The following is a 111,668-nucleotide window of genomic DNA, read 5'->3' as shown; positions in this document are numbered from 1 at the left end:
CCAGTCATTTTGGTGCTGTTATTTAAGTGAACCAGAAGGCAACCCACTAGATCTGTGTCACTGAGAAGTGCATGATTAATGTGCTTGTGCCTTACAGTTACTGCTCTCTACCTTTTTAAGCTGATACCCCTCCCGTGGAAGACAAGCAGAACAGAGGCACCAAATAAACAAAGAGCAAGATACTTCCCTCTGCCCTCTTTGAGTTGCCTTGAATGTCACTTGGGTTGAATCTAAGCCTTTGCACAGGGTGCAGTCCACCAGTGCCTGATATTGGCATCTGAGATGCTCCAGACATCACCATTTTTTCAATGATTGAATTTTCGTGCCAAAACGTCCACTGGCCCTCATACTTGGCTGCACTGAATATCTCCTTTTGAACCTTCAAGTGTGGATACCTCAAAGAAGCACCCACATGTCCTCATTCATAAGTCAATGGCAGGGGCATCCGGGTCCATTGCTGTGCTTGCTCATCATCTGGTCCAGGGTCAAGTTCAAAAGAGGCACCTTAAATCAGGTTGCTCAAGGCCTCGTGGAATTTTGAGCATGTCAAGGATTTCACAGCATGTCAGAGATTTCAGTCTCTCTGGCACCCAGTGCTCTGAACAGAGCAACACACACAGCCAATGTCAGGTGTGCAAAGCATAGTGGCCACATCTAGTCTACAATCAGCAAAATGAGGGCTTTGGGAAGGAGGCCCTACCTAGGTGCCCCTCAAGCAGACAGCCACAGGTGACCAGCTCTTCCTTCAAGCCAGCTACCCTCTGCCAAGTATAGAACAGCTCTCAGCTTCCCAACAGGCATGCAAAGGCTCACTGCCCACACCTCTCTGGTTTCCAGCCCTGCTGAGCCTTGGCAAGCCAAGCATCCTTGTGGCTGGCCCCAGCGTGTGCCAGTGCACTGGTGGCAGTGGCCATCCCTCAGCAGTCCCCAACACTGGCCACGTATTGGCAAAGATCTTCAGGCCCTGACATCCTGTTTATGCTGGCTCAAATCTGAGTCCTTTTGGCGTAACACAGCAAGCGTTGCAAATGCATTTTTAAAATGTAGCAGGCAAATTCCACAGATCTTTCAGTCTTGAAGTACACTATAACCTTGAAATAAAGTACCCTGTATACTTTTAATAACTTTTTTTCAGTTAAGGCTTTTGCCCACCTTTCTCATCCTAAATATCGTATTCTACATCCTACTGTGAGCAGCTCTTCATTAGTGTGTCAGTCAGGATTTTATCACCAGGGTACACAGCAAGGAGGCTCCAGCTGTGCAGTGCAGAAGGCAGCCCTTGGGTTTACTGCTGAACCATGCAGTGGTCTGTACTGGTTAGGGAAGTTTCCCAGCACAGCCTGTGTCACCAGTTCATGTCATTTCCAGCACAGTGGGGATTTCATCCCCTTCTAGGATATTCCCAACTGCTCCTGAAATAGACAAGAATGATAAAAGATGGAAAAATCATGACCCAGCTCCTGAGGAGAAAAAAAAGAAATATAGAGGTATTAAGACATCATTATTCCAAATGCACCTGGAAACAAACGGGGCTACATGTAAAGCACCGGCAATACTGTCCTCTTGTCAAGCCAGCTGTACTGGGGCCCAAGGGCTTCCTTTGCTTCCACAGGAACATTGATTAATTTATTTCCCAATCTTTAGTTCTTTCTCTCTCTCTCCTGTTTGCTTTGGGGTTTTTTTTGCGCTTTTTTTTTTTTTTTTTTTTTTGGCAGTATGTTTTTAATAAAATGCTGCCTGTGGCAGTTTTTCCCTCTGGCCACAAAGAAGATGGAGTGAATACTGTTCCAGACTGTCTGCCTGTTCCTGAATGCAGTTTGGCTGCCTTCACACTGCTTATTACTTGGCAAACATTCCTGCAAGTCGGTGCACACCATGTGCGTGTTGAGAAGGCTCTTGCTGGGGGGGAATGGCAAAAATTCAAGCCTCAGCCTGGGTCAGTACAAGTGACGCAACTCATTGCAAGATTTTGGTGCTTGGTTATTTTTTCTTTCAGTCATTTGTGTCCTACCGAGTTACTTTTCCCAGCATGACCCACAAGACTCAGTTTGCCTGAGCCCATGGTGCCCCAGCCTTGTTGTCTGAACCCCATTTCTTCTCCATGCCTTGACCTATTGGCAGCTCTCATCTATTTTTGACCTCAGAAGCTGAATGGCTTTGCTCATGGGCAGAAAGCTGGAGACAGTCAGTGGTTTGTTGAAATACAGCCAAATTGTGAGGCTCCTGAGAGGACCAAGCCCAGGAAATAGATTTAAAATTCTTGACTAATGAATGCTTTGAGTACCATCTAATCACTTCATGAAGAGGCAAAGGCAAAAGGCAGCTCATAAATTATCTATTGTGAATTATTTGCTCAGCTATAATGGTGATAAAACAATCTCATCAGATAGTTTCATTTAGGTAGCTAAACTCTTAAAAAGATTAGACAGTCACCTGATCAAGTCTGGCCTGATTAAACCCTCACTGCTGAAATGTCTCTCTCGCAAACACGTTGCCGCATGAAACCAGGGAGAGCAAAGATCCCTGGCATTTTTTCCCAGGCTGACCCTCTCCTGTGTCACAGGAGGGAGCACTCGCAGCTGAAAACACTTCTTTTCTTTCTCCTCTGCTGCAGCAAGATCTTCTGTGGAAGAAGAAACAAAAAGCAATTCACCTTGCTCTCTTTGTTCACTCATCCATGGCTTCAAGGCTAGGCTGCCGGCAGCCCCTCCCAGCCGCTCCTCTTCCCCAGCACCTTCAGATGCCCAACAGGGGCTGCACAGTGACCTCCCTCCTGCCTCTGGTTTTGGATCAGAGTGCTGGTCTTTCTCCTGCTGGTCATGAAAACTCCCCTCTGTGTTTGTGTCTCAGAACAAGACCTGCACCAGGTATTGGGGTTTGAGAGCTGAGATCATCAGCCTTGCACGACCTCCCAAAGGGCACCTCACCATTGTTTCTGATCAGCCCTTCCTCCTGCACCCCTCTACCCCCAGCCTCATCTTTACCCCAGCAGGGACTGCCCTGACCACCGGGGTCTGTCCTCCAGAAACAGCACCTGAGCAAGCAAACCCATTGCATACACCTGTTTAACACACGGTCCTGTGGGGAAACATGAAGAGGTGGAAAAGCTCTTAGGTGTGAGAAAAAAGCCGGTTTCAGAAATAAAGCAAAATGAACTTAGGAATCAGCTCTAGCTGCAAAAACTCGAAGATAGAAGATACAATAATATAGCAAGGAAGGACATTAAAACAATGGTTAGAGTTTCTAGGTTTGGCTGAAATAGGTTTTGAAGTTGCAAAAAATATGCTTAGCAAGATAGATAAGTTTAAGCTCAATAATGGAATATTGTGCATTGTTATATAAAGGCATAACAAGCATGCAACAGATGTACGTGAGCTATTGAGGATTGGTTAAAACAGTTGTCTGTAACTTTCAGAAGCATGCTATTGGCTGAGAAGCTTTTAAGCATGCTCTGTAACAAGGAAGTCTTTGGATGCCTGTGATGGTGTGAGCTCTGTACCATCTCTGTTTCAATTCGGTATGTGAGACTGATAACGGAATAAAATAATAAAAGGCTCCTGGAACACTTGTCCAGGCTGCGCGTCCCGTTTGCTCGACGAAAACGCCAACTCGGCCCCTTGGCTCATTTAGGGCAGGAGCGATGCAGAGGAAGCAAAGCCCAAGAGAACCGCACATCAGATGTGCTTCTACGGGCTTGCATGGACATGGAGATCAGTTTGCTGGCCAGGTTTGCTGTCTTTCTGCTCCCGTGAGAGGTTGCATGAGGCTCCCTGGACCACAGTTGTCTCCTTATCTTTCTGAAGGAGAGGACAACCACATAATCGGCTCCTGGCACCCCTGGGGTGAAGTTTCCATCAGTTTGTAATCCACAGGAGCAGCTTGCATTAAGCCCCCCACCCTCACCCTCAACTCTCACTCACCCCCCTCCCCATGAATCCCAGGCACTGAGCCAGGAATTAAGACAGCTCTACAACATTTCCAGCCCAGCCAGAGGAGGGGTTTCTGTATTGTACAGCTCAGCCGCCTGCTGGTGTAACATAAAGATCTCTGAAATGTCCCAGTTTTTACAGAATGCTTCAGCCACCAGCTGGCAGTGTGGGGGGTATAGGGAAGTGCTGATGAACTAAACCAACTTGAGATGCAGAACCTGTTGTCAGAGCTGTATGCTGAGCTGTAGAAATGGAGCTCCCCCCACAACCTCAATTAGGCCCAAACTTTCCGTGCTACACAAAGAGCTTCAGAAATAGGTTTCCTCTGTTAAAAATATGCCAGGGTCTTCATGATTCAGCGTTTCAGGAGACCATTTAAGGTTAGAAATTTTTTTACGGAAGCTATTGACTGCATCTAGTTCCTGGTTTTGCTTGAAGATGAAAACTGTCTTTCTAATTCTCAAACAGAAGCCAGTATAAACTTCTCCACAGATAAACATCTGTCTGCCTGTGGCTGCAAATGTTCAGGTCTTGAAGCTGGACTTTATCTGACTTCCTTATACATGTAAGTGAATGCTGAGAGGATCTCTGCAGTCACTTATCAAGGCTGTCTATGCTATGACTACCCAGTAAAATAAGATTTTAAAGATATCCATATTAAATTGGGAATATATTGTTTGGCAACATATAAGAAATGCTTCCCCAGACCCAGAAGTGCCAAGGGTTGTTGTTTCAGAGATTGAGATGGAAATACAAGGCCTACTTTGGGGTCTTTCAGTGCATTTTTACAGTGACCTTTTGAGAATCATTTAAAGTAAAATACTATTTTTTGAAAGAGCAAAGCTTTTTATATGCCTAAAATGACAAAAAGGGTGTTTCATCTTTGATCCAACAAAACTGAAATAAAGGCTGTCAGGGAAAGGACCCAGTGAAAGAAAACATGAAGCCTGTCTGCTGAAAACAACTATGTGGTGCTGCCACCAAGGAGAATTACAATTTGCAGCGCATGGGTTAGCAGACAGCATATTCAGGAGCAGCCCATCAATAAGACAGGCACAAAGCAAGTTGAAGATAATAACTGCTGATACTTGAATCCAGACATTTCTGGAAAGATGAAGTTTCCCCCTTTCATCAAATTAAAGTCAAATTACTGATTCTCTTCAACAAAAATACTTGCTTTCCATAAGCCATCCGGTGCTTCTGGAGGCAGAAGAAAATAGGCCATACCTTTAATTAGCAAAAAAGTTTAGACAGGACATAAATCTCATACCAAGACTTTTAATTTTCCAGTTGTTAAGTCCTGTACAATTTTGCACAGATCCACTCATGTACTTTGGGTACCACCCCTTTTGCTCATCTAAGCCCCATGTGAGAAGCAGGAGCAGTGCTTCTGTGACATGACATCGCTGACACTTCAGCCTCAACACTGAGGAAGAGTGCAGAAGCAACTTGCAGGGGATTGGATATCAGGAAAAAGTTTTTCACCCAGAGGGTAGTTGGGCACTGGAACAGGCTCCCCAGGGAAGTGGGCACAGCACCAAGCCTGACAGAGTTCAAAAAGTGTTTGGACAATGCTCTCAGGCACATGGTGTGACTCTTGGGGCTGTTCTGTGCAAAGGCCAGGAGCTGGACTCAATGACCCTCAATGATGGGTCCCTTCCAGCTCAGCTTATTCTGTGATTCTATGATTCTAAGTATTTCTTGTAATGCTTAGAATGGCATAGTGGAATGCTCTTGTGTTTTCAGCATAAAGACACTTCCCATTAAGCAGCAGGTTGTTTAGCCTGTGTACATCTGGAAAGGACGTGTAAGTCTTATTAAATAAGGGGGGGGGGGGGGGAACCCATAATTTCATTTTAATGTAAGAATGTTGACATTAGTTTTCTTGCCTTGAAATAATTTCTGGAATAGTTGCTTTAAGAACCTAACCTAGAAAAGCTGTAGGAAATGGGAGAAAGAATTTAAATTAACTTGTTTCAACATTTCTCAATTGTTTAGGTTAATCACAGTAAACCAAACAGGATCCAGTCATACTTAAACACAGCCTTTGCCCAAGTATAAACTGTTTACTCTAGCCATGACACACAACCAGACAAAATTAATTCCTGATCTGGGGAAGAGTCTAATTTGCTTTTATTAGCTCTAGATGAAAATATTTTGGCAGAATAAGGTTTGCTTTTCAATGTGAAAAAGTCTCAAAATCTCCCGAGAGCGAGCAGGCGATGCAGCAGTCTCACCATCCTCCCCACGTCAGCAGCTTGGCCCAAATGTGGCTCCCATGGCCAGGTGCGAGCAGGGCTGTGCAGGGAGCTGGGGGCAGCCTGAGCATGGGCAGCAAATGCTCCCACTGCCAAAGCCTGGAGAGAAGCAGCCTACTCCATGTGCTTTCATGGCTTGCTTTGGGACCATCCCTTCGCTTCACCAATGCTGCTCAGGGCAATAGGTTTGAGTTCAGCAATTTGACTTCTAGTTTCTATGGATTGCAGGCAGGTTTTCAGTACTGACACCATGCTTTGCCCACCAACATGTGGAGAGTGCTCACAGAATAGCTTAAAGATTGGTTGTTCTGTCCTTTAGGTGTCTTCACATTAGTGCTAATAACACAAAGTATTTCGTTCAAAAATACAAGCAAGAAATACAATGGATTTTTACAAAAAATTTTTGCCTTTCAATTTTCCAATGAGCATTTTAGCAACCCTTGCTGATGCCTGATTGCCATGTGGGGTAGCTAGGCTGGAGATCTCTATTTTTGCACTACTTGTCCTGATGTGCAAAATCTATCACATTAACTTCTAGGAGAGATGGAAATTTATTTCATGGACAAATGCATGAAATAAGCTTTGGAGACAGGGTCAGAAAGGTCAAATGCTGATGTTCATCTTTTTCATCTCCTTTTCTGTATGCACAGCCAGCACATTAGCAATAGGAATGTATGAATGCTATGGAGTGAATGCCTCCTCTTTACCATCAGCAACACACTTCTTGCTTGGGCCACATATCTTGTCAATCATAAAATTATTAACTTGAAGATATGTGCAGGTTTTGGCTGAGGTAATTTTCTTCACAGTGGCTTGTATGGGGCTGTGTTTTGGATTTGTGCTGAACACAGGGTTGATAGTTCAGAGATGTGTTTGTTATTGCTGAGCAGGGCTTGTGCAGAGCCAAGGCCTTTCCTGCCTTTCATACTGCCACGCTGGCAAAGAAGCTGGGGTGCATGGGCAGCTGGGAAGAGACACAGCTGGGACAGGTGACCCAGACTGACCTAAGGCATATTCCAGACCTAGTGACATCATGTTCAGTATAGAAAGTAGGGGAAGAAGGAGGAAGGGAGGGGCATTTGGAGTGATGGTGTTTGCCTTCCAAAGTCACCACTACATGTGATGGGGCCCTGCTCTCCTGGGGATGGCTGAGCAGCTGCCTGCCCATGGGAAGCAGTGAATTAATTCCTTGTTTTGCTTTGCTTGTGTGCGCAGCTTTTGCTTTCCCTAATAAACTGTCCTGTGGTGGGTTGATGCTGGCTGGATGCCAGGCACCCACTGAAGCTGCTCTATCACTCCCCTTGTCAGTTGGACAGGGGAGAGAAAATACAGTGAAAAGTTCATGAGCTGAGATAAGGACCAGGAGAGATCATTCATCAATTATCATCACAGGCAGAAGAGACTTGAATTGAGGAAATTAATTTAGTTTATTACTAATAAAAATCAGAAGAGAAAAAAAAGGAGAAGTAAACCAAATCTTAAAGATACCTTCTGCCTGCCCTTCCCTCCTTCGCAGGCTTTACCTCTTCCCCCACAGCAGCGCAGAGAGACAGGGAATGGAGGTCACAGTCAGTTCATCACAGGTTGGACCTGCTGCTGCTCAGGGAGAGGTGTCCTTTCCCTGCTCCAGCATGGGATCCATCTCACGGGAGACAGTTCTCCATGAATTTCTCCAGCCTGAGTACTTCCCATGGGCTGCAGTTCTTCACAAACTGCTCCAGCATGGGTCCCTTCCACGGGGTGCAAAACTGCATTTTTAAATGACTGCTTTAATTGTCTTCCAGAAGTAATTAAAATGAAATTATAGGTATTGTGAGCTGCATGTTGTGCTTTCATTAAGATGGTAATTATGGGGGAAGAGCTCTTAATTGGGAAGGGGAAGTAGCTTTTTTTTTTCAGTGCCATATCTCCTACATGATTGTCTCATCAGGTTCAACACTCTGGGTCCAGAGCAACATCTTTGTCCTCCAGTTCTAAAGAAATGTAGTGAATTAAATGGTGAGGGTATGCTTCATGAAGAAAAACACAAAATGAAAAAAGACACAGAAAATAAAATCCATCAGGAAGAACTGAAAAAGAGAAAAGTATCTGGAAAGGTAAAAATGTTTTGTACTTGTTTGGCTATATTAGTCTTCTCACTAGCTACAATCAGACAATAAAAGATTAATTTTCAAAATAGCACAGGATAACAAGAGAGTGAAAAATGCTTACTGTATTGTATTGTTTCAGCCTGACTGATCTGGGTGAAATTCATCCTCACAATCTCAGATCTGGCCATGCTTCTCTTTGACTACTCTGACTTTCCTGCATAAAATGAGAGTACATGTCTGGCTCTAAATACAAATGCATGTCCCAGCCACATCATGACTGTACCAAGGCAAGACTCCAGTGCTCCCTCATCTTCCCCTTCCCAGGCCCTTGCTTTCCCACGGAGTCAGCAGCCAGGCACACGGCCTCACTAGGCCTTCCTGCACCTGCCAGCCTCAGCTCCATCCACAGCCAACCTGAGGTTCAACCACTTCAGGACCAAATTCTCCTAGCTGCAACATGCCCCTGAGAGGATTTCTGCAGCTGTATATCTTGCTCCCATGTTGTCCAAAGAACTTGTCGTTTTAAAGGGGGCAAGAGGGGCTGGGGAACCTGTTCAGTCCCTTGTATCTCAGATAATTACAAGGGGTGGGAAGAATCAAACTATTTGAAGACAAGTGGGAAAGAATGAGAGAAGAGTAGGAGTCAACATGGATTCATCATGGGGTTTTTTTTTCTATGGAGCAGTAGCTCTTGCAAAATAAAGATACAGTAAACATCGTGTGTCTTGAGCTCAGAAAGGTTTTTGACATCATCTCAAGAGATGCTTTAGTTCACAAACCAGGGAAACGCTCTCTAAAAAAATTCAAGCACAGAGTGGACACAGGCTTGAAAGATACAATAGTTACTGTGCAGATCTTTAGGCAGCATTTGAATATGGTTCCACGGTGACTCTAGCTCCTATCCAGTGTTCTAAGTAACAGCCTACGTGATGGACAAAAATATTTGCTTATTAAATCTTCAAGCTGCATCATGCTGTGAGAGGCTGCAAGTGTGCTGCTGATCAGACGGACTGACAATTCAAATTGTTCTTTGCAGATTGAATAAATAATTTGGAAAAATGTGATTCTCTTTAGTGGAAACACTTACTAAGAACTAATTAAATGTACAACTATCTAATGGGAGAAAGCCACTTAGAGCAGCTGGCCAAAGAAGGTCTAGTGCTCAGGATGGATCACAAACCTGGTAAGAATCAGTCATGTCTTGCTGTTACAAAAGAAGGAGAACATCACACTGTGATGGATAAACAGCAGTGGTAGCTGAGAGATGTACATAGTGATCCTGACACTCTTTTAAAACCTGGTAAGATTCCAGAGGACTGCTCTGTCTTGTTTTGGACAGGATAATCAGAAGATTTTAAAACATGGCCTCTGAGGAAACATGGGAGTAATGACTGTAATGCAGGCCTAGACAAGACAATTAAGGGGTAATAAAATTATAATCTTTGAAGATGTAGAAAACACAAAGGGGAAAAGTAAATCTTGGCCCTGCTCATGGTGGAGATCAAGGACATACAGGAAAATCTAAAACCTCATGGGACAACTGCAGATTTTCCAGAATTTTTGGTCATGAGTTATAGACTAGGCAAAGGTTAGATACTAGTTCTCTGATATCACTGATTCTATTTCAGGATGGAGGTCATAGCTTCTCGATGACATCTTGAGATCTTTTCCTGCCACAGGAGTGGCAGGACTATGTTCACTCAATGCCTCCAAATGTCTGAGTTGAGAGTGGCCAAAAAGCTGGAAATTTTGTTCTGTGGGAAATTGCAAAATGTGCTGGAGCACGGGGGCAGGACATCCTCTTTTGCAACTCCCTATAGAACATTGATATTTATCATGGAAAGGAAAGTATAAAAAAACCCCTGACATTTGGATTGCTTCAGAATAAAGGTCCTGCTCTACTCCACACTGGTGCAGACTCATCTTGAGTCCTGGGAGCAGTTTTGGGTGCCACAATGTAAAGAAGACATTAAGCCATTAGAGAGTGTCCAAACAAGGGCCACAGGGATGGTGAAGGGTCTGCAAGGGAAGCCTGGAGAGGAGTGGCTGAGGTCACTTGGTCTGTTCAGCCTGGCGGAGACTGAGGGGAGACCTCACTGTGGTGTTCAGCATCCTCAGGAGGGGAAGAGGAGGGGCAGCTTCAGATCTCTTCACTCTCATTACCAGTGACAGAACTCAAGGAAACAGCATGAAGCTGGGTCAGGAGAGGTTTAGGTTGGGTATCAGGAAAAGGTTTTTCACCCAGAGGGTTGTGGGGCACTGAAACAGGGTCCCCAGGGAAGTGGTCACAGCTCCAAGACTGACAGTTTGAGAAGTTTCTGGACACTCTCAGGCATAGGGTGTGATGCTGGGGGTATCCTGTGAAAAGCCAGGAGTTGGACTTGATGATCCTCATGGATCCCTTCCAATTCAGCATATTCTATGATTCTATGATAAAATCAAGCCTGGAATCTGAGCATTCTGAAGCCATACAACGTAAAAGAGGTTTGTATGCTCCTCAACTCCATTTTTTACCTTGATAAAAAGCAAGGATAAGGAATTACTGTTTGGCTGAGTGGCTCAGAATCAGGGAAGTGAATTTTTCATGCTGCCCTGAGTTCTCCATTGCTCACTTTGGATGCCTCAAATACACCAGTGTCATCATGGGTTACCCAGCATGGAAACACATTCCAGTCACTATTTAGGCAGTATAAAAACAAATAATCACAGGTCTGCATATATTTCCCTGAAGTCCATTGAAATCTAATGTTTTAATGTGAGACGGCCTAAATCAAAGCAAAATTTTCTGAAAAATCTTTTTTTGCCAGAAAAATGCCAGGAACTTTCACTTCCGGTTCCCTCCTCTGCCACATGTGAGAAGTCCAGGAGTGCTCTTTGGAAGAGACATCCTGAGTGTGGCACAAGTTGGTTACCAGAGGACACACCAGTAGATGGAGCACACGACTCTGCAGCGCTGTGCTTTGGCTCTGTAGCACCAGTTAATATTTTCACTATTCACTGCTCCCAGCTTGAGGTACAACAGAGCTGGACCAGACACTGAGCCTGCTGCCCAGCTAGAGCTTCCTTGCTGCTGTGCTCCAGATGAGAGGCTAGGTCTGCTTTGATGGCCACTGAATTTCTTGGCTGGGTGACTTTATTTACACGTCATTTAGTCTTAGCTCATACACTGCTTTTTATGCCATCATTATACTTACCTTCACAATTTTCTGTTTTGAAAATGTTTAGTTTTTCCTATCTTAAACAAAAAAATTCTTGCTGCTTTTTGCAAGTCCCAAAGATTTTGCACTTTGTTTGACTGCCTCCCCTGCCACATGCTCTTAAAAATCACCGAGTTCTCCATGCACATCAAACTCTAAAATTTCCAACATAACTTCATCAGCAAATTTCATGAACTTTCTGATCTTTCTGTCATCTAATGATGACAAAATGAAGTTAGATTAGCTCAGAATCAATTCCAAAGTATCATCCTGTCCCCATTACTCATTTTCATCTTTCACTACCTATCCTATCCACTTTACATTTTCAGTCCTGCTTCCAATCTTATGTAGGTTTTCCCAAATGATAGAACAGCAAATACTTTAAGAGTCCAGTCTAGAAAATCAAGTTTTTATTCCCATAAACTCTCTGGCTAGTCTAGTAGCATGTCCCTCTGCTAAGCCTGTATCAGGGTATGTCCCATTTTTCACTCACTGCTGTCTCCTGTTAGTGACTCCTTCCCCAATTTTTCTAAAGCTAAGGTGCAAGTTTCCACAGAAATAGAATTTTTAGTTCCTTGTGTATCATTCATCTGTAAAAGAGGACAATTTCTCTCTCCCACTCTTTTTGTTACTCAGTTACCCAAGGCCAAACTGGTCTCCCACGTGAAGTCTTGATTTTGATGTTACAATAGTTCTGGCAGAAGCAGTGACTGCTCATCATCTGAGCACCTGGACAAATCCATTACTGGAAAAAGGAAGGCAAACATCACATCAAGATAACCTGAGCATTACGTTTGCTTCAACTTTCAATCTTACCCCTTATGCTACTCTGACATTTTTCCTATAGCTCCAAACACTGAAAATATCCCCCTGAAAAAAATTTTACAGGCATGAGAGAGGGTACAGAAACAGAGAAAGAATAAAAATCCATATCACCTGGCATGAAAAGAAAGGATAGATAAAGCTGCCAGTGTCAGTGCCTGACAGATTTAAGGAGTCACTTCCCAGAATGACAAGCTGGGTGAGAGCTTCTTGGAAGAGCTGTGTTGTGCACAGTCCTAAAGAAAAATGTTACGTCCCGTGGGCCTGTGCTATTTCATGGCAAGTGCTTTCAGCATACTTTCCATTTTTAAATAGCTTTGTACAAGTGGCAAGAAAGAAATTATGTCATCAAAACAGAACAATTGCGTTTGATGGCATATTAAGAGTCTGTATCTTTCAATTTCTATTATTAGCCTTCACCCTTGATAAAATAAAGATTTTACTAGTTTTCTTTAATGAATTTTAAAAATGTGATCAATTGTTCTTTAGTTGTACATTACCTACCAAGGCTGAAAGTGGTCCTCTCTGTTGGGCTTTTTAAAAATTACCCCTTCAGTGTCACTTTTCTTACTGACACCACTTTAAAACAAACTTTACCCTGATACATGCAAAAATTTTTAATGTACTACAAAGTGTCCAGCCCTCTGGAAGGGCTTCTCTAGGATAGTGGATGGGCCATGGCATGCTGGGGCAGATTGCTGCAGTGCCAGGGCATGTGCAAGTTCTTTGATGACTCCGTGACTGGAACAGCTTCCCTGTTCCACTCGTGCAGCACAGCCACAGAGCAATTCATGTACAACAGACTTAGCAGAGGTTAATTGTTCACCATAACGATAGTAACACAATTGTTTTCTTCTGTGGGTTTGCCTCGAAACCTTTGACATTCTCTTTTTTGTTCCTCTTGCAGAGCAAATTTCCTTGTTTTGTTTCTCTTCTCAAAGCAATTTTTTGGTTGATCATTGTGCAGTTACAGAATTAGAGTAATAACATCTAACTGTACATCTGGAGCAAAAACATGTAATTGTGGGAGACTAGATTCAATTTAAAGAAAGAAAACCCCTCCACCAGAGTTTCTTGTGGCGTACACAGTGTATTTGCCAGGCAGTGCAGCTTTGATTGCATCTAACCTGCAATTAGCGTGAGCAATTAAGACAAAATTAACATGTGCAATTGCATTATTTTGGGATTTAACAGTAGCAATATTTAGCAGTTACTGCAGTAGACACAGTGCTCATAAGCTCAAATAATTACCAGCATTTACCAGTTACACCACAGAAAGGAGAACAGGCATGAGTGGGCCTTACCTGCAACATCTGATTTTCCATACGTCACTCAGCCACTGAAAAAACATGGAAGTAGCCAACAGGGAAGAGAGGCTGGGCACATTTGGCACTGTTGAAAATATGGGACTTAAATGTCACTTTTAGCTTATTTTTGGCTTGTCACAGAGCTCATGTATGACCTAATAGAAGAGAGCAAACTCAACACATAGTAATTCTGAATAATTCTCCTCTGCCTTCAACATTTCATATCAGTTTTGTAAGCCCTATCATGATACCTGGAGATTTAAAAAGAAAAATTATTTGAGCATGAATTAGTGCTGTGGTCAGTGTGCCTGAGGAAGCCTGAAGCACATAACAGGTTTTTACATATTCTTACCTAGTATTACAGGAATGCGACTCTACCAGTTCTACTAGGCTTCTCTTAAAGGACATTTCTTGTCCTTTAAGGACAGGTCAAATGATATTTGAAAAGCATCTTAATGCATCATTGAAGGATACAAATGAAAATACCATTCAATTCAGCCTCACAAAAATAAAGTTAAATCTGCATCGCTAGACATGCACCTCAAGCAGATAAACTGAGATGTACAGAGTGCTAGAGTGGTGTTGAAATAAGAGATCCCAGTGATAAGACTCAGGGTCCAATCCAGCAAGGGTTTCCCATTAAATCAGTGGGAATTAGAAGCACTGCAATCATATGTAACCAGACTCTGATGATTAGTGTTCATTTATCACAGAAAATCGTGATAGAAGTCCTGAGACAGGGACGGCTGGCTCTAGGCACAATGATTTATGTGAGTGATTTTGCACATGGACCCATCTCAAAATGCCCAAAGTTTTCACAAGACACAGCCACTCAGAGCAAAATCTGCCTCCGTATCCCTTCTGTCTAAATATTTCTTTCCTTTTCTATAGAAAATTTCATTAGACGTAGACACAAGAAATTACAGGCAACAAATGGATCAGCTTCTACACTGATTTATGCACCTCACTATTTCCAGAACTTGATTTAGCATCCTGAGAGATGGAGATTGCCAGTAACTAGGAGAGGGAGCTCACAGGCCAATCCCAGCTAGCTAGAATAGCAGAAAAACAATAAAAATTAAATGCCTTTCTGCTCAGACAATTTAGCTTTTGCCTTTGAAAGCACAAGTAAGATAAATTGTGACATGTTTTCACCCAAAATGCTTATTAAAGGTGATATGGGCACAGCACACAGATAAACCACATCCTGAAGCAGGGTTAAACTAGGTTTCACATGTTAAAGCTGAAGTGCTATCTATCTGGAGTGCTTAGAGGTACCTTCTATATTTGTATATGCAGTTTTAGATTGACAAATGACAAGCATAGCCTGTATTTATAAGGATGTCATTTATTTCACTTTTTATTAAAATCACCAGCTACAAAATAGACATTTTGTACATACTACTCATACATAAGCAACTATGAGAAAATTACATTAGTCCTAAAATGAAGCCATCGTATTGTGCACCTGGGACGTGGTAAGGGGTCGGAAACAATGGAAAATATATGGAGATTGGATAAGATATTCACATCACACTGGAAGGTTAACCTGTAGCTTTGAAGAAATCAGTGCACATGTTGATCAGAGAGTTATTTTCTGCAAATATGAAAAAAGTTCCAGTTTGCTCTCAGTTTAAAATACTATAGCCACTACTGCTACAGAAAGGAACTGTGTTACTCCTGTCTGACATGTGCCACAAGGGTCACAGTGTCTGGAAGCAGAGAAATGCACTAAGAACATGAAGAGAAACAAGACAGTAACACTTTTTTGATAGTGGTGGTGTCATAAAACACCATGGACCAAATTCTTAGCTGTTGAAAGCTTAGCTTTTCCATGAATCAAAGATCAAGTACTCACCAATAACCTGGACCATAAACAAAACATCCTGACACTGTATTCTGTCTTTCCCTTCAAGGTCAAAAAAAGAGAAGGAGAAGAGCTAACAGTCCTGTCTAACTCAAGAAGCAACAGCAAAGTCATCCCCGCCATGCAGCATTCCTTGTGCACTCTGCACCCCACCCAGAGTGACGGGGAGGCAAAATAAACCTTATGGGCCCTGAACTTACTTAAAGGCTTTCCAAGATCAGGATAGCTGGTATAGCCAGAAGCACTAGGCAATAAATGATGGAGTGATTTGTAGGTATTAAAGGGCAAAATCCAGGGGCCACATTGTGATACTCATTTTCATATTACTATCAACATGGGTTTTGCTTGAAGTCCAGTGGATCACTATGATAGCACAACTATATCCACTTCCAGGACACTGGTAAAGGCACCTGTCAAGGGCTGCAGGTGACCCTTGCTCTCAACTACTGCTCTGACAGTGTGACCTCCTTGGTTATCATTACCTTGTTAAGCTTTCCACACTATCATCCTGGAGATTGGAAGTAGGAATTTCTCTCAATGTTGGATCCTAGTACAATGTAGGAAATTAAAACAAGGAAGCACTGTGTTTTAAAATAGCTTTCAGGAGGACAGAAAACACTATAGCAGAAAGGTTCATACTGGTCAGTGCTACCTCAACAGAATAAAGAACAAACAGCAAAACATTAAAGCTGAGTAGATGTTGATTACAAGGTGAAATACATGGCTATTTCCATTAGTTTGCTGCAACAACTTCATCACAAGAAATAATTTTCTATCTTTACAAAATGGATCATTTTTATAGAATAAAAAACAGATGAAAAGTATAGTCTAATTCTTAACACAAAGTGCAGAACTTAATTTTTTAACTTAAGATTGACCAAAAATGTTCAAATTGTTCATATCCTAAAATCACAGGAAGACCTTTTCTGATCACCACTATTGTAATTTCAGAGTGGAATTACAAATTATACACTGGTAACATAATGAGTCATCTCAAATCTGTAGGAAAATACAAACAAACAATGACAAATAAGCAATTTGCTAGATTATTAATATAAAGTGACCATGCATAAAAAATATGTCTCTTCTAGGTAAATATATATTTTTTTCCTCTGTTAAAATTTTAAAGTGCATCTAAAACTTCTAAATAAATCTTTACACTTTAGAAATAGATGAAGGTGAACAGCATTTTAGAAATTATAGGTAACTCCTGTTAACAAAGAGGTAAGTAGTTCTAAACGTTATTCCAATATTTTCCACTCTCCTAGAGGGGTGGTGGGTGGGCACCACTGGCAAACACTGACTGGACCCAATCACTGTGTTTCATAGAACCACAATATCCTGTGGGTTGGAAGGGACCTTAAAAGGTCATCTGGTTCAACCTACTCCCAGCAGGGTTGATATTGGTTACTCAGGGCTTTGTGCAGGAGCTTCCTGCAAACCTCCCGGTGTGGTGACTGCACTGAGCCTCATGCTACTGTCTGCCTGTGCTCACAGCAGAAAACCTGGGCAATCCACCTAGTTAGGGGCTTTGAGAAACTCATTTCACATAAGTTCACAATTTCCAGTCTTATCATGTTAATTACCAACCAAACTAAAATATTGACAGAGCAGATAAGAGAATTAACTAGCATATTAAGGCTCACTGACAAATCCACTCCTAATAGCAACTTCAGAGGAATTTTGCCTGCATGCGTAAGTGACCAGTTTGAGCTACATGGTGCACAGGCACACAGTAAATAGTTGCCCTTCCTGGGACATAGACACCATTTTCAAAAGCGCTCCCTTCTTGAGGAAACACTTCCAGAATGGCAGCAATGGTGCTGGAAGCAGCAGCCTGCCCCCCAGCCCCCATCAGCAAATACTTTCCTGTGAAGGGGTGTTCTACCTGCAAAGTTCTCAACACCAACCTGTAAAATGACAGTTTCCAAATTATACGTCGAGCTTTTTACTACCTTTCACAAAATAGCACCAGAATGCTGCTGCCACTCTCTCTCCATAAATATCACTGTGAGCAGCACCTGATGCTGTGGAACTACAGCTACAAGTCCTTAGCAAGAAGTTCAATTTCATCCAGCAGGAAGTCCATGTCCTCTCGGCTGACTTGCGGGCTGATAACCACCTGGCGGAAGAAGTTGACTTTGCCCCGGTGAGGCTGGTACCCAAGCATCATGCTGCCTTTCTTCATCATCCTCTCCTTAATTATAGGAGCAACCTGAAAGTAGACACAAAAAAAAGGTTAATGTCACACTCAGAATACAGCATCTTTGGGCAGGAAGTGTATTTTGTGACTTAAAAAGTTTTTCTGAACTGTCTGAGTTTTGCACCCCTTGCCTGTCTTCCCCACTGCCTGCCCCAAGGAAAGCCAAGCTCATACCTGCAGGTTTAAAGCACTGAGACCCTTGGGTTCTGTAGTTCCTAAAAAGAATTGGAGCAAGATGTAAACCCTGGTGATTGAGGCATTCATCTGTGACATGGGAAAAGCTGGGTTAAGGTCCCTAGTCTTCCTGATTTAGATCAAAGGTTTGAACTCAGGAAGAACATCAGCTGCAGCTGGTTAAAAGCCGGGTTTGTCTCCTTGTGATAACTAGGCTAAGCATGACTTCTTGCCCTTGATGACCCTTCTCCACCACATCTGCAAAGCATCTGCCCCTAGAAGACATTCTGCTTTGAACCCCTGTGAAACTCAAGTTGCCAAAAAAGTCAGTGTGATGCAATGTTAAAGGACAAGGCCTGATCCTGGAGTTTAAGATTTAATCTCTTAGATTTAAGGCATGAGTAGCCTTTGGCTACACCAGTCTTGTGTTGCATGGGATGAAATCTCATAGCTGTCTTACTGCAGAAAAAACCCATGAGTGAGATTGGCAGAGTCAGGTCCTTAGAGCAGAGCATTTGATCTCGTCCCAGCAGGGCTGTTAACTTTGGCCAATTAATCCTGTGCACAGCTTAAAGCATGTGAATAGTTCTGCGTTGTCATGCATGAAATAGGTCATAAGCTTAAATGCATTGCTGGACTATTCCTTGGAAGGCAGAATTAAGTATTTTGACAGGAGTATTTTTTAAAAGGTCTCACATTTTAATATATTAGTAATAACACCAAGGTATTTCAGAACAGCGTGTTCCTTCTCTTCTCTTTGTGATGGTTTGACTTTGAACTAAGAAAATAGGTATGTGACCTAACCTTGATTTCTGCATTAATTTATTTCAGCTCTAAAGCTTTGTGCCACATACTACTGCCTGATTTGCAAAAGAAAAATTATGACACCAACCTTACCTTAATAGCTTTATTTTTACATGGCATATTCCAGTAGTCTTTTTAGCTTGGATAGAAACAGATAAGGTTCTCAGCACTAACAGCCTAGCTTTACTGTGTTTCTTTAGTGCCCCAAGAACAGGTTGCAGCAGCAGAGGAGCAGCTGCCATTTCCTCAAAACAACATTCCAACAGCATGGACATAAACTACAAGTAGCTACTTCTAAATGCATTAATCTAGTTTGCTTGTGGGAATAGCATGCAAATTAATAACAAATTTAATTTAATATATTTCTTATCAAATCAAATCCTCTCTGCTTCGGACCAAACATTCCAAACTGCACCCACGCCAGCTGTGTCCTGAAATTACCTTGACACTATGACATCGTGTCCCAGAACTGTTGTGCTGGGCACCATGTACATACAGAAAATAAAAATTTCCTCTACTTCTGTACTTGACAGAGCCCCCAGGTGACTTCTGCTCATGGAATAAAGACACTACAAGTGCAAGGGGAGAAGCAAATTCTTCTTAATACACTTTTTCAGGGTCTTCTTTAAGATTCAAATCCCTATGGCAACTTTTAGCCTTTATTGATGTTCCATCAGAGTTATTTCATCTTTTGTATCACATTATCGATTCTCTTCATCCCAACACCTGGTGCTCCATCATCCATCATCCCAAAATGTGCAGTAGCACAAATGGAGGCCATGAAAGCAAAAGCATTTACAGCTTCAGTAATCTGAGGACTGTAAATATACTGTATTTCAGTAGCTCTTTGCTGGTGGAAAGGAAAGGTAGAAAAACTTCACTTTAATGATCTCATTTATTATCTCATTCATCCTCCATGATAATGAAGCTGTCCTCTTAATTTGAAGTGTGTTCATCCCTTCTGTTCATCAACACTTCCCACATAAAGAAACAAAACAAAGCACAAAACTGGTTTCTAGGCTTTTGACAGGATTCATTTTGGAAAGACTTTCCATCAAATATTTTGCATGTTCTTTTTGCTAAACTGGTGCAGTCAGTGTAACAAAACTGTCAGGGATCCTAGCCACAGAAAACAGTAAGGAACAGAATCTGTGTTCAAATGCTTAACTACATGTCTCACAAAAGAACCATTAAACGATACCTGCATGCTGAGGCTTGGACTTGAGTGGCACAGGGTATGACTGCGAACAGAAGGGAAAGGCAGCTACCACTTTGCAGCAGAAAAATTAGACCTATAAGAAACTAATTTCCTAGCAAGGAGTTCAATGTGTTTAATTCCCCCCAAAGTCAATGAGACCTGAGGATGCTGAAATATCAGAAAGAGCTGCACAGCCCCATTCAGGATAGGCTCCTCAGAAAGCAATTTAGTGAGATTGCTTCACCAGTCCAATTATTTTCCTCCAGAACTTAGTTCAAATTGTAAATCTAATTCTTTGTGTGGCCTATCCGTGGAACAGTCTCAAAATTTTAAGTGTAATATATCCTAAACTTGAAGCTCTCTTTTCTCCTTTGCTCCCTTCACCTCTTCCTTCCCACTGCTAGCCTCCCCTGCTAATCCAGCCTGGCGATTATTGTTTCAAATGCTCACTACAGCAGCATAGAAGCTATCAGACAGGTCCTTCTTCCACCTAGGAATGCAGGCAGGGGGTGCCATGTGTGCAAGGCCATTCTACAGCAGAGCTTCCCACACTGCACTGTGCAGCCACAGCCCAGGCAACTCTTCCTAAGGATTGATGGGTTCATCACAGTCTGCCTGTGCAGAGCTACACAGCAGCTGTAACAGCTCATACTTCCCTTTCTATTAATAGCAGAGCCTTTTAAAATAGACCAAAAATTGCAGAGTAGTTTAGCTCCTTCTCTACCTACCTGAGTAACAGGGTAACCTCTTTTCCCACTCTCAGCCAGCACTTAGCCACACTACAAACAGAAAGTTTTAGCCCTAAACTTTAAGCTGTTTCTATCGAGAGTCCAGACCACAGCTGATCCTCATATATATTTACATGGAAGATGCCAGTGCTCCTTTCCAGCACATACACACACAGAGCAGTGTGATGAGTATCTGGGACCAGCTCAGACACTACAGCTGAAGTATCTAGTGCACCAGGGGGATCAGAAGAGCAACATATCTCCTTTTCCATATCTCAGGTATCCTTGAGAAAAGTAATTCTGCACAGTCATACCAATACCTTTAAACCACTGTGTCCTACTAACTGACTCACCAATGACACTTAATCCAAATTTCTCCAACACTTTGAGAATTTCCATCAGGCTCAGGTTGTAACAGCATAACACACTTCAGCAACCAGCATTACAGAATGAGTCAAAAAAGGATTGAGCATATTCTCAGCAGGAGAATCCAATACCTAGTGTCTCCAAGAGCTAGTTCCTAAGTTTGGACAATAAAAAACTTTTCAGAGGACTTGATGAAACCCCTATTTGAGACAATTTCTTCTTCTTTCAAATAGCAAAGCCTCCAAATCCATTCTCACTTTAGTCAAGCTATGCAAGCCTTGTTCTTAGGCCAAGAGCAGCCTTCTAGCACATGGTTTTCTTGTGCAAAGGGAAACCTCCAAAGCAGCTCTGTAAAACAGGTAATGTTCTCACTCCATTAGTCATGGCACAGTACTGTACTTTGGAATTTATCCACTGTTAGCTGCCTATTGGTGAACAGTATGGACACTTGTGGGAAGAATTGGTTTGTAAATTTTATTCTAATAACAAAACAAAAAAGAAAAGTCGCAATAAGATAACCAGGTGCTTGACTTTTTCAAATCACATAATCTCATTGACTTCTAAAATACATACCCCACTATCACCAGTTTGGAGTTCAAGTTGTGCACTTACTCCAAAATAGCAGATACCTTGTGATGTGAAGGAATAGAACAGAGTAATCTGGCTCCTTTGTTTATATGTGGTAAATGCACTGAGCCCCCAGCCCCAGCTGCACTGGTGCTGCTGGGTATGGATAGCCAAATAAGTTGCTCTAAAGAAAAGTAGAATTTCCCAACAAATATGCTATCTTGCTCTTTTTTGCTGAAATAAATAAATCAGCACCTACTGGTTTTAATTAGCCCCTTACTTTTCTGCGCTAATGTTGTCTCTGACAATTGCAATTAACAGATATGCTGAAAGTGCAAGAAAGCTCAGGCTGGACAACTGCACAATAGCTTGCTGATAATGGAAGACCGTGTCAACCTTGATTAATAATTTCTTTCTCTAATACCCTCTTTTAATCTGTAAGTGATCTCATTTTAGACCTAATTCAGTATTTTCAAACTGTCCCGTCACAAATGATATTCCCTGCCCCTGACACTGTACTTCTGTTACCTGGATGCCACCTGGACTGCCCTCGTTCTCACAGACTCCAGCTGGATTTCTCTAGTCATACCTGATGTTACATATCACAACATTTTTTCCAAACTGTAGGCTAGAGGCTATAAGCTTTAAAAGCAACATTCTGTTATGTTTTATTTAAACACTAAGGCAAAAGGAGCAAGTTGCAAAATTGCTAACAACGTTGGGTAAAAATATTCTGCTAAGCAATCAGTTTATGAAAATCTATTGCTTCAGGGGGGAAAAAAATGCGAATTTGACAAATAGCCTAAGGTATCATCAGCCATAAAAATAAAGAAACCAGAAAAGACTAAACTTCTTCTAAAGTTTGGAAACAAACATATTTTGAGTATTTGTTTCAAAACATTGTTTTCAATTAAAACTTAAATTCAATTGGAAAATGAGCCATTTTTATTAAAGCCAGTAGAAAAGGACTGAGGAAATTGAAACTATGCAAATGCTTCATTTAGCTTGCCTGAAAAAAACTTTCTGGTCAACTAAAACCAAGAATTGCTTCCAGTTTCTCAATTCAATGGCCAAGCAAAAAAAAAAAAAAAAAATCACTATTTGTACAACCATAAGTATGTGGGTTCAAAAGTGCTGATGCTGCTTAAATAAAACATCTGTAGAACTTTTGTCCCTCAGAAAAGAAAGTATGAGAAAACTCAGGGGACTGCCCATTCTGCTGGCAAAACCTGTCTGGACATCTCATGTGAACAGCTTTGAGTAGTATGGATGAGTCTAAATGTGCTAACCCTGCAAGAACTACAAAGACAGAATGCCTACAAAAACTAGTGTTAATACTGGCAACTGCTAGCAGAAACGTTTTTCCAAATCTTCGGAACGGCTCCCAGGTGGCTGAGCATCTCTGCAACATAAAGCTGAAGAGTTATTCCAGCTGCTGGCAGCAGCAGCTCCAAGTCACAGAACCCCACTCTGCTTCTCCTGATACTAATTTCCAAATTGCCATGGACTTCAATGGAAGCAGAATGTAATTATCTAAATTTCCTGCTCAAGCCTCTGCTTCAGGTGGTAGTTTGCAAACAGCCTTCAGCTCTTACTATAGAAAGCCACATTCGCAGTAAATCAATAACCTTTCTAGGGATCCATAAAAGCAGGCTAGACAGCACTGGAAGAACAGGAGCATATTAGCAGCTCAAACTATTCCTCAAATACAGCCTTGATTAAATTTTCCAAGGTACAGAATACCACATGAGAAGCTGGCTGAAGATTCGTAGCTAAAAGACAAAAAAGCTGCCCTTTTGACAAAATGGAAAGATCACATTCTCACGATTTCACAGATATGAGAAACACATTTTGTGTTCTTGTCTCGATTGTTCCTTGCAATGGAAGACAAGTTTATACAGAACAGTCCCTCTCATCTGACCACAAAAATCTATTTTGTCTCCCCCAGAAGGGGCAAACTTTCATTTGGAAGGTCATGATTTTTACTTGAAAGACCACTATTGGCTGTTCAAAGTCTGCAAGTTATTCTTCCTACTAGAAGTGACCAGTTCGAATTCATGCATATTCATAAGAAAACAACTATTGTACAGCAATTACCACAAAAAAAAAAAAGTCAATAAAACCCCAATTAATGAAGTATTTGGACACAATCCTAAATTTTTGCATAATGGACTATTAATTTCAGGGGTTCTTCACAATACGGTTTCTTATCTTGCTTAAATGACAGAACAGTAGTTCAAAGTACTGGATACAAACTTGACAAATAGGACTGGTCCCAAACCCTGCCAGAGGATGTTTGGACAAATTACTACATCTCTTTTGGGTAATATGTTTCTTTTTTCCTATACAACCCTTCAGAACAGTGAAGTCTTTATGTGTTCATACATCACACATTGGTGAGAGTTGGTCTCTTCTCCCAAATAACAAGCAATAGGACAAGAGAAAATGGCCTCAAGTTGCACCAGAGGAGGTTTAGATGGGATATTTGGGAAAATTTCTTCACTGAAAGAGTTGTCAAGCACTGGAGGAGTCTGCCCAGGGAAGTGGTTCAATCTCTATCCCTGAGTGTATCTAAAAGCCGTGTAGATGTGGTACTTAAGGACATAGTTTAGTGATGGACTTGGCAGTGCTGGGCTAATGGTTGGACTCAATGACCTAAAAGGTCTTTTCCAACCTAAATGATTTCATGATTGTATGATTCTATCTATTGCAATCAGCCCTGATACAAGTGTACAGAGCATCCACAAGGTATGATACATGTATTTAATAAGTTCTCTGTTAAGTAGGTCTCACAAACACCTGCCACCACATGTCTGCTGCATTTCCCAGTGTGGCTCCAGAAGATAAGCTTGATATCAATTATTGCAGTCAGTATCAAGTAAGAACAGTAGCTGACATTTTAATATCCTTCACTGGATGCAACACAAATGAACAAAACACTTTCCTTGGTTGGCTGTAATCACAAAACTAGCTAAATACTATAAATATTTGGAAGTAATAGTGCTTTCATCGTATTTTAACACAAAGAAAGTATATTCCCCACTGCTAAAGATCTTTCCTTGCCTCTTGCTGCATCATCAGTTGCTGGCTTTAAAACAGGATTTTCCCCTCTTGGTGATAATTAAAAACAAACTCAGACCATTTGTCAGCTGTCACACCAACTAGGACAATCGAAATACCAAATATTTGCACACCCAATCACAGCTTTGTTCCTGTAGCCAAGGCTCTCTGTAAAACCCAAACATGTTTTTCTTTTGTCTAGAATTTGTTCTGGGCCCACATCCCTAAACCACTAATAAATTATTGCCTTACACTATTGCGCCAGCGTTCCCCTTGTGCCACACCAGGCAACAAAAGCAGAAATAAGTGCATTTGTCAAAATAGCAGTAACCACTTCCACATTCTTCAGAGCAACTAACATATCAAACAAGAAAAGATGCTGCTGTATTTTTGTCCCAGAACCAACATTCTCTGTGCATCTTCAAGTCACACTCAGGGCTGCACAGTATGTCCACACTACTATATATTGCACATCATCTTCCCATCCACTGCTTTTTTGCCAGAAGACACATTAACCAACCCCGCAAATCACTGAAAATTACCTGAATAATAGGAGATGGTGAGCTAGCTTCAGATTTTGATTGTCTTAAATGACTTCTTTAGGCTGGTCACTTATGCAAGAGAAAATAGCCTTCAGACGAAGGCTTTCACGCTAATGGTATTGGCCTCTGAAAAGGAGGAGCCAGGACAGACAGCCCCCAGAACAGAATCAGCACTTGGAACAAGTTTGTGTGTGTTTTTACTTACAGCTAAAAAGTACATTAGTGAACAACACAGCTTTCCAGGTGCACTGTCCCATGTCTGATTCTGCCTGAGCATATGTGGCTTCTCAAGACAATTCACATGGAATTCTTATTATTTTTCTGTTATTTCTGTGTTGCTTTACCAAGGTCTTATTAACAAGCCATGTAGAAAGTGCAGGGATCAAGGAAACGCCAGAGGCTTGCACACAACACTATGATTCCAGAGTTCTGACCTTTAAGAGAGTTGAGCACTGCTCTCAACTACTTTTATGAAACTTACAACTCTAGGTTTTATAAAAGCAATTATTTTAAAAGCTTTCACGGCATACACAAGGTTCTTCTGTGCACCATTTTATTGAATTCTCATTTTAGTGACTAAGATTTCCAGTCTTTCAACCCTGCCAAAGCTCCCCTTCTCCATCCAGGACGAAAGGGTAGCATGTCATCTTGAAAGCAAGAGTAACAAAAAAACCTATCCTTTTTCATTTCTACGCATGGGGCTGAGATTCCACTCTACAGCACTGAGGGAATAAAGAAACCATAGTGCAATCTGAGTGTCTGGGGCTGGGAGGAACACTTTACAACAGGAGACGGTTGCATTACATGGTGACACAAGTTCAAATACTTGACATGCTTCTAGTGTAGAAAAAGGAATGTCACTTCAGAAAGTTGGAATGATTCCCAGCTGTTAAGATCTTATTTACTATTTGCACAATTCAGCTTCTGGTATAAGATATCAGCACCTTCTGTATTCCCATTACAGTAAGAATTACTGAGCAGTAATGCATATTCTTTAACCAGATCTAAAGAAAAATGGGTATTTCAACAAAACTAGATAACTTTTGTGCCTTGATTTTTTTTCCTTAATGTCATCATACTGACTTTCTCAGAGACTGCATACAATGTCTTGGGGAGCATGAGGGGATGGTGTCTACCATGACCCAAAATGCTAACACAAAAGTAAGGCTGTTGTCTAATTTGACCATGCAATTTAACAAAGTAAATGAGCCCATTTGCCCCTCCACACAGTGAAATACAAGACAAATAATTGTCAGTTATCAAAATAATTTTCCTACCTGAGACTCTTTTTTGTAAAGCTTGATATGGCTATGAAATAAAGGCCACTGAACCCTATCAAAGTCAACACAACACTTCCCACGTACATCTTTCCCCCAGACAATGTTCACTCCAGCTCAGCCTTGCTCCTCTCCTCATTCCCAGGTGAGCTGTTTTATCTTTTTTTTTTATCCCCAGCTGAAATCCAGCATATGTTACAAACCTCTGTGATTAATGCATGGACAGCCAGGAAACTGAAAGAACAAAGCAGAATCTCTAGGGTGTCAAAATGTGCAATCTTATAGCAGTCTGAAAGGGTGAAAAATGAAAGGAAAATTATGATTTGCACCTACGAGTATTTGCAAACTAAAGAGCCAAAATACAGGTAATGATGATTGATAATAGTCTTAGGTAAGTAGAACTAGACTGCAGTCAATCCCTAGATAATTTAAGGTCAGTTGAAGGGGGAGCAACAGACTGGGCACAAAATTTAGAATCCATTTTGCAAGGATTTGTAACCTCAAAGGAATACACGAAATAAAAATCTGCTGACCTTGGGCCTAAACCCTAAGAGTCATAGATATGGCTCAGTATTCAGAGGTGCAGATGAAATCTTCTAATTCTGTACACCAAACTTCTCTGAAGACCTTATTCTTTCATCAGTCTGACCAGGAATTCCCTGTGGACTATGGTAAATGCCACAATTTCCCTTAGTGCCACAACTATCTATAAATCACCCACAATCAGGAGGAAAATAAAAGCAGGGTAAAGTGTTTGCATGTTTTTGTCAGGGTTCTGCACCAGCATAGATATCCTTACAGACAAGGAGAGAGAATGAGAACAATCTTTTGATCTTTGAAAGCAGTTATGATCTGCTATATAAAACTCATCCATTAAAGTCTGCTAAATTTCACTTCCTTTATTGAAAAAGCTCTGTAGAACTCAAGAAATACAAATAATCCTCCTACAAAAGATTATAAAATCTCTGACTGGTCAGTGTGTCTGGAAAAGATTCTCTACATTAATCAACATTCACCTACAGAACTCTGCCACTGAAGTCACAGGGAGTTTTATATCTAAATTCACCTGTGGTAGAGTTAGACTAACCCATGTTTCCTAATAAATATCACCTATTAAATTATCTATTGTTAAATTATCTATTAAATTTGAAAGTAAGGTCTAAATATCTGCTGAATGGATATCAAGCTCAAGGATTTTCTATTGCTTTTAGAGGAACACTTCTCAGTTATAAAAAATTTTTTAGACTTGTAGATATTTCTGGCCATACTGACCCCTTTGGAGAGTAACAAAAAATCCCTCCCTTGTAGGCATGAAAAAGAAATATATTCCATCTCATTCCTCTTGAAATTATTACAGCTAGAAAGGAATCTGTACTTAAATATCTGAAGCACAAAATGAAATCCTATGAAGAACTTTGTATCTCACTAAACATGAAAGAGCAGGATTTCCTCCCACTCATACCCGCAAAAATTTCTGACACCACTCACAACATCACACAAGTATAAAGACTGCTTAATTGAGCAGATGATGCAAGCTATACACATTTTCTGTGGCATTAATAGTAATTGATTTTTTCTGAACATCTCTGAAATTTCTTATCAAGCAATAGCAAGAAAGGGCAGTTTTATGTGAAGAAAGGACAATTTAGGGCCCAGACCTTTTTCCCTCTATCTACAAATTCAATGTTTACTTTCAGTTCCTGCAAGAAGTGTTTGATGCAGTGGGAGGAAAGTGCAGCTCCTCTCTCTTCCTACTGAAGTTGGCGATAGGAAACAGAAGAGTGCTAACGTAATAAGTAGATGCTAATTTAAGTGGACACAAGCTTAAGATTTATTGACCTGAGAGCAAGAGGTCAATATTTATTCAGAGAACAGTAAGTCTTTATACTTCGTTCTCACAGTTGTTAATCCAATATATTATTAAATCCATCCCATTAAAGCTAATCAGACTGTGTGTCCTCATGGGCCTTGTTGCCAATAGTCATTAGTATTGCATGGGTCGTTATTACTGTGCTTTGATAATTAAATCATATAATATTCAATAAAATTAAATATATGGGGATATAAATATTTATTTTTCTCTACCATGACTATATTGTCGTGCATTTCATTAGGTTTTTCTTCATGCTGCTGTAGACCTTTCTTACATTCTTCTGCCAGGACCAGCCCAGCTAAGGAATCTAAAGCTCTGTTTGAGCTACACCATTTTCTAAACTTTTTCATTTGTCTTAAAAACCTGATACTCTTAAAGCCACATCCATCTACTTGTCATACACTACGCAAGTAAGAAGGAGAGTCACAAATCAGTAAGTAGCTGCTGTTGGGGAAAAGAAAAAAAAGGAAAAAGAGCCATACTCCTGAGTATAAGTGAAAAATTCCTTCTCTTTTGGAGTTTTACAGTGCTTTCCGTCCTCACATTTCAATGTACTTCTTAGATAAGAAAAAATACTATTATCTCCACCTTAATCTCTGAAAGGAACTGAGTCACACAGAAAGGAAATAATGACTGAGATCTTAATCACAACTCTGTGCCAAAGATAGATGCCACTCAGGTACATTAGTGAGCAGGACAGAATATTTTTAGTGCAAATTGGCCTTGCAAATACTCTCGCAGAATGCAGACAGGTTCATCCCATTTGGGTCAAAGAGCTTTCCTTCCTGGAGGAACCTCAGCTGAACTGCAGCAGCAGGATGCAATGCAGAGTGCCCCGCTGTCAGTGCAGATGCCAGCTCCTCCAGCTCCTGCCAGCTCCTTAGTTAGCACTCCATGAACTCACAGCACACACCCAAGGCTGCTGACTGGTCTGAGCTTCACTCTTGGTGAAGGCTTACTGAGGGACCACAGAAAATCAAAGCCTGGTCACTCCATCTTCTTTATACCACACACATCACTAACACAGGCTACCATTTCCCAAGGTCCAGCTCTGTATATTGACTTAGATTGATCTTTGACAGTATTTTTCCTTCAGGACCTACACTGTTTACAGACTGTAGTTGGTTATTTTTTTAAGAGCCCCGCACATCAGGGGAGCAACAGCTTGAGAGGAAGTGTTAGGTACATTGAGCTTTACTATGTGTTACCTAGAGACACAGCCTCCAGCACTGAGGATAAAATGGGGAAAGTAAGGTTCCATTCCCATCATTTTGGCAGTCTAAAGGTTAGACATCTAGCCTATGCTAGCCATCTAGGTTTTGCCTTTAATTAAGGGAGAAAAAGAGGCACCTCTAGAGACTGATTCATCTCATTCTAGAGTAAGACAGGCCTTAAGATAGATGGGCTCAATTTGGAAAAGCTCCTCTCCTCCTCCATGGGCTTCAGTGGAAGACCTCTGCCTAAGTTTTAGCTGGCTAAAGCAAAGTAAGACAAAGTCCATGCAGACAGTTTGTCTTGAATCAAAGCTATCTAAAACCCGTGTTCCTCTGCTTTTTCTAACTGCTGGATTGCCCCAAAAGCCACACTGGACACAGGAGAGAGGGAGGATATCTAGAGTACAAGCAGACTCAAGGGGAACCAAGTGCTCCTCCATGACTATAACATAACACACTATGAAGTCTAAGAAACAAAAGCCTGCAAAGGAACGCTAATAACCTGATCAGTTAAAATGGAGAACATCACATTAATTACTCCTATGACTATCAGAAGAGGATAATTGCCCCTGGCATGCAACACACAAAGAGAAATAAATGAAAAACTGTCACAGGAATGTTAGGTGAGGGGATCCTATGGGATGCAGAGGGAAGAAAATTCTGTGTCTGTAGAAAGCATAATATGCGATGCCTAGGTGAAGAACTAAAGGTGTGAACAGAGAGAGATCAGGAGGATGGGGGAAGTTGAGGAAAACCCCATGCAGCATTACAGGTTTGGGGCAAAGTGGCTGAAAAGTAAAGGACCTGGCGGTGCTGGTTGACAGCAGCTGAACGTGTGCCAGCTGTGCCCAAGTGGCCAAGAAGGCCAATGGCATCCCGGCCTGTATCAGCAATAGTGTGGCCAGCAGGACGAGAGCAGTGATTGTCCCCCTGTGCTCAGCAGTGGTGAGGCCACACATCAAGTCCTGTGCCCAGTTCTGGACCCCTCACTACAGGAAAGACATTGGGGTTCTGGAGAGAATCCAGAGAAGGGCAACAGAGCTGGGGAACGGTCTGGAGGGTAAATGCCATGAGGAGCAGCTGAAAGAGCTAGGGTTGTTTAGTCTGGAGAAAAGGAGGCTCAGAGAGAACCTACTAACTCTCCACAACTACCTGAAAGGTGGGGGTAGCCTGGTAGAGGTCAGCCTCTTTTCCCAGGCAACCACTGACAATACAAGAGGAAATGGCCTCAAGCTGCACCAGGGGAGGTTCAGGTTGGACTTCAGGAGGAATTACTTCACAGAAAGGGTTGTTAAACATTGGAATGGATTGCCCAGGGAGGCGGTGGAGTCACCATCCCTGGAGGTGTTCAAGGAATAACTGGATGTGATACTTAGTTGCATGATCTAGTTGGCAAGGTGGTGGTCCGTGAAAGGTTGGACTCTATCTCAGAGGTCTTTTCCACCCTAATTGATTTTGTGCATAAAAATAGAGGGAAAGTAAGATAAGCAAGGCAGATACAGAGAGACAGATGGTCAGTATCCTTACCTAGATGAACTCTGCACCTAATCACTGCACACTACCCTTCATTCTTATTAAATCCTATTTCTTTCTTCTGTGTGGGTGTGTGAACATTAATAAACTCCAAGATGGACAAGCCAGCTAGCAGGACAGGAGGTCTGAATACCTGCAACCAAGGTGTCAGCAACTGGATAGACTCAATTTCTGAGCCCAGCTACTAGAGAGACAGGAATATGCGTATGTTTCAAGACTTCAGTCCTTACCAGCTGAAGAGAACATGGTTATTTGTAGTGTCCATGTCTGTATGACATGAATTTAGATGTGTCCATGGGGGTGCCAGTAAAGACACTGCTCTCTGTGCTGATCTCTGCAGCCAGCTGTGTGTATATAATGTATTGTTGGTGTGTGCACATGCACATGTGCACCTCTTGGAATTTGTGTACTTGAGGGCAGGGAACCACCGCGCTCTCACACCTATTGGGCTGGAACAGGACGAATGTTGCTGGGTCTGAATTGCCAGTGCTCTGAAGTCTTTTCTGTGGTTGATAACCCAAGCCAAACCATTCTATGATTCTGTGATTTTCACTGAAATGGTTGGGACCTGTGCTTTGAATAATTTTCTATGTATAAGAAATCATTTGCATTTTATCCCAGGAGCATCCCATTGGTCCCACAAATGCACACTGATCATTGGGAAACTCTGTTTGGGGTAGAGCTTCATCTGGCATGAACTTGAAATGGAACTTCAGACTAGGATTAAATTCACATACGTTTTTACCTCATTATTCTATCATACGTTAAGTTCTCTATGATAAAAAATTAAAATGCACAGAATGAGGCAATGTGATGCTTGCATTTCTGAGGCTGTTTGAGCAAGAGCCATCTTTAACCAAGAACAGTTGTGAGAATACATGCTAACGCCATCCTAAGGGTGTGCCTCAGCTCTCTTGACGCTATTTCCCTTCTATGTTTGGAGCCAGTTTTTATAAATTTAGCACATACCAATTCCTTTGGTGCACTGCTGCCAAGCTGGCCATGTGTACATGCAAAGATCAATTTTTCCTGTAAGCACAGATTACTTGCACGCATATGTTACATATGTAATACATGCAGCTGTGTAGGACCAAGTTAGAATGAAAGTCAAGATTGCAGCAGACTCCTCCAAAAAACAGGAACACAAAAAACAAGCCAAAGGAAAAGCTCCATCTTGTACATGGCACAGCTCTCCAACAGGCTGCAGAGCAAATGACTCTCACATCTAGCATGGCTATAGGCTATTGCCTCCTACAAGCTTCAAACTGTAGTTATTGTACTTCCCTCAGATGATTCTCATTATAACTGGGATGAGTGCTGAGTTAAAAACTCAGTGTATGAATCATATCATCAACTCAGTTGTCTGGAATTTTGCTTTTCCACGCATTTCCTTGTTGCTACACAGATCACCAGTGTAAAACACATTGTAGCTGCATCGAATTTCCTTTTGCTCTTTTAACGCTACAATAGCCTGTGAGCAGATACTTATCCACTGCTATCCAGCTTCCTAACCAGTGATGATCTTTGCCTTCACTGCCTGCCTCACAGAAGTCACAAAGAGTTACAAATATTTATGCTGAGGTTAAATCCAAGGGGGATCTCTTTATCCAGCTTCTGGGATAAAGCCTCTGCATTGAGTGCATGTGTTCTGCTCAGGGGAAAAAAAAAAAAAAAAAAAAAAAAAAAAAAAAAAAAAAAAAAAAAAAGACAACCCAGATGTTCAGTTTAAGCTTAATTTAAGCCATGCCATTGCTCCATGCACCATCAGATCGCATCCATCTTTCCATACATGGAGGTAACTCCATAGCACTGCATCTTTTTCCATAGCCATCACCTCTGGCACCTCCTCCCACACTGGAGCAGAATGAGGGTCGTTTCCACCAGCTTTTGACCTTGCCAGGGAAAGGATATACATATATGAGTGGTTCTGAGCCCTAGTCACAAGACAGGCTGCTTCTTCCTTACAGATTTACACAGAGGACAAAACATAACTGTTCCCTGCTATTAACATTTACTGTTCATGTGACAGTCTCCTTCATTTAGCTGTTTATTTGAACTATATTTATTTGGCCTATAATAGCTATAGTACAGTCCAGTGTGTTGTACAACATCATCTTACATTCCTGTGTGTTGTACATTTCCTTTCTGTCTAAACATTGCACCATTGATATTTTCTACCTATAGTCACTCTGCACAGTACTGTACTAGATTTCCCCTTGTCCTGGATCTCTCTAGGTCCACCTATCAGCCTCCATTCCTGAACATTATACCTTGGCTTTTTTAGTAAAAGAATATTTTTGACTGATTCTCATCAGTGGAATGCATTTTTTCCAGTTACAGGATCCAAAACACATTTTGCAATCTTTCCCTTTGACACCAGTAGTAATCTCAAAGTGTGGGGCTAGAGCAGGTTTCGTAATTTCAGGGTGGGCAGTAGAGAAATGGTTTCTCCTTGGTTTGTTTTTAATCCAATAATAAACTGTAATCATGTTTTCAGAGTAATGTCCCCCCCCTTTTTCATTACCACCTTTCATTAACCAAAGGTAATCAATCTGTACATTCAGAGACTTAAGTTTCAGTCCATAGCAATTATTTCAAGAACTGGCATATTTAAATTCCTGTACTGGGGACACAACACTAACCCCAGCTTGAAGTTATGGAATATTTGATGAATGTTTTACGATCGAACAGACAGAAGCACTTCCTACGCTTTTATCAAACAACTGATTTTAAAAAATCACAGTTACATCAGGATATATGAATTTAGCAGCACCTCTACCTTAATCTCTAAGATGATTGTACTAAAGTGATTAATCATTGATGGTCAGCAAGAAGAGTTTAAAAGCTTGGTAGGGAAAACTGTCAGTCTTGTGCTTTCATTTTCCACTGTCAGCTGTGACTTTGGGTAGCAGAAGGGAGCACACAACTTGGGCTGCTTTTCATCACCATCTAGTGCATGAAGTAAAGAACTGCATGGCTTTAAGGAGTGGCTGATTTAAAGTTAAGCAGCAGTAGGATTACAGTTCTTTTCATCATTTCTAGGAGACCTTAAATAGGCTTAGAGAACTTGAAAAAGCAGGAATTTCCAGATGCCCCTAGCTTCCTGATGAAAGTTAGATGTTTCATGAAAATACTGTTTTCTAGTAGTCTGTGACTATGATGGTCTAAGGGTATAAAGAAAGCAAGACCAGCGTGGTGAAATAGTGTCTTTTTCAGTCCAAGTTACTTAGTGAGAAAGAGCAACATGGTTTCAAGCAAGGAGTACTTTCATCAAGTCTCTTCCAGGTGTCTAGATGCTACATTCATTTCATTGCTTTCTGATTTTTTTTCAAGATAGTCAGAAATACTATTTGCAAAATTCTTCACTTACAAAAATTAATTGTGTGTATTGTTATAACTAAAGCCCACATTCTGATTGTGCTCCAGCATTTATCCATGCAATGGGGACTTCAAGGCTGGTAAATCAGTTGGATAACTGGACAGAGGAAGAGCCTGAGTACCACTGGGGTGGAAGTTCCTGGCAGCTTTAGGTTTTGACCATTGCAGGACAAATTGCACTACGCTTTTCAACAGCACTGGTCAACCAAGGCCAGTTCCTGGATAACAGACTTGCTTTTCAGAAACCATACTGTGTCTCCATCCACAGAAACTCAATATCTTCACCCTCAGGAACTTACTTTAAAAGACCAAAACAAAACAGAAAGTATGTCTTCACTAAAACAGCTTCATAGCTTAAATATTAAATATTAATTCTTTGAATTTTCATCAAAGATTAGCAGGAGTTTCAGGAGACAATTATCTATGGCCTTTGCCTGTAGACAGCAGAACAGCCTTCTTTTTAAGGGAAAAAATGCTTCTTTTCCCCCTGTTTTCTTATGAGGCCAGGTGAAGGAACAGTCAAAGATGCTTCAACACCATGACATACCAGTAGCCTGTAGTCACTGTTATACAATATCTACCCATGCTGATAACCTCATACAGCAACAAGCCAGAAATAATGTCTAGAGGTATCCCTTCACATCTGAAATTCAGACCACCAGCTGAACTGTCAGGGAAAAAGCAAACAAACAACAGCAATCAACTGCTGTTGAAAATGTATACTACCTCCTCAAATATGACTGTGTTCAGACTCCATATAGGACACTCAAACCTAGGAAGAACTGTAAAATACTTACAAGTTTCATATTTTATTAGACACATATCTCTCAATGATACTTATTCAATATATCTTATTAAAGGCAACTTTTTTAGTTTAAACCATGCAAATCAATACATAATTTTATACAAAGGATTGAAGGAAAAAAAATAAAAAGGAGAACTAGTGTTGCTAGGAAAGTGGGAGATAACTCATGCTTGCTATAGTTTATTCTTAAACAGCTCGTGCCTTCAAAACAGAGTTTGCAGTATTAATGAGGAAATTATGTTGATTTAAGAACTGGAAGAAATTTCTTGCCCCCTCCAAACACAGGGGTTTTTTCCGTGACTGCACCAAAGATACATTAACAGCCTGAGCACTAATTAGCAGTTCCAACACATTACTGTCGTTCTGGTGCCCCCCGATGGTCATCTGGCTCTACTACTACCTGCGGCTTAAAATCCTCTTGGAAAAGCCGTGCTCCAGAGGTGACCCCCAAGTGCACGTGCAGCTCTTCAGCCGGCTGGACCCGAGCCCTGAGCCTTGGCACAGCTACAGACACAGCAGAATTCCCATCCTTGGGATCCAGCGCGGGGCATCCAGGGCAGGTCCTCCAGCCAGGTCCTAACCACCATCCCTAACCACTTCCAGCAGAGCACTGTGGATGCTTTGGCAGTGAGTCCTCCAGGTCAACACAACTGCCTCACAGCTACTGTTGATTGTGAAAAACAACCCAATTCACAAGCACAAATGCTACATAGAATAGTTTGGGTTGACCTTTCAAGGTCATCTAGTCCAGCAACCCTGCAACAAGCAGGGACTCCTTCCACTACATCAGGCTGTACAAAGCCCCATCCAGCCTGACCCTGAATTTTTCCAGGGATGGGACATCTGTAGAAATCTATATTATATTAATTAAACTGACGCATCGTTCAAGCAGCCAAGACACATGGCTGTGTCTTACCTGCATTCCCCACACCCTGTTACCACACACTGACCCAGCACATCCACAGACTCTAATTCATACAAAAATCAGTTTTGCACATCCTGTCCCAACTCACCAGAGGGGTGGTGCAGACCCAGTATGATACATCTTCATTTTAAACCATACTGTGGCCCAAAGAAATTACTCAGTGGTCTATAAATCAGCAGACCCCCTGTGAACTCATCACAACCTGACTATACTCACTGAAGCCTAAGGAAAATGATGGTCACAATCACAAAGACTGTTTTTAAAAGACTTAATTTCCAAAAAACTTCAGGTGGAAAAGATAGATGAAGGCTTAAAGCTCTTTAAGAATAGATTAGATGGCCAAAAGCTGCAATCTTTCAATCAAGAAAGAAGACAGCTTTATCTAAAAGCCCATCCCGATTTATTGGCAAAGGGAAGATAGCAAAGCAATATTTAACAAGTTGAAAGAGGGAAGCAGATCAGATAGCAATCAATACAAATGTGACATGAAGAAAATTTATCAGAAGGAAAAGAGAACTTTGACTGACAGGACTAAGGAAAGAAGAAACAGTTTAGTATGTTCATTAGGGATCACTGAAGCCCTACCCATGGTTAAATCATTAAAAATGCAGGCAAGGCAGAAGTGCTCACTAAGATTGCTTTTTCTGCTGGGAGGATTTCCTGCCACAAACCTGATGAGCTTTGCAAGCCATCAGCAGCTATTGGGAGGTTAAAGGTCTGCCAAAGAGAAATTTTTAGGTCTATAGGCCTGGATGGTTATACCTAAGATTAAACACAGCTCACTGAAGCTGTGGATAATTTTTAGGATAATGTGGAAATTTCAGAAAACAAGCACTAGTATTAGAAGTGGTAAGGAGATAGACCTAGTGAAATAAGGTTGCTTAAGTCAATATGAATCTAAAGTTAAAAAAGAAAAACTCATGCTGGATTTAATTTATAATGAGTTAAAGGGTAAGAATACATAGAAATTCTAAAATTTATAGAAACAAATTCAAAATGTAGTCTTTTGTGTTCAGTTATATTTATATCTTTGTCAAGCACCATTTTTTTGGGTCAGCCCACCTTCATTATTTTCTGATATTTCAAGTTTTCTTGATGATTTATTTGCACTTAGAGCATTAATAGGAAAGCCTTACACAAGCCATTTAAATGAAAAATAGCAGGAATAATTCACACAGGAACAGCACAGAAGAATCAGGACCACACAATGGCAATGCAGTAGGACTAAGCAAGATTTGAATAGCTAGCATATCTCCCCACGAAGGAAGAACAGGGCGTCAATCAAACATTGCTGCTAGGGAGGCTCCACAGAGACCAGGATTAACCTTGATGCTGATCCTCACTGTTGGTTTTCTGAAAGTCAGTAAATGACAGCTGATACCATTTGCAAGTGAGAGACTCACAAAGGGAAAAAAAAGAGGAAGACAAGCCATTGCACAGACCTGAGCTGCTCCAGCTCAGTCAAAAGGTATGTTGTGCATGCAGGGAAAAAAACAGAGACAGCTCAAAATGGATGACTACACTAAAAACAGTGACTCCGAAAAGATTGTAGCAGTCTACAATAAAACAAAATTCATATGAGTTTCCAGGTCACAGATCAGAAGCCAAAAATCCTTCCTGGCAAGCAACTGACTTTTCTGCAATTGTTTTCACTCTACACCCGAGCCAAAAGCAGCTTTTAAAAGTTCTGTCAAGAGGTAGACTACAAAGTTTTGTAATTAGGTCATTTGTGTGAATGCTTTAAAACAGTCAAGACTGCTCTTAAACAAAGATTCCCAGGTCACAGGACCACTGGTTTATCTGGGATGTCAGTCTGTTTTCCACAGGCCAATGTGAAAAAAACCCAAACCACCCAAGATGTCTTGACAATTTATTTTGTTCTCAAATTAGTAGTTTATACACATAAGAAAACTTTTCGTTTCAGCATTCATCACCACAAGATATATATATAGAGATAGATTTTTTTTTTTTAACAAAGCCTTCCAAAGAAAAACAGTAGAAGAAAAAATGTAATATGATCCACAATTTTATAAACAAGTGCACAGGCATTAGGCAGACCATTTTATCTCCACATACAGTAGTGGAAACACGGGTGCTGGCAAACACAGGTGCTGGCAAGCAATACGTAGTTCAGATGTTTGTTGGGGTTTTTTACAATAATGAAAAATGGGAAGGAAGATGACAGCCACAGAAATAACTCTAATGTTTAATGAAGACTTCAAGATCTGAATCTATTTAGTTTATAAATAGAAGAATGTGTTGATTTGCTGATAACTTATGAGCAAAAGGGGAAAATATGTTAGAGAAGGCTATTTTAGTGTGGATAAGCATTTTTTCACCACCATTTTGTATAGGAAGGCTAATTAGCTGTTGAAAGGAGGTGCCAAGGAAAGTGGTAGTTTTACTATTCCTTGATATTTTTCCAGTCATGAATAGATGCCTTTCTTGAAGATGTGCTTATACAAAAGTCACTGGGCTACCCAGAGAAGAGTCCCCAAAATACAGAGCTGGTCAAGTAGACAATGAAAGTACCCTAAAACAACCACTAAACAGTTCTTTGATCAAATATTTGTGAGCCAGGTATGTTTGTAACTCTTTTTTAGAGATGCTGCATTTGCTCAATTGCCCACATCTTTTGCAACTCCACTGATACGGGAGTTCCCCACTTATCCCTGATATAACAAATACAGTGAAATTCTTCCCCGGACAGGCTAAGCCAGTTGAAATTCTCACCCATGCTTCAGAGTACAGTGAAAGTTTACCTTTCCTGTGAGGCAAAATAAAGACTTATTCTGTTCAGCAGCTGCTCTTTTCTGGCTGATAAGGCAAAAAACATTTCTTATTTTCCATCAAATAGATAGTAACTCATGCTGCAGCAGTCAATTAATTAAGGGTGAAACTCAAAGATTTTATTTTCCTTCTGTCCAACTCCCTACAAGATGACCAAAAAAAATCACTATGCTATTTATCTCATGATCGCTATTATTGCAGTATGGTCAATTCATTGCTGTTATTTATTAAACATGTCAAACCCAACAGAATGCTAGAAGACACTTGTTTCATTCAGAAACCACAGCAGGTACCAGCTGGCAGGGCAGAACAGTCACAATACCACCAGAAAGAGTTGTAACCAGGGGAAATTTATTGAGTGGTGTAGAAATGGTTCATTTAAAAAAACACCACCCACAGACCACACTACTACTCACTATTCATTCATGAGATCGTCATTTAATCCCCCTGCAATTTCTGCTATTCCAGTACCTATATAAGATATCTAAAGCATTCAGAGAAGGTCCTGTTACCACACCCTTGCAGAGGGATAGGCAGCACTTAAGAAGGTGCCAAGAAATGGCGCCTTCCATTCCACATTGCAGTTTAACTAGTGCAAAAGCAGGACAAATCATGCATTAACAATTAACTGCTAAGAATGATTTTTGCTTGGCCATGCTCTTTACTTTCACTCTCAGTGAGATTCATCCTATGCACAGGAGCAATGGGAGGGGAAGACATTACTGTTATCCTACACATACCCTTCAGCATTGAAATACCAATTATTAGCGAGGTTAATGAATATATAAAACCATCATAAAGGAACATATATAACCATCATGTATCAAGCCAGTGGCTCTGGTGGGCAGTTCCCTTATCAGTCCCTAGTGCACCCTAAAATGTTCACTGCAAATGCTCATCTAAAAGTCCCCTCAGTCATCGACCCCCATTAAGTTCAAACTCCCACTGTAAAACAGATCCTCTGAACTGCATAGCAAAATCCTCTCAGGGAGCCACAGCTTGGGCAGCTGCACGAAGGCAGCTCTAGGAGCAGCTTACAGGCACAAGGTGAAACAACACAGGGGAAACACGATGGTCCTCAAGGAGCACCATTAAACACCATGAGAGGGGACTGACCTGGGCTGCAGGGCTGCCTCACTGCCCCAATCCCAGGGGCTCCAGATCAGCCAGCACAGCCTGCACCAGCCCAGTTCTGGCACAGCCACACAACGCAGCCCTGGCACATGAGCCCCGTAACTCTCAGTCAAGAAAGGTTCAAGGGTCTCAATTTTGCCAGGCTTCCTGCAGTTTCATTCCAAGTCTTTTTCTCTGTCAGGATGCTGCAAAAGTCAACCTTCCTTCTACCACATTTAAATAGGAAAAGAATTTATCCCTTGTGCAAACCACAGAGCAGCAAGTCCACAAAACCCTTCTGTTTGCTGTTTTTCTGAGACAAAACTATACATCCTCCCCATACCCACACAATACCACCTGTGCAGCTTCAGGGTTGCAAATTATTGCTTCCCCATCACCAGGAGACCAGTTAGGATCCTTCAGAGAACCCTGGAGGCTTCTCATATGAAAGGAGTAAATTCAGAGCTGGCAGACAGACAGATCAGCTTCACAGGCCCAGAGAACATGTTCAGTGCTCCTGAGGGACCATTGTGCACACACCAGGACAGAGACGAGATAGCCATGAGTCAAGTGTCCTGGAGACACTCTGAAATGCTAATGTCTCCGAAGGACTGTTTTTCTCATTTTGGAGAAAATTAGGAGGTGGAAGGGCAGGAAAGGAAGTTTATTGTTCCCCTGAATGCCAGATAAAATAATTTAAGCCAGTGCATTAAAATATGATTACAATTTGTTATAAAAAAATAGATGATAGGGCTTTTATTCAGGTAAAAACTTAGCACAGAATGAAGCTTCTAGGGACCTCAGCACTCCAGTACTTAGACATTCCCAGAATGCTTCAATTATTGAGTTCCCCTGTGATATATACTGGGTTTCATTTTGATCCACAGGCTATTAAACATGATCTATGATACTTTCAGAAAAGCACTAGTTTGGAGTTCAACCTGTAACTTGAACTTTTTTTCTTCTATCATTGGTTATTAATGTGCATACGGCACCAAGCGAGCAGGATGAAGGGGTGCACAGACATGAAGGAGCACAGTGCTGCTTTAGGAGAACTCTATAGGGTCAGACAGAACAAACTCTGTTGAGCGTCTTCAAACTCTGCTTTCTTGCTAAAAGCAGTTCTCTTCACAGGCAGGCACAAAAGGCCATTTAAAATATTAGCCAAGATGTTCTAACTCCAAGATGAAGCGAAGGAAGTGTAATTAGTGCCATTTCAGCAGAGGAAAATACATGCTGATTAGGCAAACAAGTGCTATGTAGTAGGGAATCTGAATGCATTTCTCTTTGTGAGGGTGACCAAACACCTGCCCAGGGAGCTTATGGAGTGTCTCACCCTTGGAGATATTCAAAAGCCACCGGGACACTGTCCTGGACAACCAACTCTAGATGTCCCTGCTTAAGCAGGGAGCTCAGACAGGACCTCCTGTGCTCCCTTCAAACATTGACTGTCCTGTGACTCCCTTTACAAGTTTTTTTTTACAATGGAGTTACTTGAGGAATACTATATGCTATTCCATCCTCTCCCTTTCCAAAAATAATTTTCTTTTATATGATCCCTGTAGGTAAATACAAACTCATATACATGTGTATGCATAGGAACACACCTGGATTTACATTGAAACATTGCATATGGACAGCTCTAAAGAGTTTCACACTGTTGCATTACAAAATATGATCTTTTTTCATTTCTATAGTAGTAATGAACAAAGATGCAATACTGCTCTGTGGGGCAACATAACTCCAAGTAAGAAGTACTTATTTTTGTTATGCTATTGGGAAATGATGAAAGGTACAAATCAGGGTGACATTGAAGTGCTCTTAATGCAAACAAACAAATAAAAAGAGAGATGATAAACTCTTACATTCATTATAAATTCTCTTTGGTTTCCTATACTCAGAAAACAGCTTAATATTTGGTTTTAAAAAATGTCATAGTTGACACAGCTTTCAGGTTAGCTTTTTCAATTCTGCCCAAACACAGAGAGAACAATTTTTGGACGTATGTCACTAACAGCTTGCGTAATTTATATGAATTGCACCACTTTCACTTAGTCCTCCCAAACATTCACCTTTCTGGAAAAGAAATAGGGTTTTTTTACCCTCTTGGTTTTTCTACAGTTTAAGAGATGCTTAACAATGGATGCAAAGCATCTACTGCTCTGGGTAACAGGCTGTATCTATTTGAAAGCCATACAAATTAAATAGTACTGTCTTTGTTCACACAGGAATAGCAAGGAACTCTTATGCAGTGCTTAAGTGCCCTTTAGTCAATTGAATCTGTGCAATAAAGGAGAGAATGCAGTTCCATTGAATCCCCACCACCTCTGTTGACCTGTCAGTTATAAAGTAAGACTTTCTAGAAGCTTCCTGCATATAAACAGAAATATTTATTATGTGTGAAGCTTTTAACAATGCAAAGATTTGAAAACAGGGTATTTTCTATGTCTGAACTGAAAGCAAGAATGATCCTCAGGTCTAAGGAAGCAGAATGCAAAAATTTTAAGATATTGGATGAGTGGAACCCATGCTTCCCCTGTAAGAAAGAAATACACCTACACAGAATATACACCACTGTCATAGGTGATTTGCTTTGCTCCTGAAAGAACAGTCATGTGAACTGTTCCTTTTTAACCTGAATGAAGTACCATATTTAACCTGTGGCCACATGGCTCCTTGTACCTGAACCAGCTAAGGTATCACCACAGAGCATTACGTACCATGATGAAAACACACCTTGCAGCCATCTCCCTGGAAGGTTTGGTCCTTTGCTTTTTAACTGTGGGTATCTCGTGATTTTATTTCTTAACAGTACTTCTCTCCAGTTTGTCTTTCGCCCCCAGCTTCATTTCATGCCATTATGTGTATTACCACATGGAGAAATTATCGGACTCTCCATTATACTTAAAAGGATTTCAAGCAAGAAATGACTAGTGTGAAACCTACTTCATCTCTGGAGATCTGAGCAATCTTGCTCTGCAGGTGGCTTGGGGAAGATGAAATCCTTGTTCAGGTTGAATGCAACATATGGAGCTGCAGCAGACTCCCTCCCTCCAGCTTGGATCGTTTCTGTAGGCTGAACACCAGGGATCAATAGACCTCAGTCCCCAGTGTGCCTTGAACACACACAGCTCAATATTAAGTCTCTGACAAAAGTTGCCCTGCACATTCAGCATCAAAATCATTGGGGTTTCTTCTCTTCATTTTTCTTCCCAAGAACTGAGGTGTAGTTTTAACAGCTGTGCAACAGTGTTCTTAAAACAGATTTGTTTTGCTGCCAGTTGTATTATTTAGTAACATTGATTGTTGCTTATTTGCATCAATTGAGACAGGTACCACTGACCTAACATATGTAAAGATTTCTGCATGAATGGGACTGCCTTTAACTGGAGCCCAGCTGGTACTACACACCCCTGAAAAAGTCAGTCTGGATAAGGGGCAAAGTGGAAATCTAGAACAGAAGTATCTACAACTGCCATGTCATGAATTACTAGAACGTCACTTAGGACCACTACAGAAAGCATGGGCTGGAAGCAGTTCACACCTTTGCCTTATTACATCTGCTGTAGGTTACAATACAGTCATACAAATATAGCTCTGTTCTAGCCCCATACACCTGCCTGATATGCCAGACATCCCACAAAAGAGCAAGTGTGAGATCAGGTCACTCTCACACACCGTTATATGTGGCTGAGAGTTAGGCAGGTGTACAACTTCACCAATGTAAAATATACACTGAAGTGTCCCTAACACCTGGGTCAAGTGCTAAGGTGGAATGGACACTGTCAAGTGCATTGATTCATGCATTGATTCCTACTTCTCCTGATGAAGACTTTACCAGTCAATTTGGGCCCTTAGACTAACACTGCTACTTCAGTAATCATGCAAGAATAAATATAAAAGAGAACACAGACATAAATTCCAGTTATAAGCAGATACACAGAAACCAAAATATTCTACTTTGAATTGACAATTTTTTTAAAAAAACATGTTATTTTTGTATTCTTATAACTCGATTCTATGGAGGATCTATTTAAAACAAAGTCATGTTAAATACCTTGTTTAATTAACAGCTACAGTCACTTTAGTACTGATGAGTTACATAAAACTGCAGAAAAAGACACATATTAAAAGAGAAAGTGTGCAAATCCCTCATTAACGAGGTACTGAAACACTGCTATAATTTTTCTCTGCTATTATATTATACTGTACTGTTCCTTCTCATTTATCAAAGCTTAGACCTTTCTTCTTAACAGTAACAGTCATTTATATGCAACTAAACTACAAAAATTTTATTCATCTGCTGTATATTATGCAGTATTAGTTGCCAAATAAGAGATGTTGTTACTTTTAAAAATCAATGCTTATTTTATTATTAAACTTCTGAGCATCACCTTCTGCTGAGGAATTGTCACACTACAATGTAAGTCCTGATTATTATCATGTTATTCATTTTGTAGCTTCAGTGCTTGTTGTGCCTCTCTCCTCTAAGGTCCTTACGTGCAGCCCTGCCTCCCCTGGGTCTCCTGATCTCACCTCTCCTGGAATGCTGCATTGCTGCCCTTCTTGAACACAATACTGAGAATGCAGCTAGGTCCATTCAATCAGGAGGAGATTTTGCAGCTCTTCTCTCCAGAAGCCTGTGAAATAGAAGTCTAAAACAGCACACAGCATGCTGAGGATCTAGTGCTAGGCTCTTTTAACTTGTATTTATAAATAATGCAGCCACTCAAGGATCATGGCAGCTCTTAGGTTCCCCTTCTGAATAATGAAGTCTTTCCCAAGGGTGCTTCTTACTGCAGGTTGCCTAAGTCATGATCTGGGAGGTCCCTTTCTTGTTCTCTGGGTTAAAGATGGAGGAGAACCAGCCAATTCCTCAAGCAGCTTCCTTGGGTAACTGCCTTAAGTTTTATAGGGTGAATCTGAACCTTCTGTTGACCCTGAAGATTTCCCAGACAAATCAAATTTCTTCAAACAACCCCTTCAGAGGTCCCATCTGATATGCCAAAATGACAATCCACCTTCCCCTGGAAGGCCTAAAACAAAGATTGCCTAAGCAATCTCTTCCATCTGTAGATTTTTGTTTCTTCAAGTCCACCACAGATTTGAAGGGTGCTTTAAGAGAAAGCAAAGAGGTTAAAGGACTGCACTACTGAAGTCTAGATAGACAACACCCACAGCCTTTCCTTCATCACTAAGTGGGTCACCTGGTCATGGAAGCCAACGATTTAGCCAATCTAAATCCCATATACTCCCGTGCAAATCTTGCCATTTGTTTTCCTGCCATTTGTTGTGGCTCTCCACTGAAATTCATGTCAAATTGAGCTAGATGGTAGAGGCAGTAGGCTACTCTAGTAGTAGTAGTAGTAGTAGTAGTCCTTACTATGACTCACGTAAGGAAAGTCCACAGAAACCTGTCTCTGTCATTACTCTTCAAACACACATTAAAGTATTGTTTAATTGTTTTCTTGTTCAAGTGTAAGAAAAACTCAAAGTTTGTAGTACACAGGGATGCCAGCAAATAAAATAACATTTTGCATACAAATCCCAAGACAAATACACTTGCAGTAACATATTTGGGACCTTTCTCATGCATAAACCTGGCTCAGTGCATTTAATGCTGGGGTTATAACCTATGTAGTTTTTCTCTTGTTCTTCCACAGTGGAGAGGAAAAACTGTATTAATATAACCAACTGGAGGTCTTGTTTTCCCTTCCCATCCAAACCTCATACCATAATCAATAGGTATTTTGAATAAATAAATACTGCTGAATCAGGTCCTTGATTAGTTTTTTATTTATACCACAAAGACCACAAGATTCAGGGGTTGCCAAGGCAACACCTCTTCAACCTCCTTACATTTATGTTTTGATCTGAAATCTCTCATTACACAAATGTATCACAACACCATTCAGCATGACAGGCTATTTTACAAATATGCCTTCAGATGACAGACAGCTACATTCTTCTCTTAAGTAGGAGAGAAAGGCTGGATTAAGGTTGCCTTTTACTAAGGGGGAGAGAGGAGGGGGAAAATGGCATTCCAAGGCTTTGGTAAGACATTACTACTTTAATGTGACTTTGTGTCCTGAGCCTTCCATTACAGCCAATGAATTCTGTATTACTTGGCCAAAAATCCTCAAAAGGGAAGGAAGGAAACTAAACAAAACCAAAAAACACCAACTGCACCACACAAGTAGAGTCAGAGACTGAAATGCCAGAATTTTGAGTAACTGACACTAACAACTGTGTATAAAAGCTTTACTGAACCACTGGAAATCTGATACTCCAGCATATGCTTTTTAGAACTACAAAGCACGCAAAGTTTAGTAAACCACAAAAGACTTACTAGAACCTACTGGCACTTTCTGAACCTAGATGTTGAGGTTTAAAGTGGTACTTAGCAATAAACTACTAGCCTTCTATACTGAGCAGTATTCATTACATAATACTCTACCTACAGTTATGCTCCAGAATCCTTTGGCAAGGCCAGGCTCCTGCAGGAGGAGGAGGAGTCTGTTAAAGACAGTTACTTCTGTGTCATCTTTTAGTCTGAAAGACTAAAGTCTGAGTTTCAGCAGACTACAAACTGATCTAGAATGAATATGACATGGCTGGCTGACTGGCTTAGCAGCAGGATGGCAATAGAATAGTTCCAAATGTATCCCTTCAAACTCTTCCTTGTGCCCTAGCATCCTCTATACTGCCAAGAGGCTTTCCAGAGTTGGTATTACTAGAAATCAGCTAATTCTACATCATCTGAAGGCATTTCAGTATAAGCTGAGAAAGCTGACTTTTCTAAAGAGAAGGTTGTTACAAGAAAGAATATGCATAGATACTTGTAGGTATGGAGAAAATACAAAAAATTGAAATTATACCTGCTTATGTGTTTTTACTTCTTCCCTCACTCCCATTTCTGACTTGTAATCTCCAGTTCAGCTTTTCTCACCGTGACCCTGTGACACACCGACCATTCTCAGCAGTAAACAAAATAAATCCTACGGTGTGTCACCAAAGGAAAAGGAGGAAAATTCCCACTGGGGGGCGCATACTGCACTAGCAAAGCCATCGCTCCTTTGTCCAGACAATTATGTCAGTTCCAGGTCAGAGACAACAGCCCCCAGCCTGCAATGACAACATAACACCACTTACATATACTTCTAGTTGGATCTACCAGCAACTCCTCCATTACCACAGAGGGCCCGTTTGTATGGTTTCTACAAGAAGAAATCTCTCCTCACTTGTGAAGAATGGCACTGGAAAACACCTTACACAGCCGGATCATGTATGGGCTATGCCATCTGCTGTGCTCTCAGTGTTCAGGGCACCGACTATTTTGGACCATCTAACTGCGTCCAAAGCCTTGCTGCACTCTTTACAGAACTAGTTTAACTACACAGCCAACTCCTGCTGTAATCCCAAAAGATCAAAGTGGTGTCAGACTGTGGAGACTGTGGATGTGCACAGAATTCCCAATTTCACGCGTTAGAGAGGAATGTACCATTTATGTTGTTCTTTACGTCCCCCACCATCACGTTGTTTTCTCACTCCCTAAATTGTTCAGGTGATGAATCAAGTGACCACCTAGTGGCTGTTCCAAGTCCTTCAGGCTGTGCTTTCTATCACCTTTCTGTTTTGAATGTAGGGGACTCTGCAGAGCGCAGATTTTACACCTGAAGTTCAAGGCTCCAGAATTTAAAACAAACAGACTACTCAAAAAAAAAAAAAAAAAAAAGAAAAAAGAAAAAGAAAAAAAAAAAGTAAGCCTCTGGAGAGACACATTCTATGTAGGACAACAAGAAACCTGACATCAGAATCTCAGAATCAGGTATCACGCTACCATCCAGTCAGTCCTGACATACATATTTCCATATAAAGTGGGCCATGGAAACTGGAGAAGAGCCAGTACAGCAGAAAACCTTCAGGGTTATTTTGTACAGGACTATGCAAATTCTTCACAAAGCTGAGGACTTTAGATCTGAACAATTCACTTATCAAATTTTACCAGCACTAGAAGTCATATAACTAGCCTTAGAAGACAGCATGTTATTCTGAACAATATTGCTCAACAAGTAGTTGAATAAAATCAATGACTTGCCCTAGGGATTTTTAAGACATGTTTCCTTAGTTATTGGCAGATATGCAGGTCAACAAAAAGGAAGATTGATTTCTGGATAAACAGACTAACTGTGATGTTAAAATGTGGATTGAAAAGAGAAATTGTGATGAAAGCATTTTAATGCTCATTTTAGTGAAATGATGGGAATATTCAGGAAGTACTTGGAATCAAGAAACTGTCACAGCCCCATTTGTCCATCAATGGCACCGTGTAAGAACCTCTCCAGCCCTAATGCTCTTATCATTTGTACCTTGCTGATCAGAATGCATTCCTTCTTGTCCAGCAATATATTTGTATTGATTAATGTAATTTAAAGAGCATGCTGGTTGCATCAGCAATGTTAAAACAAATTTATCTGAGCTAAAAAAGTCAAGTAAGTCTTATTTTTTCTAACCCAGTGCTGTCATCTCATCTGCTCACTGACACATGCTGTGTCCCAAACTGGCCCTCAGCATCCAAAAAAGCAGAGTAACCCCAGACCTATCCCTGTAGAGAATCAGGGAGGTGAAATAACATGTTTTCACTGTGAAACAGGCTCACTTCTGTCGTGCCAAACTACTTTCCAGCAGTGTCTAAAATAACACAACTAACCATCATCATTTGTGATTTCCTTCAGGAGAGAAATTTGTGCCATTTCCTAGGGAGCTTTGGTCTGGTTTGTGCTAGATTTTTTTTTCAGGCTTTTGTGGGGAAGAGTGAAATAATTTATGTCTTAGGATTTGGGATTTCTTAGTTTTTCATCAGAAGAGATATAAGAATCAAGAACATGTCACCTTGCCCATGAAAAGAGTGGTTGAGATCAGCAGTAGTGGAAGAAATTGTATGCACGCATCTTTCCCTCCAAGTTCTTTTCCACAAACACTGGCTAAGAAATCTGTATTTCCAGCATCAATCTACCTATATTGGTATATAAAATAAAGGCAGGTTATCTATTGCCTACACTGACTGGAAGCACCATAGAGTAACAGAGCATGGAACCAGTAAGTTACACTCCATAAGCCACTCAAGTATACGTGCTCAAAGCCATTTGTTGTGCTTTGCCCCTTCCCTCCTCAGTCCCCTCTGTGGCACACATAAATCAAACAGCGACAGTTGCAGCATTATTTCTTCTATGACTTCCCAAATCCTCACTCCTCCATGAGTAGGTGAGCTGTTATACAGCTCTGTATACACACAAGCACACACACATACATATATATACACACACATTCATATATAAGGCATCCACTCTAAGGAGAGGATGGGAAGCCCCAAAAGAAAGGAACATAACTTTGTGAAAGCATGGTAAATGCCAAGCCCTTGCATCCATACTGTGGCTATGCATGGGTCTGTACTACAGAATTATACTTTCAAAAACAATACAGATGGGGTTAAGGAAGATCCTTCTCCTAAAGACACCAGCCTCCGGCAAAACTTGAAAGCAATTCCTGTGAAAGCTGCCGAAATGAGAGCAGATGTTACAGGAAGCACGTATATAAAGTATATAAGCTTGTTTACATAGTATGCATATGATACACACATCTGTGTTCTAGTTTAAATTTCTAGTAGCAAATTCTATGAAAAAATAAACACAGACCACCAAAGCTCTTCCAAAGATAAGCAAACAATGAATTAAATTCAATTCCTCACAGAATAACTTATTCAGTAAAACATAATACCAAAATATGTAGTGGCTTCTTAATTAAGTCTTAACTAATGACTCCTGACTAGTAAATTCAAAATTTTACTGCTGCTTTTTTTCCAAGATGTTAATGATTTTCTATCAGGATGGCAAAGAGTTACCAAAACATTCATCAGTGAAGTTTTTCCCACATTATCTTCCCATTGTATTCCTGTTGTCATTTATGTTTAACATCAGAAATATATTGTTAAGCACTTCCTTGCTTGCATTATCATAGATTATCATAGATAATGCAAGCCAAGTTCCAAGGACAGCACTAAGTATATGAAACAGGTAATGAATAATCTGTCTAGACAAGAGATGTGAAAACACTGCTCCTCTCAGCTCTGCCAGCTGCTAACAGCTTGGACAGCAAGCTGAATACTTGTTAATGCTTACACCTCCTATATTAAGAAAATAAATAATTAGCTTTGTCTAAACCAAGAAAAAACTTAAATCTTACCAACATCTATTTAAGGATTAGATCTCCATTCTACTGATAGGTTATAATGGTGAGCAAAGCCAAGGGCTATTTCACATTCTTATCCGGCACACAGATAAATCAGTAAGCCTCAGGTAACATGTCACACTCACCTGGTGTAGCTTCTGCCAAAATTCAGGTCCGTCCTCCATTTTTCTTAAGCTTGGTGGGATGTACCAAAAGCAGATGTTTGCATACTCCGGCTAGACAAGAGAACAAGTGATTGCTTGTAAAATGTAATAGATGGGGCAGGGACACATATTATAGCTTTTCAAAGACTCCTGCTTTATTTTTTGGGGGGTGAAGCCTTTGCATTTATACCCTTTTCTTTAAAGCCTCCTTCTCCGAGTCACCTTTTGTTTCCCTTTTTTTTGAAACTAGAAATAATTTTTCATATAATCCATTTCTCTTCCTGCTGCCAGGGGCTCCTTTTTAATTTCTTCTTCCTATATCCATCTTTAACTCTGTTTTACTCAGTAAAAAACTTTGGCTAGAAAAAGTGTAAGAGAGGCACAGAAAAGTAACTTAACAGAACTCTTATTTGAAGCAACTTTAAAGAATACATTTTCCTTTTAGTGTTTGAGGTTTTTTAATGGAAATCTCCAATGGTGGCTTTTATACAAACACAAAAACTCAGGTTTTGTGACCATTTAACACTTGCACACCTAGTCTACTGAACAATGCCGATCTCTTTTCATATCATAGAGCGCACTACATAGTGCTGGAGTTAATGCTGAATTTCTCAATTTCCACATTTTGTAAGAATCTCAAGACACCTTGCAGGGTATGCACCATATCCTGAATGTATCTTGTCTAATATCTAAGCAGGCTTTTTGAGCAAAGACTGAGACTCCACATCTCTGCTTATCTCCAAGGAAATTTTGCCTTTAAACTCAACAGAGTTAGTTGCAAGACTCCCGGCAGAAATGGCTGTTCACCATGCATTATAAAATAAGGCATTTTGTGCTTATGAGGTTTCTATATCATATATGATTGAGAAAATGTTCCCAGCAAGCCAGTCCAGGGTCCCTATACATTTCCTGCTAAGTTGTAACTTTTTTTTTTTTTGTTTACCTCTATAGAGAACAGGTAATATGAGGAACAATATGAGGAATAGATGTACCTTCTGATCCCATCCAACACGACCCATAAATCACTAAGTCAATCTTGACCTACACTATTTGCAGCACAGCATTCTTATAGCATCTAGATTATAACATGGATTATGATAATTTGGGTTGTGAACTCACACACCCCACTCCTCTCCCACATGCCATCCTCATTAGTACTAGCTGAAAGAAAAAACACTGTTAAAAGGGAGCTTGGTAGCTGAGTCACACCACCTCTTTGCCTCACTCTGGATGTGGCTGCTATTGTGATCCCAGGCAGTGTCCTGAATGAGGAGAGCCCACCAGCTGAGACATGTTCTTTCATGAAAGGCCACTGAGAGCTGCTCATATCATTTTCCACTTCACTTCAAAGAATGCATTAAACACAATTTAATCATCAAGAAGAATATCATTGTCAGCAGGAACTGAGCTGCGAACCTGCCATGTGCTGCCGCTGAATGGAATAAAGATCAGTTCTTAAAATCACATTTCTTTCCCCAAAGAGTGTGCATTGAGTACACACATAAACACAGACCCTGAAAAGGCAACACCTTCCCCATAAGCACAAGCACTAGCTCACTGTTACAGGGTTTATTGCAAAACTATTTAAAATCAGATGGCAGGAACAGACAGATGGCATACATTACCATATTGCCATTGCCTTCTTGATTATCTCAGTTTCCTTTCACACATCAAATACATCATCGCCCTCTGAAAATACCATTCATCCCAGAAAACTACCCCCAGCCACGCTTCACACTCTATTTCTGGTTATCTTGTCACAGCTCTTATCCAAGCAGGTAAGCAATTACATCACAGAAGAGTTCAGGATGACTTAAGCACAAGTGGCATTTCCAGGCCATAGAGCAATCTTGTTACAGGTTTTTCCTCACTGAAGGTATCAGAGGATCATCTTCCTAACTTTTTTGTCTGAAGCCCAACTTTCCTTCAGAAAGGGCTCGCATAGCTGGGCCTCACTGCCTCACAGCAGCCTTTCTTTGAATTGTAATTGCTTATCCCCCCCACACACCTGAAAACTTTCTTAACCCCTTCAACCTCTCAGCTCAACTTCTCAACTCATAGAAGAACTCAGAGAACTCGAGTTCTTTCTCATAGTCCATACTCCATCACTCGCTTCAAAGCCACTTTTAATCCAGGTGTCCCATTCCTGCAGGAACTACACAGCAGCCTCTGCTCTTACCAAGAGTTTTCACATCTACAACAGATCTGGGCTCTCTACTAAGATCTACAATAACAAGAAATGGACAGCTTTTAACAGACTTGCCACTTTACAAACCCCATCCTGTGCTGCTGGCCTAAAATTCTTCAACTGATCAGCAGTTTTCAAAGCTAAAGAGAAAAGGTTACATTGCGTGAATAGTATAAAATATTTTTCAAATTTTTTATTTTGCCTAGCCTAACCTGGAATGCTCATGGTGGCACTTACTCCACTTCCCATCCTCCTCCATTTACTCTCTTCCTCCTGATCCCACATACCAGCCTGTCTTTCATACAAGTACACTTCCAACAATGCAAAAGTTTTTTATAAAAATCACAGGTCTTTGCAACATCCTCAGACATCAGCCTTATTAACCAAACAGCTGAGGACAGGTGGAAAAACAGGACTGAAGCTCTATTCCCTTCACTCACTCTCCCCCAAGCAAGATCACCAAACAGGAAATAAGCTGACAGGTTTAGTAAAGACAAGTGAAACATACAACTTTTAGGTGGTTTTTAGGAAGATGGGAGTAGAAATAGAATTAGGGAAAAAAATACAGACTTTAGCAATGAAAAGTCCAATTTTAGGATCAAACTATTTTTCCATCCAGCACACAATCTTATCTGTAGGTCTGGCAAGCACTGCTTTTTTACAGCCAGCCTCTGAACTCTCACAGAAAAGTTCTCCATCTACACCCCCTGAGGCAATACAGGACCAGAAGCCAGGAAATTAGGTAGAGTGATGGTAGGGAATACAGAACAGGTTATGTGTGTTCAATCATATCTGTGGATCTCCAAAACATAACTTATTAGATTATATAGTTTAAATACAAATTGATAATTGACTAAGAAGAACAAAATCAAACAATGGACACTTCCTAACAAAAACAACAGTTCAATTCCATTTTCACTTACCTCCAAAAGAAGCTGAAATCCCTCTCTTTTTTTAATTTCCTCCACTAGATATCTGTAATTAAAAAGTCAGGGGTTTAAAGCAAGAACAAAACAATACAAACAGACAACAATAAAACCCAGGATCTTAAACATGTATTTCTTTTCCCTTTTTTTTTTTTTTGCACACTGAGAAAACAACAGAGTTAAACCTCGTTTCTACCTGCTGTGAAAATGCAATAGCCATCAGTTCCTGGAAACAAAAGAAGGCTACAGCAAGCCAAGGAACACTGAGGAGAAGCCAAATTCTGTCCTCAGGCACAGATTTTCAGCAGAGCCACATGGCACAAATTGATCCTATTTGCATCAGGTTGTGAGCTTTCCCAATGCAAATTTCCACTGATGTTGCTCTTTACAAATTGATACCTCTATCCCTTGTTCTCAAGTGCTGATACTATGCTGACATGTTATTTCATAGTCACCCTGACACCTCTTGCATTCTGCTATCACCAGGATCTCTTAGTTTATCTGGGCATACTTCAAGCTCAACAATTTTCCCAGTACTGCCTACGTTCCAAGAGCGCACCTTTCTGTTCAGCCACTGCTTATGTACAACAATCCCTGGATTTCCTATGCTAACAACATATTAAAATGGGAATTTCTTTTCTTTCTCACCTGTCAAGCATGAAAAACCCAGAAGGCTTCAATGGAAAAATGGGTTTGAATCAAAATTTTCATACAAACAACTTCTATTTACAGAATTTTTTTAAAACATGGCCGCAATTTTGCCATGGCACACATCACACAGGAATTCTGAAGCAAAGAGGACATAGATGGGACTTCTGTCTTTCTTCGCCTCCCTTCAAAGCCTTCCAAAGAAAAATTTCAAAGAATTCAATACAGATTCGTGCTGCTTTTCCACTCCAACAAAATTCAAGTCTTCTACATGAAGATATTGCTGTCTAACATTAATAAACCCAACACAGTTAAACTGTGCTGTACTGGTTGTGCACAAATCTGTTCTTCTCTTGCATTCACTGTTTGGCATTTTCCTGCCTGAAGCTGCGTTACTGGTCATCACACTAGTAATTCTTTTAGTTGAGAAAGAGAAATGTGAAAATAACCTCCCTTGGTCCTATGCACACGCCCGAAACTTGCCCCCGCAGGGACACCCCTAGCACAGTTGCCTCTGCAACACCTTCTCCTCAGCAGACATGCTGCAGAAACAGGCTGGCTGGGGAAGCAATAAACAATACCCTGGATGGCACACATTTTTCAGAACAGCGCCTGGGGAGCTGCTGTGCTGTTTATCATTGCTGTGCCTGTGACTCATTAGCTCCCAGCACACACCCAGCAAAGCCACCGCTGCGGTGCAGGGCCAGCGCCCACAACAAGCAGCTCGGGGAGTGGTGTTCCTCTCACTGGAGCAAGTCAAAGTTCTGGTCGTTTCTGCCATGACCATTCAGATCCTCCTGTGTGCATTTGTTTGTTATCTGGCTGCTAATGCCCACACTGCCATTTAGGTTGAAAGAGAGGAATGATTATCTGTAGGGTAATTATCTTATGTCAAACAAGCTTGCTACTTCTGTCCTGTTTATTAGAAGATACTTCTCTGTGCCGTAAAACCAATATTCAGCAACATCAGCAGGTTATTTATATGACAGTAGCCTTCAATTTATTTTTTTCTTTAATAAATTATGAAAGAGAAACCTATGCATAATCACTTCCTTTTTTTTTTTTTTTTTCATTTTAGGTCTTGAATTTTTAGAGCCATTTCTCAATGCTTAATACCTTTCCCTCTTACCTCCAGTGCCTTTATTTTATATGACCTGGGTGTAAAATCTGACATAGGCTACCTGATGTTGGTCAGGTTCACAACAGTGTTAATCATGTTCTTAACTACGCTGCCAATAACCTAAGAAGGCAGCCATTAGAAAACCCATCGCCCATGATTTATCTCGCCAGGATCATTTGATGGCAGTGGAGCAATTTACTTTGTGCATCTTTCCACAGCTGACAGTGAAGTTTTATTATCGTGTCACAGCTGTAGTATGTTAGAAGGGCTCCAGTCCTAGTGAAAACCAAAGTACACAGAGAAATGTCATTTGCTATGATTAAGCCTTGCAGAAAATGAGGGGTGGAGATCTGCCGTGAAAGTAGACATATGTCTGCTAACAGTGGGTGTCAGAAGAGGAAACAGGCAGAAAAACTCCAAAGAAGATGAAGCGTAAGATGCAGAGGTGTTTATATGGTAACTAGAGTTGTATTCTAAAAGCAGTTTACTTCTATTTTCTTTTTAGTGTACTTTATAAAGCAACATCCCTGCATCAAAAATAAGTGGGGGGAAGAAAATAAGCAAAAAATTTCTGAACTAATCAGCTGGATGCTCTACTCCAGGTATTTTAAAAGCAAGCCTTTCCAAATAGATAGCATCACTATGTTCCTGGGACATTTAATACCCTGAAAGAGTGATTCATCTCCAGAACAAGCAGATATTACAGGAATAGCCAATAGGCAAAGTTTGCTGCATCAGAATGCCTGCAATCACCCTAAAAAAAAAAAAGAAATCTTGCCCTTAAATTCTACAGTCAGGGGACTAATTCCAGAATTAATCCAAGCCTGTGTTCAGGAGCACTGAAATACTACCCTTGCAATCAAAGTAACATCTAATGTAACAAATGAGGAGAAAGGCTGCACAGCTGAGTAGTTAGTAAACCTGGTACAGTGCCCATGTCCATGCACACTCAAGATGGCAATATGAAGAATCTATTTCATCAGATAATGCCTAAAAATTAAATTTCTTCCTAATGGAAAAACAAACCAAAAACCAGAAGAGACAAGCCAGTCCCTCTTTAGAAGTGTTACCAACTGAATCCTAATGTTAAACACAAATATCGATCCCAGAAAGGTCATTAATCACAACACAGTCAGTCCAATGACCTTGGCCAGTGACCTCGATGAGGCTGAATTCTCCTACTGATAGCGGAAAGAATTACTTACTCTGCACAGACAAAGAACAGTACAACAAAAACAAGGTGAAATTTAACCAGAAGATATTAAAAAACACATAACCAGCCAAAAAAATGAGTAGCATTAAAAAAATAAAATAGAGGAAAAAGTCACAGCTTTTTTGAGTTTTTCTGGTTTTGTTTCTTTCTTTTTATTCCCTTCAAATCCACTCTGGGTTTAGGTCAGGGGTATTTTTATTTTTTCTTTAAGTAACTTCATTACTGTTAGACTATTCTTTTAATTTCCATTGAAGTAAACATTCAATTCTTTTCTACTTGTTACTTCATATAAAAAGTAAAATGTCAATATCAATGATTTTACTTAAGGCAGTGTGTAGGTAGTTTTGTGAAGTTTTCATTGTGCTTTATCTTGTACAAATTCTGAACAAACATTTTACTTAAAGTGAACTTTTTTAATGGGCCATTACCTTATTTCAAAATTATTTCTTCTAAGAGAAGAGAATACCACATGTATGGAAATTTCTTCCCAGAAACCAAGACATCACCATCCCTTTATAAACACCTTTTACCAAGAATTTTGCTGAATTCACTTGTGAAACTCAGTTCTGCAAGACCAAAAACTTAGTGAAAGTGAAGAGGTATGGGGAAGGTCACAAGGAAAAGGTGTTTCTGTCCCTAACAGAACATAGTGTAAGCATTAAGAACTTCAGCAAAATTGTGGAGAAAAACCACTCAGTATGAGAGAACAATATTGCTTTCATACACCTCTACTAGATCATAATATTAACAAAGTGTCCTCATATGAGTTTTCCATGGTCAGTTTTTTGCATTTCCTCATTCATGAGGAATGACATGAACAGGAAAATTTGCTTCTTTCCAGACACAGCTCAGATTCTGGCACATAGGACTTCTTTTACACCAACACCAGAACACGCAGTTGAGCTAAAAGTAGGTGCTTTGGTAAATCTGTCCTATGTCTGGTTTAGATAACATAAATGTTCCACAATACAGACTGATAGCCTAATTTTGATTTCTATGTTTACCAACGTCTACACTTATTGCTAAAAACAATAATTACCATTAAATATTGTAGCAAGACACTAATTATTATTGTTATTAGCTCCTCCTATTATACGCAAACAAAAGCCTCCTATTATACGCAATCAAAAGGAGGGAGGGAAAATGTAACAAAGGGGTCTGTTCCAGGATGTGGAGTGTCAGCAGTGCCAACATTTCAGCCAATCTAACAGACTAGACATATTCCAAACTGTGAGGCAGTACCTCGCCAAAGCCAGTGCCCTGTTTACTCTCTCCTCAAGGCCTGTTGTTCCCAGTGCTTTCCACATAAGCCAGAACTTGAATGCATCCGGACGTCTGCTGCACTGAATGGACTTGTCACCAGTGTCGTAGCTGACATCATAGAACTTGTCCTGCTGGAACAGGTACGCAGCCTCGGCAGAGTAACATTTCTTCAGGAGGCCCTATGAGGAAACACGATAGAGACTTAGATTGATGAGAAGCTCTTTCAAACCTCTTCACAAGCCAAAGCCCTTCTTTTCCTGTCTGTACCAACTGCTCATTTAAAAAGATCTGGATATGCAAGATAATATCCAAAACTTATGGTGTGGTTTAAGAACCCCAGATGAACCTAAACTCCATGAAGTCAGCACTGACAACACAGAAATTTTATTATTTTCTTCATAATGTCATGGAAGAGCAGCAGGCTGAAGAGGAATTTTGACTCAGATCTCAAGAAACCATGGGAGTGGGTAACACAGAAAGAGTTGCCCCAAAAACGCATATGGATATGAAAGAGAGAAGACGGACACATCTGTGTTCACTGCTCCAGTCTTTAGATCATAGAATCACAGAATATTCTAAGTTGGAAAGGACCCACAAGGATCATCGAGTCCAACCCAAGTGAATGGCCCATACTGGGACTGAACCCACAATCTTGGCATTATAACCACCATAATCAAGAACAACTCCTGAGGAACTTCCTACATGTTCACAAATGGCTTAATCTGTTCCTGCTTTGATTAGTTGCAGGTAGGGAAGATTTCAGTCCCAAGAAATAGATGTTTAGCCCTTACAACCAAATAGTCACTGTGGATTTAGCATAGGTTGTCTGACTCTTTGAGCAGAAAAACCTCAAGGAGATTAGTACCACCCAATTTTTTTTCCCTTTCACAGTTCAGACAAACACATTTGAAAATAAACTTAAAAAAAGATACTTTCACATATGATAATCATGATTTCTAAATAAAATTATTTTTATTCAGCAATCTCCAGCCTACAGCTTCTGAGGGGCGACCTGGGCAGAGATGAACAGCAGAAAACAGACAAAGATTAATGAGTAGTGTGGCAAGTTCCAGCAGAGAATGAGGCTGGGAAGCAGAAAGCACAGAGGCTCTTACAGGTTTAAAGGTGCAGAGGAAGAGAAGAGACACAGGACTGGCCATTGGCTGAAGAATGAAATATCAAAATATAGTCTGTAATACTATGAAGTAGAGAGAAGGGCTGGCAGAAAGCAGGCTACAAGAGCAGGGATGGGAATGGCCCTATGAGGGGCGCAGGAGACAGAAAACATAGATCTGTCAGTGCTAAGCAGAAGAGCACAATTCATTTTCCAATTCAATATCACTCTTCAATTTGAATCAACAAAAAAAGTATTTTGCATTTCACCCTTTTCTCTGCATCTGCTGCAAGTCTGATTTTTGAAATGGCACAGTGTCTGATATAACTCTTAATCAAAGTGTCATATTCCCACAACAGAGGTACAGTTCTTGATCTACATTCCAATACCCTACTTATGACTTTGGGATCGGCAATAAAATGGAGTAAAAAGGTCCAGACAAAAGAAAAAAAAAGAGAATTAATTGACTGGCATACACAGGATAACTCTGCCTCTTTCCTAGACTTTTCAATTCCCTCCAAAAAAGCAAATCAGATAAAAAACCCCACCTACACACATATTTGTAGATCACAAAAGGAGAGCACCACCACCAAGGGTTCTCCACAACTTCTGTAAGGATTTGACAATCCCATTGTAATATTTTGTTTGATAAAAGTACAGCAAATTTGGTCTGAACTCTTCAGTCACAGGAGCAGCACATTCAGCCTTGTGAAAAGACAGTTTATATGACAGCTTGGGGGAAAAGGAGGGCCAGTGTCTGCTGTCCCTTTGCAGAGTAATAATGTGCAGCTACAGCACAGGGTAGCCACAGCCAGAAAGCCAGGGCTGAATGCAGTGTTTTGTAGCATATAAGATTCTAACACCTACTTTCCAATTTTCTCAAATAAAGAAAGGCAAGAAGATGACACTAGAAACCGCAGAATACTCAAGCACTGGGGCATCCATACTTCAGTTTCTTCATGGCTTGGTTTTCTCTGGCTAGTAGCTGCACAACGAGGAACAGGAGTCATTCTGTCAAGATATTGTGCTCTATTCATTTAGACCTTCATACCTTTACTATTGGGAGAAAAACAAGTTTACTAGACATAGTGTTAAAAAAGAAAAAACAAAAAAGCAAAAAGGCAGCAACATCCCCAAATTTAAGCTAACTGCTTTGTCTCTTACTGACCTAAAATTTTGCACAGTGTATCTGCAGTGAGTGTACAGCAGGGCTGATCAATGTGGCACTATCTCCTGCCTTATCAGAATGCAATGCAGCACAATAGAGGAGGTTGCAGAATAGTAGTTCCCCTCATGGTTTTCATCTGATAAATAGTAACCATTGTTTGTCTCAAGAAACCTGAACACAGTTAGCAGTATTACAAAAGATTGAGACGTTCACTGAAGATCACAGGACCACTGCAGAGTTACATAGTTTTTAAAAAGTGCTCTAGAGTGAAAATGCAACAAATATTTTGATGTCCCTGATGAACTCAAATTCCTGGGAATGTAGCTCATTTAAAAAAAAAAAAAAAAAAAAGGCAGGTACTGTTCTAGTCTCCTGATGAATCTGAAGGTGGTTTGATGTTGGTTTGATGATCTTTCTTCCATCTACTTATCTTACTAAGAATGCAACGTGCTCAAGAAATCCTGCTGAAGATACTGATAGTATCAATATCCAGACGCAAGTACAGTGACATCCTCCTGCATGTCACTAGAGAAGAGAGGAAAAGAAACAAAAATCATCCTTTGTGAGAAAGAGAGAAATATTCCAGAAGAAAGGTGGAGGAGGAAGAGAAGGGAAGAAAAAAGGAATGGATGACAAAAAAAAGTCATCTCAATTTTCCTAGTCAAATGATGAAAAAGTAGAAGGAAAAAAAAAGGAAATAAATACGCATTAAATACATTTTCTAACTCAACGCTCTCAGTCCAAAGAAGACCCCAACAGTTTTCTACACAGTAACTGAGGTGCTCCATCTGTTCAGAAGAATTGCAAAAGTTTCATTAGAACTTCCCCATTTGACAACTTTGAGTTTCTTTCTTCAGCATCTTTTATCTTTCTACCCTTTTTAACGCAAGTGCTCGGCTTTATAGTCAGTCTGTTAAAGTTTAGGAAATGGAAATACTATTTTCATAGAGGCCCCATTCCACTATGAAGTTTCAAAGAGCTTTTGATTTTGATGAAGTCTATGGATAATTTCTGTGTGTTCTAATTAATGGCAAATCGATGAAAATATATTGATACTGAAAGCAAGAGCTCCAGTTTCATAATTCAACATATTTTTCTCAATGAACAGACTTACCTACAGCAAGTCTTCTGATCTCTTTCCATTTTCATTGCTAGTTAAAAGTGAATTTCAATTTCATTAATAAAATATCTTTTTCCCCAAGACAAGCATCTCCCTGATTTGCCTTATCTGTGGCAATAAAGACAATCTTGAAAATTGTCAAAAGCAGTGCAGTGTGTTAGGACACTACAGCAATTCACTTCAAGAGGTGAGAAGGAGCTCTCAGTTGTACTAAACCCAAGCAAAAGCAATGAGAATAGAGCATTTTCTGCAGCTGCCCTGGAAAAGAATCAGGGGCATAAATATCTCTATGATATTTCTAATGATGAGGAAGAGATTACATGTGGATGGCTACCATCATCACCTTTATCAATTATATTCTGTACTAAACTGAGATTTCATTAGCTACATTGAGACTTTATTCTTAACTAATAAGTAAAAATTCTGCTTATTACCTAGAACTGATTCTTAATTACCTAAACTAGTGCTTCACTCTCACGGGTTACAGAACTTTGGCAGTGGTGATAAACAGTAGTTCTCTGTCTATATGTAGATAATATTCATACAGATATGGATGACAGCAAGGACAAATTGGAGTAGCTCTGTGGTTTTAAGGGAGTATGTATAACCCAACACCAATTCCTAGCATTTTAAGAACATATAAGACCAAAACTGATTTCACCAATGTTTTGAGATTATTGGTCCATCTAGCTTTGTGTTTAAACCTTCACTGCCACTTATGACTCGGCAATACCAGTGTTTTCTGAGTAAGACTATCTTGTTGGAGAAGTGATGAAAGTTACTCAGGGCATGCCAGTGAAAAAGGAATAGCTGAGCACTTCTTGAGCGCTTTAAGCACTGAAGAACTACAGTCATTGATCTGAGCTTTTACACAGGATTAACCAATCTCTCTTTCCCTTTGGTGAAAATGCTTTTCTCTTCTAATCAAGTCAAACACATTTCTCTTTTCTATCTCTACCTTCCTTGGAAATATTCCAACTTTGTTTCACTAAGGCTGGAAGATATACTCTTTTTATCAGCATTTCACTGCAGTTAATCTTTTTTTCTAGTTTTTTTTAAATCTGTACCGAAAAATATTTTATTACAAAGTTTTTCATTCTAACAAGCCAGCTGCAATGTCTTAAATATATGAACACCGCTGAACCCCATTGAAGCAATGAGGCAAAAGAAAAACCCAAACAAAAAAAAAGCTGCTATTTCTTTTGTTAATGGGAAATTACAGTGCTGCCAGTACAGCTGAAATGTGACGACATCTTCTAAAGATTATTTTTCATATGGAAAGTATGAAAGAGAAAAAGAAAAACTGAAGGGGATTAACTTGTTCACTTATAATCAACTGAACCTAATTCTGAAGTATTCCACAGTTTTCAAATGGACCTCAAAGCAAATCGGAAAACAGGCTAACAAGACTTCCTTAATCAGTCTTTCAAAGGGAGATAAGGCAATTCATAAATGGGTCTTAACATTTGTGATTAACATTTTGTTGCTTTGATGTCTTGCAGAATTCAGCACTTCAGAATCTACCTGAGGTCCCTTGAACATTCACTAGCAGAGCAATGTGTTCCAGACTCTTCCAGCTCACATCTCAGCATCCAGTTCCCACTGATGCATCTTAACCACAGTGTGAAGGAATTACGTTCCCATTTAAACGCGTGCTTCATCTTAGCCATAGGTATTTATGTGCTTTAAGAGAAGTGGAACAAGCTCCCAAGTGAGAAACTGATACATGTACTCTTCCCTTGTCTTACTGGTACAAAAATAGCATTTTTAACAGGAAACTGGATTCAGCTGCCTGTTCTGGTATGGAAAGGATCAAAGTGAAGCAACATTTTTCTGTCAAAGTGTCTTAAATATGCATTTGATCTTTTTTTCTTAAGAATTTATATTCCAGCTAGTTAATCAGAAAGTACTCAAATCTATGTGTGTCTGTTTGCATATAAAGACTTCACTGGCACATACACAGAATGAGTAAGAGCCAATTTTCCAGGAATTAGACGCAGAGTAAAACACCCTTTCTTCCTGATGCAGCAAAATCTGCTTTCCAGAGCATCTCACCATAAAACAGGATCTGATGCTATGATCCATGATACTTCTGTTTTCACCCCTCAAAGACCCAGGATTCAGCTCTACAAGTACTTCCACAACATTGCCTAGCTGTGGTTTAGAAGTGGAATAGGATCACTCTACCAGACCTTAAACTGCAGGGAAGGGGAATACAAGAAGGTTGCCAGAGCCCTGAAGTTGGAACAGTGTTCATAAAGGGACTCTAAATGCTAGAGCACCTAGAACATTTCAGTCCTCTTCATTTCTTCCCTCTTTCTTCCTGAGAAATTTCCACTATTCAGTCCAAGTAGCCTAATCATTACCTGGGGCAGTATCTACATACTGGGCCTAATTAGTCAAAAACACAGCACTGAAATCTTCCCAAGCCTGCAATTAAAACACCATATTAATCTTAGTCAATAGCTTCATTCTGTTTGTTTCTCATCTTGGAATAAAGATAAAGCAATGGATGGTGACCCTGAAATTTAATCCTCTTTAATCCCACAGACTCTAGTCTAAGGAAATGAGGTGGCACACTTCTCCTTGCTGTCCTGCCATGTCTCACCCCTGACCTAGAGCAATCGGCCCCAAGAGAGTGCTCTTTGGTCCTCATCAGTTCTTACTAACAGAAGTTAGTAACAAATTACATGGATAGGTAACCTCAGCAGCTGAATAGAAAATATCAGGTTTTTTGACAGAGATTTATTAAAAGTAATTTCCAAACCATGGCCACAAGATAGTGATGTAAACCCTAGGGGCTCCATATCTTTGTGATGATCAGTCTTTTACAACCTATGGAGTGTAAGGTAAAACTCACCCCTAATGGTGGACAGTGGGCATAAGTTTTAGCAGCTCTGAGTTTGAAATGAAGCTTGAAATAACTAACCTCTTACTGTTTTGTTTTAAGATAAAAAGAATGTCACAAAGGCACAAGAAGGGATTTTTGCTACATTGCAGAGTCATCTTGAGAGCAGAGCTCTGTTGTTTGCTTGCTATGCCTTTAAATTAGTCATGGCTTTTAGGGAAGTCTAAATCACCCTGCTGTTGAGGAAGAACTGGTAGAGTGAGGAGAGAAGGCTCAGCACCTTTACCTGCATGTGCTGTAACTCTTATCCCTCTCCCACTCTGGTGCTGCTGTACAAGGGGACGTGAAGATGAGCCCTGCCTGCTTTAAACAGTCGCAGCACTGCTGCAGTCCTGATGGATGACAGCTATTCTGAGGGCTTTGATGAGCTCGGTGTTAAAGTGTGCCAGGCCCAGGTGACAACATACTCCATTCTGAATGCAAATCATGTACAGAAGTTAACTAGCAAGGGCATCAGCTGCAAAATTTGACCACTTGTGAGTACAGTGACTTGGATCATTTTCACCTTGCTCTTATTCACCCTTTATTAATTGATTAAGTGGTGAAATTCACAATAATATAATTCAGCCTTTTTACTGCAGTATAGTAAAACTGACTTTCAGCTATTTTCTAATTATTTCCACTTCCATATTACAGAAATGACAGGCTATTAGAATACAAAAAAAAAGTCAGGAGTACTTACAGAGTTGTCTTTCACCAGAAGAGCACAGCACTGGATTCCTGCCAACAGCATTTTATGGGGATTCCAGGCAACAGAATTAGACCTGCAAAAATCATAAATGGAAAAAGGGAGGTGAAAATTGCATCTGTAATCATGGGTACTTAAGAATAAAACACAATCCAAGCAGACCAATCAGATTTCCTGTACACCCAGTCCCACCACAGGTTCAGAAATTTCTCCAAATAACAGTAATTTCTGTTTTGAAAAATGCAGCACTTATGGAAGCCAACAGGCCACGTAACTTTCACCTCAATTCCTGGTAAGTGAGCCCATGAACTAAATTGACTTACCTGTGGATACCATGAAGAAGTCTGCGATGCTTCCTTGATATCAAAGCTGAGCCACCCCAAGAAGCCTGTTGGAACATTTGTAGAGCCAAGAAAATATTATTTGTAAAAAGTTATTTTGATAATACTTCAACTAGTAATTTCTAAAGATGTCTTATCTCACTTAAAACTTAGTTTACTGCTGTCTTGGGGTGACTTTATGATATGTATCAAATCACAGCCCTATGCCCAGAAATTAATTTTTGTGCCTTTCTACGCCTTTAAACTGAGCCTGAGAGGGGGGACGAAAACTTGAGCAAAACATTTTCAAAGCAGTTTGCAGCTTGTTCAAGGTCACACAGAGATAGAGACTTTTTTTTCAGCTGAGGTAGGAAAGCAGGAGGGAAGGGAAGCACCCGGCTTGCTTTTCTTTCCAGCCAGCTTTCAGCAGTTTTTTTTCTCAGCTCCTTTTCCTCTGGGGAGTTGAAATTTTGTTTTCCTGGGACTGTTTTTTTCCTTTTCTCTCTGCTGGACTGTTTCAACATCAGAATACATTGGGAGGAATTTCCACCGAGGCCTTGGCCCTGGAGGTGGGCCCACCGCCCCATCCCATCTCCAAGGAGGGGGAGAGAGAGACCTACGGAAGGACTCTAAAATTTTCCCAGGTTTCTCTCAGCAGAGCGAGAGGTTTTACTATTTAGCATCATTATCCCTTTTCCTGTGTGTTTGTTAAATAAATAGTTTTTATCTCTTTCACTTTCCTTCGAGGACTTTTTTTTTCCCCAAACCTGGTGGGGGAGGGGTGGTTATAGCCTGCCTTCTCTCAGAGGATATACTTCTACATTTGGCCAAACCGGAACAACTGCATGGTCAGTGGGCTAAATTTTGCCTTTAGTTTCATCTCCTGAAATAAAGATGGCAGCCTGGGGCTATGTCTGAAATAGAAGAGGTGGTGGTCTGCGCCACTACGTGAGCCACAAACCAGAGTGGCCCTTCTGTGTAAGCAAGGGCAATGAACTGAAACGTCCTTGCATAAGCAGACTCATTCCTGATACCAAAGAGTTGCTTCCTTTCCCCCAGCCTTGACCTAAGCAATAACCTAAGCAGAAAGCCCCACTTTGCACATCTTTTTCCTGCTAGCCAATTCCTTTCTGAGAAATTCACTGGGGAAAGAGTAGACAGTGATAATCTCTGCCAGTTGCAAAGTCCAGGCTCAGATTGTGCACAGATATGAAAAGCAAAGTCTGTCAGTGAGCAGTAGCAGCACTTATGCTACCAGCAACCCAACTGACCTTAAAATGACTAAGACTCCCTCAGGTCATCTAAGAACTAAGTGTAGGCTCTAAGAATCACTTAGGCCTTTCTCTGTAGTGAGCAGCTCTCCACTGAAACTCCTTATTTAGTTCAATCTACTCTAGACACCCATCATTGGGTGATACCTTTGGCAGATGTGTCTCTCCAGGGACTATAGAAAGTACCCAGGCAACAAGCTTTTATTACACAAGTTTAATTTCTGGACAACCTGAATCAGGGAATGTGATCCTTTCTCATGAGTTCTGCAAGGATCATCAGGTGCTGTGAAACTTTAGTTCTTAAACAACAACATTTATCCACAGAGGAAAGGTGAGGAGATCATGCAAACACTAGACGTGTCACACAGTGCATTTGAGAAATTACTGATAAATAAATAAATAAAACTATTTTCAATATTCATGCAGGCAGAATGCACTTAAGCAAACTACCTGTGAAGCAAGCAAGGTTCTTTAGAGACACACAGAAGGCATCAGTCCACAAAACATCTGAACTCAGCTTATTTTAAAAAAATACTTGTAAAGAAAAAGAAAATTGCTGATGTAAAGATTCCTGACCTAAACATAGAAAATATATGCTTCTTTGGTTTTTGTTCTTTTTTTTCTTTCCTTGAAATAAAAATACATGATAGCTGATACATGAATTTATCATCAGTATTTGCTTCACGGGCCATATATTAGGAACAAGAGCTGCTATCTCTGTAAGACAGGATGGCAAAGGCTCACAAGGGACATGAAAGGTTATTAACTTGTCTTAAAAAGTCATTCTGATTAATGCCCCAAATTAATGGATCTCATCATATTTGTCATGCTCACAACATCCTTGCTGAGACAAGGGCTGCTGCTCAGGCTACAGGTGGAACCTAAGGTAGGAAACTGTTTGCCTCAAATTTCATAGTAATCCTGCAGAACCATGACTTGTAACCTCGTTTCTCCAGCTAGTCCAAATTTGCCATGTTATGGGATGACAATCTAACTGAACTTTCTATTCAAAGACAAATTTAACTCTTCTCATTCTCTGATTCAATAAAGTCAAAACAGTCACTAACTTACTCCCTGATTTTCAGAATTTATAAACAACCCATTAAAATAGAATACATTTTTACAAAATTTGCATCCGAAGATTTGTGTGTTTGAAAAAGCTGACATTTGCACACTGTTTGTGAAAAACAGGACTAGAAAAGCATTTGAGAGGTCATCTCAATGGTGTGCCACCCCCAAAGGCAAGATTAGCCATACTCCTCTCATTTCTCTCAACCACATCTTTTCTAGAGGTTATTAATCAACAAATCAATTAATCCTGTAATTATCATTAAAGTGAAAAATAAAATGCAGAGAGAGACCAGCAATTGCTGCCTTCACAACACTATTGGCCCTACTTTCTGCCTTTGTTTTAAAAACTGCTACCGGAGACCTAGATGAGAGAAATTAGGTTACTCTCCTTGAGCCACAGCAATACAACATGAATTTGTGATCCATGTTTCTTTACTCAATTCAAGGAGCAAGTGCATAGGGAGCCAGGGCTGGCAAAAAAAAACCCCAAAACCAACAAAACAAAATAAACAAACAACCTTCCCAACCACAACAACAACAAAAACCCACAACCCTCAGAAACAAACAAAACAAAAAACAAAACACCATGAATGAGAAGGCACTTAAGAACTGACAGAATCGTTGGCTTTGTCTGGTTTTAAAGTCCTCTCTAATGATGGAAGCTGCACAACTTCACCACCTAATTTGTGTGTAACAGGAATAACACATCTTTAATTTAAAGTGTCAGTCCTAAACAATGTTACCTCTTGTCACACCTCCAGCGGCCAGGAGAACAGATTAGTCCTTTTCTTTCAGCAGCACCTTTTAAGGCTTCTGTAGACTATTGTGTACTGTCTATTTGTCTTCTCTAGTTTAAATAACATCAGTGCTTTCCATCTTTCCTCATTGGTCATAATTTCTAGGTATGATTCTGTTTATCTACATTGCTTTCCCATTTTCTAATCTTTCTCCTGTAGGGCCTTCTTGAACTGCATCTTTTTATTTGGACACGATCTAGATAAAGCAGATGGCGTATGAAACAAAAAGAAAGAATCATTTTATGTACCTCCTTTATTCAATTCTGAATGATATTTAACTCTATTTGAAAATATCACTGATTTGTGAACTAGAAAAAGATCCGGGCTTTACAGTAAAGATCTACTTTCTAGCCAACAATCCCCAGCCTGTGTTTGTGCACTTGATTGTTGCAGCTTAGAATTCTATCTTTATTGAACTGTAGCCTAGTTTTTCCTCTTTTTTTCTCCAAATTGTCAAAATCCCTTTGATTTCTAATCCTGTCTTCCCACTCCCTTTTCCAGAAGTCTTAAATCATTTTCAAATTTGTCAGCATATTCTTTTTCATCTAAGTTATTTAATGAAAATACCAGATAATTTCTACCCTAGGATAGACCTTTGTGGAATCCTGCTCAAATTTTTTTCTCCTTTCAGTGACCCACTGATAACTGCTCTGTGGGTATGGTTTTCCAGCCAGGTTTTCACTCACTACCAGAGCAGCAGCTTGGCACGTTTCTCTGGCTTTCTGATGAGATATTGCAAAGACACAGTAGAGCTGACTGCTTCTCCTCCATCCACAAGACTACAGAAGGAAGGCAGATTTATCAAACTAGGCTGACACACTTTGTTTAAGACAAATCCAGCTGAGAGCAATGCAGGGGAGGTCAAAACAGGACTATTACCAACCCGTGGCACACACAATGTAATTGGTAACAAGGTACAGAAAATTACTGTGTTTGGTATGCAACAAATCACTTACAGCTGAACTATGGGAATCAGTGTTCACTGCATGATTAAGCTAATTTCCTAAGCATGGGCTAATAGGTCAAACCTGATTTTCTCTACTGGCCTAATAATAAGAGAAAAAAAAATAGTCAGTCAGGACCATCAGGGAAGAAATACTCATACACAGCATTTAAAGCTACATGAAGACAATACATGACATACATAAATGCTGGAGAGCATATTGATGATACAAAACAAGTTATTAAGAAAGGCATCACAGATGAAGGTTGGAATACAATAAGTAGCTGGATTGCTGTAATGTGAACAATATAAGCTTGGCATAGCCTCTGCTCTTAGGCTTGACTGAACAGCTTGGCTGCTAGGACAGTTTGGACCTACTGGTATTATTTTCCTAAAACACTTTCCTTAACTCAGTTTTTCTCTCTGGTTTGTCTTCATGTGAGAGTTTATCTACTATTTCTGTCTTTATTGAAATTTATCTTCCTGAAGCTTACTGAATTTATGTTGACATTGTCCCTTTTGCCCTTTCTAAGAATCACAAGTTTTATCATTTCGTATTTAATGGAAAGAGTCTCCCTAAGGCAAACACATCAATTTTTGGGATCAGAAAATATTCTGAAATTAGATGAATTGGTGTAAATCTGGAAGCAACACCACTGACATTCACATAAGATATTCTTAGTAACAGCTCATGGGAGTACTTACAGTAGATAATCTTGATGTCTGTCAATGATACATGAAAATTCCTAAATTAGACAGAACTTTACCTGGGTTTTACTCTTGGTTTTAATTGTACTGTATCTTTTTTCCTTCAAAGTTACAGCAGGCCTAAACACCAGTGCTCACTTCTTGTAACTCAGACTGCATAATGTGTAAATCATTCTACAAGAAGCCAGACCTTTCAGAGGACTGTAGATTCTCAGAGATTTCAAAAATATTACTGCCTATAGTGCTAGGAGGTATGCTTGCTTAAAAAAAAAAAAAAAAGTAAAAGAAAAAATTCAACTCTTCTCTGTACTTCTTACAGGCTTTCTGAATGGCACAGACCGAGTCTCACTGTTCCTGCTCACATAAAATTTCAGTAAATCTATTTCTAGTGGTGCTGTGAGAGAAAAAATGTCACACTTAGAATCACAGTCTGCTTGTTTTACCATAGCACAGTTGTATATACACGTGTATATACTTGTATATACACATGCGTGCCTGATGTCACTTCTGTGGAAAGTTTTCAGTCTTTCCCCATATCATGTTCTCTTATACATACAGCTAGGAACTTTTAACAAAAAAATAGAGAAACATCCACTCAACCCCTCAGTGAGTGTGAAAGATGAAGAAAATACTGATAGAACTTCTGGGAACCACTGAGAGGCTCATAACATGAATCACATCTTAAGAGAACAATTGTTCTTCCAGACTGCACACCCAAATTGTTACTGGACATCTGTTCTTCTACTGGGAAACAATTAACCTCTGACAACTAAAGTAATTTTAAAACAGAAAATTAACTTAAAGATATTCCTGGATATTTTTACCTTAGTTTAATATGCAGCAAAACTGGAAGAAGAAAGTTCTTTTCAAAACACTATCAGCTGGCTATGGTTCTGAATATGACCCAGATTTATCCCACTATATTTTAGTTCAGCTACAGGGAGACTACTCACTGTTCTCCTACAGTCACTGGAGATGGCTCCAGCCACATCCATTTAACTCACCCAAGGTCCAACACAGATTCCAACTACATCCCTCTTTCCACCAGCCATACACAGACACACAAGAGAGTTACTAACATGTAACTGGACTGCTGCACTTCTGCTGAAAATCTGATGAGTCCTTCTCAGCAACACACAGCTGTGAGGAGGCTTGGCAGACATTTTAAATATTAGGCCTAAATTTTGCATTTTTGTCTTCCAGACAACAAGAAAACTCTTTTGACTCACACGTACAGTGACTTTATTTATTAATGCCTGTGAGACATTTATTTGAAACATGCGTCACTGCCTACGTGATCTTCCTTTAGATACTCAACATTAAACAAACACTTCAGAAATTTAGAGCAGGTCTGGAAATATCCATAAGCATCGCTCCAGATTCTCTTATTGCTCCATGACTTTTAATCTAGCAATTCTGCATTTGTGGCATTGCAATTACAAAGAGAATGCAACTTTAGAAAATATGAAGTGGCCTATTTCTAGAAAAATACATTAACTGCTAAGTTTTTCAAGTAATAAAAGGGCACAATTCCAAAAAGATTAACGAAGGGATTTTAACATCCAACCCTAAAATTACAAAGAAATTAAAAAAAAAAAAAAATCTGAACAGTTTAGGAAAATGTAAGGTGATATACAGGAAAGTTAAATCTGTAAATATGAAACAGAATAATTTATGACTGGTTCAGCCAGAAACATACCTTTATTTTAACCCGTACGAACCTCACACCCCAATTCTCTGTCTATTCCCCAAAAGGACATGGGGAGAATCAAAACTTACTCTTGAGTATAATCACTCTTGAGGCATTTTTAGGAGATTGCAAGAAGAAATTGATTATAAAATAATTTTGAAATATAACCTGACAAGAACAAAATGGCTTTGGCTGCTTGTCAGAACCAAGTCATTTGCTGATTTGCAGCATATGTAACAGAGTCAAATCAGAACATATTTCTGGTCCCTATGCAAAGAAAAAGAAATATTATTAGAGCCCAACTTCTAAAAAGAAATATCAACAGTCAAAGTAAAATAGCAATTATAAAAAAACAGTGCTAAACAAAACCACACAGTATACAAACTCACATCAACATGAAGCCAGAGGCCATGCTTTTCACAGATATCAGCAATTTTATCCAGAGGATCAAATGCTCCCAGCACAGTTGTGCCTGCTGTAGCACAGACAAGAAATGGTGCTGACCCCTGCAATAGGATTCAAAACAAAAAAAAAAAAAAAATTATCCTTTGCACTGCTCATTTCCTTTTTGTATACTTGCAGAGTTAAAGTATAAAAAGATCTAGGAATGTAGGACAAAGATGCGACAATCAACATTTTAGTTTCCCAGCAGAAGGTACTGCATTTAATAGTGCTGAATCTCTTTTTTTTTTTAATTAAAAGAAAAGGCACTTTCCATTTCTAGTTAACACCATCCCAGGGCAGACTTCTGCAGCTTCAGACTGTTTTGACAGATGCTAGTTTTGTCAAAATCAAAACATACCAAGTATTTGACATCTCTCTTTATACACTGATTTTCATTCCTCAGTCTTCCACATTTCACTACCATATTTGCTGTCATTCTGACTGATAAAATAAAGCTACTAGCTCAGCCAGCAGACTGCCCATGCAAGGAAAGGGCTCATCCCTTTAGAGTTTCCACCTGCACTGTCTCTGCAACACCCCTATTCTCTGCCTGGGGAAGAGGAATCTTCAGCTAGGGAACGTGATTTGCCTTCAGCCACATTGGCACGTACCATGACAGGGACAATCACCAACTGATCCCATGCCTGACCTACAGCTCAGCACTATTCCCTTGCTCCCACTCCTGTCTAGGAAAGAAGAAGGGCTGTAGACAGTAACTGAATGTTAGAAGAGAGACCACTGGAAATCTCAGACAGTGCTAAGGTCAGGCAGGTGGGATAAGGAAAACTTTTGTCAGGTTGTGGTCTCAGACAGCCACTGTCAGCCATCCATCTTTGCTTTCCCTTCGGCTGACAGCAGACCAGTTCATGGACCCTTGCAGACCTGTGTGTCCGCATCTACTTAGGAGCAGAAACTGCAACAATGAAAAGAATTGGTGAAGTCTGTAACAACTCCATGAAATTGAGGGTATCAGCCCTAGCAATGAGTGTACAGTCTCACTTGCAGGTAAACACATGCTGAAAGGACTGCTCTGCACGGTTCAGCATCTGGCCTACGAAATGACAACACAGTTACTGAAGAGGCACTAAAGTGGTTGTTAAATAGTACAAGCTGGGATCACTGAAGTTCATCATTTGCAGTGAATTAAATCTCTCAGATGATGTAATTGTGTCTACAGAGGTAACTCAGTGTAGCTTTAGTGAAATCAGACATCAGCTGAAAAATCAAACTCCACACAAGTCTTCCACATATCATTACCGAGCTGAAATCTGCTCTCTTTTTTTTTTTTTTTTTCAAAGTGTTGCTACTTTAAGTATCTACAGACAGACAGGACTGATTCACATTTGCACTCTGACAGTTTTTTACAGTGTAGACAACTGTGAGAAAGGTACATAGTTATGATTTATCTGTATTTTAAATTTTCTTTACAAATGGCTAAAGCAGTGAAAAGTAACACTGGAATGAACTTAAATTAATCCCATACATTCACAAAGACTTATGAGCCCTTAATTCACTTCTTGGTCATTTATTCTGAGCTACCACAACATTCAAACAAACTTACAAATCAGCCTGAAGCTCAAGTACAAAACACTTGCAAGTGAGGCAAAGATGTATCCAATGCATCTATCTTCTGTTAAGTGTTCCCAGCAATTTTCTCCCACAGCTTCATCAAAGTCAAAGGTTTTCAAGCAGCCAGTTGGCAGCACAACTGAATACAGGGACAAGCCACAGATCTCTACAAACTCCAGTAATTGCTACCATTATACTTTTCCCACAAAGAAGGGAACTAAATTTTTATTATTCTTGACAATATAGTTAAAGAAATCTTCCTGCCTAAATTCTCTAAAAAGAGGCCTAAGACTCTTGCTATTCATATTCAGTGATCATTTTGTGCTTCTATCACTAGTAAATACATCCTCTGCTGTCTAGAGTCATTAGAATATTTACTGTAATTCATTGAAGTGTCCTTCTGTAAAAGCTGTAAAGTAGCACTTTATCAAGGACAGGAACACTTACTGAAGCTCTGGTGAAATGAAAACCTTCCAATACACCTGTAACTTCCATTAAAATGCAAGTGAAATTGTGTTTCCCTGTAAGCAGAGAATTTTAATATAGAACATTTGCTTTTAAGTTGCAGATTTCCATACTGAGGTTGACCTTTTTAAAAAAATCATAAACGTCAGATGATTCCTTTCAAATGACCATTACATGTACTGTTACATGAACAAACAAGAATACCGTTTTTGCAAAAGCAGAGTTGACTCTCCTGCAAGCCTGCTTTTTCTTGCTCTGTTTTATTTCAGTCCCTTTTTTTCCCCCCAGTTTGCTCAAATGAGTAAAGTACAGGTTGTCATCCTCAGATAACACAAAGTACAGAAGGAGGCAAGCAAGGGAGTTTGCTAGGTCATTAGGGCCCCCATGTAACCATAGCTCTGCTATCCAGCATGAAACTCAAATAAGAGATGGTTCTTTGGCAGAAAATGTATCTAAATCAGAACTTACTGAAAGCTGTTGTGGCCATGCCAGTGCAGGACAGGACAGGGCTGCCTTGGCTTTTTATCAGCCACAAAGGTAGATTTCCCAAGATAGGATTCCATGGAATGTATTGTCCATGCCATGGACATTGCATTAGTTGCTTTGTATTCACTGATCATGGACTAAGGGCTGAGCTCTGAAAGTGAGAAATAAGGTGACAAGCCAAAAGAAGATCCTCTTGGAAGTCACGTTTAGTCCTTCAAGCTCTCTAAAATAAATTATGTTGACTACAGGTAAGCACTGTCTTACAGATTGTGGGAATGTATGTTAATGTTGTCCAAATACACACACCAGTGCCTTTCCAAATGCTTGCCTTTGACTTTCTACTTGGCAAAGTCCCTAGGGGAAAAGAGGCATACCTCTGCACTCTGGCTACAATAATAGAAAGGATGGAATTTAGCATTTGAAGCTTGTAAGATAGTTTTAGAGACTAAGCTACACGTTACCATTCTTGGTCACTACAGAGGCAATAGAGCAATAGCTGGTGTAATTAACTGAAAAACCATTTTAGGAAAACATACTGCATCCATTTAAAAAAGGATCAAGGGCAAAAGAAATCCTATAAGAAGTGTGCTAAATACTTCAAAGCAGCATTGTACTCAGGACTTTCATTAGCAGTAAACACCCTCTGGAATTTTCCTCCCTTCTAAGAGTGTAGAACCCATAAGCCTTGGCTTGTTTCACAAGTTTGTGGCAAAGAGATTGCACCTGTAAGAAAGACATTGTTACATTAACTGCCCTATTTTTAAGATTTTGGTCACTCTTAGTTTTCCTTCCATTCACTCGCACACAAGCACACAGTCTGCATACACTCCTCTCTCCTTCATGCTCTCTCTCCCCCTCTCACCTCTTTCCTGGCCCGCTGGACTTGTTTCTCCAGTTCCTCAGGTATCATCTTACCTCTAAGGGACACAGATTTAAAACTTTTTCAGTTACATTCAAATAGGTTAGTTATGTACAGCACTACTGCATTTTTAAAAGGCTCAGAGATCACAGTCACGGCTTTTGCTTTCTTACCTTTCATCTGTTTTGATGAAGTACACGTTCTCTGTACCAATACCCAGGAAGGAGGCTGCCTTCTTCATGGAGTAATGGCACTGTAAATGAGAGAGGCACAAAAAAAAAAAAAAAAAGCACATGCAATTAAAACAAGAGAAATAAATTCCCTAACATAGGGAACAGTGACACTAAAATTAATTCAACAGCACCTAACAGCCATGACAACATATTCTAACACAAAAAGCAAACTGATAAGGTACATATCACACAGTCCATCTTGTACTTTAACGATAACACACACTTAAAGCTGGGGGGGAAAAAAACAAAAAAAGGATGTGCACAATGTTTCAAAAGCAGGCTTAAGAGAAAAAGGAGAAGCTCTATTCCATACAATTTTTCTTAAAGCTGGTTCTACATTAGAATGAAAAGTAGAAGCTTTGAAATGTCATTAGGGAAGAATTATTAACTTTTTGAAAATGCTTTAATAGAAATGAGTCAAAAGTATCAATGAGTGCAAGAGTTAGGATGTGCATGAGGAAAAGGGTCTAAAGGCTATTTAACACAACAGCCTGGAAGTAATTAATGCGGTCTGAAAGTCCAAAAGCACCGCTCCTTGGAAACTGGACCCTTAGTTAGGATGTATCTTATGGTACATTTGAAGCCTCTACCACTTTATGCTTGTAACTCTTCTGTATGCTGGCTCCAAGCCTCAGCTGGTGGCCACTGCCAGAGACAGGATACTAGCTAAGCTGACCTGTGGCCTAATTCAGCGACCCATGTCCACAGGATCAAGGAGCTCAAGTTCCAAGACCTACCAAAGCTTAAGATGTGTTACATAGGGATTTGCAAGGCTTTCAACATCCTATCTCTGATAAAGGATCTGGAAATCATGGTGGTGTGAAGAGAGTTCACGTGAATGTGAACCTTATTTAGAAGCTATTATGAAAACAAGCAGACTTTAGACAGGACTCAGCACATCTTCAGACTTTAAAGTGGATTTTGCAAAAGGGTCCAGTGTGGACAAGGCTGCATTTTTTGGAAAATTAAATTACTATTTTAGCAAAGAATTTTAGCTAGGTCTCATCACAGAGACATCTCTGAATGAGTATAAAGACACACGCAGCCCACTTTTCACTTCACACTGAATAAAGGGCATCAGTCTATGAAGCCCATGAAGCGAGTGTAAAAGAGGATTTTAGAAGTGGGTGTTTACTTAATCAGAATGCATTAAAATGATTAAGGTGAGAATGCTATTCAAGCCTACAGACCACTCCATACTTCTTACAAGCTTTTTTCTGTTGAACAAATAGTAATGGTTTATCTAACCATATTTCCAACATTCATCTTTATCAGGACCTGCTCTACTGTGGACACTGTTATTCCAGCACAAGAACACTTTGTCTTATTCCAGAACAAGAGTACACTGATCTCTGCTTAATTTGCCTTCAAGATTAGCCTGGGAATTCAAGATACAGTAACCTTCTTGACCTGAAGATATTTAGATGTCAAAACTACCCACTCATAGCAGTGGAGTCAATTTCAAGAGTACACCACATCCCATAGGACTAGACAGTTCTTGTCAGAACCAAGACCATCCAACCCTTGGATTATCACCGCCCTTCTCACAAAAACAAAATTGTCTCTTTTACACATTATTACTGAAGGGTTAAAATAACACATACTCCAGCAAACACGAAGATGTCTAGAATTGTTACTTTTCATACAGGAGGTGAAGCCAGGTGGTTAATTAATTCCATTTTCTTCCTGAGAGTTCACACAAATGCAGTTACTGCAGAACATAATTACGAAAAATGTACAACATTTTAATGTGTGGGCATGAATATATTAAGGGTATTAAAGCCTGTCACGCTTATTTTGATGAGATCGATGATCTCAGAGGGCTCTTTTTCTTTTTGACAAAGAGGTTTCCCCCACCATCACCCACTCTTTAAACAAAGGCATACAAAGACACTACCTGATACTATTGAGTAATTTTTGAAAGCTTAATTTGTAACATGACACATCCACAAGGCCTTTAGGGCTCCGTCACTTAGACTATTACAAGAATAATAACACACATAGGTAGATAATTAGTCTTACATTACATCAATAAAGGTAATAATGATTGTAAGTGGCTGTGTGTTGTTCAGTATAAGTTTGGAGATGTTTTTGACTGACTAGTGAATCACTTAAAATACAAGTTGCCTCCATCACTGATTTCTAGCCATTACTTTCAAATGAAAGGTATGAATCACCAAGAATAATCATATTGCTCCAAACTGAGAAAGCAGTAGACCTACAAATTCAGTATACTAGTAAGCAAACAATCAGTAAATCATATATTTTATTATAAACAATGGTATGAGACACTGGGGGAAAGATAAAAGAGGCTTGAGTACCTGAGAGATTATACCAAAAAGCAGAGGAAAAGAGAAGAACAAAGGGAATACAAAGACAAACAGGCTGCAAGATGCATTATTTTTCCTCCAGAAGTACTTCTGTACTTCTTGGAAAATTCCGTCCTCCAGTAGGACAGAAAAAGAACAAGACTCATAATACTACATAGACTTGGAATATTCTTCCTTTGATGAAAAAAGAGGTCTTTCAGTTATATTGATTGAAAACATGTAAGAATTTCTTCGCCCCCTCCCACCACTATTGCTACTAGAAGCCATTATGTTAAACTGTATTGCATCATAGCATCTCCAGTCACAAGAGTGCCAACTAATTCACTTTTCATAGTTCCCTTTCCAAAAAAAGGAGAAAGAAATATCCAGATTAAAAGTATTATTTTAAGTATTGTGAGTTCAAATTACTCTTGCCATGTCTTTCACAGTTTAGTTTGTTTGGACAAATTATTAAATCTGTAGCCATTTGCAGTAAGAAATTACCACCTTTGAGCACAAGATCAAATTGGAACATTGGTGCATTTAAGATATGCTGATGTATTATTTTACCTATATCTAGACGTAATTTTTGTTTCCTGATAATGTTTGCAAAGACAAGGTACTTTCTACCTGTGCTCATTGAAACAGAAGATAAATTTGTATTTTCCTGCTGTTAAAAAGTTTCCTAGAAACATGATTGCATAAAGCAATTACATTATTATGAGATTGTTTTACTACTCATTTTTGTCTGTTGTAATTTCCACAGGGGACAACATGATGAGTTAATGTTGTGTTCTCTCACTTTATTACTTTCACGATCAAGTTGCACTGGGGAGGAATTTAGTTTCATTCTAAAAAAAGCTTCTCATATCAGCATGTGTATTTCAACTGTTTACACATCCTTCTACCCTTAGTTACCACAAATTTAGCAGATTTCTATCTGTCAGATCAATGTAATACATACTCATGCCAGGAAAAAAAAGTTTAGATGGGACTCAAATAACAAAAAGTGATAAAAAGGTGGGCTGATATCTATAACTGGAACCATATTCGTCCTCTACAGAGCCACAAATCATGCCTCAAGAAAGTGGGATATGACAACTACTCTTCTACTGCTACTGTCTCTAGAGGAATCACCCTGTAATGGTCCAGAAAAAGTACTACAGAGTAGCAGCATAAACTGTGTTCACTGTGTATCACCACAGTTTTAAATACCTAAGCATTTTACTTGCAGGAACAAGGAGCCCTTTTTTATTCCTGAAGGCCAAACACAATATGCGAGGACCTCGGGTGGGCCATGCATTAAATATACATCTTTATGTTATGCAAGAACATACAAAAAATACATAGCCCCAAATAGCATCAAGGCATTGAAAATCTGTGCATTCCCCTGCTCTGCAGCAGGGCAAATCTTTCAACCCGACAAGTGCCAAACTGCCACCTAGGGACTTAGCAAATCAAGGCAAAAATAATTTTATTTCGTCGCAGCACTGCAGCCAAGCCCTAAAATGACACAAGGGCCTTGAACAGTCATGTTGTTTGACTCCTTACCAGTACTTGGTTCATTACAGCCTCATGGTTTCTCCATGCCAATGCTGTTGCCTGATTCATGATGAGGATAAACCCAGGTTGTTAACTTTTCCAAGTTTTGTTTTCATTTTTATTAGTTTTGTTGAGGGGATGGGGGGTGACAATTTGCTTCTCCAAAAACAAGCAAAGGATGTTTGGAGAGGGGATCAAGTGTACCCTCAGGAAGCTCATGGATGACACCAAGCTGGGTGGGAGATCAATCTGCTGGAGGGTAGGAAGGCTTTGCAGAGGAAGCTGAGCAGGCTGAAATGATGGGCAAGGCCAAGTGTGTGACATTCAACAAGTCAAAGTGCTGAATCCTGCACTTGGGTCATAGCAACCCCAGGCATCACTACAGGCACAGGGAGGAGTTGCTGCAAAGTGTCCCAGTGGACAAGGACCTGGGGGCGCTGGTCAACAGCAGCTGAACACGAGCCAGCATGTGCCCAGGTGGCCAAGAAGGATCATGTCATCCTGGCCTGGAGGTTCAGAGGGGACCTTATTGCTCTCTACAACTGCCTGAAAGGAGGATATAGCCAGGTCACAGGTCAGGATCTTCTCCCAGGCAACCAGCAAAAGGATGAGAGGATATAGCCTCAAGCTGTGCCAGGGGAGGTTCAAGTTGGACAATAAGAATTTCACCACAGGAAAGATTAAGCACTGGAAGTTTGCCCAAGGAGGTGGTGGAGTCACCATCCCTGGAGGTGTTCAAGGAACAACCAGACATCGCATTTAGTGCCATGGTCTTGTGTAAGAGACGGTCCGAAAATCCCTCATCTGCCTCACGATCATCGCCGAAGACAGAGACTGAACACAGCAGTCCTGGCCTGGCTGAGGTGGGATTGTCTGCCAAGTGTTGCCTACGGGTGTGCCCACTGGGAACTGGTACGCATTCCTGAGGAAAATTAGTGCAGGTCACAATGGACTGCGCCGTTCTTGCTGCCCAGGTGGGAAGGACTGCGCTGAAGCGGAAAGGAATGACCTGTCCTATACATCTCTCCGGTACACCTGTCTTGTACGTCTGTCCTGTACCTATTTCCCAAAGCAACGGACCCCATAACAACGGCTGTAGATTTCCCAACCTCTTGGCCAGTTGCCCCTCGCTTCTGAAAAGGACTATAAAGGGACCTTCTGAAATAACCAAGTCGGAGATCTCCCCACGGAAAGAAGACGAATCTACTGGCGGAAGACCACGAGGACTTCGTCTCATCCGTTGGTAGCTATTGCCCCTCTTTTTCCCCCTCTCTACTTTGTTTCTCTCTCTCTCTCTCTTACTCTCTTCTATTGCATTACTGTGTTGTGGGCACTTAATAAAGGTGCACTGTTTTGATTAAAACTGAAATCTCTTGTGTCCTTTTACACTCTGAGATCGATAAACGAACCATCACGACCCCCGCTTGCATTAGCGGATCGTGACATTAAACTGGCGTCACGGACAGGATCCATCACGACCCCCGCTTGCATTAGCGGATCGTGACATCTTGTTGACAAGGTGGTAATCAGTCAAAGGTTGAACCTGATGATCTTAGAGATCTTGCCCAACCTAAAGATTTCCTTGATTCTGTGATTCAAAGGTGCAAAATGTTAAATAAGACTCAAAATAAAAACAATAATAAAAAAACTAAGATTGTATGACACCAGCACTTTTGTACTTATCTGAAGTGTGGACTACTGATTACATACATTCTCAATATGGCATATCTGAACAAATGTTTCCAAAAGGTCGTGTACCTTGGACTCAGTATAGGTAAATCTAAAACAAGTAGAAATGAATATGCCCTTTTGCACCCTGATAATGATTAATAAACTCCAGTGATCTTAGAAAATACTCACATTATCTAGATATTAAAAGCATCAGTTTTACAGTAAATGATTATTGAGTACTAAGGATTACGTAGTTGTGTGAATCAAACGAAGTATCAGCAATCAAAAGCATGGCCTTACAAATAATTTACCAACTTATTTTTCCTGGTCATCTCTATGTTTTACGGTTTTGGTCTTCCTGGTGAAGCAAAGACACAAAAATAAATTTATTCTGGCAGGCAGTTAAAATTTCTTTCGACGTGAAATTAAATGTTTGTTTATTTCAGAGTAAGAAATGAGTTGTAGTTAAACCATGCAATGAAATAAAATGTTACTTCATGATAAAAGTTTCATGGGCTTCACTTCAAAAGCACTCATGGAACTTGCTTCAAACTCATTTGTTCCTCCTTAACTATTTTGAAGATGTAACATGATGGATTAAATATGAACTGGCATGTCATTTCATACACACACTTTCCAGGAAAAAAAAGAAAACAAACAAGATAGTATATTTTGGTTGGGAGAAAAAACAAACAAGCCACCTTTATTTAGGACGTGTGGGCTCCGTTTCAAAAGACATGTGTTATCCTGGAAAACTTATACAATTCCTTCATCCTTCAGGCTTCTTCAAAATCAACCTCTCATCTATTTACACTGCAAACTGTTTGGAGCATAAAAGTCCAAGCTAAAATTATTCTAGTAACTCTGTATTTTCTAATACAATGAGGTTCTGTACAGACTTCCACTGGGGCCTTTATACAGTAGAGTCAGAATTAATAAGAACTCTTCACTAATCAAATTATAAACACTTAAAATTGAAGGGACAGGGAAGAGAAAAAAGCTTCCAGAAACTACCTTCAGAATAAATGTATGAACGTGACTCAATTTCCCACGGGCATTTTGGACTGATATTATTCAAAAACTTTAAAAACTAGCTACATATTTTCAATTATTTAAATTAAAAATGTCTAAAGGTCCAGCATTTTTTTCTGAGAGGCATATGGTGGGTTTGACTCTGTACCACAACCAATCTATATTCAGACATAGGGCAGAGTGGGAGCTGCAGAGAGCCATCTCACAGGTCCACAAGTACTCAGTTTAGTACAAATTAAACATGCAGAAAAAAACCTTTGACATCCAAAACCTACCTACAGTTCCCGCTAGACTTTATATAGTGGGAAATCAGATGCTGCAGACCTCCACAATAAAGCAAATGCATTCTGCTTCAGGTTTGCCCCATGTACAACCTATCTTACATCAGCAGTTTTCAAAGCAGGAACATCTGTGTTTGTTTTCTGAAAGCAAGAAAGCAAGCTTCTGCAGGGAAATTTACCATCAGACTTCTCCATTTAGCTCCAATATTCCACATCATACACTGATGTCAGAATTAGTGTACCAGTGCCCCATCAGATATGAAAATGATATAATTCTGCGGCTATTGAAAAACAGAGATCAAAAAGCTTTTCTTTGTTTTCGTTTTACCTCTTCTGAAGCAAACAGAACTAGTCTTGGCAGACTTGAAAGCCCTTTCTCCTTTATCTCAGGACAAAATTTGTATCTTGCTAAATTCATAGCATACATATTAGAAACAGAGCCACCTGCAAAAAGAGACATACAAATATTGTATTAGCCACAGTATGAGTACCTTCCCTGCATCTGACTGCTTGACCTATTAAGAGAAAAATAAACTCCACAGATATCCTAGCGATGCATTCATCACAGTTTATTTCCTCCCCTGAAGGCTACATACATAAAATGAACCTTGGGCTCTGCAGCAGGCATGGAAACAGAGCCTCTTTGGATGTGCTTTGGGGATATTTCCTGAGGAATAAGAGCTGTGCCCAAGCACAAGTTCTTCCCAACAGAGAACACCCTGCCACAGCACCTTCCCCTCTACACTGAAGCAGTGCGAGCTCAGCTGCCCACACCAAGCTCAGAGCCTTGGAGATCTCTTGGGTAACCAGGCCTCAGAGGACCATGGGAGAAAAAGGTCTTTGGAAAAAAAAAAAAACAAACAAAACCAAACACAGTGAGTGGGAATTGAAAGATCTGCAAGGTAAGATCTGGACAAGCTTTATTCACTCGGGACAGGTTTTATTCACCTAGAAAGGCAAAATCAAAGGAGTAAGAAAAACCCTTACATAAAAGTAGAACCAAGAAAAGGACAATTAATTTATCTGCTCTCAGTAGATCACTAAGTTCTAAGCCAGAAATTCTGCTGTAAAAGTAAGGCTTCTACCAAAAATACTCATCAAATTTTATATGAAAAAAAAAATCCATACCATTTTTATATTAAAAAATATGGAATTTTAGCTTATTTATTTTTCTACCACTCATGTGTAGGCTAGAACTACTGACTTTGTTTCAGTTTTGGAGGGGGAGTTTAAACTCATGTACTCATTAAATTTCTCTTCTCACCCCCAAAATAGATATAAAATCTTCACATCTAGCCTAATTATTTGTTATCTGAATAATCTGGAATATCACCATTATGCTTGATTATTCCAATGCGGTGGGCTGGAACACCGCCTTACAGAACATTTGAAAAACATGGTTTATCAAGCAGCTTAAGAAATATCTGTTTGGCCTAATCATAACATTTAATAAAATTATGAAAATTCAAAGGAGTTAAGGTCATGTAAACTCTTGCTGCCACAGTTCATAGGCAGAATACACCTATCTATAACCTCAGGCACCATGGGTTGATGTCTATCACATAAATCAGCTCCCTGCCTGTCAGCTGACTCATTCCAGTGAGGCTGTTGGTGTTGTTAATAAGATCAGGAAGGGCATCAGCTAAAAACAACTAATTTCCATGTAATTATATTTCATGTAGAACTTTTTTCATTCATTCACTGGTCAGAATCACCTAATTATTGCTAGAAACACATATGATAAGCCTAGATTAAATAAATAAATAAACTCCAATGTTCATAGAATTAATGGTATTAGGCATTAGTTTATAATGACCTATCTTGAGGTCTGACTGTTCTTACCTGGATTAAATATACCATCTCCTTCTTCCCAGCCTATGAATTCAATCATTTTCTTGATGACTGCTTCTTCCACCAACAGAAACACAGGGGACACTTCATATGTGTATCTAAAGAGAAATAATAGCATAATTGGTATTAAAACTACAGAACTCATGGCACAGAGTATTGCTAAAACTAGATAAAGGCTTCCTGCACCTTTCCTTAATCAGCAGCTGATCACCACCAGCAGTTGGACTCTAAACTAAAAACGTTATGGATCTGATCCAGTAGAGCAATTGTTTAGTTCCTCTCAGCATCTTATTGACACTTCTACTCTCAAAGTCATACACCAGAGTTTGCTCTTAATGTAGGTCACGCTTAAATTTCAGCTTTACATCTGCAAGTAAACAGTAGACAGGTAACCATCTGCATTCAACTCTGTGCAGAATGCCTCAAAGGAATGAACAACTAAGTTAAGACTAATTCATTTTTATGTACTAAATAAAAGTCTAGGTTTAATAGCATTGAAAAAAAAAATCTCTCCTCTTAAACCCCATCTTCAGCCAATCTGAACCAGCCTGTTTTTTCTCCCAAGGTCTTGCACAATTCTTACCTCTTCTGTAACACTGAGAACAGAAATCAGAAGCAAGAAAGCAAAAAAAAAGCTGTTATTCCAAAAAGCGTGCTAATTCATCATCAAGAGGACAAAGAACCACACTTACACACTGGGGTTCAGCGCTTCCGTAATGAAACGGGCCACTAATGAGTAATAATCTATTCCAGCATACAGCTGATTGAAAAATCTTGGATGATCTGAAAATACAGATGAAAAGCAAGTGACAGGATACACCAGAAAAGAGAATACATTACAGTCCCTCTTAGCTGAATGCTGATCATTGCAAACCACAATTCACTCCATTCTCTCAGTATTCTCTGGATTTACTGTCCTTTCCTTAAGTTAGACATTCCTTTGAAAGTAAATTTAATAAGCACTTCCAAACATCAAAATGTGGCTTGGGAAATGCAAGTGGTGCACAGGATGAATATGAGCTGTTCACAAGTTTTATAAATCAAAAATTAAAAGGGATTGACAACTGAGTATACATAGTGACTTTAAACAGTGGGTTTGAGAGGCCACAGATGATGCTCAGCCAAATTTTGGTAAGCAGTAGAATACAGGAACCTGCTGATCCCAGGCAGCTGTGCCTTTTCTCCCACCAAAGTCTCAATACAGAGAGAAAGAGGCAGTCTAACAGCTTGGAAAATTTTGCTGCACAATTAAAATGAATGAGAAGCTAATAGAATTTGTTTACCTGCCTTGAAACACTGAGATATAACTAATTTTGACAAAATTCTATCCTATTGCTGCCTATAAAAACAACACAGTTCAACAGAGGGATCACCACCTAAATTTTAATCCATAGCACAGCATTTTTACTTGCAAAACCAGGTGAACAGTATGGCTCCATTTATATTATATCTGGGACTTCAATAAATGTCTATATTTAAATAAAAGACTATTTGCACAGCATATTTTTATATACAACATCCTTTCTAAGGTGACATAGTATAACAAATTATAATCCAAAGGCAATTTGCAAAAGTAAGATAAACAGAACACCTTCCAGTAACTCAGTAATTATATCTGCATATTATTAATACACTCCCCCTGCAGATGAATATCACTACACTTCTATGGTTTTCAAAGGCATGAGTCCCCTCTCAAAATTATTTCACAGTTTTTCTCCACAGCAACAGTGATTTTAGCAGGCAATACAGCCTGGAAATGCTCGACTAACTGTATCAAATGTCTTTCTTACTTACCAAAGTACAGCCTAAGCCATACAACATTTGAAATCCTGAGCTACTGATTCACAGTGCTATTTCCTGAACAGATGTTGTTCATCCCTTTTCACCAAGATTGAATTACCCTGCACACGCTGCAGAAAGGTTAGCTGTAGAGAACTAATCCCGCAGAGCTGTGGTGTACTGTCTCTGAAACACTGCAGGCTCTCTTCTCATGGTTTCTGGAACAGGAACCACTGCCTATCAGCAAATTAACACCCTAAGAGACTATTGCTCAAATAGAAAAATAATAAATGGAGAGTACTCATCACTAAGAACATATGAGGGCAATGATGGTGGCTCCAAATCTCCTCACTCAGACACCAGGAAATCACACATTAAGGTCCTTCTCCTGCCTATTTTGCTAGATTTTTATATCATTTGTCTAGATGACTTTCTCAAGACTTCAAAGTGACAGAACGTACTGTTAATGCTAATGGCATTACATTTGTTACTTTTTGATTAGTTTGCCATTATTACATATTTTAGTCAAACCTATAGTGACGAAAATTCCATCAAACAACTGTTTCCATACTTGTATAGGCAGGAGGGAAACAAACATTCACACTCCCAGTTCCCTGAAAGGTGACAGAGCTTTGTAAACATTTCTAAGTTAACATGCAGAACAACTGTGCTTAAAATCCCATTCCTACTGGTTTTGACGCTGTATTTTATAACATCACGGCAGAGCTGCAGGATCTTCTGGTGGCATTCTCCGGTGTCCCTCATTTCCAGGTCAAGAATCTGCTTAAGCATTTCGGGGGCTTGCCATTCACAGACCTAGTGATGGGGAGTAGGGCAGACACCATCAGTGAACAGCTTAGCCAGGAGCAAGAGGTTGTAGAGGTACAAGGTAATCACCCCGTTCAGCACTGCTTTCACAAAACTTCCCATGGCAGGACAGCATGCCGCCAGAAAATATATCCCGTAAACTGGCCTCATGGGATGTTGGTTTTATCGGATCTTGGGTAATGCTCAACCATAAACATTAGAGTGGGAAATGCTGAAAGGCAGAAAAGAAAGAGGCCTGCAGCTCAAATTCTGTCCTTAGCTAAGGATTTGTAATCACCGCATTTCCAGATACCGTTCTGCCAAGGGGTGGGAGCAAGCAGTGCACGCCTAAAGGCAAGCATGATTTATTTTCAGGACCTCTTCCCATACAGCCTCTTCAGCAGGTTCTGCAGGACCCACAGCCATCTTTATAATGTTGTCCTTTCACAGTGGTACTGTGCAAGGTACTTTCTTCCTTCTCCAACACCGGTGCCCCTGAGGAGCAAATAACCCAACCCCACCCCACCCCAAGCATGAAAAACACTACAGCCATTTGTGATCTCAATGGAAATGACCTTTTTATTCCGAGATAAAAAAAAACCCATCATTTTCTGGCAGATATGTATGCTAATTATGTTATTGGAAGGTTTTATAATATATTCGTCATTAATTTGTAAGGCTGTCTTTTTATTTGGGGCCAGGCACAGACTAGAAGCAATTTTCAGGCTACTTAGAGTGCAATAAAATACAGCTTTTAAAAAATTGATTTATTGTTCATTATCTTCACTACAAATTCTCAACAACACTCTATGGTTTTACCTTTTCTGTTACATCATCTGCTTTCTGGACAACGTCTTCCATTATAATCTTACAGGCCTCTTCCACAAACTTCTCTCCTGCTTTTGAGTCCATTATTGGACCATTCAAAATGACCCCATCCACCAGAACAGCATTCCTCTTCTGGAGCATCTCCTGCTTGCAAACACCAACTGTAAGAGAAATAATTCATCATTAAAGCAAGGATAACTAAATAATAAACTAAAAAAATATTCTTTCACTGCTGAAGATTCAGTCAACTTAAGGAATCTCACATGGACTTTTTACATGTAGAAAAATATTTGATTTTGGTGGAAGAATCTTTACAGACCAAAAAACAAGGCATTACTTCAAACATAGACTGTTATTCTGCAGGCAATAATAGCCTACTTGTATCTACTGCTTTCTCTAGCATACAAAAGCATGCAAGGGACCTTCCAAACACAGAGGAAAATACAGTTCTGGCTTAGAACATGTTACAGCTGGATAAATAGAAATGCAGCGAAAGATAATGGGCATTTTTATTAGCTGAAAATGTTTCCCTCCACAAGCCATCCCTCTGCTCCCTCTATTTCATGAAATAATTTTCAGCTGTATTTCCCGTATCTTTCTGCTGCTCCTTCCCACCAGCCAGTCCTCTTGCTCTGAGTCTTCTGCATTCTTTGCAGAGTGCTTCACTGACCCACACTCCATGAATATAAAACCTTTCGATGTCACATACCTGTACTTCTTTCTGCCCTTACACTATGAAGTGGCCTCAGTCACTAATTACAATAATCTGCTGGGCAGATTATCTTGTTTATTCCCTTCTCCAGTGACAATCTCTTTCCCCTCCCCCACCTCTACTCTCCTGATTCGTTCCATGAACACATTTTCACTTCCTCCTTTACATTTCCCCTGAGAGCACACCCAAGATGCTTATAAGACACTGGCCAACAGTGACAACTATGTATCTCTTTCATGTATTGATATATGGCAAGATCAGGACTCCAGTTTTCATCAACATGAGGATGAAGATGAAATTGAGACATTTGGAGATATCAAGGGAATAGATATTTGAAACAGTATCACGGCGAAAGGAGAAGCAGTAACTACTGTAGCCAAATTATCTGGGTTACAGGAAGTATCTGTTCACTGATCTTGCTTTAGAATAGCTGAGATCCATAAAGCCAGGCAGCACTGCCACCATGGGTCGTCTTCACTTACAGTGAGGATGGTGCAAGGCTGGAGTGTGTGGAAAAAGTTCTATGCCCAAAACAACTTCATCTTACTGCTTTACGTTTTGCTCCACTTACAAAGTAGAGAAGACAGGTGCCTCTTTCACAGGTCTAAACAAACAACTGAATTTCCAGAAGACTGCCAGTCACTGTAGTCTGAAACATTCATCATGCTTATCATAATTACAGCTCCTCATGCACAGGAGGACATAGAACAACAACAATGCTCTTTAGAAATGTGCATCACTTCAAGGTCCATTGATTGAAAGAAACCCTGCTAATCCCAAGAGCTTTTATTTTCTGGTGACTCAGAGAAGCTATTCAGTTCACTTTGATTTATCAGGAGAGATATGACAAACAAGATAAAATTCTAACATGAGATGGGACCTCACACTTCCCATAATGCTGCCAACAAAAATGACATACCCCACCCCCCTCTTCCATGCATTTCTGAAATTACTCCTCTTTTTAATCCAAATGGGCAGTATATTAAATTTTCCTGAACAGAGTAGGCTTCAGCACATTGTTACAGGAAAGGCATAAATGTTCTTATGGGACAGATGGAAAACAAGCAGGCAAACAGTATTAAATCTTCAACAGGCAAAGAGGGAAAATCACAGGCATCAAAAATATCAATTCTCATCATGCTTTCCAGCACACCACAGCAGAGGCACTGTAAAGAAACTGCAGCTTTGAAAAAGTCTTAGATGTTCATCTCTGGAAACACAAGCTAGTAGATCAGCTTTACAAGACTTAAAACCCCTGGGTATTACCAGGAAATGGAAGGCATCAGGGCTTTGGGCAGAGAAAACAGAGACTAATTTTGTGTTGAGACTTCGTTATTTGATGCATAAATAGCTGCCTTAAGTACTGTTCAGAGTTTAACATAAACAGAAGAAAAGAATTTCAACCTTAACATCACCTGGAGAGTCTATGATCTCCATGTATATCAAAGGTGTTTTGTTTCTATGAAAAAGAGAACAAGATCTAAAAAAAAAAACTATGTGGGAGATTAATATCTATTGCAGAGCACAGTTATTGATACTTCCTTTGGTTACAAGCAGAATAGATGGTAGAGCAAGAGAACTCACTCATTCTTTAACACTTTGTTGTTGTTGTTTGTTTGGGGTATTGTTGTTATTGTTCGGTTGATTGGTTTGGGGTTTTTTGTTCTTCAACTCTCAGGTGTCTGCTAGAAGCAGAGTTGTGAAAAGGGCTTCTATTGGTAACTCCCTTAGCCCTATTCCTGTCACTTTTGAACAGAGATAGGATTCTAGTATTTCCATGACTTTACAATGATCGTTTTACAGGAATTCTGCAAAAGCAGAACTTTACATTACTTTTTCTACCAGGTCTTTAGGGAACTGAGTCATAGGTCTAACAGCTTTCTATTTGAAGCAGGTCTGTTCACCTCTACACACAGTTTTACAGTCTCCCTAGGATGCTTTGTGGATCCTGAGGAAGAAGATATGCTCTGGAAAATGGGTGATTTTCTACCCCTAGTCCCCACATCTGTTTTGGAACCTGGGCACAGTCTATGAAAGAAAGGCAAAGCAGAGAGATTAGAAGGAAGAGATGGAAGACAGCCTTCATTTAAACATCATTTTACCTCTGTAAAGCTCCAGCAAAGAGTTCGTAACTTTGCCCATATTTCATGGAATAATATTCCTTGCAATTACTTACCATTTCCTCAATATTTTTTTGGTTATCACTTATAATTTCAATCTGAATTTGTTGCAATTCTGCCTTGGAATATACCATAAGCTCATTACTTGAAATTAGCAGAAACAATTCTTTCACAATCAGACACTAACTCAAACCCCAAGCACACACATTTTTCTGAGGTAGTCTTCAGGTTTTGGAAACCACTACTGGATACATACACTCTTCTCATCCCTCATGATCTTTCTGCAATTGATGATACTTAATCTTCTACTCATAACAGTCTGAATCCTGGAGTTCTTATGAGATGACCACACTCTTCTTTATCAAAAAATTAATGTGCTTCCTCTTGGTTGCAGTAAAACCCTGAAGAAGAAGACTAAGTAGGTGATAAACCTCTGAAATTCCACAACATTTTCTCTTTTATCACATTTTTTAAAAGAGACCAATGACCAATTCATTACGCTTTAGATAGACGAACCTCCAGAAATATTCCAGGTTCACTTTCTATGTCACAGTTAAATAGATGCCTTTAATACATTCTCAGAGCTCAGCGTCCAAGCTAAGAAACACACAGTATGCTGATGATACATTGTCTCTTAAGAAAAAAATAAAATCACTCATCAAATGCTCGCGACACTATTTTCCATTAAAAAAATTTGTGCCTTTTACATATCTGTCTCAAACGCACCTGATTGCACTGATGGAACATCATTTTCTTTGAAGTGGGAAAGCCCACTTCATAGAAACAGCATCTTGCCACACGTACCTCTTTTGTTTTCAAATATGATAGGGAAATCATCTAGAGATGTGGCTATAATAAATATGTTCTTTCCTATTTGAGAATACAGAAACACATTCTGAAGCAGACTCAGAAAACAGACTTCCAGAAAATACATCAAATACAACTTCAGCCAAATGGCTCCAGGCTTCAAAAAGAACTAAAAATTTAGCAAATGGAAGAGCTTTAACACAGAGATTAAGAATTACTGTTTAAGACATCCTTCAGCAAAAGAGAAGATTCAATCCTGCTCCAGTCGAAGGCAATTGGGCATTCAGCCACTGGCTTCAGCAGCAGCAAAGTCAAGCTCATAATTCTAATATTTCATCCTGGAAGAAATATTCTATTACAGAAGCCTAAGGGTTTCCAACCAGCATTTCATTTTTACGATCAATATTATTTTCCCAGCAGCAAACATAAATTAATTGGAGTTGGAATAATGTACAGAAAAAAATAAACATTTTTTCAGATGTTTCTATATCTGTATATAAGTAGTACCATATATTTTAAAAGCTTCATCTGTGTTTCCGTATTTGACTGCTAAATCCTTGCACTACAAAAAGCAACTGAAGCATTGTACTTGGCCCATTCTAACAATATTTGGGAGAGTAGCGTGAAATGACCAGAAAGATTTACTGCTCACAAGGCAAATGAGGAAACAGAAGGGGTTTGTTGTGAAAGAGTAGCTTGTGCTTGAATTCCAGAGCCAAATCCTGTTCAGTTTATACTGCATTAGCACCACTGACTATTCAAGGGAATGCAAAAAGCTGGCTTTGACTAAAGGCCTATTTCTGCTTTGTAACAAATGCAGTAGTAATTGCCAGCATTAATCAGAAAAAAAAATTAAATTTTTCATTCTATATGATCTAGTCATTGGTCTTCTTTCAGTGTGTCCAGCAAAAGAAAACAAGTGCCTTCAGCATTAAGACTCCACACCAACCTGTTTAACGAATTACTGTGGTGCCATATCATGTATCAAAGCATTAAAACACATACTTGTCCCACACTATGCAGCTGTTTGAGTCCCTTGGTATAAATAATCTTTAAAGACGCTTATTTTTTCTTTAATCACTGCTTTCTGTTCTTATGAATAAAGTAAAGCCACTCCGGTCTTAAGGCAAAAATACATTGTTTCTTCCTAAACTGATTTCCCAGGCCTGTTGCCAAGGAAATGTAGTTTTCTTAAAATCCAGTATATGAAATGACTTGTTGTCCTGGAAAAGCTATCCATATGAAAGAAAAATAAGTAGGCATGAGTATGGTAGGGCTTACACAATTCCCCCTATATTACATATTCTTGTTTTGCTGGTTTATGGAGCAGGCCTGTGGATAGAGAACAAGCTGGGTGCTTCCCCTCAGATGGTCTGCAACAGCCACCCCCACATGGGAATCCTCTGACTGTGAAAAGGCAAATGTGACCTTTATAGAGCAGGACCTAACCAAAACAAAAGTGCTTGTGTCTGGGCTCCAAAACCCCTGAATAGACTCATTGAGCACACTGCTAGCACTGAACGGCAACACCACAACAAATGGGTCCTATTCTCCATCCCACACCTGAATTTGCCTTTCCTAAAGGAAGGGTTGGGAGAATGAAATGAGGAGAGGAGACCCAGCAATGAATATCTGACAGGGAATGTGAGGTCCACACTAGGACAGAGGTCCTGCTTTCAGAGGTATTTCCAGAGTTCTGAGGGGGCACCCTTTTGAGTTGAATGCTCACATGCCATATTGTGCTGCCCTAGGCAGGATTTGCTTAAAAAAAAAAAAAAAAAATCAGGCAAATAGTTAAAAAAATATTCAGACATCTTTATGCAGCCAAATCTCAGGAATTGAACTTAATTTTTCGTAACAACTCTGCAATGCCCTAACCAAGTAACTGCAGGAATGATTCATGCTGTAACATTTCCAATTAGGAAGAAAGGCTGTGGAGAATCAGAATTTACCTTGATGCAAAACTGAGAAACAGCAAATGCCAACTATGAAATGGAAATCCCAACTCCCTGACCCCAATGAGATCCTTTCGGCTCACAACGTTATAACTCTTAACACCTGCTAAGAGTGTAGGAACTACCTGAGAAACAAAACTCCTTTTATTTTAATCAAAAGTTGTGTATTGATGATGAACATCTAATGAATGTTCCTTTTTCTGTGGGAAAGTGACTGAATCTGCAACATCCAAGTCAGTCAACGGTACTGTGCATGGGATAGCAAAGTTAACTTCAGGAGGCCGAGTTCAGACAGAAATGATGAATATAGGTGTGACCCACATAGAACATACAGAATCCCCAAGATTTTTCTAGGTCCCAATGGAAAGAAAAGGTGAAATGAAAACACAAATAGTTGGGGTTTTTTTCAAATGGAAGTTCTGCAACTTGTTTTAAAAGGGTTCCTGACAGCCTGCAATTTCATGCAAGAACTATATTTTTTATCATAATATAAAATCAATTTTTAGCTCCAGTCTTTCAAAAATCAACTAAGCAGGCAGTAATTTACTAAAACTGAGGTTTTTGGGATTTGATGCAAGTTAAAATGTAGAAATAGATAAAAAGTCTAAATTTCATTTTAGAAAGTTTTACCTCTACATTCAAGTTACTGTCAAAACAAGTCTTTTCCTCTCAGTTTTTCATATCATAAACACTTCCATATTTTCTGCTTCCTGCAAAGGATTTCCAATTGCTGTAACTCATGTCTACAACATAACTCTGAGATACACCCTTATTTACTAACATGAGGAAGCTGGTGCATAGCTAATCAGGATGTAACTTTCCAGCCCACTAGGTTCTCTGAACTAGTTCCTAATAGATATTCATAATTTATTAGCCTATCAGTTCAATGTAGAAGTGGTTTAAAGCAGCTCAATGCACTTTCAAAATGTAGCAAGTTGCCTTGCCCAGGCTATTATAATGCTGCTGGTAACATCAGCAGAGATTGGTCACCCAGAGGAGGGACCCAGCGGGGCTCTGGACACGCCACTTCAGGCTGTGCCTGCCTTGGGTTTACTCCCTGATTTGGGAACCCACTCCTGAGCTGCAAGAGGCCAGGCTGCTGCATGGCACTGGCAGGTGCCAGCAGAAGACACTAGCAGTCCTTTACTAGAGCATCAGTCTGGATGGCGCCTGGTGAGAGAACAGCTCTGATCCTACTGTGCCTGCGAGGGCTCAGCAATGAGAATGTGATCCCAGCAAGGCAGCTGAAAGACACCCAAACAGAGCCCCGATACCACCTTGTAGTCTGATTGCACTCAGGTCTTCCATTTTCCCTCTACTGAAGGCAGGAAATTGATACCTAATTTTGTTTGGGGTTTGGTTGGTTGGTTTTTTTGACTTTGCCAAGACTGAAATCGGACATTTGACCTCAGCATTAGCACTGCAACCAAATACCAGGTACATACAGCATTTGTCACTTGCTCTTTCCTCTTCAGGCTGGTGCCAGAGCTTTTTAACATGACATATTGGCCCCAAAGAGGGCTCAATAATCCCCGAACAATGGAGTAGGGTTGCTTGAGAAAAATTAGTTTAAGCAGCTTAATGAGACACTGCAAGCTGTCTTACAGTCTAACCAGCAGAGGGATGCCAAGCCACTTAAAGACAATCTTTCCTGTTGAAACCCTGACATTTGCCAATGGATAAGATCATATTTAAAAGGTTTTTCAGCATACATAAGATGAGATGTGACAAAGGGCAGAGATAGCTAAGCTTTAGAGCCACAAGTTCTTCCAAATTTTCTAGATTTAACCAACTACTTTGTAGAGTCATTGCTACTTTGCTGACAAAAGACCTTGGTCACTAAGAACCACCTTTCTCACCACATTCATGACACTGAAAAGCTTCTGGTCCAGTGAGTTTTACTTTAAAAGACAATTCTATTTGCTGACGCTTGACAGGCTTTTCATTAAAAAAAATAAAGATCGCATATATTCAAGAAATGGTAACAGAGATTGACATACATACATTTGAATCAGGTAAAAGACATCTTTTATTACCCTTGGACAAGGCCTGACAGTAATTATCAACAGAAACAACCACTACTGACATGCCACAAAGCAACAACAATTTGCCTTTTCAATTAATTTTTCCCTCATTGCACATGTATAAACCCCAGTAATGCTAAAATAAGATTAGATTACTTGTGTGCACAGATGGGAGAACAAAAAAAAGGGGGGAGAAATGGCCCAAATTTAGCCACGTCCTGCTCAGTATCCTTGACTTCTCAATGCTTTACCAACAACTACCTCCTACAACCTCTGCAGTTTGTGACATGAGACAAAGCAAAAGATGCCATAAGAAGTTCAACTTCTGATTTTTGCAAAGCTTGGAGAGGTAGTTTCCATAAACATATGGGGTGAGCATAAAAAACTATCCCAAATTGGATCACAGAGTGGAAGCAAGTCAGAAATACAAAGACATGTATGTCAATGTGTCCATTTTTTCTGTGTTGAATATGTAATAAATGCTTATGCAAATATAAATGATCTTTAAAGAAGCAGGCAGCTTAAAATAGTCAAGAGCAGGGAAATTAAGGCACACAAAATCTAAACTGTTTAATAGGCAATAATAGCTGAATCAGTATGCAACAAGATCTCCTAATGCATTAAAAAGTGACAATTCCTGGTTGTATAAGTGACAGTTTAAAAGATGCCTTAATCAAGAACGAAAAATTATTTATTGAACTTTTCAAATGTCAAATTAAGCTTCTTCACTAAATGTTCATTAACTGCCAAGAAAATTCTTATTAATTTTAAAGCACCATGAATGCATTTAAACAGAATGGTTTTATTTGAGGCAAGCTTCATTTCTTGCAAAACGATGTCTCCCTTCCTCTGATGAAGTGATATTAGCAAAGATCCTAGTACCTCTTTTATCAGATCAGACTTTAAGACACAGGAGAGATAGTATCCCCCTGCTCTGACCAAAATACTAACCTGAGTGTCATATTACCCGCGCCCTAAAGTCACCCTAATTTCCAGGGCATTTAACCACGCTTCACATTACAGCTGTTTGAGATGGCAACATGGCAACACCTCACATGAAATATTTGCCAACTCACCTCTCCAATCTGCTGGTGGCATAAAGCCATGTAACTCCCCATTCATACCATATACACATGGAGCCACCAGCAATTCAGAGGTTAAAAAGCAGCATACTGCACAAATTCTGGCTGCTCCCTTCCTCTTGTGATTGCCAGCTCTGACTCCGTTGTATTGATGAGCTAGCAACCTGCTTGAAACTCTGCTTAATACACTCAGACTTATGCCCCACAAGGAAACAGCTTATCTATTTTTTTTCTCCAAATACAGAATTTGCCAGGCTTTTTCCATGCCAAATCAACCTTGGAAAACCACCCTGATGCCAAATGAATGAAATATATATGCAATGAAGATCCCTTTCTGCAGCTAGGAGTAGGAATTTATAACTTGGCCTCCTCTCATTAATGGGATTTTGCTGTCTTTTGTGTGAATAGAAGCATAGCCAAAAAAAAAATACTGTTACTCATGCCTGTACAGTCATTAAGGCTTCCCTTGTGGACAGTGGTGATGTCTGAGAGAAATTAGGCTCAACTAGCAATCAGCAAGATGAAATTCAAGTGGTCACTTACAGATATATTGAGGGGGGTTAAAAAAGAAAAGGAAAAAAAAAAACCAAAAAAAAAACCGAGGAAAAGAACCCAGAGCGTCACCCCTCAAAGTGCTCCCACTGTGCTCACCACAGCAGCTACTGCAAGTGTTAACTCTCTGCACATCCAAGTCTCCACTCCAACTGTGCCCACTTTGCCAGCTGCTCCAGCTGTGCAAAGGAAACACAATGCTAGTGCTGCAACAGGCAGGTGCCTTCAGTCTCTCTCCCAGATGCTTTACAATAAAACTTTAAAAGTTAAGAGCACAAAATATCAGTACTGAAAGGAGAACTGCACCCATCAGCCCAGAAGGTTTGGTTTTAACAATGGACTCACATTTGCTTATAAAAAAAAATAAAAAGAAGAGCTATTTCAGCAGGCAAAATTGTACAACCTCAAGAACCACAGAGCCAAATCTCTACAATAACTTGAGCTTATAGAGAAGGCTACAACACAGCCTAACTTCATTCACCATCCCACTTAAGTGAAGCTCATTCACCAGACAGAACCTAGCAGAAAACACAGCAAATCACCAAAGTAAAAGGAGAGTGGTCTGTGAGAGTAAAGAACTCCTCATGAGAGGGAAAGTGCAGAGAAATAACAGATGCTACTCATGAATAACGTAGAGGGACTAGAAAACCCACAGCAACAAGGGTGGAGATCACATTACCATTAGACACATTCTGTTTTACATTGGTTTGGGGAGGAAATTAGGAAGAAAATTAGAGCTTTTGGTAGTGTACAACAGGCAATATTAGAACAAGAACACTACAACCCACCTAAACCACACAGATCTCAGTCTTGGTGACTGCTGGCAGCATATCTTTGGTGTTGTTTTGGCAGAGGATATAAATATAAGCTGCATCTGAGGCAAATGACTTTTGGAGCTGCTGCCACTCATACAGTACTTCCCCTGCTACTCACGTAGTACAGCTGTCCTTACAGTACAGCCTTAAACTACTATGGGCACCAGAACATATTTACTACACACCAGAACTATCATATAAATTTACAATGCTCATTCAATTTACATCAAATAAAGCAAAAGGGATCCACTGTTTGTAAAATATTAAGTTTCTGGAGTTTTCTTTCAAATATATGATTTTGTTCAGAGACTTTTTGAACAATATAGTGCTAATAATTTGGTTCACCCATGGATGCAAGAGGAGACTTCTCAACCTGGGAATAAAAGCTTTTTCACTGTTTAATCCATGTTTAGGGTAAAATATAAAAGACACTTATTTGGCCTCAAGTCTTTTTTGACAGTTTTTATAAGAGATGCACAAGTTGAGATAAGTGAAGAAATTCTTATCAAGAATATTGATCTTGTGGGAGAGGGGGAGAGCCATCTGCAAACACTTTTACTATTTTCTGACTTAGCAATCAGCTTCCATTCACAAGACCAAGGACTTCCTTCTTTCTCAACCTTGCAAATTTAATCTCTGCATTTTCTAAGCTCCGCCAGCAGTGTCATTATTGTATTAGCCATAGTTCATCCACAGTCCCAACTTTCATAGGAATACAGCTATCTTTTCATTAATGCTGCAAGGTCTTCCTCTTCATGCGGGTAAAGAACTTGATAATGCATTTATAAAACAGGATTAACTTCTCCCTTACAGAAACCTTTCATTCCAAAGCAAATCACTATATTGTTATATATCACTATAATATTCTGATACCTGACCAAAAAAAAAGTAAGAAATTTAATTTAAAGGTACCCCTCTTTAAAGATCACTTATTTCAACAAAAAATACTGTTCTTCAACGTTTTGATGACAACTGTTGCAAACTCTGTACCTTATTAAACCATCCTGGCTACGCTACTGCTGCACCGTAGCAAAAGGAGGTTACAGGTAGATCCCCAGCAGGCAGCCGTACACCTGGGCTGCGAACCGACCCTGCCTCCTTCCTCTTGCCCCGAGGCCCCTCTCCTCGCCAAGCCCGGGGATACCCGTGTTGGGGAGGCTGCAGGAGCCTCCGCAGGACGAGGAAAGGGTTACAAGCCCCGAGCGGGGCAGAGAGCGAGCCGCTTCCCTCCTCCCAGCCTCTCCCGAGCCCCTCCGCCCGCAGCGGGGACAGGAGAGGGACAAGGCGGCTGTGCCCCATCAGCGTTTACCCTCCATCCCGGCGTCGCTCTGGGACCGGAGAGCAGCGGGGACCGCTCTCGCTGTGCCCTGGCCGCTGCCGCGCCCGCAGCCTCCGCGCCGCCGGGGCCGCTATAAATACCCTCGGCAGCGCCGGGCCGCCCCTCCCGCGGGGCAGGGCGACCCGCCACGGCTGCCGGCGGGGCCCCGGGCCGCGGTACAGCGCCATGCTCGGGGGCTTCGTGCCCGGGGGCTGCCATCACTGCCAAATCGGGGGGTGGCAGTCGCTGCTCGTGATATCGGGTTTGTTTCGCTGCCTCTAAAGCCTGACCCGGCGCCTTAAAGCCCTCGTCGGGGCTGCGAGGCTCCCCTGCAGGCAGGCAGCCCTGAGAACGGCTCGTCCAGTTCCCTGCCAGCATCGCCGCCCACCGAGGGCAATTTTCACAGAATCACAGAAGATTCTGAGTTAGAAGGGACCCACAAGGACCATCAAGTCCAACTCTTAGCGCGGCCCAGGACGCCCCAAGAATCACACCATGCGCACAAGAGCATTGTCCAAACGCTTCTTGAACTCTGTCAGGCTTGGTGCTGTGACCACTTCCCTGGGGAGCCTGTTCCAATGCCCAACAACCCTCTGGGTGAAGAACCTTCTTCTAATATCCGACCTAAACCTCCCCTGGTACAGCCTCAGGCCATTCCCTCGGGTTCTGTCACTGGTCACCACATAGAAGAGATCAGTGCCTTCCCCTCTGCTTCCCCCCACGTGTAAACTGTAGACTTCAAGGAGGTCCTCCATCATTCCACTCTTCTCCAAGCTGAACAGACCAAGTTTTAAGGGATGAGTTGTGGCTGGCATCCCCGTTCCAGTTCGTCCCAGGACACCTGCCTCGTTCAGCACAACATAGGCCTTCTTAATTCTCATCCCTTTATTTCCTCCTAATTACCACATCTTAAAATAAATTTCCTCCCAATTACTATCTTTTAAAAGAAAAAGGTAAACAAGCTTTGTTTTTGAGTGCTGTTGTCACAGGAAGGTCTGGAAGTGTCCAAAAATTAACTTCCAATGCCCCCAAAATGTATGCCTTCCCTTAAAATTCAATCCTGATTAAAGTTTGACAAAGACGTTTGGAAGTAGTGAAATATTCACATGTGAATTAAACATTTATTCACATGTAGTATCCTAATTTTTCTTCTTTGCAGGGAAACAAATGTAGCCCTTTTGTAGCTTAACAGTGGATTCTACCAAGCCATTAATAACATGTACAATTGGAGAAGGTAATTTTGTAGCCCAATAGATATCCTACACTGGAAGAGATAAGTATTTGAACGGCATTGTGATAGATAAAAGTGGTTGATATCACTAAATTAAGAGTTCGTAGTTGCCTGGGAACAAGCAATTGTGGTCTGATTGTATTCATCATGGGTAAATGAAAGACGGCCCAAATCAAAACTATGTATTTCTGCTGCTTCAAAAGAGCTAATTTCCCTAAACTGAGAAAAACAGTAGGGACAGCTGAAAAGGAAAAACATAGTTGGTGTGAACGTCAAAAGAGGGGCTCTCATAAAGCCTCTATTAAATGGCCAGAAGACTATGACTTTGCAATCACAGAAGGCAGTAATTTTACCATAAAAACTCAAAGGTGGCAGTCATTAAGAAAATGGAAAACAAAGAGAAATTATTTTAATTACAGTTGCTATAAATTACAAGTGACAATATCAGAAATTGAAAAGTTCATAGACAAGATAAAATATCCATGGTTGTGATAGCTAAAGATAAACACGACGTAAAATATGTTAGGAACAAAACAAAACCCAGTGATGATACTGACCCATGTAGTAAATGCAGTTCATAAGAGTGGTTTTGTGCTGATGTGTTAGATGTTCTATAGGTACTTTTTTGCTGCAAAAGAAACAAGTAGATGGATGTCAAGGGGATTATAAAGAACTGCTCCAACCTGCTAGTAATTAAGAAAGATAAAAATAATGATTTGTGAAGTTCTAAAGGGGTGTTAATCTTATACCAGTAACGAAAAAGGAGAAAGTAAAATGAGAGGAAAATGCAGGCCAACATTGGTACCCTAAATAATAAAGGGAGTAACATTTAATTTTAAAATATTTTGAAGTAATTAATATAAATAATTCCAGTCTTTTTTATGAAGACCAGGTCTAATCAAACTTCTCTAGATTCATTCTTTGATGGGATTGCTTGTTTGGTTACACACATACTGATGGTTCAGATTTTAAGTCTGAAAGAAAATGTGGTACCCCATGATAACATTAAAGCAGATGTTAAATTGAGTAGGCCCTGCCTAAATAACTGATGACAAAAAGTAACTACAAGTAAAGGAACCTTCTTTGAATGGTTATGTTTCTCTGAAAATGACCCCAAAAGGAGAAAAATGGTAAAGGTACCAAGCAACCAAGTGAAGTAGTCTGAATTGAGTGGCAAACTGGACCTTGTCAAACAAAATACATCTACTTTAGCTAAATCCCTGTAATAAGCTTGAAGGATTGTAGGCGTTGTGTACTGAGAGAGTGATGGCACTCATTGGAAAAGATTTAGGGGTTGTAGTCACCAACTCATCCTAAACACTGACTGTGACATTGCTAAAAGGAAGGATTAACACACATCAAGGGAGTAGAAAGTAGGGAACATCATTTTGTCTCTCGATATATCACCAGTAAGACCAATCTTGCATACTGTGTTCCTGCCCATGTTTTGAAAAAAAAGACGAAAAATAGTAGAGGGGGCAGATTAAAAGCTGAAAATGTGATTTGAGAGTTGAAGACAAATGCTGCTAAGTGAGACTTAAAGAGCACAATCTGTTTATCATATCAAAAAGATTGACTTGATTGCAGCATATAAGTACCTCGATGCAGAAAAAAATACTGGATTCTGAAGGGCTCTTTAATCTTGTGGAGAAGGGCATAACAAGAAGCTGTGGTAGAAACTGAAGTCAGACAAATTCAAACATAGCTCAAATTTTTTCTTCTTAAGGTGACAACACATCACTGGAGCAGCTAATAAAGGCGCCAAGAAATTTTTAATGGTTTTAGATCCCTCGTCCATGGCAAGTTGCCTTTCTGGAAGACAGCTTTTTAGCCAAATGCAGGCTACTGCTCTCAGTGCTTGTATGTGTGTGAAATTTAATGACACAGGACACAGAGGAGATCAGACCACATGACTAAATGGTCCTCTGTGTCTTATTTAATTTTTTCTTCTTATGTTAAGTAATTATAAGAAGGCGTGGCTACTGGTGAGCATCTGCTCAAGATGATACTCTTTGTCATCTGACTGCAATCAGTCTGAAAAGCATGACTACCCTGAGTGTGTAGGATTCTAAATTATTGCAGTACATAAGACATTCTTGGCAAGCAGAATATGAAATACCAAAAGACAATCAACATTAGTCACCTATTTCCATTTGCCAGTGCACTAAGCTGACAAGATTTCAATTCATTTGGGTCAAAAAGGAGCTCAGAAGGGCTTAAGGAAAAGCTGAAGGAAAGAGCAGAAGCATGAATCCATTAAAAACACTGGCCATCAGACTTAGATAACATGATAATTAAACAAAAACTTTGAAATGCTGGCAGGCAAACCAGACAGCTAATTCAATATGCAATATTACACTAGTAAATATACATCAGTTTTAAATATTTATGAATTTCTTGCCCAGCTTGTGCAAAAATGAATCAAGTTACCTCACCTGAAGCTATGATCCCCCATAATGAGCTGTGGTATGCAGTGAAGACTAAAAGGTTTGACACGACAAGTAATGCCTGCCTCTCTGAAAGCAGCCAGGACCACACAACTGAATTGTGCTGCACATAAACTATTGAGAACTGCATTTAAATATTAATGAACTAACATTCTTCTTAAATTGTTGTATTTGCCAGGATGTGAACTTGCATCTTTTCTCTTCTGCTTACCAAGTTGATATGGAAAAGTCACAACATATACCTGCTGATATTACAAAGCTGAACAGCCTCAGTGGCCTTCCTGATCTCCTCACCAGTCCCCCTGCCTGAAGTTTATTCTCTGAGCACAAAACCTTTTCAACAAGTAAGGAACCTCCTCTAAACCATGCAGAAACCTCAATGACTGTAAACAAATATTTAACACAGAAGAGTAGAATAACAATTCATTCCTTACTGAAGGAAGACAGAATTGTGTTGAATAGGGTAAGTTTATTTTGGAGATAACATGTAAATTTTTTTTCAAATCCACTACCCTAAATTTCAAAACAAGTGTTCTTTCCAAACAAAAAACCTAATTTATCCAAAAGAGGCTCAAAGATTTTGTAATATCTAATACTGGTATGCAAACACTAATGCCTTGTAATTGGTTCTGCCGTTTAGAAATTATTTAGAAAATTGCCAGCATCCTTAGATGGTCTTAAAGATGGAAGCTTTTAAAATTATCATATACTCTACAAATCTAACCTGGAAGGTGCATAGGGTCTCAGCTCTTCCTCTGTCTTTTCCCCAGAAGAAGCTGTGGGCTTCATTTTTAGAATGAAAAAGAATTCACAACTACAAATGAAGTAAAAAGAAAAAAAGCTGCAGGATCCCTGAGCTAGCGAAAACCAGATCCAGATCCTGGGACATTATTAATTGAAGTGTTATGGTTACCTCCATTGGTGTCAGCACCACCTATGGAACTCAAACATTAGTAGTCTGGTGCAGGAAACTGAGACAGGGAAGAAAAAGCATTAAGGAGTTGAAGGGCATTCATTATCTTTTGGATGCCTAGAGGAATAATGTTGCTGTGCTGCTGGAGGCCAACCAAAGGTGAAGACTGATCATCCTATACAGTAAAGTGAAGAAGTAGTTAGGTTCTCAAGTTGCAGCATCTGATGCCTTCAAAGGAACAATATGACATTAGATGTCTGGCAAAACACATTGTTCAGAACGTCAAAGCCACAAAACATCAGCTGCTGAGGCTTGGACCCTAAAGGCATCAGCAAAGACAACAAAGCCAGCAGGAATTTGTGAATTTAAGCTGCAGTACAGGACACTTTCTGGAGATAATATTCTGCAAATCAGAGGTGAGCAAATGTCATTCCCTTGAGACACATGTTCACTTGGACAGCACATCTGCAGCTGCCCAGAGGTCACATATATAGTGAAGACTCTGGATGGAGGAGAGATGGGGAGCAGTTCACAAACAACAAGATCTCCTGGATCCTTATAAGGCAGAGCAAGGACATGACAAATGCCAGGACTCAGTGCTGTCCCTGCTGGTGTCAGAGGCAGGATGAGCAGGAAACAGCAGCCTGAAAGAGACAGAGGCACTGGAAGGACTTCTCACCACTCCACTGCAGGCCTGGGCTGGACATCCAGTTCAGGCCTGTGGCAACCTCATGCTGCTAGTTTTATCCCCACTTGCTGCTTAAATGGAAACTTACTCCACTTGCTGGCAAGTCTTTTGTCATTTCATAGACCCAGCTTATATAACCATGTTGTATATATAAATCTGTTAAATCACATCTGTTTTTTCTTGAAAACAAAAAAAAGTAGGGTAATCCAAATAAGTCTGTTTATAACCTTTCAAAACTGTTGTTCATTCAAGTCAATAATGAGAATTACAGATCTGACTGTTATTATTCCCATGTTTAATAAAAGCAGAGATGCAACATGTATTATTAAACAGTAGACTGTCTAAGGTGCCTGATCCCAAAACTGTAACACTACTTTTGAACAGCTGGTATGTCTTGTACCTTGTCCTTTAATCACATCTTGGCAAACCATGTCATACCCCTTCTCTAATGCTCATCTTAGTGGGAGCTGAAATAATTTAAAACCTCATAGGAGGAGGAACCTCTCAGGATTTGGGAATCAGCATACTGTTTCACCCATCATGTTTTAATCAAATATTTTTCTGGAAAAGATATGTGTTCTAGGAAAGATCCTCATGATGAAATAATGCTTAACAAATCTCATTACTCAGGTTTATGGAGTTGCTTGCCCCTTCTGTAATTCAGAAGGATTCAATTGCTCCTGCAAATTAAAAATAGGATAAGCAACCAATTACAGCAAGGCTTCGGTTTACCATTTGAATCAGACAAAAGAGGGAACAGGCACAATAAAGAAATCATGTTCAAAAATTGCAACAAAAATGAGCATATTTAAAATCTAAGACCCTAATTCTATCTCAAGATCCCATTGATTAGAAAGAAAAAGTCTAGACAAGCTTCATTCTTGTGGTTTACAATACCACCAAAATCTTTTGCTAGATATATAACCTGTATTTGTCTATTTCATTGTGTTCTAGACAGAGAAGCTTAGGGGAAAATGGCTAAAAAAAGCAAGGTGTTTTCACTCTCATTATGTGTCTGTATTTGATTTATTTTAATAAAATATATAGATGTGCACATAGCTTTTGTCTTTCTATTTTTAATGCAAGAATCTTAACCTATTTTTAGCCAAGGGGATCACAGAGAGGGATAGAAAAAAATTAGAGAAACAGCAGATAGCACTCTACTGTGGTCACTGCAGCTAGTGTGGGCATGTATGAGCTATCTTTAAGGTAACAAAGCATCAAAAGTAATACAATGCTCAGGGCAAGCTGCAGACTCTTCCTCAAGGCTGGATATTTGGCCTGTGGCCCACTTGGAGCCACACGCTGCTGCAGCTGGAGTGCTTCCTTACACAGGAAGGTAGCAAATGATCATATGTGTTGGCTGAACAGATCAAAGAACAGTCCTTAGGTTATCTTGGAAGGTAGGAGATAAAATCCATGTATGAATATTATAAAAATTGAAGATGCAACTAGTAAAAAGACAGGGTTTCTCTCCTCAGTCAGCTACATCAATTAGATTTTCCCACAACATCTGTTTTCCTAAATTTTTTTATAGATGCTGTTGAATTAGGTTTCACTAGATATTCGTGAGACAGTAAATTCTGAAAGGCACAAGAGTAGAGGCGATGAAGAGGAGAATGGGCAAACTCTCCATTTTGACGTTTTGAAGTGTCAAGAATCTTAAGAAAACCCTATATACCTAGTTTTTAATATAAAGTAACTTACGTGTTTTGCCACACCTAAAAAATTTAACCTGTGTGGTTTTCCAAAAGAATTAAAACTGGGAAATTTTGAGCAGGCTAAGTACATGGCACCCTGAAATACCTTTGCAGCAAAGGCTGTAATTTTCACACTAGCAACCCATAAAATAAAAGGCATGAGTATTGCTTCTAGAATCAAGATTTATGTCCTTTGTAACATGCAGGCCCCAGAAGGTAACATGAATCCAAGAAATGCACTCAAACAGGTCTAGCACTCCATCCAGCACAGCTCATTGTGTGGAACCATTTGGAAGCAGATACAGATACCAGAGTGTAAGAGAAACACATCTCCATTGTTGTCCAGAACATGTAACTGTGCTAAGGAGGGCTAGTGCTTCAGCTTCCCATCTGTTTAAACTTCAGGAAAGAATGAAGTTTATATCAATTCAAGAGAGATTTCACATTAATTCTTTCCTCTTGCAAAACAAAAGTCACGGACCACATAACATTTAAAAAGGATGCAAAGCAGCACGCGATTTCAGAACCACACTGAGCAATGTTATTTAGCAAAAAACTAGCCTGTGGGTTCTGCAAATGAAATTACTCCCAACACTCACTTCCATGGAAAATGTAGAATTCTGTGTACAAACAATGTACACCAAGCAGCATGAAACTGCGTTTGAGGACAAAATAAAAAGCCTCTTTGAGCCATCTTCAAACCTGATTTGACCTTGGACAATTTTACTGCAATGAGCACTATTTCTTCTCTTTGTGTGAACACCTGTTATGGATATAGAAGTCTGAGGTAAAATGAAATTTCTGCATGCAGGGATTATAACAGTTGATGTCATGGCTGGGATACAAGAACTAGGAACAGACGAGAAGCAAGCAGCTGTCACCATCCCACACCCAGAACAAAGGGGTTTTTTAATGGTAGAATGTTTTAGATAATGTAAACACTGCATGTAGATTAGAGCACCGGTTTCAGTTAAGTGGCTTACTACTTTTCAGTCTTCCAGGAGAAATGGAGCAGCAATAGGGAAAGGCGTAACTTCAGCATATTATTAGCTATGTGAAACCAGCAGGCACTTTTGGCCTGTGTCTGCTCTCTCATACTAACTCAAGCAGAAGTTAAGTATTTCAATAGCCCTTTTTGTCTGAGTATACCCTATGATAAAAAGCACAGCTACACCAAACATGGTGATTGTGATAACTGAAAGTGGTTCTGATATCTAGGTCCCCATGCAGAAAGGGAAGCGACCACTTACTTCCAGTGGACACACGTTCAGCTGCAATTCGAGTCTGTCCTGCTGCTTCTGGTTTTCAGCCAGCTTTCATAACACTGAAATGTATCACTGGTGCAAATAGGAAGCATATGCAACAATCTGACCTTGCAAATTCAAGTTAAGACCAAGAAAGAGATGACTGGAAGCTGGACACTGTACAGTACATATCAGTAATATTTGAAAATCTTTTTTTTTTGGTTGTTATTTCTCCAGCAGCCTTTTTCTAGCAAAGAAAAAGGTTAGTTTATGACAAAGCATCTTTTCTGCCATCAAAGGAGATAAACAAGAAATAAAAGCACCTCTCAGGCCAAGAATTATGCTAAGCAGCTCACTCCTCTTAGCATTCTCAGCTCTTACATAACTTTAAAGGTCCCCTTTGTTAGGCTAAATAAAACAGCTTGCATGTAGCTGATATAGGGGACAGGAAGGTCAAAGTAACACCAGTATGTTGCTGAAAGTTAACTACTATACTCCTGAGAGGCCAAGGATCTGAACTCCCATCTCCGGCATCCAGAGTAGTGCCCTGCATGTGGAGTACACTTCACACTTTGAGTTTGGGAATGAGCCAGTGAGTTTAAATTATGACAGGGCAAAAAAGAAGTTGAAGTCCCAGCCCCTAACTAGGAGAAAAGCCAAATTCTTGTTGCTGAAACACTGCTATCCCTCTTTCTGCTTCTCAAGGACTCAGAAGACCACTTCCTCCAAAGAAAACACCATGTAAAGTGCCAGATATTTCTGCTGATGGAGCTGAGGTGAACCTAGGACAGGTTTACCTGAGGAAGGCACTGATATAAGATGTGACACTTAGTGAGTATAGCACAACTTTTATCCTGGACTGTATCCTTCTGACATGGATACCTTTGGAGACCTTCTGTAATATGACCATTATATAAATAAAAAAGAAACTGGAGGAACTGGAGGAACATTTCTTTCTAGGTAGAAATGGCAGTGTGTAAACATAAGAGAATAGAAAAATTTTTAATAAAAGGTTGTTTTGACTATTTTCAGCTACATTTTCACTTTGGCAAAGACACTCCCAGCTGAAGGGCTGAACTGGAGCCTGTGTGCTGTTATTTCTTTCACCATCAAATTATTTGGGAGCACTATTAGATACTAGGATTGTGTGAATTGGTCTCTTGGAAACAGCAATTCACACAGTGGTTTTGAGAAATTTTAGGAAGAAAAATAAAGAAAAACTTGGCTGAAAACCAACACTTGCAACTTGAGGGAAGAGTTTTAAAACCCTGGATCTTTTAGTTATGTAGACTCCTTCATGAGATGTGTGCTATTAAACTGCTCAGGTAGGAAGGAGTAATTATTCCAAATAATATTTTTCTTTATTTAACCATTTAGAACTGATTTTCTCTTGAGACATTATCCATTCAAACTTTAATGGCATTCTTTGCCAAGATATCTTTTCTCTTGGGATCTCTCTGCATTTCACAGGTAAAAAAATGCCGACTGTGATTGCTCACTCAACCAGTTGTATTAAAAATAGTAAAGATGATAACACTGCACAGTCTTCTGTACTTGAAAAAATGGAAGAAAACAAAGACTTACTCTACAAGCACGTCACAAAGAATAGAGCCAAATGAGTCACAAAATACAGGGCCAGTCAGCAGTGAAATGGAAAGAAAGTAAAATGAACTTCCACCTTGTTTTAGAAAAGATTCTGGTAACATTTTACAAATAAACTGAACTATAGGGAATATCTGATAAATATATAAACTAAGATGTAATACACATACTATTAAGAATTAAATAAAGAGAAAATGTGTCATTTTAACATATTTTTTAGTACCTACTTACATAGAGCAGTACAGAGAAGTATATAACACATTTAGAGAGCAATACGCCATTAAATTGCATACTTCACAACCAACTATAGTACACTAAACCCAGGTACATTCCCTTCTGAATCATAACCGTCTTCAAACATTTAATGCCAAGGGCAACTTAAAACCAAAATACATAATTTTACATCCTCTGTGTTGCATCCTGCACATAAGAAACCCATTTTGAAAAGCTTGTCTAGATACACTTCCAGTATCAGTGTGGAAGTTCAGACACAGAAAAACTAGCACAACCACTGAAACAGATTCTCTTAACACTGGTATTTAAAAGTGTTAAATCTCTAGATTAGAACAGCACACTGCCTTTTAAAATAGAGCTTATATATACATATACATATATTGACACAGATAATTCTTACTGATCCTGTAGCAATTTGATTTCACTTCAAAGGTCAACCCCTATAGTTTAGAACTTCTCAATAAATAGTATAGCCCCCTAATATAAATTGACTTACTGCAGCAAAATTAGGTATCTCAGGTTACTTCCAGTTTTACAAGATGACTCTTTAGGGCATTTGCTTTTTATTAGTGTTTGGCCATCAAAAGTCAACACTGCTACTATTTTGACCCCCCCTCTGTAAATGCATGAATATATTCTTTAATCCTGTAACTCGGTTCATTTACAGTGGCAGTGGCAATAAGGACTTCTGTTCCATTCTGGATGCCTTGGTTTCTTTAGAGATTTTAAACAAATTCCTGAGTATTCTTAGTACTAGAATGGATGTGATAACTGTGCCTTTAGCGTTTTCAAGAAAAACCTCTGTTGACAGCAAACGGGACTTTTTGCTTGACAATCCCAGCCCTGAGTATCATGTACACGTTATTGCTCTCATTTTCTCAGAGGCTAATTTTAAGAACTGGTTTAATAAGAGAAATATCCCAAACAGTACTTTCTTTTCCTTTCCAAAGCATATATAAGTTTGTTGGAAGAAATACCTAGATGTCTGACGCAGCCCAGAATCATTAGGAAAAACCTGTATTTATCATTTTGTTACTCTAAGGCTTTTTTCAATATTCTAATTCTCACAACAATAAAATCAGACACTAATTAGTTTCATAATTAGGCAAGCTATAAAAAATGGAGGGAGTTAATTAGTATTTCTCCCTTACCAGTCCAAGAAAAAATCATATTCAATAAAAATGCTTGTTACAGCAAAATGGTAGATAACAGGACTGCATTCAAGGGGCTTCCAGATTCTAGCTAGCACTAAAAGGAATAGGGAACTTTTGGTGTACTAAGGCATTATAAACCAAAAATTTCCACCTATTGGGAACTAGGCATGAGACTTTTCAAAGGTTTGTAAGTCAGAGTTGAGTTTGTCTCTTTGGGATCTATCTGGTGATTTGTGTGCTGCAGTGTCATTTTCTGTCTGAGGACAGCATAACTACTAATGCTTCTTTCACAGTCTCCTCTTCTCTGAGTCCTGTTCCAGAGTGCTGTGTACAACCTCTTGGTGTAAAGAATTTGCTGAAGCTTTCACTTGATTTCTTGTTTACAATGTCAACACTTCTGCTTTCTTCTTTGTTGTTTAAAGGCTAGAAGCATATGGTCCTTAGTGGCCTGGAAACCCTAAAGGGTAATTTTTACAGACATTGTGTGTGATAGAGACTCTAAAAGTTAACCTAATTTGACAGCAGTCCCACCTGAAGGAGTTTAATTTATAAAAAATGTATAGGAAAGGACAGATTTTCCATCTGATCCATGCTAATATAGACAACAACAGAGAAAAATAAGACAGACTCATAGAGTGACAACATAGGAAAACAAGCTTACAAGACTCCTGTGCTAGTCTCTAATGAGCTCTTTCTCCCTCTCCTGCAGAAAAGTCTAACAGAAAAACAAACATTTACAAAAAAAAAGGTTAGCTTATTTTCTGAAGATTGTTTTTACAAGGTTTGACACAATCTCTCGAACAGTGAGTTAATGGTCAAATATCTGAAATTCTGTGTCCAGTTTCTAGTGTGTCTCACTATCACTGTATTCAGAATCATCAATACTAACACAGAATCTAATTAGCTGTCTCAGAAGATAGAAGTTAGTAAAAAACAGAAGGGACATGGAGGATAAACAACTGTCCAAATCAAGATGCATCTTGCTCGGGCACCAAGGGTCAAGCTGGTCCCCAGGAATGAAGCCAAAAAATCCTTCCAAAGTAGATTGTTAGGAAAGGTTTGGAAGGTTTTGGTCTCTATCGATAACATGATGGATTGTTTACTCTGTAGGACCTTCTAGACTTCTTTAAAGGACAAATTCTCCTGGTACTTTAGAGTCTGAACACACTAGTAGTGCCCCAATCTCTTCTGTCTTTTTCCTGTGGTGTGGTGTGCTTTTGTGTTACTGCCTTTTGTATTATGGCCTTTTGGTATTATGAGTTTGGGGAAAGATCTGTGACTCCCGGGATATATACATTTCTGTTGACTTACCTGTACTAAACATTTATCATAGGGCTGCCTGCTACT

General features: G+C 39.9%; 1 protein-coding gene across 2 annotated transcripts; it reads right to left on the bottom strand.

Moving 5' to 3' along the window:
* Window positions 1–14,935: 14,935 nt before the first annotated feature.
* Window positions 14,936–99,186, bottom strand: GADL1 (glutamate decarboxylase like 1). Of its 2 annotated transcripts, none has more exons than XM_042043889.1 (15): window positions 99,100–99,186; window positions 87,715–87,884; window positions 86,778–86,904; window positions 85,002–85,092; window positions 84,301–84,407; window positions 82,787–82,902; window positions 75,564–75,643; window positions 75,394–75,448; window positions 71,957–72,073; window positions 65,091–65,155; window positions 64,762–64,843; window positions 57,749–57,948; window positions 53,523–53,574; window positions 50,394–50,483; window positions 14,936–17,685 (listed from the first exon to the last, which is right to left on the bottom strand). In XM_042043889.1, the coding sequence occupies exons 1-15, from the start codon at window positions 99,104–99,106 to the stop codon at window positions 17,512–17,514; spliced, it is 1,533 nt and encodes a 510-aa protein (XP_041899823.1). In that variant the 5' UTR covers window positions 99,107–99,186; the 3' UTR covers window positions 14,936–17,511. The 2 variants fall into 2 exon arrangements, with proteins under 2 accessions (XP_041899823.1, XP_041899824.1); XM_042043890.1 differs by lacking the exon at window positions 99,100–99,186 and adding an exon at window positions 98,781–98,956.
* Between the last annotated feature and the right edge of the window lie 12,482 nt (window positions 99,187–111,668).

The sequence above is a fragment of the Corvus kubaryi genome, unplaced genomic scaffold, assembly GCF_017639235.1.
Source record: "Corvus kubaryi isolate FWS band 111438036 unplaced genomic scaffold, C.kubaryi_AGA036_p1.0 37398, whole genome shotgun sequence".
Classification (NCBI taxonomy): domain Eukaryota; kingdom Metazoa; phylum Chordata; class Aves; order Passeriformes; family Corvidae; genus Corvus; species Corvus kubaryi.
This window is presented reverse-complemented; position numbering and strand designations above follow the sequence as displayed.

What these genes read in the sequence shown, in the direction of transcription:
- GADL1 (XM_042043889.1), bottom strand. An exon ending in AAAATACAGCGTCAAAACCA is followed by an intron (nt 85,093 to 86,777) that starts GTAGGAATGGGA and finishes CTGTATTTTCAG; the next exon opens with ATCATCCAAGATTTTTCAAT. An exon ending in GCCTCTGGCTTCATGTTGAT is followed by an intron (nt 65,156 to 71,956) that starts GTGAGTTTGTAT and finishes ATGTTCCAACAG; the next exon opens with GCTTCTTGGGGTGGCTCAGC.